At 39.1% G+C, this 139306-nt stretch overlaps 35 protein-coding genes across 35 annotated transcripts in view; 21 read left to right on the plus strand and 14 right to left on the minus strand.

The window, feature by feature from the left end:
• Positions 1-4660: 4660 nt before the first annotated feature.
• On the minus strand, positions 4661-5922 carry GCK72_010910 (uncharacterized protein; the record flags this gene model as incomplete). Its single annotated transcript, XM_053728102.1, has 4 exons — positions 4661-5394; positions 5442-5553; positions 5598-5718; positions 5765-5922. 4 exons carry the CDS (start codon positions 5920-5922, stop codon positions 4661-4663), a joined length of 1125 nt encoding a protein of 374 aa, XP_053587679.1.
• A 568-nt stretch (positions 5923-6490) lies between these two features.
• On the minus strand, positions 6491-11773 carry GCK72_010911 (uncharacterized protein; the record flags this gene model as incomplete). Its single annotated transcript, XM_053728103.1, has 10 exons — positions 6491-6792; positions 7054-7617; positions 7664-7775; positions 7823-7940; positions 7986-8218; positions 8262-8376; positions 8424-8601; positions 8653-9200; positions 9263-11645; positions 11698-11773. 10 exons carry the CDS (start codon positions 11771-11773, stop codon positions 6491-6493), a joined length of 4629 nt encoding a protein of 1542 aa, XP_053587680.1.
• A 900-nt stretch (positions 11774-12673) lies between these two features.
• Positions 12674-14957, plus strand: GCK72_010912 (uncharacterized protein; the record flags this gene model as incomplete). Its single annotated transcript, XM_053728104.1, has 3 exons — positions 12674-12684; positions 12730-13252; positions 14043-14957. 3 exons carry the CDS (start codon positions 12674-12676, stop codon positions 14955-14957), a joined length of 1449 nt encoding a protein of 482 aa, XP_053587681.1.
• Positions 12697-13044, minus strand: GCK72_010913 (uncharacterized protein; the record flags this gene model as incomplete). Its single annotated transcript, XM_053728105.1, has 1 exon — positions 12697-13044. The coding sequence occupies one exon, from the start codon at positions 13042-13044 to the stop codon at positions 12697-12699; it is 348 nt and encodes a 115-aa protein (XP_053587682.1).
• Positions 14958-16211: 1254 nt separating the features above from the next.
• On the plus strand, positions 16212-18654 carry GCK72_010914 (uncharacterized protein; the record flags this gene model as incomplete). The annotated part of the gene is made up of 3 exons (XM_053728106.1): positions 16212-16303; positions 16351-17263; positions 18370-18654. The coding sequence occupies 3 exons, from the start codon at positions 16212-16214 to the stop codon at positions 18652-18654; spliced, it is 1290 nt and encodes a 429-aa protein (XP_053587683.1).
• GCK72_010915 (uncharacterized protein) lies at positions 18313-18882 on the minus strand (the record flags this gene model as incomplete). Its single annotated transcript, XM_053728107.1, has 1 exon — positions 18313-18882. One exon carries the CDS (start codon positions 18880-18882, stop codon positions 18313-18315), a length of 570 nt encoding a protein of 189 aa, XP_053587684.1.
• Positions 18883-19184: 302 nt separating this feature from the next.
• On the plus strand, positions 19185-20259 carry GCK72_010916 (uncharacterized protein; the record flags this gene model as incomplete). Its single annotated transcript, XM_003111467.2, has 2 exons — positions 19185-19234; positions 19284-20259. 2 exons carry the CDS (start codon positions 19185-19187, stop codon positions 20257-20259), a joined length of 1026 nt encoding a protein of 341 aa, XP_003111515.2.
• Positions 20260-32770: 12511 nt separating this feature from the next.
• GCK72_010917 (uncharacterized protein) lies at positions 32771-34919 on the plus strand (the record flags this gene model as incomplete). The annotated part of the gene is made up of 4 exons (XM_003111561.2): positions 32771-32973; positions 33161-33236; positions 33667-33927; positions 34728-34919. The coding sequence occupies 4 exons, from the start codon at positions 32771-32773 to the stop codon at positions 34917-34919; spliced, it is 732 nt and encodes a 243-aa protein (XP_003111609.1).
• Positions 34920-35972: 1053 nt separating this feature from the next.
• Positions 35973-37585, minus strand: GCK72_010918 (uncharacterized protein; the record flags this gene model as incomplete). The annotated part of the gene is made up of 3 exons (XM_053728108.1): positions 35973-36139; positions 36780-37230; positions 37529-37585. The coding sequence occupies 3 exons, from the start codon at positions 37583-37585 to the stop codon at positions 35973-35975; spliced, it is 675 nt and encodes a 224-aa protein (XP_053587685.1).
• A 314-nt stretch (positions 37586-37899) lies between these two features.
• On the minus strand, positions 37900-40477 carry GCK72_010919 (uncharacterized protein; the record flags this gene model as incomplete). Its single annotated transcript, XM_053728109.1, has 5 exons — positions 37900-38020; positions 38628-38800; positions 39294-39404; positions 39450-39690; positions 40128-40477. 5 exons carry the CDS (start codon positions 40475-40477, stop codon positions 37900-37902), a joined length of 996 nt encoding a protein of 331 aa, XP_053587686.1.
• A 6861-nt stretch (positions 40478-47338) lies between these two features.
• Positions 47339-55353, plus strand: GCK72_010920 (uncharacterized protein; the record flags this gene model as incomplete). The annotated part of the gene is made up of 9 exons (XM_003111607.2): positions 47339-47454; positions 47748-47848; positions 47898-48051; positions 48873-48938; positions 48982-49065; positions 49119-49361; positions 49411-49784; positions 53463-53696; positions 55226-55353. The coding sequence occupies 9 exons, from the start codon at positions 47339-47341 to the stop codon at positions 55351-55353; spliced, it is 1500 nt and encodes a 499-aa protein (XP_003111655.2).
• A 6200-nt stretch (positions 55354-61553) lies between these two features.
• On the plus strand, positions 61554-67005 carry GCK72_010921 (uncharacterized protein; the record flags this gene model as incomplete). Its single annotated transcript, XM_003111477.2, has 4 exons — positions 61554-61673; positions 63948-64188; positions 64231-64374; positions 66806-67005. The coding sequence occupies 4 exons, from the start codon at positions 61554-61556 to the stop codon at positions 67003-67005; spliced, it is 705 nt and encodes a 234-aa protein (XP_003111525.2).
• Positions 67006-68416: 1411 nt separating this feature from the next.
• Positions 68417-68638, plus strand: GCK72_010922 (uncharacterized protein; the record flags this gene model as incomplete). The annotated part of the gene is made up of 1 exon (XM_053728110.1): positions 68417-68638. The coding sequence occupies one exon, from the start codon at positions 68417-68419 to the stop codon at positions 68636-68638; it is 222 nt and encodes a 73-aa protein (XP_053587687.1).
• A 333-nt stretch (positions 68639-68971) lies between these two features.
• Positions 68972-69882, minus strand: GCK72_010923 (uncharacterized protein; the record flags this gene model as incomplete). The annotated part of the gene is made up of 6 exons (XM_053728111.1): positions 68972-69085; positions 69133-69240; positions 69289-69324; positions 69368-69527; positions 69572-69663; positions 69745-69882. The coding sequence occupies 6 exons, from the start codon at positions 69880-69882 to the stop codon at positions 68972-68974; spliced, it is 648 nt and encodes a 215-aa protein (XP_053587688.1).
• A 304-nt stretch (positions 69883-70186) lies between these two features.
• On the minus strand, positions 70187-72871 carry GCK72_010924 (uncharacterized protein; the record flags this gene model as incomplete). Its single annotated transcript, XM_053728112.1, has 10 exons — positions 70187-70375; positions 70422-70499; positions 70840-70941; positions 70990-71344; positions 71396-71424; positions 71685-71942; positions 72153-72254; positions 72302-72662; positions 72714-72742; positions 72866-72871. 10 exons carry the CDS (start codon positions 72869-72871, stop codon positions 70187-70189), a joined length of 1509 nt encoding a protein of 502 aa, XP_053587689.1.
• Positions 72872-76634: 3763 nt separating this feature from the next.
• GCK72_010925 (uncharacterized protein) lies at positions 76635-79372 on the plus strand (the record flags this gene model as incomplete). The annotated part of the gene is made up of 10 exons (XM_053728113.1): positions 76635-76651; positions 76703-77069; positions 77115-77216; positions 77378-77446; positions 77493-77966; positions 78274-78302; positions 78354-78720; positions 78767-78868; positions 79162-79230; positions 79277-79372. 10 exons carry the CDS (start codon positions 76635-76637, stop codon positions 79370-79372), a joined length of 1692 nt encoding a protein of 563 aa, XP_053587690.1.
• Positions 79373-79572: 200 nt separating this feature from the next.
• On the plus strand, positions 79573-80600 carry GCK72_010926 (uncharacterized protein; the record flags this gene model as incomplete). Its single annotated transcript, XM_053728114.1, has 7 exons — positions 79573-79698; positions 79776-79867; positions 79912-80071; positions 80127-80162; positions 80211-80318; positions 80366-80434; positions 80481-80600. 7 exons carry the CDS (start codon positions 79573-79575, stop codon positions 80598-80600), a joined length of 711 nt encoding a protein of 236 aa, XP_053587691.1.
• A 1229-nt stretch (positions 80601-81829) lies between these two features.
• GCK72_010927 (uncharacterized protein) lies at positions 81830-82775 on the plus strand (the record flags this gene model as incomplete). The annotated part of the gene is made up of 2 exons (XM_053728115.1): positions 81830-81841; positions 82581-82775. 2 exons carry the CDS (start codon positions 81830-81832, stop codon positions 82773-82775), a joined length of 207 nt encoding a protein of 68 aa, XP_053587692.1.
• Positions 82776-83238: 463 nt separating this feature from the next.
• Positions 83239-84228, minus strand: GCK72_010928 (uncharacterized protein; the record flags this gene model as incomplete). The annotated part of the gene is made up of 2 exons (XM_053728116.1): positions 83239-83986; positions 84080-84228. The coding sequence occupies 2 exons, from the start codon at positions 84226-84228 to the stop codon at positions 83239-83241; spliced, it is 897 nt and encodes a 298-aa protein (XP_053587693.1).
• A 1741-nt stretch (positions 84229-85969) lies between these two features.
• On the plus strand, positions 85970-86959 carry GCK72_010929 (uncharacterized protein; the record flags this gene model as incomplete). Its single annotated transcript, XM_053728117.1, has 2 exons — positions 85970-86118; positions 86212-86959. 2 exons carry the CDS (start codon positions 85970-85972, stop codon positions 86957-86959), a joined length of 897 nt encoding a protein of 298 aa, XP_053587694.1.
• Positions 86960-87512: 553 nt separating this feature from the next.
• GCK72_010930 (uncharacterized protein) lies at positions 87513-94761 on the minus strand (the record flags this gene model as incomplete). The annotated part of the gene is made up of 7 exons (XM_003111792.2): positions 87513-88686; positions 88746-90298; positions 90349-90445; positions 90989-91270; positions 91889-92388; positions 93841-94543; positions 94613-94761. The coding sequence occupies 7 exons, from the start codon at positions 94759-94761 to the stop codon at positions 87513-87515; spliced, it is 4458 nt and encodes a 1485-aa protein (XP_003111840.2).
• Positions 94762-96112: 1351 nt separating this feature from the next.
• On the plus strand, positions 96113-97481 carry GCK72_010931 (uncharacterized protein; the record flags this gene model as incomplete). Its single annotated transcript, XM_003111722.2, has 3 exons — positions 96113-96130; positions 96436-96590; positions 96671-97481. The coding sequence occupies 3 exons, from the start codon at positions 96113-96115 to the stop codon at positions 97479-97481; spliced, it is 984 nt and encodes a 327-aa protein (XP_003111770.2).
• A 599-nt stretch (positions 97482-98080) lies between these two features.
• GCK72_010932 (uncharacterized protein) lies at positions 98081-98511 on the plus strand (the record flags this gene model as incomplete). Its single annotated transcript, XM_053728118.1, has 2 exons — positions 98081-98235; positions 98289-98511. The coding sequence occupies 2 exons, from the start codon at positions 98081-98083 to the stop codon at positions 98509-98511; spliced, it is 378 nt and encodes a 125-aa protein (XP_053587695.1).
• A 3457-nt stretch (positions 98512-101968) lies between these two features.
• GCK72_010933 (uncharacterized protein) lies at positions 101969-102343 on the plus strand (the record flags this gene model as incomplete). The annotated part of the gene is made up of 1 exon (XM_053728119.1): positions 101969-102343. The coding sequence occupies one exon, from the start codon at positions 101969-101971 to the stop codon at positions 102341-102343; it is 375 nt and encodes a 124-aa protein (XP_053587696.1).
• Positions 102344-104196: 1853 nt separating this feature from the next.
• Positions 104197-109148, plus strand: GCK72_010934 (uncharacterized protein; the record flags this gene model as incomplete). The annotated part of the gene is made up of 10 exons (XM_003111539.2): positions 104197-104415; positions 104465-104567; positions 105253-105437; positions 105485-105619; positions 105664-105797; positions 106616-106800; positions 106846-107264; positions 107913-108216; positions 108744-108952; positions 108999-109148. 10 exons carry the CDS (start codon positions 104197-104199, stop codon positions 109146-109148), a joined length of 2043 nt encoding a protein of 680 aa, XP_003111587.2.
• Positions 109149-109739: 591 nt separating this feature from the next.
• On the minus strand, positions 109740-112101 carry GCK72_010935 (uncharacterized protein; the record flags this gene model as incomplete). The annotated part of the gene is made up of 5 exons (XM_003111557.2): positions 109740-110427; positions 110476-110583; positions 111304-111586; positions 111861-111940; positions 112031-112101. 5 exons carry the CDS (start codon positions 112099-112101, stop codon positions 109740-109742), a joined length of 1230 nt encoding a protein of 409 aa, XP_003111605.2.
• Positions 112102-112741: 640 nt separating this feature from the next.
• Positions 112742-113680, minus strand: GCK72_010936 (uncharacterized protein; the record flags this gene model as incomplete). The annotated part of the gene is made up of 2 exons (XM_003111522.2): positions 112742-113429; positions 113532-113680. The coding sequence occupies 2 exons, from the start codon at positions 113678-113680 to the stop codon at positions 112742-112744; spliced, it is 837 nt and encodes a 278-aa protein (XP_003111570.2).
• Positions 113681-117314: 3634 nt separating this feature from the next.
• On the plus strand, positions 117315-118256 carry GCK72_010937 (uncharacterized protein; the record flags this gene model as incomplete). Its single annotated transcript, XM_003111764.2, has 2 exons — positions 117315-117463; positions 117566-118256. 2 exons carry the CDS (start codon positions 117315-117317, stop codon positions 118254-118256), a joined length of 840 nt encoding a protein of 279 aa, XP_003111812.2.
• Positions 118257-118689: 433 nt separating this feature from the next.
• Positions 118690-119505, plus strand: GCK72_010938 (uncharacterized protein; the record flags this gene model as incomplete). Its single annotated transcript, XM_053728120.1, has 2 exons — positions 118690-118820; positions 118911-119505. The coding sequence occupies 2 exons, from the start codon at positions 118690-118692 to the stop codon at positions 119503-119505; spliced, it is 726 nt and encodes a 241-aa protein (XP_053587697.1).
• A 3101-nt stretch (positions 119506-122606) lies between these two features.
• On the minus strand, positions 122607-123461 carry GCK72_010939 (uncharacterized protein; the record flags this gene model as incomplete). Its single annotated transcript, XM_053728121.1, has 1 exon — positions 122607-123461. One exon carries the CDS (start codon positions 123459-123461, stop codon positions 122607-122609), a length of 855 nt encoding a protein of 284 aa, XP_053587698.1.
• Positions 123462-124039: 578 nt separating this feature from the next.
• Positions 124040-124966, plus strand: GCK72_010940 (uncharacterized protein; the record flags this gene model as incomplete). The annotated part of the gene is made up of 2 exons (XM_053728122.1): positions 124040-124188; positions 124291-124966. 2 exons carry the CDS (start codon positions 124040-124042, stop codon positions 124964-124966), a joined length of 825 nt encoding a protein of 274 aa, XP_053587699.1.
• Positions 124967-126873: 1907 nt separating this feature from the next.
• GCK72_010941 (uncharacterized protein) lies at positions 126874-128280 on the plus strand (the record flags this gene model as incomplete). The annotated part of the gene is made up of 5 exons (XM_003111580.2): positions 126874-126955; positions 127214-127563; positions 127766-127944; positions 127991-128183; positions 128233-128280. The coding sequence occupies 5 exons, from the start codon at positions 126874-126876 to the stop codon at positions 128278-128280; spliced, it is 852 nt and encodes a 283-aa protein (XP_003111628.2).
• Positions 128281-129052: 772 nt separating this feature from the next.
• GCK72_010942 (uncharacterized protein) lies at positions 129053-131168 on the minus strand (the record flags this gene model as incomplete). Its single annotated transcript, XM_053728123.1, has 3 exons — positions 129053-129464; positions 129911-130776; positions 131085-131168. 3 exons carry the CDS (start codon positions 131166-131168, stop codon positions 129053-129055), a joined length of 1362 nt encoding a protein of 453 aa, XP_053587700.1.
• Positions 129781-131281, plus strand: GCK72_010943 (uncharacterized protein; the record flags this gene model as incomplete). The annotated part of the gene is made up of 4 exons (XM_053728124.1): positions 129781-129784; positions 129990-130182; positions 130491-130717; positions 131067-131281. The coding sequence occupies 4 exons, from the start codon at positions 129781-129783 to the stop codon at positions 131279-131281; spliced, it is 639 nt and encodes a 212-aa protein (XP_053587701.1).
• A 7590-nt stretch (positions 131282-138871) lies between these two features.
• Positions 138872-139306, plus strand: part of GCK72_010944 (uncharacterized protein) — a gene marked incomplete at both ends in the record, with an annotated part of 1526 nt that continues 1091 nt past the window's right edge. Inside the window, 3 exons of the mRNA XM_003111638.2 lie at positions 138872-138907; positions 138972-139190; positions 139240-139306. The exon at positions 139240-139306 is cut by the window's right edge and continues 35 nt beyond it. Coding sequence (XP_003111686.2) covers positions 138872-138907; positions 138972-139190; positions 139240-139306 — 322 coding nt within the window. The remainder of the gene's footprint in view (positions 138908-138971; positions 139191-139239) is intronic.

Consider the following 139306-nt stretch of genomic DNA (forward strand, 5'->3'; position numbering starts at 1 on the left):
TTATCCACGTGTCCGAGTGACGTGGCAGCTGGTTGGAATCCAGAAAAGTCCAGATTCAATCCATCGAGGAGACCCATAACTTCGACTTCTTTTGTATACTTTGATGACGTGGCAACATTCAACGAATCAAGAGCCTCCTTAATAGAACTCACATCATCTGATACTCCAGGTGGAAGTTGTTTAATCTTGATGGCCGCTTCCATAACACTTGCACTTGTCTTGATGTCCGTGATCTTTGTGTTTCTTTTCTTCCGAAGATTCTGAATTGTGGCCACTGTATTCAAGAAGTCTTCAATGCCTTTGTGAGTTTCAGTCATCGAGGCACGGAGAAGAGCCAACTTTTGAAAAGCCGTCTGATGTTGCTGACTCAATCCAACCGATTTTCCAGCCTCCACAATCCCAGAAATGTTCTGGAAGAGTGCATTCAAATCCGGCCATGAATTGTGAATCGAATTGATGGCTGCCAGTCCACGAACACCGTTCCCCAAGTTCTTCGAAGCACTCTGAGCATCCGGGAACGATTCTTTTAGTGCTGTCACCTCGCGATCCATCACCTCTTTCATGTTTCCAGCTGATGTCCGAGCCGTCTCCATATTCGATTTCGAGCCAATTATAGCAGCAATCACTGGACGAGCATTGTTGGCCTCATCATATGCCAAGCGAACTTTCTGAAGAGTTTCCACTGATTGTTTGGCCAGACCACCTTCCGTGACATTGTGAAGACAAGTGAAGAACTGAATATAATTCGATTTAGAGATATCCATGTGATAGTTATCAATATTCCCGAATTCATTCGAAATTTCAGTCAGTTTGCCAGGAATCTCTTTAGTTGTTTCACTCAGATAATTGAGATCGGTTTTCAATTGGTTTAACGTATTCCATGTAGAACCAAACGTGGGCATTTCCTTGAATTTTTTCACAAAATCTTCCACTTTATCAGTTTTATTTGCAGCTCTTTCCTGAACATTCTTGAAAGCGGACAGATCTCCAAGAACTTTCGCATAGTCGAAATCACTCAACTTTCCCACCACATCGTTGAAAGTTCTGATTTTTCCAGACACAATATCTAGCTTCGATGAATCCGGAGTGTCTTGAACCAGAGAGTTACCACAAAAGGCTAACTGATCAACAACTGTTTCAACCTTTCCCAAATCTTCAGATTCACTGATCACTCTCAGTAGCGCATCCACCAGCATCTGGACTGACTTCCGTTTTGATACATCTGCCAAAGGTTTCCACGACTTCTCCACATTCACGAGGGCATTGTTCAAGTCTTCAAAATACGAGAAGGCTTTATTTAGACTAATCGTGACGATGGAGCTTTCATCAATCCGTTTCACTATCCAATCATTCGAGATGTCCGCACCAAGATTGTTGAGATCAACACTTCCTTTCAAAAATCCAGATGTGTACTCAAAAGATTGCTTCTTGAAACGATTCTGAGCCAACTGTTGGAGGGATTCGAAAACAGTTTTGACATTTTCCAATGAGCCACGAGATGTCTGAACTGTCTTCAAGTTTTTCATCACTGATTCCTTGTTGCTCGGGTAAATAGTTTCTCCTTTCAGCTGAGCACGAATTTTCTTCTCTTCATTCAGAATGTCGAGGAAAATTATTCTTGGTTTTAGTTGTTTTGCAGCAACCACAAGAGGAACAATGTCATTGATGAGAGTTTGCATCGATTCCTCAACCTCTTCCAGTTTCACACCAATTCCAGGTATTTGCGCAACCACTTTCTTTGCTGTATCTTCGCTCATCCCATTTGACCATTTATCAATTTCTTTAAAGAATCCTTCTAGTGCAGTGGCCGGAAGACTGATAGTCGAGATATTTCCAGAAATAGACCAATTAATTGCTTTCACATTATCCAACTCTGCTTTGTATTCCTTTTTTTCGGAGAATTCCGTTAGATTCAACATGAATTTCGACCTCAATCTCACTTTCTCAAAGTTGATCAATCGAGTTTCGGTAGCTATCACAACTTTTTCGGATTCCAGTTTTTTGTAAAGATCTTCAATCCCAGTGATGGCACCGTTGACAGCGGTAGAATCCATCGAAATAATGTCGTCAGGTTTCAACGATCCGATATGAAGAAGTTCCGAGATGACTTCATCGACAGGAGTCGATTCATCGTGAAGACCGATCTCCAGGGAAACACCGTTGCTGATACGAGCAAGTCTCTCCATGTTCTCCAGAATTGGCTGAAAGTTGCCTGGAAAAGGAAAGAGTTAGTTGGTTGAAAAGTGCTGGGGGGGCTGAAACAATCGTAACCACGATATGGCGAACGCTATGCAAACATGCTCTTAATATTCAGCGGAATAATACGTGGTCTGCATTACCGTGTCGGTGAACATTATGTTTTCCTTCAGGAATTTTTAGAATGCGTGAAAGACTTAAAATTCCACGTGTTTCTCTCATTAGAGCGCGTTCGAATTGGTAGCGGTTGCCATATCTCGCGTAATTGCGCTCTACCGCAAGTTGCATCGGCCCATTTCTCATTTCTCTTACCTTGTGAAGCACGAGGGCCACGTTTTTGGAGATGGAGATTGGAGGAATCATTTCCGGAGACGGTGTTAGAAGTCGTGACGATCAGAATGAGAATAGTCAGGATTTTCATAAACGATTTCGATTTGTATTTCGTTTGCGCAAGATTTTTTGATCTCTGAAAAATAGGGAGTTCGGTTTGGGGAAAAGACTCTGGAAAAGACGAGAACATACCTTTTTTCGAGAGCTTTTGCTCTTAATCTTAGCGCCCATTGTGAAGTAGTCAAATTTGAAGCTTCGATTGATTCACAGAATCGATTGAATTTCGAACTGATTGGATTGGGAAGGGGGGAGAGAAAAAGTGAGGTATTGGGGTATTGGGGAAATGTCAGAGGACACGTGGATAAATAATGATGACAAAAGGAAAATAGAAAGTTGGTAAAGGTCCACGTTGATAATTACACGTTGTTTGCAAATTTTTAAAATATAAATTCCACGTGTCATGGTCTCCCACTCTGCGAAAAAAAAATGAAACGTGAAGCCGATTTTTTTACGTTATAATTCAATTTTTTATTTTTTGCACTAAAATTTTCAGTTTTCCACGTAGAGTCCCGGACTACCTATGCAGACGAGCTCTATTGACGAGCATGGTACACATTGTCGTAGCGGTGAACTTTAGAACTTTCTGTGCATACCGTGGTGAACATTAGAATTTATTTTTCAACGTCGAATAAATTCTAATGTTCACCACGGTATGCACAAAAAGTTCTAAAGTTCACCGCCACGACAATGTGTACCATGCTCGTCAATAGAGCGCGTCTGCATAGGTAGTCCGGGACTCTACGTGGTTTTCCAGATGTCGCAATGAATGAAAAAAGGTCCCATCCATTAGAATTTTGTAAAATCCAATTCTCTATTTTATGAGTCAGAAAACGTGAATTTTGGTCAGAAAATAACTTTTTTTGGTACAGAAAAACCGATTTTCGGAAAAGAGAATACAATGTTTTAGCTGAAAACATTTTCTATAAATAATTGCACATAATGTACTTGAGAATGCTCTGAAACTGTTAAAATTTTTAGTAATATAAATATTGGCTGAAATGATTGAAAATCTCATTTTACTGAAAATCGGTTTTTCTGTATCAAAAAAAGTCAATTGTTACCGAAAATTCACGTTTTCTAAAATTTTGTGGAAATTGGTAGAATTATGTTTAAAAAACTTTCAAGATTCCTATAGAAAGATTCTGGTTTTTGAGAATATCCGGAATTTTTCTAAAATAGATTCGGATTGTTTCTCATCTTTGTCGTTTTACAATCATGATACATTTATCGTTTCGCGGACATTGAGACGACTTTTGTGCAGTCTTGAGTTTTATAGCAACGTTCTTGACCTGTAAGGAAGAATGAGAAACTGTACTGGCCATAAAGATACTTGCAGTTTTCAAAAACAAAAAGAAACTGGTCAACTTTTGTGGATGTACACCGACCTCACTGATTATTACACAATGCCAAGTTTTTATTGAGTGGGTAGATCAAAAATAGAGCTTCATTTTTGAAATTGACAACATTTCTGTGCGATCTGATCTTAAGAAGTTATCAATCGGTAAAGTAATTTCTCCCAATCATTGGCCCTTTTCAGTGTTGAAAGATAGAGATTTTCGATCTTTATATTTTGAAGGACTATAACTTTTCCGGCAAAAATTGTACGTAGAAGTTGTCAACTACAAAAAAGAAGCTCTACTTTTGATCTACACACAATACAAAATTGATAATGTGAGATAATCAGTGAGCCATAAATTTGACAATTTCATCTGCAAATTCCACATTCTCTATGACCAGAATTGTAACTTGACCGGCAAGACATTTTGACATATAGACAAACAGACAGAAGTAGAAAAGAGAACCCAAAACCGAAGTATACAGGAGAATTTTTTTCGCTGTAGATAACTGGACTAATTGGAAGATAGAAAGAGATCTAGAGATCTAGCAAAAATAAAAGTGAACTTCTTCATGGTTTTAATTTATAATCGTGATTCACGATTTCACGAAGGAAACAAAATATTCTGAAAGCTGGAGAACACAGTACTCATTCTAGGCATCTTTATTCAAACACATCAATACTATTATTTTTGATAATTGATGAAAAACAAGTTCAATATCTTTTTTACTATTTTCTTCACTTTTTCCCCTTGATGTTCCCTTTTCCTTTCTCCATTTTCCCATGTTTCGATTTTGAAGCATTCGATTTCTTGTCAGGTCTTCTTCTTTTTGAATTCGCCGATTTCTGACTTTTGCTACCACTCTTGCTCACGCTTTTTTGAATACTTTTGCTCGTTCCCTTGCTCATCTTACTATTCTTACTTTCCTTATTTTTCACTTTTCCTTTCTGATTCTTGCTCATCTTACTACCGTTACTAGTCTTACTCTTACTTTCCGGTTTATTCCCTTTAGCTTCCGTATTCTGTTTTGTTTCCTCCTCTAGATCATCTTCGTTCTTTAGCTCTTCCTCATCCTCATCCTCTTCTACTCCTTCTCTTTTTCGTGTGTTGTTTCTCCTCAATGATCTCAACTCATTCAGCTCTTCTTGTGTCAATGTCATATTTTTTGATTCTAACATGTTCTTTTTTGACATCAGACAGAATTCTCGTACGGCTTCATCTTTATGCTGTTGATCCGGATAGGACAATGTTTTTGGTGGTCTCTCTATTTCTTTCCACCCTTTCAGATCGCCTTTTGGATGTTCAGATCGGTCTAGCATACACATATGATGGTATCTCATTCTATCAAACTCTTCTAGATATTCAATGTTTTCCTCATCCATCAGCACCTTCGCAATTGTGAGAATAACATAGGTGAGCTGTGCCACTGTTTGAATCGCACCAAAACGAATCGATCGAACTTCCTTGAGGACTGAAAATAGGAAACATCAATGAGCAATTGGAACAGCAAGTACGTACATGTCAACAGATCATTGTACTTAGTCGTTCTACACTTGTAAATACCATATTTGATTGCGAGCAGAGTGCCAGCCGGGCCATAGCCATCATAACATTGGAGGATTATGTTTCTCTGAGAAACAATAATTAACGCTGAAATACTATGAACTCACAAACGTTCGATAAGTCACAATATTTTATGATTCCTTGAGCGACTGCCGGATTTTTTGGAGCATTTCGTCTCCCCCAATTCGAGTAGGACAAAACTTCAAATAGGTGGATGGAGTTCGGGTTTTCACTGAAAAATAATTGTATAAACAATCGATAAAACAACTCAATCTCACCTGTTCGTCAATTTCAAAGTATAAATGGTGAATCCTGAAAGTGTTACAAGACACAAAGGCAACGCCTTGTTCCCAGTTGTTTCGACGGTGTACCGTCCGGATACAACCTTTCCACCTTTTTTGTCGAATAGCACCTGTGAGCTCCAGAGGATGGACATAAATTCACGAGTACTCCAACACTATGTTGCTCAATTAGAGCGCACTCCCTTTCTGCTGTTGGATATCTCGTATATTCTCCAAGCTTCTCATCTCCTCTCATTGAACTCTGAAGTAACGAATATGAATAGGTGTTTCAAGAGATTGGTTGTAAAAATCACTTCTAACACAATCCACTCGATATTATTATCAAACTTCCAATAGTTCGCATTGATATAAGGATTATCAAAACCTGACAAGACTGGCATTGAATTTGGATGCGTCCAATAATTCAATAGGCTGAAATATTCACCATATACATTACTTTTTATATAATTTCATTTACCGTCTATATTCACGGTTTTCCCACAGCTCGTTCATCAGAAATCCCTGGTTTTCATTCTTGTCAGAAACAATTAAATGATCGATAAACCAATCATACGGAAATTTCCCATAATTAGACGCCACGAAACAGACCAAACTGAATTTATCTTCACCGACTCGAAATAAGTGCAACTATTAGTAGCGTTTAAGTTAACAAAAACTCACTCTGTGTCATCCAATGGCAATTCATCGTCTTGTTGTATATTGTCATCTTAGAATTCTTGCTAGTTGACGGAACCGACGGGTGGCCACTATTGGATCGACTTGATCTTTTTTGACTTCTTTTGGAATAGGTTGACTCAGTGGTTGAACAACTTTCTCCGGCTCAGCGGAAATGGTGGGATCTGTCGGATTGTCAGCATTTTGTTGTAGTGGTGGTTGCTGTTCGACGTGATTTGTTGGATTCCTGTTTTCTCCGGCGGGTGGTGGCAGATTGTCATCTGGTCTTGATGGACATGAAATTTTGGCACATAGACCAACAGGCAGAAGTAGAAAAGACAACACAAAACCTAAGTATACCGGAGTACATTTTTTCGCAAAAAATAACTGGACAAACAGGACCATAGACAGACATCTAACCGATTTTTAAACAACACAGTCAACGGAATATTCTAAATTTAATTAGCTATCAGTCAGGCTCTCTATATTTATTCAATCTCATCAAAAGCATCACTTTGAAGTAACACAATTTGGAGTTTCCTTTTTTTATTTTCCTTTTCGCACTCCACGTTTCTTATCCTTCCTTGATCCGGTTCCACTGCTTTTCTTACTCTTCTCCACTTTTCTCAACTTGGAAGTTTCTGTCTTGCCAGTTGGATTCGATTTCTTTGTCTTTGCAGACTTCTGGCTCTTGCTCACACTTTTATCCATACTCTTGTTTCTACTTTTCTGTTTCTTCTGCACCTCTTTTCTTCCAACCGCCATTGGCTCTTCTTCTTTCCTTTCTTTAAACTTTTTCTGATCCAACTTCATTCGTTTCGCTCTATCATGCTCATCTTTTGTGAGCTCTTTCACAATTCCTCTCTTGAATCTCTTATACTTTTCCACGAAACAATAACTATCAATATTCCTTTCCTCTTCTTCAATATCGCCTGGAGCCGCTGGAACTCTTCTTGGTTCCTCCTTAAAAGCTGCCTTCGGGTCGATTTTCCACTTCTTTGGGTGCTCCGAACGGTCCACCATGCACACATGATGGTGGTACATCCTGTCATACTCCTCCAACCAAATAATACCTTCTTCATCCATCAATGCTTTTGAAATGCAGATAACTGTATAAGTTAAATGCGCTAATACCGGCAGCGCTCCATAGCGGATCCCACGGATTTCCCTGACAACTGTAAATTCAGAGAATTTAAGAAATATTAGACTCTAATTTCATACAATCTCCAAGATTTTTCAATTCAGTTGTCCGACTCTTCATGATACCGTATTTGATAGCCATTAAAGTAGCAGAAGGTCCGGCACCATCGTAGCATTGAAGCATCACATTCTTCTAAAAAAAACTTTAATTTTAACCTGCAACGACTGAGAAACACAAACCATCGATGCATCACAGTATTTGATGATCCCAACGCCCACTGCTGGATTTTTCGGCGCATTGTTTTCAGTCCATCTATCGTATGCCAGAATTTCAAAGTTATGTTCATGAGAAGTCTCACTGGAAAAAAGTTTATTTTTAACAATATATCATCGTTAATATTACTTGTTCGTTAACACTAGTCCATATAGTTTGAACCCACTGAGCACCTGGAGATATTCCGGCAATTCCTTGATTCCAACCGTTCGTACAGTGTATTTTCCAAATGTCAACTCTCCGCCTTCTTCTGTCTTGAAATACTTAAAGATATTATCAGCCGGATTTAAATGTACGAGCACTCCAACACCAGATTGTTCCAAGAGAGCAAAATGTTTATCTATTGTTCCAATTAATGGATGCTGAAATTCTGGTAACTTCGACATGTAGACTGATTCAATTTACCTGTGTAGCTATATACTTAAAATCTCCTAACTGTGCGAAATTCGCATTGATATAAGGGTCTGCGAATCCTTCCAATACCGGCATGGAGTCTAGATGTGTAACGTGCGCTTTCACACTAAAATTTACATTATATTTCCTAAAACTTAGTAACTTTTCAAATACCGTCTCTCATCATAGTTCTTCTCGTATTGACTAAAATCGTAGTTTGTCTTCTCTCCCAGATAAGTAGGGTCCAATTGAATTAAAAACCAATCATACGGCAACATTTTGGGAATTATCATTCTTCTTTTTACCAGAGCTACTACACTATAGAGCAAGGACAGTTTTTCGATTCCTCCTCCTATAAAAAAAACGATAATTGACATAGCAATGAGTTGCAACATCAGCTCACTTTGTGTTTTATCCAATGGAAGCAACTCTTCTTGCCGTTCTTGTTCTCCAGTCGGATTTTTGCTTGTTGACGGAACCGACGGGTCAACGACAGGGGCCACTATTGGAGCGACTTGATCTTGTTTGACTTCTTTTGGAATAGCTTGAGCGAGTGGTTGAACTGCTTTCTCCGGTTCAGCTGAAACGCTGGGATCTGTCGGATTGTCACCTTTTTGTTGTAGTGGTGGTTGCTGTTCGACTTGATTTGTTGGATTCCTGCTTCCCACTGAATTGGGGTTTCTGTTTTCTTCAGCGGGTGGTGGCAGATTCTCATCTGGTCTTTTTTGATGTTGTTGGTCTTCTGGCAGTCTCTGGTTCCCTTCGACTGGGTTGACTAGCGGTTGTGATGGTTCCTCAGGATGTGGGACGGTTGGAACTGGTGGCACTTGTATTGGTATATCCGGAACATCCGGAGTTAACACGTCCGGGGCTGATTTCTTCCGACAGCAAAAGCACACACCACCAATTAAACATGCTATGCACACCAAAACGATGGCGCTGATCAGAATCCTAAAAAAAACAAAAATTAATTAACTCGTTGGAACTTCAGAATGTCGTTATTGCAAACTTACATCAACCAAGTAGCCATTGCTGCAGATGTGGTAGTTAATATGGTAGTCGTCGAGAAGAATTCTGAAGATGGAGAAGACGCTGGTGCAGATGGAGCTATCGATGGAGCCACAGATGGCGGAACAAACGTCATCGAGCCTACATAATCCAAAAAGAAGGTGTCCAGTGCTTCCAGTGATGACGGCGCGTCTTTCAATCCAAATTTCGAAAACTGAAGCTCTAATTTCTTCAGTGTATTCACAGATTTTTCTTCTTCTCCATACTTTTGTGACGTGGCAGTATTCAATTCTTTAATACCTTCTAGGATACCACTCATATCATCAGAAACATCTGGAATCTTGCTGGCGGCTATCAGAATTCCTCCGATTCCTTTGAAATCATTGTTTCCAGTGTTTCTTCTCTTTCGAATCCTCTCGATTCCATCCAAAATCTTCAAAAACTCATCGATTCCAGCCAGTGTTGCCGTAAGAGAAGTATTGATAAAAGCCAGTTTCTGAAGAGAATCCAAATGACTTTGAGCCAGATTATTCGACTTCGCATCAATCAAAAGTTCATCAGAATTCTTCAAGAGTGGAGCCAATTTGTCTCGGGAATCATGCATCCGTTTAACATCCACCATTCCTCGCACAGCCAACCCCAACTTCTTGGAAACTTCTTTCGAATCGGGAAACGATTTCTTCAAGTTGAGAGCTTCTGGGGCGACCACCTCTTTCATCTTTCCAGCTGCTTCTTTCGAGTTTTTCAGACCATTTTGTGAATCCAGAATCGATTGAATAACTTTATTCGCACCAGTAGCTTCCTGTTCCGTCAGACCCTTAATCCTTGAGATGAATTCAATCGTCTTCTTCACTTGATTTCCATCTTCACCAATTTTGTTCAGGCATGTGTATGTATCCAAATACGCTGTACTGCCATTGAGTGCCTCATGATGTTCATCAATGTACGTAAATGAAATTTTTGGAACTGCATCAACAACTTTCGGAATGATAGTTTCCATACTTTCAAGATCAGTTTGAAGCGTCTTCAACGAGACAATGACATTTTTGTATTCTTCATCGGATTCCATCTTTTGCATAAACGTTCTAGCCATTTGAATCTGCTCATTTTCAGGTTTACCGGCGGTACTCAACCCATCCTTCATCGATGTCACATTTTTGAGTTTTTCAATGTAATTCAAAGATCTGAGCTGATCCAAATCCGTATTAAGCTCGCCAATCACATCTCCAACGTTTTTCAGATCTTCAAACTTGACTCCTGGAAACCCGGTGCTGCGTTTATCGCATGCTCTGAATTCTCCAATCTTTGTCTTGATCACTTGCGAAATTTCAGACAAATGATTAGCTTCTTTCTGAATTACTCGAACTTGCTCATATCTCACAAGCAACTTGTCATCCTCTAACGGTTTCCATGCCAACTCCACATTTTTCAGTTCACCAATCAATTCATCCAAATAAGAGAAAGACTCCTTCAGGTTCTTCTCCACAACCGAGCCATTAGTCATCCGTTTCTGAATCCACTCGTCACCACAGTCATTCTTCAGCTTCTCCAAATCAATTCCTCCATTTCCGAGTCCACACCTGTATTCACATGGCAATTCACGAGAATCCCTTCTATTCAGAATCAATTGGTCGATCGATGAGAACGCTGGTTCCGAGGTTGCAGACGTTTTTCCAAGATCGAATACATTGTCAAAGTTTTGATTGAAAGATTTCATCGGATCCTCTCGGTAGGTCAATACATTTGTAAGATTCTTTCTGAATTCACTTTCCAGACGAAGCATTTCAAAGAACTTGGAGGATTCTCTGAGTTGCTTAGCTTTTCCGAGAAGGACAACAAGTGGATCGAGAGTTGTGACCAATTTCTCTACTTTTCCCAAACTGTCCACGATTGAAGGAAAGACAAGACTTGCACTTTTAATGTTCTGCTCGTTTAGATCCTTCGCTTTGTTTTCCAGTCCGATGAAAATTCCATTCAGCTGGACCAGTTCAGTTTTCAGCGAGTTAATATTGGCTTTATGGGCGTCCAGACCTTTCATCTCTCCCAAAAGTGTCTCATAATCCTTCCTTCCCGTGAAATTCTTAAAATCCTCCACCGAAAACGACTCCTTTCTTATATTTTCAAGGACAACCAATCGACTTTCGATAGCCGTCACATCATCGTCAGTTTTCCATTTCTTCGGTAGACTTGACATCTCACTTATAGCATTCTTTGCAGAATTCAATTGTGAGTCGACGAACTGGTTTGGTTTGAGGGATCCCATATGAAGGAGTTCCGAAATGACACTGTCGGTTGGGAAGGTTTCATCAATGAGACCTATTTCCAGAGAAATTCCATTAGAGATTCGAGATAGTTTTTGTAAATTCTCGACAAGCGGAGAGAAATTATCTGGAAGAATATCGTAATTATTTGTTTGCTATAAGAGGCTCTAAAACTTTACCTTGTGTCTGGCGTCGAATACGAGAAGGTTGTACTTCAGATGCTATTATTCTGGTTGTCACAAGTAAGAACAACATTATTTGCATTGAAAATTGCGACTTTTGGAGTTTCCTCTTGCGCATCTTTTTATTTTCGCTGAAAAGATTGAGCTGTGATTGAATTTCTTGTGAAAAAGAAGAAAACTTACATTTTGCTTTGAGTAAAGCACTCGAATCTTTGCTTATTTTTCGCGTCGATTATGAAAAATTTAGAGAGGAAATGGGTATATAAAGGGGAAAAATGAAACCAGGGCAATTAGAGGGTACGGAAAAATGATAATAGGAAGATTGGTTAATTAATTTTAAAATGTCACGTGAATTTTGAAATGTTTTATTTAAGCTTTTGCTGCCGTGTTTTTGACAGGGTTCTGTCTCGTTTTGAATTAAAATAAAACTATTTATGAGATTGTTTCTTATAAAACACGGTCTCCCATTCTCCAAAAAAAACTGCTGCAAGACAATTTTTGATCTACTCTCACAAAACGAAAACTTTGAGAGAATCGCAGGTCTACAACTTTATTTTTTCAATTTTTAGATTAAAGCTCTTGGTCGGGAGTAAAAAAATTTTTAGAATTTTTTGAGTGCATTATTCACCCACTCATTCAATGCAAAACATCCTGGTTTCTGATCTTGTTTCAGGTCGAAATAGCAATTTTGAACATAATTTTACAGAAAAAACACGGCCACCGCCTCAATAACAGACTACAGCCACCACAGACCCGACAGGACCTAGTTATTCGCAATAGAAAAACTGAGTAATTAGCGTCTACAGTATCTGCCTATAAGCCCCGCCCCTTTCCCATAGTAAGTATAGCGACAGGCGGAATGTGATGTCGGTCACATCTTGAGATGTCGGTCACATCGCTAGAGGTGGGTATATATATAACTTGTCGATTCATATATAAATGTGTAGGAGTACACAAGACAGGATGTTCAGGGATGAGTGTTCAGTGACTGGATAATCAAAAATGGTCATCCGGTGACTGAATATTCAGCAGAATTGGAGAAATCCACGATGAGCCCAGAATCTTAGGAGGAGTCCCCGAGGAGTTCCAGAACTTGAGGAGGAGTCCACGAGGAGAACAGAACTTGAGGAGGAGTCCAGGAGGAGCCTGGAGGAGTCCTGGAGGAGCCTGGAGCCTGGAGGAGACCACGAGAAGCCTGGAGGATGAGACCAGGAGGAGCCCACAACCGGAGGAGGAGTCCTGGAGGAGTCCACGAGGAGACCAGAAGTGGAGGAGGATGAATTCACGAGGATCCTGGAGGATGAGTCCACGAGAAGCTTCCAGCCCAGAATTGGTGAAATCCATGATGCGCCCAGGAAAAGAGGAGGAGTCCACGATAAGCGCACGAGGAGAACAGAACTTGAGGAGGAGTCCAGGAGAAGTCCAGAGAAGCTGGAGGAGTCCTGAATCCTCGAGATACGATCATCCCACAACTGGAGGAGGATTCCTGGAGGAGTCCGCGAAAAGCTTCCGGATGCTAGAATCGCAGAAAGAGAGTCCAGGAGCCCAGGAGGTTTTATTGACTTTTATAAAGCTGAATCTTTGTTTCTCAAGAATTGACTGATTCATCTGGACATAAAGTTCGCATAATTTCGCGATGCACCCAAAATTGAAAAAAAACTTGTCCACGAAGACAAAGAAAGATAATAGTTATTTCCTAAACTAGAGATTCGAGTTTAATCGTCTTCATTTTTCAGAATCTACTTCTCTCTCGCTGTGATCCAAAAAATGTTCTGTGTCACATTGTTGTAGGATCTGAGATTGACCTGTCCTTTGGACTTGATGATTTTCTCTCGATGAAAACTATACGTCGATTTTTGCATTTCTTTTATAGCTTATATTTGCTCTTCAATTTGCAATTCAGAAATCTTTTTATAATAAAATTTTTCTAACTTTTTCTATTCCAAGCCCAAAACTAAAAAAGTTAGAGCAGCATTCGTCTATATTCCACAAAAATGAAAACGCGCTCGTCTGCCAATACCCAGATTCTCACGATTCCCACGGTCCATCTGTCCAAGAGACTGTGAGCATCTACATTCACTCTGTTACTCATCGGCAGTTACCACTCTATACGACTATCGATCGTCATAGATTTTCGTTTCTCCAATTTTCAAACAATTCAACAACTGCTATGGAACCACTGTTTCCGCTTTTAAAACTACCAGATGTTGTGTTGAGATTGGTTGCGACTTGTTTTGGAACAAAAGAAAAGTAAGTTTTTATATTTCGCTATCGTCTCAATCATAGTAATTTTCAGAATCTATTTCTCCCTTTGCTCCAAAAACAGTGCGAAACGTATCCAGCGATTGAATATTAGAGTCGGAGAGTTTCTCTGCGCGATTGGATCAGAGATCAGTGTTTCCTTGAAATTCGACGACTTGCACTCGATAAGTATGATTTTTCTGCCAGAAGATCAACCAGTTAATCAAGATCCTATTCCTGTTCCATTGCCACTGGCCTTCAGATTTACCACTGACGTTGGGCAGAGTGGTGAAACTAAGGAGACTCATAGTTTCCAAAACATGCCCAGTTTAAAAGAGTTTTTGGGTCATCTTTCCACGATTTTCCATTGTAAAAATGTTGCCATTTTGCCCCTCCACGGATCCGAACAATATACGCAGGACTCTTTAAAGGAATCGTTCGAAATATGTGGTGTGACACAACTTGTCATGACTACATACTACGGTAACAAAAATCATGTCATTAACATTCTGAAAACATTCTTGCCTGTAAGAATTCTGTCTTTGGATAATAATCCTTTTGAATGTAATTGGCAATTCCGGAAGAGTGTCTTAAAGTACAAACTGGATGCACTTCAACTGTGGGCGAAGACTTTGGATGCATACGAAATATTGTTTGATATGGATATCAAGCAGATCGATATTCTAGCTGTACAACAGTTCTCACCCAAACTCAACTTTTTAATAAGAAAATGGATAGAAGGAGAGACGAATGTGAATTTGGAGTCATTGGTTATGCAGTTTCAAGAACACGAGCTGTCGACCAACTATCAAGAGACGATACTCAGCGGAATCGAGCATCAAGTGGTTTCCGAGAAGGAAGAATTCGAACCGACATGTAAATCCATTCCGTGGGAACTTTTGGATTCGGTTGTTGCAATGTATGATATTAGAAGAAAGACGGACGGAAGGAGAGCGACAATCAAGTTTGATAGATTCAGTAAGGCCATTCGGTTCAAGTTGATTGTTTGGAAATGAAAAAATAGGATTGGTTCGGTGCTCCAGGTATTAATCAGAAATCTAGAATTCGATTTGACGATTTTTGCTTATACCATATTTCAATCCTCTAATTAAGGACTGGATCCTTGGCGTATTGCCTTCTTCTTCTTCTTTTTGTGCATGAATTACATATAATGTGTTCTACTTGGTTTGAATAAATGTTGTTTAATCTATGCATATTTCACTTTTTTCATGAAATTTGTAAACTATTCTAGACACAATGAACTTTTCAGTAGCATTTGTTTCCCTGCGATCTTCAAAAACTACTTCGGCAGAACCCCGCATCAGGCACGCAACATTTACCCGCTGAGCACCAGGCGCGCAACACTGCAGCATCAGGACTGCATCATTCACACGCGTTTCGTTTTCTGAAACGTGTCGGCAGCACGTGTGCAGCAACTAGGATGCGGCAGCATATCCGCAACACTGCAACAACAGACCCGCTGCTCTCCAGCAGCACCTAACATTCAGCAAGTGTGCTCCATCTTTTTCAGTTACGAAAACTTATGGTTTTATTCACACTTTCTCTGAATTTACTCTATGAAAATATGCTTTCTCTGAATTTATTCTATGAAAATAATTTTCACCGCTTGTTGGAAGAAAAATACGTGTGTCTATAGAAACAAAATATCCTATTTGAGCTCTCAACTACTAAAAAGACAACATCACCGTCAGTCGAGCCAAATAGGATTTCAGGAAAAATGAAAAGGTGAGATTTTCTCCAAACTCTAAATAAGTGTTACGTCTTTTTTTCAGAAATTTGAACGGTAGGAAATGGCAAGGATTTCAAAGCAAGCTGAACGCAACATCATAGAAAATTAATTCCCAAAATTGTACTTTATATGTATACATTTGCGTACTATGCTCAGAGTTATATATTTATATGTAGTTGTATTTAAGGTTTGTCAATAAATTCAATTTAATAATACACTGTCTTCGTTGCAAAACAATATAGCAAAGGAGGCAGCGGCCTGATTTTAGCAGCGCCAGAGCAGCACAAGAGCGACCTCTCCGCAACACGTACGCTACAGTACCGCAACACTACCGCATCAGGAACGCACTCTACGCTTGCCTGCTGTTGGACTGCTGCGCACCTGATGCGGGTTTCTGCCGAGTACTGTAAACAATGCAAATGCGCTCATCTGCTAATAAGGTACAGAAGGTCCTGTCCGACAGATAATTATCGCTGCGCGCATAGCCTCTATCGATTTTTGCCTAAAACGAGTTCTTCCAATGCAATATGTTCAACAACCAAAGTTTCCACTTACAAAACTACCAGATGTCGTATTAAGATTATTTGTCGCTTTGTTAGGAGTAACAGAACGGTTAGTTAATGTATTCAGAGCGTTATAGAAATGTTTTTAATTTTCAGAATCTGCTACTCACTCTGCTCCAAACGCTGCGCCTTTCGCACTAAGCGTCCGAAATTCAAAGTCGATATTTTTGGTGTCAAAGTGGGATCAACAGTGGAAATAATCCTACAAAAGTTCAATGAAGACATCATCGAACTAACTTTTCTCACTGAAGATGATTTGACACGCCGATATCCAATTCCTATCCCTCCACCGATAGCCATAACAATCAAGTATTTTAATGGAACTCAAAAAACTCATAGCCCTCAAAAACTGCGCAGCTTGAAACAGTTTTTGTGTCATTTTGGCGACATTTTTTCTTTTGAAAAAGGAGCAATTATCCCTGAAAGAGGATGCGAGCGGTTCACATTTGACTCATTGAAGGCAGAATTGGAAGGATGCGGTTTGAAAGAACTCAACATGCGCGGTTACAACAATAAAATATATGGACGGCAACTGCTGAAAACATTCCTTCCCTGGAGTATACTGACTATATCCCATTGGACCTATGATAAGAATTGGCAATTTCAAAAATATGTTTTAAAACACAAAATGGATGCGCTCTTGGTTTGCTCCTACCATCTCAATTTCTATGAACTCATGTATGATATGGATATCAAGCATATAGAATTCAGTGAGCCCATCTATTTAAGCAGCGAACTCAATGAATTCATCAAGACATGGATCGACGGGGAGACCAATGTAAATCTGGAGTCATTGTGTCTTCGATTCAGAAGTCCTCTATTTGGAAACTACCAACAGTCGATACTCGATGGAATCAAACATCAATTGGTCCATACGGAAAAACCGTTTATGCCTCCGTTCAGAACGATTAACTGGACGTTTACGACGTCAATTATTGGGAAGTATGAAATCACAAGGAAGACTGACGGGAAGAGAGCTACGATCAAGTTGGATGAACTCAATGGAGATGTACGTCTCAAGTTTATTGTTTGGAAGTGAAAACTGTAATTTTCTGTGATTTTATGTTATGAAACAACATCCAAATAATATTTATTTCAATAAACTCAAATACTTCTGTTGTTAGTTCAAAATATACACTATGTATCTGACATTGTACAGTGTCTTTCAGATACAAACAACAGCCCGACTGAAGAGAAAGCCATGTTTTGAAATAATTTTATGAAACTATTCTGGGGTAGCAAAAAACAGTTTTTTGCTTATTTTTTGCTAATCAGAAAGTAGCAAAAAAAGCAAAAAACTCATGGTTCTGAGGTATTTTTTGCTTGACCTTTTCTAGGCCATTCGCTGCAAGACCTGTGTTTGGTGTAGATTTACGGGAGATTTTTTGTGATTTTTTCAGCAATGTTCGGAAAAAAAGGATTAAACGATTACAAAGCATGAAATAAATAAATAAAATTACGAATTCAGTTCAAAAGTATAAAGTACATGGATGCTAAAAAAATCACAAAAAATTCTCCCGTAAATCTACACATGGCCTAGAATTCCGCGGGCTGTCCTTGAAAAGATCAATCAAAAAATACCTTCAAATCAGGAGTTTTTTTTCTTTTTTGATACTTTTTGAATAGCAAAAAATAAGCAAAAAACTATTTTGCTACCCTAGAATATGTTCATTACAGAAAAAAAAACACGGCTACAGCTTCAATCACAGGCGAAAGCAACCATTGACCCCACAGGGCATATTTATTCGCAATCGAAATACTGAGCAATTGGAGTCTACAATGTCTGCCTATAAACCCCGCCCATTTCCCATAGTAAGTATAGCAACAGGCGGAAACCGTGAAATGTCGGTCACATCGCTAGAGGTGGGTATATATATAACTTGTCGATTCATATATAAATGTGTAGGAGTACACAAGACAGGATGTTCAGCGATGAGTGTTCAGTGACTGGATGATCAAAAATGGTCATCCGGTGAATGAATATTCAGCGCTGAGCATCCGGTTATGACACGTTCAGTACTGAGCATCCGGTCACAGGATAATCGGTAATGAGCATCCTTACGCCAATAAGTCTTGATTATCAGCAGCCCAGAACTTGAGGAGGAGTCCTAACAGCCCAGAATCGGAGGAGGAGTCCGCGATGAGCCCAGGAAAAGAGGAGGAGTCCGCGATAAGTCCACGAGGAGTAGGAGTCCGGAAGAGTCCTGGGGGGAGCCTGGAGGAGCCCCAGGTGAGTCCACGAGGAGTCCACAACCGGAGGAGGAGAAGTACTGGAGCCAAAGATATGAGGATGAGTCCACGAGAAAGCTGGAGGAGAGAGTCGCTAACTATTCTGGAGGAGGAGCCAGCCTGGGGGAGCTTGGGGGAGTCCACGAGGATCCTGGAGGAGAGAGTCGCTGAGTATTCTGGAGAAGGAGCCAGCCTGGTGGAGTCTACGAGGATCCTGGAGGAGAGGATTCCTAAGGAGTCCTGGAGGAGGAGCCAGCCTGGTGGAGTCCACGAGGAACCTGGGGAAGCCTGGGGGAGACTGGAGGAATCCATGAAGATCCTGGAGGAGGACTTCCGAGGAGGAGTACACGTATCCTGGAGAGGGCAACAATCAAGTTTGATAAGTTTTGATAATTTCATTTTGGAAATGAAAAAAATATCAGAAGACCAGAGACGCCAGAACTTTTCACATCTAAATAAACTTTACCACTCAAACTCTTTTCTTGTTTATTTCTCTTTCCTTCTCTACCTTTCTAACACCCCCACTCATCTCGCTCACCAAACCTCTAATCTCTTATCTATCTCCATCTATCTTCATGTTACCCCTGGTAACGGAAAGCCATGACAAGAGATTAGATATAATCAAGAGACGAAGTCTGCACTGGGGGAAGAGAGAGCTCGTTGGTCACTTCTTCTATCATATCTGTCCTTTTTTAGTCAACATGTCCGAGGAGGAGCGCCTGCCAACAAGACAAACATCGCTTCCCGATAGGTTAGTTTATTAACTGAAGATCTCTTCCTCTGTCACATCCATTTTTCAGAATTAAGATGGCTATGCAATCTCCCGAAGACTACTACATCGTCAAATATCTTCAGATGACTGTCGAAAGAGTAGTCATTAAACTGGAAAAGACCAAGATGACAATTGACTACGGAGAGGGATTCGGTCAATTTGTACTCTCGTTCACGAAAGATTCATTCAACAACCTACCAGAAGAATCTCTCCCAAAACCTTTTTCTATCCTTGGAATATTCCATGGCCTTGTTTCGAAATTCACGGAACCTGAACCAGGATTCGATATGAGAAAATGGTTTGATTATCTCAGGGATATTATCATCAGTACCCACATCGCACTGGACTTCGGACCTGGTGTAGAGTGCTTCAGTTTCGAGATTATCAAGCGATTTCTACACGGAATGGGTGTCTCGGAAATAATTATTCCGGAATTGAACAATGAATACTTCCGGAAGATTCTCTATGAGTATCCAGCAGTTAAGTACTGGGTCTTGGCACACGAAGGACCGAGAGATGATGAGATCTATAAGGAGATTATGCGAAGAGACACTTTCCATCTTTGTCTGCAGCCGAATTGTAAGATCTCTCTGGATGATGTTTCCAACTGCAACATCGTCAATTTAGAAATCTGGTACACGCCAGATACTAGTAATCAGTTATCTCAAAAGGATCTCAACACTTTCCTCAAAAATTGGATAAACGGTTCGAATCCCAACATGAAATCTCTCTCAATCAAAATGGAGTTCGAAGAATTGGATTTCGAATTCACTAACAACGTATTGGCTGGAATTAACTACACTGATGCACCCAACTATCGGAAAAGAAAGTTTCCTCGATCCTTCATGAGACACACTGGAACGGACAAAGACTTTATTGAGTATAAAGGGGGTTATGACTTCTTCCGAAAGGATGGACTCAGAGGAACAATCTTCTACGCGTTGGATGATTCATACGGGGATCTGGCGAGCTTCCGATTCATTGTTTGGCCCAATTTTCGATGAGTTTTTTGGTTTCTAAATTAATATATTTTGAATGAAAAGCTCACTTTTTGATTTTATGTATCCAATTTGCATCACATTCATTTTGCATATTTCGAATATTTATTTTTTTGTATTTATTTATTTTTCTTGACTTTTTTATTAAAATAAATATGAAAAGCTTTAAAAAATCGTCTTAAAAACTATTGTAAATATTCAGAAAAACTTTAAAACACGGAGATCTCTTGAAGGGCTCCGCGACATGTCGCAATTGCGACGTTTCGCATCTATAAAACTAGCAATAGTTTATCCTAGTTTTGTCAAAAAACGGGTCGGATAACTTTTCCTTCTATTCAATTGTGTTCAAATATGTTCCCAGGCCCGCTGGTTCACTCAACATTTTCAACTGACGAAAGTGTGCGAATACGGTGTGGTTGCGAAACGTCGTAGCTGCGAAACGTAGGAGTTGCGAAACGTAGGAGTTTCAAAATGGCTAGTGGCAAAATGTCGCAGTTGCAAAGTGTCGTAGTTGCGAAATGTAGCGGAGCCTCTTGATGTTACTGTAACTTTCATATCTAGTGGACAGTTTTGTATCACTGTGTCAATGTTTGAATTTTTGGGAAAAAAGATTACTATGAGATTAGAGATTTCAAATATTTATAAGCACTTGTCTGGAAAAAACTTTCAAAAGTTAAGGAATTGTGTTTCTGAAACGTCTGAAACTTAATTTTTCCAACATTTCGGTTTTTAAGTGTTATAGTCGAATTCATCTCGTTGAGAGCTTTCAGAAAAGTATAATCACGGCCAGATTCGGTTGGGTCTCGACGCGAAAACCAAAAATTTAGGATTACCGTTGTTTTCGCTGCAAGACCCAACTTTCTTCAAACCATGACATGATTCTTTTTCTGAAAGTTCTCAACGAGCTGAATACGGAAAAAAAACTGAAATCACAGTTAAAAACAAAAAAAAACAAAACAAATTTCAACGGATATCAAATTCTCATCAAACCCCCCACCAACCTCACTTTTTCATTCATTCATTTTTTTAGCGTAAACTTTTTTCTCCTCCTTCATTCATTCATTCTTCCCAAATACTGTAACACGGAACTTCTCTTCTTGTCTCCATTTTCCCACTTTCCCTTCTCTCAACAAGTGAAAATCTTCACACAACATCTGTATTTTTTCCTTTCGTCATTCTTCTTCTACCAACCCGACCTTATTGAGAGAGAATGAGTGAAGGAACCAAAAAACAAACCGGTTTCTTAAATCTTGAGAGAGAAATCTGAAACTGATCTGCTTAACTATATGTACCTATCCCTCCAATGACGTGGCAAACAGAGACGCGCGAAATCGGAGAGGAGCACTATTATTTGTTCAGGAGAGTATTGTTGAGAGAGAGAGGTGTTGAGCCCTCTCTCGGAGAGAAAACGACGGAAAATTGAGACCACATGTGGTATGTGATTGTTGATCTAATAATAGTGGAAGAAAACCGAAATTTCTTTGAAAAAAGGCACGTGAGATGGAACATGTGACATTTTGGAGATGGAGAAGGAGGTGTGAAGAATAATGAGGCGGAAATCAGACGGTGATTGATTTCGAATAGTTGACGAATTGACAGAGATAATTGATGGACGAGACAAGCGGAATCTAATTTTGATATCAAGCGGAAATGATTTATTTATGGAACAATAAAACTTCCGGTGTCGTGTTGCCATTGAAACATGAAACCGATGTAAAAATAATAAATTTTCGAATCCATTTCGACCAATCCTGATGGTTTATATTTGCACGACACGTGTCTTACAACCGCGCTCTACTGGAAACCGAAGAAAATTGTGAGCGAAATTGAGAGACTCAGAGAAAAAGAGACATTTTCAAAGGGATTTCGGTGGAGCGCAGTTGTAAGAACTGTGTAGCGCTAATAGTTAATGCATAGTAACTCCGTTTTCAGAATTTTTTTTTCAAATTTCAAATTCGGGGGCGCTTTTTTGGTAATCCGTGTGTCTGTCTGGCCGGATTTTCAAAAGTTTATGTTCTCAGATATTCAGACCTTTAGAAGCCTCGAATTTCTACAACCCGAAAAATCTGAAATTTAGAGATCGATTTTCTAGAACTGTTGTTTTCAAAAAATACCTAGACCTTCGTTTTTGTAGTTTCCGGTACATTCGCAGTCTAGACAGATATAACTCTGATAATTATATTTCTTGAGAAACTTTCATTTGGTATTCCAGACATCCTCCAGGAGTTTTCAACTGCCCTTGATCATTCTAAAAAATCTGACCATTTCCAGTTTAATGTTTACATTCTAATCCTTTGCTTTTTCTATTTCCGCCTTCCTCTGCCCTTTCCCGGTCGCTCTCCTCAATTAAAACCAATTCCAGCATCTCCTCAAATCTCAAAAACCTCCTCCCATCCAGACCACCATTGTAATTCAGAGTGTCCTCTCTTCCTCCTAGTTCCTCGTTTATCACTTTTCCATCTTCTTCTTCTTCTTCTTCTCGCCCTCTTGTTTTCAGTATTTTTTCTTCTTCTTTCAGCATCACACTCTCTGTTTTCAGCTCCCCATCGAATCTATCATGTTCCGTTTCTTCTCTTTTTTTTGCCTACTTCTGTCCGTCCATATTTACTCTTTTCTCTGCGTCAAAATGGGGGGCTAAGAGACCATTTCTATCCATAAATACTCGATGGAAAAAAAGAAGGACAGACACAAAATGAAATGGATTCTAAAAATGAAGAAGACGAAGAAGAGAAAAGAAACTTTTAGTAGGATGAAGGAGAAGGAGAAGTGTGGGTGGAAAAGAAGAAAGAGAGAACAATGGATGTGACTGAATAGTAATGAGTTGGATGGTTTGGAATGGATGGAGCAGAAAGGGTTGTAAATATACATAGGTGTGATGGACGGTGCGATTATGCAAAAGGTGCGGTCAGAAAATAACATATGTGCTCGCCGGAAACTGGAAGTTTTTCAGGACTGTCTGACAGAATAGGTTTTCTAAACGTGTCGGGAATGAACAGAGTGGTCAAGGACGGAGTAAACGGTTAAAAATAGAGTTGACGATGACGTCAAACACGGATAGCGTGTTCTGAAATGGAATGACGCTCTTTAAATAGGATGATGAGAAGAGAACGAGAAGATGGACGGTGTAATGTGGAAAATTTTGACTGGCTTCTGGACACATCTCCTATGGAACTTTGGAAGATCTTGTCGGGAGCGGATTTTGACTGAAATTTTCAGATTTCGACTGACTTCTGGACATCTCTTATCAAGTACTCAGAAGCTTTTATTCAAAGTTGTTGAAATCTCCGAGAAATTTGTGTGCTGGTTTCGAAGATCAGAACAAATTCTGCTGACACATCTGGAAATCGAGATCTTTCAATAACCAGAATAACATCGATGTACTGGCATCAAGCATTAAATAGTTATGTTTCGATTTTCTGAGAAATTCACAAGGTTTTCTTTGTATATCAGAAATCAACTGGTTAAAATGCACCTCCATAAAAAGTTATCTGGATTTTTTCATAGTCGACGTAAAATCGAACATTTGCGTATCCTTTAAAGCGCGTACTTTCACTGTTAGGTCACACACGTCCGGTACAACGACCTTTCTTTGGCTTGACAATCTCAGATACTATCTTATTGTCTCCCGTGGTTTGGTAGGTCAAAAATTCTCCTCGCACCCTCAAATACCACTATATTAGCTCTCCCCTATAAACCACCTGCAAAAAAGTTTATATTTTTATTAATTCAGGTGTGTGTCCATCACCAAACAAATATGTTTTTTTTTTCTATTGATGCTTCCTCTTCTGTTCAAATCCAAACATTTCTCCCCCTTTTTTGGTCGCTTCTGTGACGTCACTCACTCAAAAGCATTCAGTCAGCTCAGACTACTTTATCAGACCCCTCAAAGACACAACCGTACTTTTTCCATTTCATTTCGTTTTCCTGGTCGCAAAAAGAACATATTGGGCAGTTTTGAATTGATAAGCGATGATGATAAAGGGGAGAAAAAGAAAGAAACGGAGAAAAAAAAAGATTCGTACATTTTTCTTCTGATTTTTCTTTTTTTTAAAGTGAAAGTAACAACGAGAGAGAACAAGGAATTGGTGTTGGCGGCTTCGGACGGTGTCCGGTCTGTGTGTCCAAAGTGTCCGGATGTCCGAATTACGAAAAAAGATCTGTCGTTGTATCCATCAATCCAGATATCACGTTTTCCGATTCTAAAGTTTTTGAAAACCCAAACATCTTTCAGATTTTAGATTCTATGTATTTAAAACGCGTCAACGGCGCGCCAGACACACCAGAAATTGAACTTATTGTGTTTGGAAACTTTCAAGATCCTCGGAATTTTGCAAACGCGCCTCAGGCGCTTCAGACAGAAATGCCTGAATTTTGATCGCTTGTTTTCCTTTCCAGATCCAGTTGCTCTAATTTTCGAAAAAAAAAAGCGAAACGCGCTCACGGCACGCCAGTCATCCAAGCTCTTCACCATTTTCAGATCTCCAAAAACGCGCCCCGGGCACCCCAGCCTTGACATTTCCAGCCCCTCGTCTTCTTCCTGCTAAACAACATCTCCTCCTCCTCCTTCTTCACACAAAAAATTGTCTCATCTTGTGCTCTTTTTCCATGTAAATCGAGGACTTTTTTCTTTTCTCTGCGTCTCTTCGTCTCCCGTGCTCTCTCACAACACGCGCAATTTTCTCGTTCGAAAAGTGGGAAGAGAGAGAGAGAGAGAGTGGGCGGAGCCTATTCTCTTTTACAAAGATTAGAAGACAAAGTAACAGGAAGAGAGAGAGAGAGAGAGAGAGAGGCACATGACACTCGTTGTCTGCGTCTCTCGTCTCTCTCACTTTCGTGTTTCGGTCATCAGTTGACTTACTTCTGTATTGGTGGCATGTACGAGAGCATCTTCTCTCTCTCTTTCGGAAGAACTTCTGAAGATGACGACTTCTTGAAAATTGGTATGTGGTATACCAATTAGAGGCATCGGATGGGAACGAAAGACTTTTTGGAAATTAAAACGATTGGAATTCGTGTGGAGGAGGAGGAGAACTGGGAGCGATGGCTTTCAGAGTCATATTTCCCAAAAGTTATCGAGGACGAGAAAACTTGGAAAATTTTTATCGGCTATTATGGACGATGCACCATGTTGGGACATTCGAATGGTTTTGCAGATCGGATTGACAATAAAAACTTAGAAAAAATCAGATAATTTTTTGTCTGAAAATAGGTTTATTTCTCAGTTTGGTATCCTGAAAAATCAATTTTTATGGGCGATGCACCATATCGAGGCCGTCATTAAAAATGTTGGTCAGAACGATTTTCGTGGATCAAAACGTCTTTTCGCGGATCAAAACGATCAAATTTTGAAAATTTCAGACAATTTTTGACCACAAATCGGTTTCCTTGTTAGTTTGGGATTATGAAAAGTGAATGTTGGCGTACTATGACAAAACTCACGTTTTGTTCAATTTTCGGGATTCCAGACGTCTAGTTTTTGTTAAATTCGTCATTTTTGAACAAAAACCTGGATTTGGATTTTTCCTGGATTTCCTGAGAGAAACGTTCCTTAAAAAATCCAATTTCAGTTTGTTTTTTTTTTCAGTCCAGAAACCTTGTTTTCCAGAAAATTCGTCACCTTTTTTTTGACAACTTTTCTCCAAAAAAATTGCGGCTCAATTTGCAGAGATCGTATTTCCTTTATCGTCATATATTTTACTAAATATTAGATTTTTCAACATTTTCGGCTCAAAAATTTCTGTTTCAGCACAATTTTTGAGTCTAACTATCCCAATGAAGAACAAATTTTCCCAAAAGTAGACCATTTTCAGATTTCCAGTCGATTCCATCATTCAAAACCTCAAAATTCTGTTTTTTAACATTCTTTTGCAAAAAAAAATCTGCAAATATCTGAAAACCAAAGATCCCATGTCGTCTGACTTCGCTTCAGAAAAAATCTTTTTCGTTTCCCCATATTTTCATATTTTTTCTTTTATCCATACTTTCTCCCAAAATGAACCCAAATCATTTTGTATTGTGTGTGGTGGGTGTCCCATCATCAAGGTCCTCCACACCCCTGGATTTCTGTTTTATTTTAAGAAATGTAGTCCCTCTCTCTATGGATCTCTGCGTCTCTTCACTGGACACACTCTCTCACTCCTCCATCTCCTCACTTGTTTCCTTTTTCTTGCACCCCCCACTCCTCTTCGGGGGGCGACCGATTCCCCGTCTCTCGAATTCCAATGATCTCTAGAAGATAGAAGAGAGAGTAGAGAGATGGAGAGAGAGAAAAGAAATGAGAGAGAGAGTAACTACTCGATGCCATCATCAACGCATACACACACACAGCGCAAAGAGGACAACAATCGAACAATTGGTGGTGGTGGTGGGGCGGTTGAGAAAAGAGAAAAATCTAGAGACTGTGCGGTTTGTGGAGTGTCTCGCGCCGAGACATGTTAGACACAGCTGTTTGTGAATGAAATTGAGATGAAAGGGAAGCATCGGGGCACCACACCGGGGATGGAGATCACAACTATATAGGTAGAGGTCCCCCTCTCTAGACCGTATCCTTAGAAACACCCCTGATGATATAGTTTCCAGGAACAGGAAAATTGACGGGGAGCAACCGGAGGGAGTCAGCTGACAAGCGATACGGCAGATGGATGGGGGGAGCAGAGGAGAGCATTTTATTTGATCAGAAATCGGAGTTGGTCAAAAAATTTTAATCTGAAAATGTTCAATTCAGGATTCCAGGGAAATATATGGAGTACACTGAGAAAATGTACCCTAATTTTCAGAGGTCTGATAATTCGAAATATTCCGGATATTGGAAGACATGACCATTTCCTCGAGAGAAAATGGCTTTTGGGATTATTTGAAACGAAAAAACTCTGATTTCAAATTTTCCGAAAAACTGGTTTTTGAGAATTTGCAACAACAAAAAAATCATTTATCAAAACCAACATCTTTGGAAATATCCATTCATCAAGTTTCAGACAAAAAGTTCCATGACTTCATTTTTCCGAAAAAAAAAGATCGATGGAAGATCGAACATCCGAGTAGCGCGGACTTGAAGGACGTCTAATTCATCTTAGACCAGTTCAGCCCACCTAGGCCCAAAATCTGACCGAATTTGGAAAACTAGGTCACCAGGGATTCCCACTCAGCCAGGGCCTCAGCCAACACCTGACCATAAGTCCTTTTCTCATCAACGAAACTTAGAATGGCCTAAATTTTTCTAGTCCTCAGTCTGTCTAGTTTATCCGAAGTTTGAAAACCAAGTTGAACATTTCCCGCTTCCTTTACTCTCCCCCAGACCACCCATGCTCTCCAGAAACCTCTCTCAATTTCCCAGACAAGAAAACTCATTATTGTTTTCCTAAGTTTCAGACATCACACAATTTAAAAAATCCGGTACAAATAAACACATCCCTTCTCAATTCGTCTATTCCAAGGACGTCAAAATATGTTTTCTACTACTACTATTGCCACCATTATCTGTTTTTTTTGTTTCCACGTGACTTGAGTTGTCTAGAGGACTATTTTGTTCTCCGTGGCGTGGCTGAGAATTGTTTGATGTTTCGATCTATAGCCCCCGTGGGATCAGGTCAAGCTCTTACTCTCTCTCTCTCTCCCTCTGCGGAAAGCTTACGTAGCAATAACCACGTGGGAGGTATCGAGTGGAGTACCTGAAGATATGGGTTCTATGAGCTGGAGGGGGGATTCTACATGTCATTTCCATTTTTGCACATGACCAGTCCAATGAGCAAAGATGCCAAAATTGTGATGTCCCCTCTCTTTGTCATGAGATGACTCAATTTGATGTGCGCCACAAAAGGATTAAAATACGGTAACCATCCATCTGCAGAAGGGTCCCTGACGCCTGGAATGAAATTGTTTAGAAATTTCTAGAATTTCTAAATTTAAACTCTATTCAGGTGCACATTCCTCAAAAGCTAGTTTATGCTCAAAGACTGGACTACTCGATTTGATTAAGTCTCCCCCCACACGGATATTCGTCATTGTCTGAAAGCGACTGTTTTCCAATTTACTCTCCTTTGTGTCTTACTCCGCGTGATCTATGAAAAAAAGTCACAAGTCTCTCCTCATTCATTACTCAAATGATTCCGTACTCGACCCGAAAACGAAACGACTATTTATCTATGCATATGTACAATTGTCCTCAACAGTGTGCACCATTCGGGGGGTCAGGTGACGTCATGATGTCATCTGGCACGTTGCCATCCTCATTGCAATCAGAGAGAAGGAAGGGGACACGCGCAATGTCGAATATACATTTAACGCCCGCTGTAACATTCATCCCCATCCCTTCTTCTTCTTCACTTTTTCGATTTTCGGAGAGAGAGAAGGCAATTGAATAAACAAAATTAGGAGAAGGGAAGATTGAAGTTTATTTCTTTTCTGGTACTTGATCACATGTGATAAGAAGAGAGAAAGTGTGAATGGATAATATCGGATTAGCTGACTACTTGTCCGAAAATAGTAATGTGTGGATTGACGAAAAAAAGTAAATTCTTTCCATTAGTTGGATGGAAATTATTTTTGATACAGCTACACATAATCTGGGCTTGATTGTAAAGGATTGGTACGTTTACCGCACGAAAGATGAACTAGGCTCGTTGAGACGGGCCAATAAGCACCTGACGAGCAAATAAAGAGCTCCAGGAGCTAGGTTGGGTTACCAAAACTTATCAGATTAAAAAGTTGGAGTTTTGGAAAAAAATTGCACTGGACCAAGCTGGAGAATACTTCAGTTGAGATCTTTCAGATTTTCAGGAAAAAAGTAGTTACGACATTTTTTAAGCCGAATTTCATACACAAATTCGCAATACTCCACTAATCTCCCTAGGAACATCTCAATGACCATTCGTCTGTCTTTTCACAAGATAAGATCTGTTGGTCCTTACACAAAGGTCTAACAGGTGCCCCACCCATTCTATGCGGGTAATTAGGAACCCGCCGTCGTCCAAGACGGATTACCAATTAAGCCCCTTTTATGACTACGTGCTCAATATGAACTCTTTGTTCAAACGGTCAAAGTACCTTTCCAAAGAAATGGAAAACTTTCGCTTTCTCGTCGAAATCGGTAATTTCCACCGTCCCCTTTGATCAATTTCTCGCGATAAGAACACAGTTACCAAACCGTCTTGTAGTCTATTTCCAAAAAAAACTACTGCCCTCTGCCTGCGGCGACGATGAACACCAACAATCAACATCAAGTTGAAAAAGAGAGAAAGATAGAGGGAATTTTTTGTCGAATCTATCCAATTTTTATCTCGATTGACATCTAAAAGTACACGTCTTTTTTGGCGAGAGGGATGATGGACTGTGCAATTTGCGGGTTTGAGTGCCTATCATTTACGAAAAATGGCATGTGTCAGGAGGGAAACCACAAGAATATTTTATCAGAGAAACTTGGATTGCCAGGCAGACAAACTTGGCGCCAGGACTACCTCCAACTACAGTAACCCATTTGATCGTTCGATCTAATGACGTTCCATCCAAATTCAGAAGTTTCAGACCCTATTTCATTTCGACTTGTTCTGAACTTTGATTTGTTACTTCTTCTTCTTCTACCATTTCCCATTTTCCAATTCACTTCAAACTGGTGTGTTGTTGTGTGCCTTTTTGGGGCGAGTGGGTCCAAACATACGGCCTTCTTTTTTTTTCTTCCTTTTCGTCGTTTTATTATTAGTAGGCTGCTGCTGCTGGCTGCCTCCTCCTGGCTTCTGTTGTATTTGTGTGTGAGTGTGTGTTCGGTTTCGCTCACCAACAACACACTCACATTCACTCACAACACAAACACTCGCTCATTTTTCCCTCGACCGCTGGGTGCGCGCGCCGCACAGAATATTCCATGCTTCAACAGAACTGGCGTCTGCGTCTCGTGAATAGTGCGAACTATTTCTTGCTGACGAGACTCGGCGCTCGCGCGCGGACGAAAACAGGCGGGTGACAGGGGAGAAAAGAGATAGAGATGGTGGAGAGTGACAGAGAAGGAAGAGACCTCCCACCATGCGTTGAAAATTATTGACCTGCTGACTGGATATGGAAAATGGGAAACGAAGAAGAAGAGATGGGAGGAGGAGGAAAAGGCAGAAAAACCGAAACGTCAATGAGGGATTGCCTGGGCTGGGGAGGGGGAGATGACTTTGTCTTTTTGTCACGGAATGTAAAATAGTCGGAGAAAAAGTCAGATGGGAAAATTCGAATAGGATCAAAGACCTTTTTCAGGAAGCGCCAAATAAGATTAGGACGACTCCGGAAATTAGTTGGAATGTACCGAATGCTCTGGATTTTTCAGATTTTGAGAGCCCTGAAGATCTGGAAACCAAATGGATTTCTCCAGGAGAATAAAGCCTTCTAGACTTTGTAAGCTCCGAATCCGATAGGATATCTTTCATCCCATTCGAAGGCCAACAAAGTTCACAACCCATTTCGGAAACAACATCTATTTCTATTCCCCCAGAGAGATCTGTTTTTAGATCTCTAACATGAGATTAAAGTGGTTGATTAAAAAATATTTTCAGCTGTTGCTTCTACTCTAACCCATTCAATTATCTTTATCAGACTTACGGATACACAATTCTAAGTAGGATACAACTCGGGGGATTTGTTTCACTGAAAAAGTTCAAAAATATGTTTTTTGTTATTCAGATTCGCAGTTCAACATCCTATTCGTCTCGTCTCTATCTACCAGTCCTAGTTGACGCCTTGCAAAACAATCATTTTTGTGTTGTGTGTATATGTATGCGTTCGTTATCACTAATAGTGACCATAGAATATGTGTGTTTCGCAAAACACAATCTACGTTTTTTCTCGATGTAACCCGTGGGCGAACGAAAAAAAAATGAATCGTGCGTCCGACCTTTTTTTATATTATACGATGTATACATTTGGACATAATAGGTGTTGAGAGGCGATGTAAAGAAAAAGTGAAAAAGCGTTGAACTGGAAATCTATGACTACTTTGCAGGATTTCTTCCTGGATAATGTTATTCCGATACTCTGACCAAAAAGCACAACTTTTTAGTGTTCTACAAACATTTCCTCTTCGTTTTTGTTTAAATGTAACGGCACACACATACATTGATGAATCACCTAGACCCTGTGAGTTACTTTGCAAAGAAGAAGGATTACATAAACCATCATTCGGACAGAACGCCACCTTCCCACGTCGAATTTGAATTTTTCGACAATTAGTTTTGGGCCAAAGAACCAAAAATATGCATCGAATGTGGAAAATATTCCCAGTGGTATCAAATTTCACATTTTTCCAGGAAACGATGCTGTGTATATTTTCCAGATTGAAATAAGTGAAACGAGAAAAATTTCGAAACTTTTTTTCGAAAAAAAAAACATTTTGCAAGTTCTCCGACATTTTTATTTATTTGTACTCGTTTCACCAGAAGGGTTTTCTTGGTGAAAATGAGTGGGAGGAAAAAAATTGAGGAAATGTCGAATTCCGCAGAGTGACTGTTCCAAATTGAATTACTCCATTTTTCAACAAAAAAATTGATGACAGAAAGAGATCCAGAGCGAATTATGCCATGAGAACATCGATAATTGTCCGAAAACTTCAATTTTTGCACGTATTTTACGAAGAAGATTTTTTGGCGATTTTTCAGAAATTTGACGGTGAATCCAAGAAACCTTGAAACTAAAAAATAAATGTGTTAAATACTTCCGATTACCCATATAACCCACCTTCAGTTTTTCATCATTATTTTGAGCAAGAGCGATTTTAAAAATACTCTGAGAATCGAAAACCCGAAAAAAACTCCAATAAATTACCACGTTTTATTTTTTCCCATTTTTCACGATTTAACCCATATTTTCCCGATTTTCCACAATTTTTTCAAGATTTTAAACAGATTTTTGAGAGGAGATAGGTGCAATGAGAACGGACAATTATTATATCAATTCAGAAATTTTAAAATCTAAAATTTCAGCAGAATTGTCCATCAGAAGCAGCCGAAAGCCGTGAGTGAATCAATGAAATGGAGGCAAAACTGACGGAGAAATCGGAGAAAATAAAAAGTTTTTAACCTGAATATTTATAAATTAGTAGCATTTATTTTTATTGCCTTTGTTTTGCGCTTCATGAAAATGTATTTTGTGTAAAATATAATAAAGTTTCAAGATAGTGGCAATTGTGAAATGTGTGGTGCGCGCTCTCTTTTTTCAAGAGGCGGCGCTGCGTTTGCGGAGGAATCGACGCGTCGCGGCCACGCGTTGTATAAATAGAGACGCGGTCCAGTGCGATCTTTCTAGTTTGCGATCGGTGTGTCGCACGAAGGCGCGCCTTGGTGCACTGAAGACGAAGAGCGCTCCTCCCACAAGAAGACGTTACTTGCGTACGCTTTCTAGACAAGTGCTCAACGATTACGGTAGCGCTTGCAACCTGAAGCAGCATAAAGCTAGAAAGACACACTCTTTTCCTTTACCTCTGTGCCCCTCTCCCGATTTTCGTGGGGGTCATTCGAAAGAGCTCTCAAGCTGTTTATTATACTCTATCATGGCCGATTACTATGGACTTTTCGCTAGCGAGGCGAGATCAGTGTCTGACGGCGAGTCCGACGGCGAACGTCGACTTCGTAGAAGTCGTCGAAAGCGGGGCGGCGGTCGTTACAGACCATACTCGCCGGGAAATTCTGATGAGGAAACCGCTAAGGATTTTGACAAGAAGCAGAAGAATAAGAGAGCTGAGAAACCAGACAGGTAGGTATAGTTGTCATTGTAATTTGAGACGGTCGCTCTGCTCGGAAAAGGAGAACGTCATGGATGCCTTAAAGTGTTATTTCTAAAGGTTCGGGAGTCCTAGACTTGTATCCTTCTTGAGTCCGTCCGAGTAAGACTTCATTCTGAATTAGGTTTAGTTCCTTCATTCGTAATCCTTCACTTTCAGATTCGGAATGGCTCCTCCAAACAGTACACAATTCCTCTTGGATGATCGTGAAGCTCGAGCAGATGCTGAATTCGAGGTTAGAAAATTCGTCTGACAATTCTTCTCCGTCCTCCGTCTCAGAATCTCAGAAAAATTGGTTTTTCTTGGTGTCTCGAGACCCAAAATCCGAGAATCTCAACCCTAGTTCAAATTTGTCGGTTCCGTCTGAAATTTCTTGAGTACCAAGAACTAGATTTGCTGATCGTGTTCCTCGAAAAAAATTCCGAAATCGATCCAAATTGATCTATTAGAGCGGTGTGCAAACCGTCGCCTCTGCTTTCTCTGCGCCTCTTCGTCTCCTATCTCTCTCGGGGGAGGCGAAAGGGGCGGCGCGCGCGCTCGCTCGACCTTATAATGAGATGGGAAGGAGGAGAAGAAAAAGAGAAAATTGACGAGAATTGGGTGTCACGTCTTCTGAAAAAGACGGAGAAGAAAAATTTAAAAATATTCAACAATATCTTTTCCAGAACGAGCAAAGATTCGAGGCAGCCGAACGTCGGCGTGTCCGTACAATGAGTGGATCCTATGACCACATGCGTCCAGCCTACTGGTGTACTATCGAGCCGGCGACCACAACAACGTACCACGACGACGATGACCGTCATGATGTGGATAGCGGTAGCAGCAGTTCCGGAGAGAGTGAGGCTGATCGTGAGATGGAACGAGAATTCGAGACGGACTATTTGGAAGTGAAGCGAGAGAGAATTCAGAGTATGACGAAGTCACAGGTGAGGGCATGCGTCTTTTTATATTTTAGAAGATTACGGTAGTTTTGGGTCTTGACACGAAAGCTACCGTAATCTTGTCAGCGTTCAGGGATGAGGAAGGAGGAGAAGATTACGACCAGTTTTTTTTTGTGAGGAATTGTTTCTAAGAATGATGAAATATGAACATAATCGAAAATTTTTTTTTGGTTTTGCAACAAAACTACCGTAATCCTCTCTTCCTTCGGGGGGTTTTTTTTAAATAAGAAATCGGGTCTAGATGAGCGAATTCAGGTAAGTCAGCATAACAATCTCCCCACCAATTATCAGAATTCATGAAAAAATCAGTCTTATAGAGTCTGGCAAACACATATTCCCCCCGGACACACAGAAACACAGACACTGAGAAAGCATGAGAAAATTGTCAATTGAGAGTGACGTCTTCTGTGCCCCCACGACTACGTTGGCGAGAATCTTCTGATTGAGAAAGAGAAATTTCCACGAATTTCTTTCATATATTTACTGTGTTCTCTTGAATTTTGTTCTTTACTAGTGGCCGCGTGTAGCTCATTCAAGACCTGACAGCTCGCCCGAAGCCCAACAATTTCCATTTTTCTCCCCCATATTTGCTCATCATTTCATCTTGTTGTGCTCTTTTTTCGAACAATTTTCGGACGGAAATGACCAATTGTAAATTCGCTTCATTGCACTAATTCTGTGCTGTGTAGCGAGTTTACTACCAACCCTTTCCCTCCTATTTTTCGCCCGCTTTTTCTCGATTCCTCCCCTGCTCCCAACAAATTATTCAAATTTTGAATTTTCAGCTCGCCGCCGAACTTCTCGAACGAGACCAAGACACTCAACAACTTGCTCGCGAGCTCGGATCAAAGGAATCCGAGAATCAACATCTCCGAAAACTTCTCTACGCCCATGGAATCTCTCCAGATGAGCCGGTGACTTCTACGACGACAATCGATGTCGTTGTTGGATCCAAATCCCCGGTCATCGCTAATTGATCTGTTTCTCCCCGTGTTTCCTATCAGTTTCTGAATTATTATCAACTATAATCGCTTTTTCTTCATGTTCAATGAGCCTCGAATGGAAGAGACTGGTGTCGATTTGCGCGAAGACTAATTTTTCCATTAATCTATTTTTAATTAATCCTAAAATACTTCTCGTGAATCCACATCACACTTTTCCATCCGAGACCCAAAAAATTACTACAGTAGTTAATTGTAGCATTCATTTTCTATCCCCGCAACTTCTTAGCTGTACATAATTTTCTCTGATGATGCAACTGCGCTTTACCGCAACACAAAAATTGAAATTTTTTGCATCTAAATATAGCGCGATTGCATCATCAGCCTGTCACATTTTTTCATGTTCAATCCCCGTTTTCAGCACAAAAATCTTGTTCCCCTCACTACTCCTCTACTAGCATTTTCCTGTTTTTCCTTGTTTTTTTTTCTTTCTCGTTTTGCTTTTTGAGGTCTCCTTCCCCAAAAATCTTATGGGTACTTTTCTCACGAGGCTGGTACCTCTTCCCATTTTTTCGCTTCGAGACCCAATCATCTGAAATTCTCCCCGTTTATCATCCCAATCCACGTTCTGTCGGTTTACTGTTACGATGATACTGCACTCCACTGCACATAGTACGGGTTGTCTTTCTCTCTCTTGGTTCCCACTTTTTCCCTTCTTCATCTTGTCCCCCTTGCCTTTGAACATTTTTGTGCCCCCTTTTTGTTGTATATTTCTGAAAAAAAACTGAAAACATGAAAAAATCATAAAACTTTAAAAATTTAAGTCGGGAGTATTTATTTACGTCAAAAACTTTAATTATGCGTTAGAGAAAAATCAAAAAACTCAGGTAGAAAAAGGCAAAAGGTGAAGAGGATTTCCCGTAAATGGCGGTGAATTTGTAATTGGGGGAATTTTTCGAAAATGGTAAAATCTCAGAATAGCAGCCTATGGCACAATAGCAGCAATATTTTCAGACTTTAAGAAAACAGAAAAAAAAAGAATTTCAGATAAAAATTCTAGGAAAAAGGAGGGGGCGAAAATGTCAGAAATTAATAGGTGGGGTGGGATGGATAGTTGTTTTGTTGTGGATAATAATTGCCTCCTTGTGGATATCCTTGTTGATATTGTCCCTGTGGTTGTTGATAGTATCCACCTTGTTGTTGTTGTTGTGGTGGATAGTTTTGCATTTGGTATTGTTGTTGTTGAGAGTAGTCGTCTGAAAACGAGAGATTAGGATTTGCTTATTTTCTTTTGAGATTTTAGATAAGGTGACGTCATTTAGTAATCTTTCACAAATGGCTTTCGAAATTTCGAAACTTTTGTCAAAGCTCGAGGTTCGTTATTGGGAAAAAGTTCAAACTTTCTACCGGATTAGAGATTTTTTTCAAACGAAATGTGAATCATGGTGAAATTTATGTATTTTTTTAAAAAGAAGCTAGTTTTGAACATAATTTTACAGAAAAAAACACGGCTACAGCCATAATCATAGGATAAAGCCACCATAGACCCGACAGGACCTATTTATTCGCAATCGAAATACTGAGCAATTGGAGTCTACAGTGTCTGCCTATAAGCCCCGCCCATTTCCCATGGTAAGTATAGCAACAGGCGGAACCCTTGAGATGTCGGTCACATCGCTAGAGGTGGGTATATATATATCCTGTCGATTCATGTATAAATGTGTAGGAGTACACAAGACAGGATGTTCAGTGATGAGTGTTCAGTGACTGGATGATCAAAAATGGTCATCCGGTGACTGAATATTCAGCGCTGAGCATCCGGTTATGGAATGTTCAGTACTGTACTGAGCATCCGGTCACAGGCTGACCGAATACTCAGTACTGATTATCAGCAACCCAGAACTTGAGGAGGAGTCCTAACAGCCCACAACCGGGGAAGAAGTCCACGAGGAGTTCCAGGACTTGAGGGATCCTGGAGGAGGAGTCCCCGAGGATCAAACAACCGGAAAAGGAGTCCAGGAGGATCCCATGACGAGCCCAGAACAACAGGAGGAGTCCAGGAGGAGTTCACAACCGGAGGAGGTGACGACGAGGAGTTCCAGAACTTGAGGAGGAGTCCTAACAGGCCAGAACTTGAGAGGAGTTCATGAGGAGCCAGCCTGGAGGAGTCCACGAAGATCCTGGAGGAGGAGCCCACAAGAGGAGCAGGAGTCCAGGAAGAGCCGGAAATTGAGGAGTCCAGGAGGATCTTAGAGGAGGACTCGTGGAGGATCCCTAGAGGAGGAGAATCCTGGAGGATCCCACAATCGGAGGAGGTGTCGACAGTACAATTTGAGGAGCAGTCCACCTGGAGTCAGCCCGGAGTCAGGAATATTCCAGGACGAATCTCCAGAAAGGAGGAGTCTCCAGAATTGGAGCAGAACTTGAGGAAGAGTCCAGCCGGAGCAGTACACGAAGAGCCTCGAGAACGATGAACGATGAGCCCAAGAGGTTTTACTTTTTTCTAAAGCTGATTTTTTGAATTCAAGTTTCTCAAAATCTGATTCATCTGGAAGCTCATCTAATTTCGCAATACACCTAAAACTTGAAGTGCGGTCCACGATAAACGAGAATATGAGGGGTGCAAGAGAATTACCTGAGAATACCTGCGAAGGAGTCCAGAATGTCGTAAGTAATAAGGTTTCTGTTTCCAAGGAGACCATGATAAGAGGATATTTTACTAGTTTTTACGTCGACCGAGATTTTTGTGACTGCCTATAACAGGCAAGGCAGAGTTGATTATGTCAATTTTTGTCTCCTATATTTTCAGAATGTAAATGGGTGTATGTTTTATGTTCGGTAGGAACTTGCTCATTCCACGAATCTCTTCATGTAGATACCGAAGTTATCGAATACATTTAGTTTGAAACACTTAATGATCTCGTGGTTTCATAATGAAATTTTCTCCAAAAACGCTACAGAAGTTTCGTAATTTTTTCTAGTGATATCACCCTTCTTGCAGAAAACAAACTTGTTATCACTCACCATGATATTGTTGATTATCGTGCTTATCATCTCCACAATCGAAGATTGAACGACAACAGAAGTACGCTCCAATGCAACAACCACAACACAAGAGGAGGAGGATCAGGAGGACACTGAAAATTCGAAATTAAGTGAAAAAACTGAATGAAAAATAATGATTCTAATGAAAACAACTCCGAAAATTATGCAAAATAGGAAAAGGGGAAGGAAGAATCACACAGGGGGCAAGTGCGCTCTATTGACTATTTCATAGAATTATCGGTAGAGCGCATTTGCTCTGCACATGCAGGGTTAGTATGTAGATCACAACAAAAACACACAAAGAACACCCAAAAAGAAACCTATGGATTCTGTTGAAGAAGTCCAGCGTTGCCGTAGTCATTCCTGAATAACAACTTTCCAGAAAAATTACAAAAAAAAATGATATTTTGGGTTTTTATTTACAATAAAAATTACAGTTTTTCTCAAAGAAAAACGAAGGCAATTTGAAAAATATTCTCAGACAACGGACAAAATGAAGATTAGATTCAAAAAAAGAGAGAAACGAAGGACAAGTGACACGGAATGAGGAGAAACGGGAAGAGAAGGGAAAGCTGACACCGAATTCCCCAATTTTAGAATTTTCTAGAGGGAAAATTATAGATTTTCGGGTGTTTTTTGAAAGAAAAATCCCAGATTTTTCGTTGTTTTGCTTAGAATAAAAGAAGAGTAAACAAGTACACGAGAGCGATGGTTCCAGCAGAGCTTCCAGTGCTTCCATGACTTCCGCCGGCTCCTCCGTTGTTCTGATTCTGAATTGGAGCTGGGCAACAATCGGTTCCACAACACACTTCACGTCCTTGTTTGCACGCCCAGACGATCGTTTTTGGTCGGGATCCGTCGGGGTATTGGATCTGGAAAATAGATGGGGTCGGATGAGCGAATTGGAAAATTTTTGGAGCCCCGGCCCGGCCTTCAAAAAATGAACCTTTTTTTTTGAAAATTTTGAAATTTTTCATCTAGAATGAGACAATTTCTGATGATTTACAGAATTTCTTCTAATTCTGAATGATAGTCGAAAATTTGACTTTTTCGCAAAAAATTTAACTTTGAACTTTGGCGCCAAAACACCCGGGCCGCGCCTTGACAAGTATGGAAAAATCAGTAATTGACTGAAAATTGGTTGAAATTTTCTTTAAAAACACGCAATTTTATTTAAAACGGCTGAAATGGTCCAAATCAGCTGGAAATAGCCAGAATTTGAAGAAAATTTTGCTTAAAAAACCGAATTTTTAGGGACTAGTTTTAACTGTGTACAAATTCTAGGTTATCATACTCGGAATTCGTGACTTCCAGAAAATTTCAGTCAAAATCCCGAAAAATAACACACTTATCGAGAACACTCACATTTTGCAAGACTTGATCTGGAGTTGGTGTCGTGGAGACTGGGTTCACTGTGGTGGAGGCATCTGGAGCTCCGGTGGTCGTTGTCGTCGTCGTCGAGGTAGTTGTGGATTGCTAAAATTTCATTTTTCTGAAAATTTCCGCAACTTTGAGTTCTACCTGTTGAGTCAATTGATTCAATGGCATGGAGCACTGGAATTCTCCATTCTTGACTTGTCCATGATTATCCCAATTATAGTTTCTTCCGTTGTAGTTGAATGGTTCGGTAGCTGACTTGATGATGGCTTTTCCAGCTTCATAAGCGAGAATTCCTCCGGCTGCTCCGAGAGCTCCACCGATGAGAGCCTTTTTGAATGTTCCACTGCTCGATTGGGATCCGAGACCAGTTCCAGGACGGAATCTGTAAAAAGAAAATGTGAAAATTGTATTGTTTTATTCACATGCATCCCAGAATCGAATCGACTGAAATTTTTGCGAGAAAAAAAGAAAAATTTCAAAATTTTCAATATTTCCATTAAAAATCTGTTTTTGAACTATTTTTGAGCAATTCTCGCCAGTATCCAGCCTAATTTAAATTTGAAATTTCCATACTTCGTAAAGCCGGCTTCAAAATTGACCTTCTTTTCCAAATTTTTTTGTTGAAATTTTTCAATTTTTTATCGAAAGTGTGACCAAATCTGATTATTTTTCAGAATTTCTTTCATTTCTGAATAATAGTCGAAAATATGACTTTTTCGAGAAAAAAATTCAGAAAACTTCAAAAAATTTGAAATTTGAACTGGCGACTAAACACCCGGACCTTGACGAGTATGGAAAATTCAATATTTCCATACTTACCCTCCCTGATTGAATCCTCCTTGATTCGGGTGGAATCCTCCTTGATTTGGATTTGGATGGAATCCTCCTTGATTGTTGAAGTTATTGTTTGGACGTGGCTGATTGAATCCTCCTCCTTGATTTGGATGAAATCCACCTTGGTTTCCACCATTGAATCCTCCTTGTTGTCCATTGAATCCACCACCTTGTTGTACTCCTGTTCGAGATCCACTTGATCCACGGGAACCAAAGTTGGATCCACCGCCACCTCCGGAGAGGGAACCGCCACCGGCTGTAGCTCGACGAGCCTCGATTGGCCCGGATGTGAAGACGGCGATGCAGAGAAGACTGATGTATAGATGTCGGAACATCTTCTGAAAATGATGAATGGATGAATTATGGGAAGGAACTTCCTTCAAGAAAAGGAGCGGTAGAAAATAAGGAAGTTTGTGGACAGGGGAATCACATTAGCAGTTCACCCTTGTTACAAGTTCGCCCCACCGCAAATGAGAGAGTATCGGCGAGAGACGCAGAGTTTTTTTCTCGCGCCGACACAGATTTTCACAGTTTTTGACCTATTTTCGTTATTTTTCAAAAGTTTTTTGTAAACCATTATGAAAATACTGCAAAATGGTAAAAACTGTGAAAATCTGTGTCGGTGCGAGAAAAAACTCTGCGTCTCTCTCCTACATTCTCTCGTTTGTGGTGGAGCGCAGTTGTAAGAGGGGTGGACTGCTACTAGATAAAATAAGAAAATAAAGTGAAGAAGAATTCAGAATTTCGCGAAAAAATCAAATGAAATCACAAAGCTAAACAGAACAGGACGCTCATCAAGGAACTTCTTCAAGTTGCCCCGTTATTCTACTACAGTTTCCACGGATCGGATATTCATTTGAAATTCAAGTTTTGAATATTCAAATTCGCTATGGAAACCCCCTACGAACGTCATCGATTTCACAATCTTCCAACCGAAAAAAACTCCATGGAGAAAAGGGACCACAGGAAGTGCTCACGTGTGTGTGTTTGGTTCGTTGTGCAGGTCCCCTCCACTTTAGTTGTCAAGCTCGAGTAGCTCATAGCTCAATAGCTCAACTTCCGGGTGTTATTAGAATAAAGAGCTAGGGAAAGTGACAAAGAGTGAATAATCGTAATTTGGAATTTTAAAAATGGGGAATTCGAGATGGAACTGAAGCTAGAAAAAGGATAAATGAGAATTGGTGAACTCAAGTTGCAACAAAAAATTGGCAAATAATGCTAGGACTGGAAGAATTAGATCATTCTGGAACTTCACAGAAGTCGAAATCTCTCAATTTGAGTGTAACTGAAAAACCTATTGCTAATGTGAAAGTGACGTCGTCTTGCGGTTTCTTCACATCTTCTGCCTTCCAAAATTTCATCAACACAAAACAGAAACCGAAAACTAAGCCGGAACCGGATCGGGCAGTCCGTACAAGAGATGGGCGGTGGCTACTTCTGTTTATTGATTAAATCTCTTTCTCGATTTCAACAGAAAAATAAGAAGATATCGAAAGGAAGCAATAAAGAAGCGAGAGATTGAAGGTCAAAAGTGGTGTTTTGATCAGGTAGATCAAACGGAAAGAACCGCATTTACTTTGTGAGGGTAGCCAGTTAACCAGGGCAAGAGTGAGCTAGGATGAAGCACTCATTGTCATGAATTATAGAAAATACTGGAAGTTTCAGATCACTTCTAGAATCTAGATGACTCATCGCATCGATTCAAAAGTCTATTTCACCACAATTGTAACAACTGTCGAAATGAATAGAAGAGAGAGATCGAGAGATGAGATGACGTGTGTCAGACAACAAGAGGAAAGGGAGAGGCGGAAGAAACTAGACATAGTTATTGTTTTTACCATCGGATGGAGAGAAAAGTGAAAAAAAATGAAGTGAGGGAGGTCAATTCCCCACGTGTAGGTAGCCGAGACTTTCACTGTCCAAAACTAATTTGACCGTCTTTTTGTGTAGTAGACAGATATGTTGGACATTGTTGGTCGGATGACGTGATGGGGACAAACAAACTGTATCTGAGGGAATCTGGCGAATACGGTGTCCAGCAAGGAAAGATCCACGTGGAAAAGATGAAAGTTTAGTCTAGAAATCGGCCAAGATTTTCAGCTATGCTATTCGAGTAAAATTCAACATTCCAACAGAAAGTTCGCTAGATCTATAAAAAGTTCCACGGACTACCATGTACGCTCTATTGAGAATCGTACTGTCTCAAAATGGGAAAATCAATCACCAAAAGTGAATCATATGAATAGAATCAACCGTACGGAAAAACAGGAAAACACAACAACAAGGTGTGGTATTTTTCAGGGGAACAATACTGAAAGTTTTGTTTTGAATGGTTTTTGATGGCTGAAACAGTTGATGATTCTACAATTTATTGACTGCGAAATATATAGTTTCAAACTTTTTGCTGTTATGAATGAAACTAAAAAACCACAGGAAGACCATCTGTTCAAATAAGCCTCACAAGATTTAGCAAATTTCACAAGACTAGAAAATCCATTTTAATGGATAACAATTTGATCTACTTAGCAGACCAACTGGAACCACTATAAGTACAGAACTGATCTAAACTGAATCCTTTTCTCCTTTAACGATGTCAATTTACGAGACCACTAGAAGGACGAGAAGAGAGAAGCGAGAATCCGAGAAAACGAGTCGTTAATCATCGTGACGCCCAATACATAAACTGACTATACAGTTTCTGTTATTACAAGAATTCTTCGAAGGAAATTAACGGATTTGTTCAAAAAGTATCGATTCTCTAATTTTGTTGTGGGCTATCAATCACAAGGTAGGTAAGATCTAGTGGTGGCAAAGAAGTAGTTCGTGAACAAATAGAAAATATACAGAGACCGACCGAGATGGACAAACAACGACTGTGGTCAGTTGGGGGGACTTTTTTGACAGAAGGAGATGGCGGTTGGACTGTTTTTCTTCCCAGATTTTTTTAACTTCGGAAAACTTGCGATTTGAAGGGGAAGAAATTGATTTTTAAAATTTTCTAGCTGAAATAATAAAGTTTAATAATAAAGAATTGGAAGCACAGAACTGGGCAAAAATTAGTGAAAAGTAACAGAAAAAATGAAAAATGTTCGCTTTTCGAATACTTTTGAGTTAAAAATTATGCTAAACGGCTAAAATTGAAGTGAGTGCAACGAATTTGAAGTCTCGCAATAACTTTGAAGATTTGGAGCTGAAAATCCATATTTTCTTGACAAAACCAACTGTGAATGTCTCAAAACTATCTAGCAAGTAAGGAATAACCGGAAATTTGTTCGAAAAAATGTGCAGAAACTGCTAAAACTAATTCGCTAATATGCAAATCTCAAATTTGATTTAAATGGCAAAAACTCAACAAAAACACCGAAAAATCAGTCACAACTAAATACCATACTTGTCACGGGCCGGGCCGGGCCGGGCCGGGCCGAAATCAGGAAAAATCTCGGCCCGGCCCGGCCCGGCCCGGCCCGGCCCGCTCGGCCCGTTTTGAAACATTTTTTCAAAACATTTTGAGTTTTTGAATTTTTTTTGGAAATTTTTTGAAAAAAGTATAGTTTTCGAATAAACATTTAAAATTGAATCAAAATGTGAATATGTAATGATAATTTAAGCATTTTTACTGTTTTTTTTCGAAAAATTTCAAAAAAAATTGGTAAAAATGGGTACCCATTTTTGAATCCGGGCCGACCGGGCCGGGCCGGGCCGAGAGAAATTTCGGCCCGGCCCGATTTTTGACAAGTATGCTAAATACTAAATACTTCTATGATTTCACACAAAAAAGCCAAAATCACCATTGTCTGCCGCTGAATCGGTAACCAGTTAACCTCAACCCCCTCCACGACTTTCAAAGAAGTATTTACGGAGCAATGGGAAGGCCCTTTTGCCTGTGTTCAAAAGCTTAGCAAACAGTCTTACAATTTAAAGTGACGAATGGAATCAAAGATGATTTTCTGGAAAATTTTCTCTTTTGACGATAATCTACGCGAGTGAAAAAAAAAGTCAAAAGCAGAAGTGAAAAAAATCGGAAAATCGAACAAAAACTGTATGAGCGAAAAATCCGACATCTCTCTCCCATAAGGGAATCGATTCCCTTCCCTTCTTCAGGTGTGTCGTCGTTGGTCTCTCTTCCCTTTTGCCTCCCGTAACCAGAATGAACGTTTCTCTGTGGTCTCCACCGATTCGTATACTATTTCGTTGTGATTCCGACGATGCAACATTATTATTGTTCCATTTACTCTGTCGTGTGGCGTTTTTGAATAAAAAGAAATAGAAGAGGGAAAGGAAGTGGGAGGTTCAAAATTTTTCAAGCATTGTAACCTGAGGAGATGTACATATGAGTCACCTAGCTGCATAAATATCTCATTTTGAACTTCGGAGACGGAGAACAACTAAAAAACACAAAAATAGGCAAAAAGTGAGCAAAAATCGGAATCTCTGGGAAAATTATGATTTAATACAGTAACCCTTAAAGACGCAGAGCGAAAATTTGTAAAATGGGTTTCGCCTCGGTTTCTGTATTTTTTAAAGGAACATTTACAAAAGTTTTCTATAGAGCACCACCACGACTTTCTGTTTAACGGAGATTTTCCATAATTCTAATACTTTTTCTTACTGAAAAATTTTTTAATTTGCAGATGTATTTTTATAACTATTTTTTCAATAAAGCTTATAAAACTCCAGACAAATCTCGGAGAAAAAGGGGGGTATTTGAGTTTAGAACTCGGAAGAATAGAACTGCGACAAAATAAAACTGTGAAAATATAGAACAGGAAAAAATGGAACTGAACAAAGTGGAACTACGAAAAAATGGAACTGCTACAAAACAGAACTCGACAAAATAGAACTGAACACAATGGAACTGCTACAAAATAAAACTGTTACAAAATAGAACTCTAGTTCGAATGGAGCGCGTTTGCATTCGTGACTTTTAAGACGAATTATAACCAATTTTCGAGGAGAAAAGTCGACTAAAAATACTTATTTCATGTAGATAAAGTCTTTGTCTATTTAATAGTCAACAAAAAACTGTATAAAGTTATATTAGATAAGCCTAATAAGCATTTTCAAAACCAGTGGTAGAGTTCTATTTTGTAACAGTTCTATTTTGTAGCAGTTCCATTTCGTTCAGTTCTATTTCGTGGAGTTCTATTTTGTAGCAGTTCTAACTTTCACTGTTCCACTTTGTAACAGTTCTATTTTTTTCTGTTCTATATTTTCACAGTTTTATTTTGTCACAGTTCTATTCTTCCGAGTTCTAAACTCAAATACCCCCAGAAAAAGCAAGAAAGTCTAACTTTTGAAATTATTTACAGTAATCCGAAAGGTGCATGCGCATGTGTCTGAAATATATGAGTTTCACAACAAATTGTTCACTTTTCTTTTTTCAAATGGTCGATTCCAGAGTCGAATTCCAAGATTATAGCATCTGAAAATCTTGTGAATATCGTAATTTTCTTTCTTATCCCTTTTCAGCCCGCCCATCAAGCCGAATCCTCGTGCAAAACGTTGTTATTTTGCTATATATTTTGTTAAAATCCTCTAAAAGCGAAGCCTTTCTGAAAACATATCATATTTTTAGCGGGGCTGAAACATAAACAAACCAGGGTTAGTCACCATTAAATGTTACTTTTATCGCTTTTTCCTTCTTTTTGACGGCATGTTAGTGTTTTGTGGGCAATCTTATGTTCCAAACATTGTTTATTCTTTTTTTAATGTAGAGTTTTAAATCACGATTTTTGGATTATCTCAGAAAACCCCAAGTTTTTGCCTCAATTCAAAATCTGAAGCTTCCCTCCAAAAAGTCGCCGTTCCTTTGCACCTAATTCTCCGACAAATTGCACACATTTTGTCTCTGCACTCTCTCACTTTCGCCTACTCTCTCGCCTATTGTTGACTTTGAAGCTGCTCATTTTCTCAAGAGTTTCCAACGGGAAACTTTCGTTGAGTTCTCTTATCATTTGATAGAAAAATAATGAAGACTACTATATATAAACCATTGATTTAATTTATTTCATTGTCTTTTCTCCGGTGAAATATCCGTGAAAATTTAAAATTTCGGTCTCTCACTTGTCAGCTCCGGACAACACACTCACTCACCGCCATTTCACTTCACTTCATTCATTCATTCACACGTTTTGCGGACGACAAAAACGGACACTCTTTTTCCATTTCGATGCCCTCCCTCTTCTCTTCTTTTTTCTCTTCGTTTCCCCTCCTGGCTTTCACATTCTGCGTCTCGAATCGATGAGAAAAAGAAAGAAGACCGACACTCTTCTTCTTCTTTTTCTACTAGAAGAAAACACACGAAATGCAATAATCTTGGTGCATGTTGTTAATCCGAGGAAGAACAACCAGAAAAGTAGGCACAAGACAATTCAACAACTTTTTTTTCTTTTTTTGGCTGCTTTTCTGGTTATTTTTTCGCAATTTCTATGTTAATTTTTCTAATTTTCGCAAAAGATAATTTGAGTCACTTCTTCCTCATTTTCTGAGACTCATTAGTTTCGACAGCTAGCAAAATTTCGTAAGACTCGTAGCTTTTTTGCTATTTTCGTCTGTTTTTGTTAGAAAAACCTTTTTTGTTTAAATAGAAAATATTACATTTTTCGCCCGAAAAGCCCATCAATCTCGTCGAAATCTTTTTGAGTAGATCGAAAATTTTTCAATTTCCGGCGCGAAACAAAAATGCTCTTAATTTCCGGCGTAGGTTTCTCATTATGTCCATCGGGCTCCAACTTTTTCGATTTTTGTTTGGTTTTGTGTTAGAAAAGGTTGATTTTCGTCGATTTACACTGATTTTTTTGCGGATTTCACGAAATTTTTCTTTGAATCTTAGAATTTTAATAAAATTCTTTTTGATATTCTAATACATGTTTTACAGCCGAAACTTTTACTTTTTGACAATTTCAAGCTCAAAAATCTCAATTTTGACTTTCATTTTCACAATTTCCGCTGCTTTTCACGAAAATGTATCACCACCAATTTTCTTTCCTAAATTTCGAGAATTTCTTCGTCTTTTTCCGCCCAATTTCCTCCATTTTTTTGCTTTTTCTCTCCGAATTCGTACAATTTCGCCAACAAAAAGTTCAATTTTTCAGCTCCCCCGCTAGTCCCCCGGTGGTCTCATTTCCCCTTAAAACGGGGTCCCCCTTGGGTGTCATCTGGCACATCATTATCTGAATCGTCAACGTCTTCTGATCATGTGCAAACGAATTTCGGCACTTCTGCCAGCCGCCATCGCCTGGATTCTCATCCTCGGATGTTCCGCTTCGTTCTTTTATTTCATTGCACCACAGATTTGGGGAAAATGGGATTTGTGAGTTGTTTCTCCGGTTTTTCGGTTGAAAAAATTGAAGTTTTTCAAGTTAAACTATGTAATTTCAGTCAAAAAGAGTTTTTTTTCTAAAAAGTTATCGAGACAGAAAATATTTTACTTTCTCTCTAAAACAAATCATTAAAAAATTAATTGTACATTTTTAAAGTATGTCTAAATACCGTTTTGAATCAGAAATTATAGTTTTTGAGCTGAAAACTTCATTTTTGGTTTGAAAATTCACGAAAAATGTCTCAAAATCATAAAAATTTCCATCACAAAAGTCGTAATTTCAGACTAGGTCCACTACTAATCGTCCTCGACGTGCTTCTCTTCATGATGGTTGCCTCGAATCTTCTGATGGCCATGTTACTAGATCCGGCTGTTCATCCATACGGTTTGCTTTGAAAATCTTTTTTTTAAATAAAAATGTCTTTAATTTCTAGCCATCGGATCAGAAGAACCAACACAAGTCGATGATTTACGTGCTCCACTGTACAAGAATGTGGATATAAATGGAATTACAGTTAGAATGAAGTGGTGTGTCACATGCAAGTTCTATCGACCGCCACGTTCCAGTCATTGTAGTGTCTGTAATAGGTGAGTTGAGAAGTTAGTTTTGGCTCCGAATGGAGATAAAAAGCTTTGAAAAATGCCGAAAATCAGTCGATAACATCAGAAATGGACGAAAATAATTATAAATTGTCAGAAAATCGTTTTTTTTAAATAAGTTTATACACGGCCAAAGTCTAAAACAATGTAAAAAGCCCAGAAATGGAAAAAAGGCGAGCCCAAGTGAGCTGAAAAACAGTTGAAAACTATGCAGCGGTGATTAAATTCTTGAAAAAAGGAATGTATCTATTTCATACTTCTAACGGCGGCCCGGCCACACAAAAATTAAGGTTTTTTGTGAAAAAACGGCAGAAACGCGAAAAATTGAGTTTGGCCAATTTTTTGAAGAACTAATTAATCATCACAGAAATCAGCTCAAAATTAATAAAATCTGTGATAATTCCGTCAAAATTGTCAAAAAGATGACAAGTTTCCGATTTTTAATCATTTTTGATCCGTTTTTACTTGAAAAAGCTCAAAATCAGTTGAAAAACTACGAAAATTGTCTCAGTAACAAAAACGAGTGATTCTACACGCTTTTGTCGATTTTTTGCGTTCCTGACTCAATTTTCTTAATTTTTCCACTGTATTTGAGCTTTTTCAAGCAAAAACAGATCAAAAATTACTCAAAAATCAGAAATTTGTCATTTTTGAGAAAACTGCCGAGAAATTGCCAAGAAGTGCTGAAGCAGAAATTTGAAATTGACTCAAAATTGACTATTAATGTTGAAAATGTAATAAGGAAAAACTTAAATAGAAACCAACGAGTACAGTAAATCACACTTTTTTCAAAAATCCCTTTTTTCCAGATGCATCGAAACCTTCGACCATCACTGCCCATGGGTGCACAATTGTGTTGGAAAAAGGAATTATAGGTGAGAAATTCCTTTGATTATCTCTCCAAACTCGCTATTCCAGATATTTCTTCTTCTTTCTCTGCAGTCTAAGTATCCATATGCTCTACGTCTTCGGCCTCTGCTTCACCTATGTTTGGTCTGGATCGTAAGTACCCATAGACTACAGTAATCATCACACCAAATTAGTTTCGATTTAAGAGACACTCAAAACCGCGAACACATTCTCTCGCCACCGTATCTCTGTGCCATCGTCCTACTTGCTCTATGTGCAATTCTCTGTGTTCCAGTCATTGGACTTACCGTATTCCATTTGGTTCTCGTGGCACGTGGACGGACGACGAATGAACAAGTGACCGGGAAATTCACGTCTGGTTATAATCCATTTACGATTGGATGTTGGGGAAATTGTAAGAGGACACTGTGTCATACGCAGTTGCCAACGTAAGTTTTAGAGGTTGTTTCAGACTGAAAACCGATGAAAAAGTTACAGATTCAAATCGCATGTAATGGCGTTCCGACGAGAACGGAAGGCCGAACAAGCCCGTCTCGCTAACAGACTACACGGTCCAATCGAAGATCGAAACGCTGTAATCGACGGAGAGAGAGATGCGACAGCAGTACTGTACGTTCCCGACGGTCGACAAGACGGAAAAATGATTGCTGTTGTGGAGATGGGCGGGACGAAGAGCTCGTTAATCCGAAATCAAAATGCCACATCACGGTCGGATAGTCAGAGTAGAATAGTGGAGAGTAATAGTCAATCGGTGTCGATTGGAACAGTTGACGACGATTCGAGACTTGGAAATGGGACGGTCGAGGAGGCCGATGGGTCGACGTGTAATTTGTTCGAAGTGGAAGGAGGAGGTGAGGATTGAAATCTGAATTATGGAGAGAAAATGGTAGTCGTGGGACATATGGATATCCGGACACATACGTAGATAGTTCTTGGGACATCTGGACATTTTATACACAGATAGACGGGAGTGTGAAATTTCATATAGATGAATTTTGAGCACATGGATTATTTGGATGTTAAGACACACAGATGGATTGAATTGGCTTTACTCACACGATTAGAAAGTCTGAAATGTCAGGGAAAATTTTTTTCGACCTAGACGATCATTGAATTTTACGACTTAAATCAGGCATGTCCGGGAGGTGCGGTTCCCCGCGGTTCTCAACTTCGGACTTCTCAACTGGAGGCACGCTCCGCAACGCACGCGACGCGCGCGAGCGCACTGACAGCCGGCCGCGAAATGAGAATTTTCTACGGGTATTTCGTGAATATTATTCATTTTTTTCGCATATATTCTCGAAAAAACGAACGAAAAAAAGATTTATTAATTTTTTAAACAATATATCACGTTTTGAGTTGAGAATTTATGCGAGAAAAGTGAATGAAACGACTATTACACGAAAAACTTGGAAAATACAAAATAATTCGAACAGATTCATGTTTTAAAGGAGGACTGAAGTCATATTTTTTTATTTCAGATTCTGATACTTCAGAAAATTCTGAACAACTTTCATCATTGGAGCATATGCTAAAAATCGCTCTAAATACCCTAAATTTACGTTTTCCCGGCTCAAAAGGAGCCTAGGTGGAAGAGTTTTCCCATGCGAATTTTCGCCCCCGTGTAGTCCTCTCGGACAAAATTATTTCTTTTTATTTCTCGATTTTTCGTTTTCTTGCTTTTTTCAACAAAATTTCGTGTTCTTGTCAACTTATATCGTAAAAAAGAAGAAAAAACACGAAAATTTGTTGAAAAAAGCAAGAAAACGAAAAATCGAGAAATAAAAATAAATAATTTTGTCCGAGAGGACTACACGGGGGCAAAAATTCGCGTGGGAAAACTCTTCCATCAAGGCTCCTTTTGAGCCGGGAAAACGTAAATTTAGGGTATTTAGAGCGATTTTTAGCATATGCTCCAATGATGAAAGTTGTTCAGAATTTTCTGAAGTATCGGAATCTGAAATAAAAAAATATGACTTCAGTCCTCCTTTAAAGACAATTATAAGGTTGATAAGATAATTTTGGACAAAAACATATATAATACACTTTAAAAATAGAGGAAAAACACATATTTTCATCATTAAAAGAACGAGTTAACGGAAACACCCAAAAATTGAACATCAAGCAATAAAAAATGGAGTTCAGAGTGAAGGCGATCAGAAAATAACGATAACAAAAGACGTTGAACACATGTCTTTCGCTATTTCGAGGTTCATTTACAAGGGACAGCCTCGTAATTATCTGAAAACTGAACGCCGGTCTTCAAAGGCACTACCTTTCAATTTCTTAAAATATCTGCTAAAATTACACCGCGGAGCGACGATGATGGGGACAGATACTCAACCACTTCCATACCTTTTACTACTTTTTTCATTATGTCTCATTCTTTACTGATAATAACTCATTGACTACACTCGGCTCTTCAAATCCGTTTGGTTCATTACCTGTAAGTACTATTTGCCTATAACCTAATGACTAATCTCAGATAGAAGGGAAGTTTTGTGAGAGGCAAATAATGATTTGCAAAGTGAAATTTCTCATGATGAATACAACATTTTCATATATCTTTAAAACCAAAATGCTAATATTTTTATACAATAGTTTTCGAAGAATTGTAGACTCTGATCTTTCTTTAACTAGGAAAAGTAGATAGTTTACTATCTCTCTTTCCTAGATAAATTTTTTTCTTTCCCGCAAGTCAGTGCTATTTTTTAGTATTTTACATAAAACATCAGAATCTCAAACAAAAGGATCCCAACGTCCAAACGAGATCATCGCAGACGACCTAGAGGTATAATGGATCCGTATGAAACAACTTTCAGGTGCCCTCTTCAAGTTGGGAGTGGCGAGCTTTGACAGCGGGTTATGTCATGTCGAAGAGTTCTGAAACTTATCAATCGGATTGAACCGAATCAGTGTTCCATTTGAACCAAACGGATTTGAAGAGCCGAGTGTAGTCAATGAGTTATTATCAGTAAAGAATGAGACATAATGAAAAAAGTAGTAAAAGGTATGGAAGTGGTTGAGTATCTGTCCCCATCATCGTCGCTCCGCGGTGTAATTTTAGCAGATATTTTAAGAAATTGAAAGGTAGTGCCTTTGAAGACCGGCGTTCAGTTTTCAGATAATTACGAGGCTGTCCCTTGTAAATGAACCTCGAAATAGCGAAAGACATGTGTTCAACGTCTTTTGTTATCGTTATTTTCTGATCGCCTTCACTCTGAACTCCATTTTTTATTGCTTGATGTTCAATTTTTGGGTGTTTCCGTTAACTCGTTCTTTTAATGATGAAAATATGTGTTTTTCCTCTATTTTTAAAGTGTATTATATATGTTTTTGTCCAAAATTATCTTATCAACCTTTATAATTGTCTTTAAAACATAAATCTGTTCGAATTATTTTGTATTTTCCAAGTTTTTCGTGTAATAGTCGTTTCATTCACTTTTCTCGCATAAATTCTCAACTCAAAACGTGATATATTGTTTAAAAAATTAATAAATCTTTTTTTCGTTCGTTTTTTCGAGAATATATGCGAAAAAAATGAATAATATTCACGAAATACCCGTAGAAAATTCTCATTTCGCGGCCGGCTGTCAGTGCGCTCGCGCGCGTCGCGTGCGTTGCGGAGCGTGCCTCCAGTTGAGAAGTCCGAAGTTGAGGTGCGGTCGTAACCTCATACCCGGACATGCCTGACTTAAATACCGTTTTAAGCTTTTTTCGACCTTAAAAAAGTCTGCAATTTCAAACTAAAAAACAGGAATAGATACTTTTTACAAGTTCGCACTCTGAAAAAGCAAGGATTCCAGAATCTGGCCGACTAATCTGGAGGACCTCATACCCTAGTTTCGAATAAAATAATTGTTGAGACGACTGAATTCATATAAGTAGCAATCTATCCACAAATGCTGGATAAATTAACACAGACAACCTGAAAAACTGGGATGAATCGAACACAGAAATTGACCGAATATCAGAAACCCCAACAATTTCGATTTTTGATTTCGAAATATCTCTAGCTCCTCCGAAATCTGTTTGATTCGAATTCCCACGTGGCACTATTTCTTCCACGCAGGACCCACAGAAAATTAATGACATTCGACGGCGCTCTTCTCTTTTTTCTATCTATTTTTGTGCTGTTTTCGGGCTCAGAGACATCTCTCACGCTAAATAAGATAAATTGTCTTGTTTTCTAATTCATGGTTCTATGGAGCTTCAGGGTTCGGGAAGCTAGTTAAAGAGGATGTGGGCGTTCGTTTTTTGTGGGAAAAATTGTGGGAAATAGAGGACAAACATACCCAAAGACAGAGCACATATTCAGACATCTGGATACACAGACACACAGAAGAACCTGCATTTAAAGTATTAGTTCGGTTCTTGCAACTGCGCTCCACCGAAATGCTCTTGAAAAATGTCTCTTTCACTCTGAGTCTCTCAATTTTGCACACAATTTTCTTCTGTTTCGGTAGAGCGCGGTTGTTAGAAAAAGTGGGCCGTGCTAATATTTTAAACCATTAACTTCTTTTTTCCAGGTACACCCCGACCGAACTCTTCCCTCCGAAGTGCCCGTGTACACGATGAGACGTCGACACCACGTACAACAACTCATCAATCGTATGAGGAGGCACTCGAAGAGGCTCTTCATTCATCTCCATCCAAAGAGACTGTCGAATCATCACCGAATCGGACGACGACACCTTCCGGTCGGACGTCTTCAAGGTCGACGGCGACGTCGCCAACATCACCGACGGGTGGACCCGGTGGAAGTGAGTTTTAGTTTGGATTTGATGTCGAGATGCATGGATAGAGCTAGAATTCGGAAACATCGGGAATAACTGGATGGTCAGGGGACATCCGGACACTTTTACAGACATCCGGACACACAGATAATCAAGCAGACATCTATAACTGCAAATAAACAGACATCTGGACATCTGGATCAGGGCTGTACGAAAAAAAATTTCGTCAAAATTTTTCGGAGTTTTTTCGAAAAAACTGTTAATTTCTGCTGAAATTTTCAAAAATTAAGTTATTTTTCGTTTTTTTCTTGAAATTTTTTCTCTAATTTTGTACTCAAAAACCAGTTTCTGGAGTCTGTCCTTGAAATAATTACAGTTTTCATACAAATTCAAGATTTCAGCCTCCGAAAACTGATTCTTTTCAGACAGTTTTCTCGAATTTTTTGGTTTTTCGGTCAAATTTCGATCTGGAAAACAGACAGATGTTTCGCCTTTATCAGGAACTGTTTGAAAACAGTTAAAAGTTTGCAAAATATGCAATCTTTTAATTTTTTTTTCTCATTTTTCTACCCTTTTTTCCACATAAAAATAAAAATAAGATGATCTCTAATGAGGACAAAACGGGGTGATGGGATGTCACTTTCAGAGGTCAAATTTCAATTTCTCTTCTTTTTTCGAGTTTTTTTTCTCATGAGTTTCCTTTTTTCTCTAAAAAGGGTAGAAGGAGTAAGGTGATCTCTTGACAAATAGAAATGACTATGAGAGAGTACATTCCTGATTCTGAATGAGAAGACGAATGAAATAATGTAATATTTATGATCTTGATGTTCCTGGATAGAAAAGGGCATTTCCGGATCGAAGTCTAACTTCTGAGAAGCGGAAAAGACGTCGAAGTGACTGAAATTGGCTTTGAAATGTCAAATAAATCCTTCTGAAATCATTGAAAACTAGTTTGAAACTTCTTTTCTAGGAAATTCGTATGGAACATCAGAAAGTTAAGTTTTTATGTGGTTTCAACCTGAAAACGAATGGAAATTTTTTTCGAATTTCCATTTGCCGCCGAATTCCAGAATTTTCGGATATTTGAGAGATTTCGGTTATCGTTTCATCAAAAAAACTACGAAATTTACTTCGATTTTCCGCAAATCATCAGTTATTATTTGGGATATCAAGACATTTGTCGTTATGTACTGTAGAATAAACTATGAATCAAAAAATCTGAAAATTTGAACATCTGGATATATTCTCGGGCTGAAACGCAAGTGCGGTATGGGTGTTGTGGGTGGAGCTTAAACTGAAAGTAACGCAGATGAAAAATTCGAGCTGATTCTTGTGTTTCAGTCCGCGAATTTTTCTGAAAATCCTTGGCCCAACTATATTTCTTTCACATTACATAGATATGATGAGAAAAAAATTCCTGAAAAACTTTTTTTCGACGTTTCGAAAGGCGTTTAAAAAATACATCGTGACAACATATATTCCTAGATTCGGACATCTTTTCAAACAGACACACAGATCGACACAGAAATCACCTAACCGCTTCCCGAGTCTTACAGCATCTACCACCGCGACCACCTCAGCGTCATCAATGATCCTCAACGGATCCACCTCAAAACCACGTGGATTCACGGATGCAGTCCGTCTGGCTGATATGCTTGCTCGAAATCAACAGCAACCAGTTTGACACCATTCACATTTTATTTATGTTTGATATTAGGCATTTTTTTTTCGAATTTTTTGGTTTTTTCTGTAATCCCTGTTGCTTTTTTTTTACTTCCTGTCTTTGAATTTTCTCATTGAATTTTTGATTTTTACTAGTTTTTTTTTAATTTTCAAAATTTTATACCCCAAGCATTTCTCGTTTACCTCCTGCCTCTCATTCTCTTTTTAATTGTCTTACTACACAAACGAATCATCACTCCTCAAAAAAAACCCAAAACGATTATCGCTTTATCACTGGTACCACGACGTTCTTTTTTCTTGTTTTCTTCTCTGCGTCTCTCTGTTTCTCTTCTCTCTCTTGTAATACTTTGTTCCAGTTTTCTTCTGTCTCATCACAATCCATCATCATCTAATACTTTTCCCTCCCCTCTCATCACCGATTATTTTGTATTTATTTTTGTGATTTTGACTTTTTCTTATTTTCTTCCGATTCCCGCTGTGAGTCGATGACGACGATTAAAAATGAGTGTCTACATTAAGATTAACTAATTTTTTGTTGTTTTATTTGTTTCTTTTCGTCTCCGATAGAACTCTTCGCCTCGCGCTCTAAGTTCCGCCCCTTTTTGCGCGCACTCCTTAATCCCGCCCCCTTCCTCTCCACGTTTTGGGACATTTTTACGCGCTTAGGATAGCTGTGACAAGGCTACTTGACTTGGAGAAGTAGTTATGAATTTCAAGACGATATTCTTGATATTTGGAGTCGTTTTTCGGATTGGTGAGTTTTTGAATCTTTTTTTTTGAAATTTTTGGAAAAGGTGGATATAAGGAAAAACTTTGCTGGACATTTACGAAACTCTTAATGTAGATTTACGAAAGTCTGGGGTCGATTTACGAGCTCAATATTAAGGGTTACTGTAATGATCGTAAAATTAAGCACCTATGTGTAGATTTACGCAGTTAACTGTAGATTTAAGAAACTTTAACGAGATACATATAGTGTTGATTTACGAGAACTAGTGTCGATTTACGGAGGTTCAAATGTAGATTTACAGAACATGGGTGTCGATTTACGGAATCCCAACTGTAAAGTTACCAGAGTTTGTGTAAATTTACGAGGCTTCCGGGTCGATTTACGGTGGTTCAAAAGTAGATTTACAGAATCCAACTGTAAATTTAACATAGTTTGTGTAGATTTACGAGACTTTCGGGTCGATTTACTCCCGAAAAATTCAAATCCTTCTTGTACATCCCCACTTGAAAACCCAACTAAATTTACATTAGGTACTTGTGTTTAGAAAAAGACCGCCCGTGTTATCCCCCGAAATAAATCCATCTAATCCTCATTGTCTCCGTGACTAAGCAGCTGGAAGTTCTCCCCTGAATAGAATAAACTACGAGAGTTGCTTCAATTATGCAAGAGAGAAGCCCCGTCGATGCGTGTAAAAGGACATTTATTGGTGGTAGATATCCACGTGGATAAATGAGGTGGAAACGAGAGAGAGAGAGACGCGGAAAAGCTAGATTGTTGTTTTTTCGAAACTACTTTATATCCCAGGTGAATAGAGAAAAGACCACTCTCACCAGGTAGTCTCAATGTGTGTCGGTTAATGGGTTTGGAGATGAGAAGAGACTGGCGGAAAGGTAAAGAGCCCCCTTTGAAATATGACAAAGTTTGAGCAGACACCCCGAGACAACCGGACGGTGTCATGTTTTGAATGGGGATTAGTGTAGGAGAGGACGTACGGGATGGATGGGAGGGACAGAAGAAAAAAACGACTAGGACACCGAAACTACGAATTAGACAGAAAGTTAAAAACTAGTAGAAAGAGAGGACGCAGAGAAACGAGACAGTCTGGCTTTTCTGCGCCCTCTCCTCTCTGCCCCCTACCTGAAGACGGTCATCTTTAAAGCTTTGTATCTCAAAATTCTGAATAGCTATCAAAACATGGTCAACAAGTTAAATGTGTAAAATTTTAAGAGCTATATTTTGATAGTAGATTACTTTGAACAGAAAGCTGAGGTTTTTGAGACACAGAGATTTTTAGGTAGTCCAGTTTTTCATTAGTTTTTTTTTTGAACACCCTAACTTTGATGCGATTTATCTCAAATTGTAGAGTAGCTAGAGAAAAATTGTTAACCAATAAAATGTGTAGAATTTTAAGGACTATAATTTTGAAGTTACCAACTTTTCTGCAAAATTTCAACTTTTTGAGTTACGCCTATTGCAACGGAGCATAAGAGACTGTTCACCCTCCACACCGTATTTTTTTTCCCAAAAATTTAATTGGAACGTACTTTTTTCAAAATATCAAATCTGATTACAATTACGGCTTCATAACTCGTTTTAGGATAATTTTCGGACCTGGCTCAAAGCGACTTTTTTCAATTCCCCAAAAATCTGAGTCGATGCATTTAAAAATTTCAACTTTTGGAATAAAACCCTTTGATTTTAACGGAATTACGAATATTTTGAGTTTAGTGTAGGTTTACGATCACTTTGTGTAGATTTACGGACCACTTGACTCCAATGAAACTCGATTCAAATGCAATCTACGCTTTGTGTTCAAAGAATCTTGTTCCGTGTTCCCCCCGAAAATTTTTGAAAATTTTCGATTTACATGGAATGTATTTTGACTGCTACCCCTAAAGTGCTGATTTTTTTTGCTCATTCGATGAGTTTTCTTGAGACAAAGTGGCCCATAAAGGCTTTTCCTGTGACGTGACCTCGTTTTTGAAAAATTGAGATTTTTCGAAAATGAAATTTTTTCGAAAATTTTTTTTCATTAATTTTTTTCATTATTTTACCGGATTGTTCAGAAAATGTGCTTTGCACATAATTGTAGCAAATTTTATGTAGTTTTTGACAAAAATATGACACTCATAAAAAAATAATTTTTTGATCCTGAAAAAGGTAAAAATGTGACACCCTCCAAAAAAAAATTTTTTTTTCGAGGTCTGCAGAGGTGACATACATATGGTAAGAAAGAACAACTCATGGGGATGATTTTTTCATATAGCACTATAGTTGCTTCCAATTGAAAATTAAGGAAAAAATTGCTCTGAAAATTTTCATTTTTCGAAAAAATGTGACATGTCGGAAATAAGTTCGAATTTCTAATATTGTCCAAGCTCCCAATTAAATTCAATAAAAATAACATTTTTCAGATTATGTACGACCATTTTCGAACAATGATTCACATCCCTGTTAACTTCTCTTGTCATAACACTCGTTCAAAAAATGCAAGTTTTCTCATGTGGTGGAAATTCAATTGCTCATAACTCCTCTAAAACTGAAGCAAACTTGCTCAAAAGCTTAGAACAATCCAAAAACGACTGTTGCTTCACAAAAATCATGATTGGGCTGTTTTTCCAAAAACTATTTTTTTCGATTTTTGATAAGGGGGGACCACATGAAATTTTTTTCAGACATTTAACGGTTTTTAGCATTTAGTTTTGTTTATAAACTTGTTTTGAGTTGTTTTCGAAAAAAATTTTTTCAAGATTCTGAAAAAAATTTCATGTGGTCCCCCCTTATCAAAAATCGAAAAAAATAGTTTTTGGAAAAACAGCCCAATCATGATTTTTGTGAAGCAACAGTCGTTTTTGGATTGTTCTAAGCTTTTGAGCAAGTTTGCTTCAGTTTTAGAGGAGTTATGAGCAATTGAATTTCCACCACATGAGAAAACTTGCATTTTTTGAACGAGTGTTATGACAAGAGAAGTTAACAGGGATGTGAATCATTGTTCGAAAATGGTCGTACATAATCTGAAAAATGTTATTTTTATTGAATTTAATTGGGAGCTTGGACAATATTAGAAATTCGAACTTATTTCCGACATGTCACATTTTTTCGAAAAATGAAAATTTTCAGAGCAATTTTTTCCTTAATTTTCAATTGGAAGCAACTATAGTGCTATATGAAAAAATCATCCCCATGAGTTGTTCTTTCTTACCATATGTATGTCACCTCTGCAGACCTCGAAAAAAAAATTTTTTTTTTGGAGGGTGTCACATTTTTACCATTTTCAGGATCAAAAAATTATTTTTTTATGAGTGTCATATTTTTGTCAAAAACTACATAAAATTTGCTACAATTATGTGCAAAGCCCATTTTCTGAACAATCCGGTAAAATAATGAAAAAAATTAATGAAAAAAAATTTTCGAAAAAATTTCATTTTCGAAAAATCTCAATTTTTCAAAAACGAGGTCACGTCACAGGAAAAGCCTTTATGGGCCACTTTGTCTCAAGAAAACTCATCGAATGAGCAAAAAAAATCAGCACTTTAGGGGTAGCAGTCAAAATACATTCCATGTTAGAGTTTCCGGAAACTGATCCATTCTGTCGTTCCCGTTTACTCTGGAGACGTCATGTCTTCTTGCTCCTTCTTGCTCTCCTTCATGTCAACTGGTTTCCCTTTGAAAAGTGCTGCTCACTTTTCGTGTTGTCACCCACTCTTCTCCTTATTGTCCGTTCCGTTAGTCACCATGGACCAGAAGTGTCGGGGATATGATGTCCCTTGAGGGAGGCGAGCGAGCCGTTTGTCTTCACAAGTTTTTGCTCCCTTATTCCTTCCGTTTTTCGATTCTTTCAGTTTTTTTGAGAGAAGAGAGAGGGAATAGTTTAGGTATTGAAAACGAAGAGTTTGCCTCTTCTTCGTTTTCTGAAGAATACATAAACAAGTTTAGGGAAGACTTCTTTTTGTGGGAAATAGGGAAAAGAGAGAGAGAGGGAGAGAGCATTGAATAAGGAAATGGGATTTGTTGTAGATAGAAGGGATGGGGATGGAATGATGATGGGATGGGAAGGTAGAGGGGATGGGGGGGATAGGTACATTGAAGGGTTTGGGATCTATGGAATAAGGGGTTCCAAAGTACAGATAAAAGAGGTCCGGGCTCTAGAAGTAAGATATTAGAGACTGTGATCTGGGAATGAATAACACTGGTTTTGTCCAATTACCCTTAGAATGGTTTCAAGGTTTCAGTGAAAACTTGGACCAGAACAGAATATCTGGATTCTGGAGACCATTCATCAATTTTTAAAAACTGATTTTCCATCAAAATTCGATTGTCTCTCGATTCTGCTTGTTCTCGTTGCTGAACTCCACGGTCAGTTTAGACTACCCTAGTCAGTCATTTTATATGTCATAGTATCAACCTAGATCTCTATTTTTGTAGTTGACAATTTTTTGTGTCTATTCTCCCTAGTGAGTTACAGTCGAGCAAGAGAAGATCAAAATGGGAACACTTATTTTGAAACACAGTAATTTTTTCGGAAGAAGAGATTCAGAGAAACTGTGAACCACGAAAATGAAGAGCTTGATTTGAATGAATTTGAAAAAATTGAGAGTCTGAAGCAAGCATTCTTGCTAACCGGACCGGCGCTTAGTTTCGCTTAAAGCGTAATATTATGGGTTTAAAAATATATCAAAATGTAGATCTCGGCGAGTTCTATGTCCGTGACCTATTACGGTGCGGATGCCGGATCGGTAATGTGCCGCGGGTCGGGAAAAAAGGCCAAAAAACTCAAAAATTACCAAAAAATCTATTCTAGCCCGGTCCGCGGCACATTAACGATCAGTCATCCGGCGTAGTAAATCACAGATTAAGAACTCGCCGAGATCTACATTTTGGTATATTTTTGAGCCCATAACATTGTGTTTTAAGCGGAGCTACGCGTCGGTCCGTGTAGGCCTTTGCAAAGTGTGAAAATAACTTCACTAAATCGACTTTTGTGTGTGTCAAATGTTTTCTAGGACAGGTTTACAAGTCTCAGAACATTTTGCAAGAAACCAGAACTCCTTCAAACATAAATCTAACTAGGTTCCCATGCCGAACCCATAATAGCTCATACGCATCGCCCACTTCTCCCCGCTTATTCTATATTTCTTAAACTTTCAAAAACCAAAAAGTGACACTTGAGAATGACCAAAAACGTTTCTCCTTCTCTCTCTGCTCCGAAATGGAACTCCCTATCTGCCTGTCATAATCTTCGGGACCTTCTTCCCCTTTCTCCATCAAAATTGTCTCCTTTCCCGCCGCCCGTTTAGATGTAAATCGCTTCAGTAGTAGCAGTACTCTCGTACTCATTTCCGGACCCTTTCAAAACGGGGGAAAAATAAGAGAAAAGGGAGAGTACATTTGAATGGAAAAGAGAGTAGTAATATATTATGAATACAAATGATTTTATTCTTTTTCCAGGACATGGTGCATCGGAAGAGGTGATGGCATGCCTACGGCAGGAGAGGTCTCGAGTGGAAAACCCGTCGCAGACGATTGTTAATGTGGTGGCTGAGAATCCGGCGTATTTGCATTGTAGTGTACCGCCAGATGCGGAGCATGAGGTGAGAAACTGGAAAAGAGAAAAATGAAAATGGTTTGGTTTAGGAAAGGTTTGGGTAGGAGGCACTGTGAGCTGTATCTAAAATCTAGATCGTTGTTAGTTTAGAAATCTAGATATCGGAGAAGTGGACATCTGGAACCTCAGAAAATCCCCTGGTTTCTTGCAAAATAATATAAGCCTTTTTCTGAGCCTCCATCTAGCTTCCACCTAGCCAACCCCCGAATCTCCATATCGATGAAGCTCTGATATCCTGACTAGAGAAGGCCATGGAGTCGATTTGGAGTTATGGGACGTGAACCGCCCCCATTGGAAAGCTGAGAAAACGCTGATTCCAAATATATATTCAGTATTTGCCCTCTAGGTCTGGTATTCGAGAAAATCAAGCTAAAAGTTCGGTAAAATAGAGAATGATTACATTTTTAACACGCGAAAGTAAGAAGTTTTAAAAAAAAATGTCAGAAAGGCGAACCAGGCCTCGAGGGCAAAAACTACATATATATTTGGAATCAGCGTTTTCTCAGCTTTCCAATGGTACAGGTCACATTCCATAACTCCAAACTGACTTCATAATTTTCCATAGTGAGCCCATAGACTTCTGGAGCTCGGATTCACTGGCACTTAACTCCAGAACTGGTGAATTCCGGGGCACTCATGGACTCTAAAGACCTAGATATCTGACTCCAGTCCCCTTAGGTCCACTATACCATAAACCATCGAATTATCAAAATCCTTCCATTCTCAGTTGAAGCAGTTCACAGGCTACAGAATCCCGTAGCTTCTATGTCCTTGACCCCAGATTTCCCATTCCAGAACTAAGATTTTAGCAATGCTCCTAGTGTTCCAGACAAGATCTCCTATCTCTAGAATGTTCCATTTAAAACTTCCTCGTTCCTTTCCCATCAACAACTTCCCTCCTTATCTTCACTTCGTATTCTCATCTTTCTCTTCCTTATTTATTTTTTGAGCGGGTTGCAGAAAGTCTTCTTCACATTCTCTTCGATTGAAAAGAGAGAGAGAGGAAATGGCCAATTACGGGCTTCCTGTCGTCAGACTCGTTTTGCTCTTCTCCTCAGAATGTGCCGCCTATCTCTCTCCACTCTTTTTTGAGGAATCCTTAAAGAGGGGAGGGGGTTGCGTCATTTGAGTCATCTCATGAATGAATTATAATTAGAAGAAGAAGAAAAAACCCAAATCAAAGGGAGAAGAAAGATGAGAAGAGAGGAAGGTAAAAGAGGAAGCTATTCATTATGTAATAATTGGTAATAATGGGGGATAAGGTTAGCGCATCGTTTAGACGGTGGTCAAAAGCTGAGGGCACTGGGGAAAGGATTGGGTACTAATTACGGGGTTGAGATAGAATGAGATAGGTTTCTTGGGACCTAGGGAACTGGAGGCTAGATAAGCTAAGGACTACGGAGACTTTGACCTACAGTGCTAGGCTAATAGGCCAAGCTTCAGGACCGTTTGGCTCTAAGCACATTTCCTTCGCTTAAAGTCTCATGAGTACCGCGAATGATACTGTAGCCAAGGTGTCAGTATCATAGATAGCCAGAGGTTAGACTAGAATTAGGCTGGGCAAGGCCTTACTAGGGAAGGCCCCCGAGTTTTTGACCTCGAGGTCTGGTATTCGAAAAAAACAAAGTCAAAGTTTGGACGTCGGTACTTGTCAACGGTTCAAACTTTGACCTCGTTTTTCTCGAATACCGGACCTCGAGGGCAAAAACTGAATATATATTTGGAATCAGCGTCTTTTCAGCTTTCCAATGATATAGATAACGCCCTATAACTCCACAGTAACTCGGGGATTTCCCTAGTAAGTTCATCCCATCTTGGGCACTGTCCAGTCTAATTCTAGTCTAACATCTCGCCAGCTATGATACTGACACCCCGGCTGCAGTATCATTCACGAGGTTAGGTAGTCATGATCATCCTACTGTAGGATTACTCCCCGGACCATTCTTGCTAGCCTTGGCACCTTTCGAACTGTTTACCCATCATCTACCTATGCGCGCGAAAAGTCAACGACCGTAATCGAATCGTCTACTGTCATTGTGTGAACCTAGCTGCCCGGAAGCTCCCCAAGTACTGTTATTATACCATTATATCCGATAACCCATAAGAAAACAATAGAAAAGGCACACCTAGGGGAATGTTTGTGGACAAAAGAGCGAAGGGGGGGGGAGGGGGAAATTGACAGTTTGGAAGAAAGGGGGAGCACTGGGTTGGAAGATATATCGGGGATTAAGTCCCAAGTTTTTGAGTTTTGGAATTTCAGATCGCTTGGACCAGGGTCTCCGATGGTGCCATACTGACTGCTGGAAACCGAACTTTTACCAGAGACCCTAGATGGCAAGTGTCCAAGAAGTCTGCGAATATTTGGGTGCTCAATTTGAGACGAGCCGAACATCAAGACTCCGGATGTTACTTGTGTGAGATCAACGATAAGCACAATACAGTGTATGCAGTGTATCTGAAAGTGCTCGACCCACCACTTCCATCGCCCGCTTCGTTGCAGAGTGAGTTTTGGAGATTGATGGACATAACCGTTTCTATTTCAGAAAAATCCACCCGACTCATGGCGAATATGTCTGGAGATGAAGTCGTGTTGAATTGCACAGTAACCTCCACTGACAAAACAGATGACGATATCGATGTGGTGTGGACAAGAGATGGGACGACGATTAACTTCAATAATACAGAGAGTGAGTTTTCGGCTTGAAATTAGAGGGGAATTAAGCCACAAAAGCTCGTATCACATCCTCAAAAGTAATCTAAGTTCACAAAACTATTTTCACGTAAGATTCTGAAGCTAATTCTAAAAAATTAGAAACTGGAGACATTTGTCAGCCACAAGGCTTGAGGCCTGCATGCTCTGATCTTCAAGATCCGAGGTCTTCAAACCTCCGACCGTTGCTACCGTTGGTACTAATTTCTCAAATCTAGACTAGGTCCGTCACACTCTAGCTCTTATTCTTCACATCCCGGATTCGGTCATTCTCTAAACTAGTCTGTAACACGGACACAGCTTGTGAAACCCGATAAAGTCTCAAACGTCAACGTCTTAAATTTCAGTCACGGAGCGTATAACTTTAAAAAAATGCGAACATCTTTGCGTATTCTATTTGCCGATTCTGAATTCTATGCGAAAAAGCTTAATCATTTGAACAGTTTGAGAGCTCATAACTCGGCTCGCTGAGACATTTAGCAGGTTTTGAATACAGAAATGGACTCGCCGTAGTCGAAAGTACATATGACCAAGTTTATAGATAGTTTGAAAGCCGCGTCTCCAAAAATTTTCCTTGTCAGAGATCTGCAGTCACGCTGTAGTATAAAAACTTGAATTTTAGACTCTAAGCCTCTGACTTCAGGTTCTAGAGCTCCAGGCCTAAGGTCTTGTACGTTTCAAGACTCCTAGTGCTTGATGACTGTAGCCTAGCTCATTCAAAACTTCCACTTTCTCCTCTTTTCCCCTATTCTATCCCGAGTCCGGTATATTATCCATTCCCATGTTTAATGATGAATCGCTCAGAATTGCAAATGAGGTGGTTTGGCTCTCTGTGTGTGCCATGTAAGTCGATCAACTTGTTCTTCTTCAGTTTATATTACTCTTGTCTCCTCCTCCCTGAACAAACAAAAGGAACTTGTTCCCCCGTTTTCACGGACCACCCAACAGTAGGCAAGGGGAACTCCCTCTCGATTCCTCAAAACCAAACCAATTTCCTCTCTCAATTACTCCACAAATCTTGTATATGTATACACGGGGAGAGACGGAACTATAATTGGGAAAAAGAGGATTGGATTATGGAAGGAAACGGGAGGAGAGGTGGGGGGGACCGGGGAAAAAGAAGAAGAAGCAGGTGCAGTGGAGCGAAGATGAGCGATGAGAGAGGGAGAAAAGGGGAAGAATCATGATGTTTTATTCATTCCGCCACTCATCATTTGGATTCTATTGAATTGTTGGTATATGTAGATGTGGGAGAGGAAGCTAGGGGACCTTTTTTGCAAAAAATTGGAGTTGAAAGTTGGGAGTTTAGCAGTAGGTACTGACAGAATGGTCTTACAATTAGAAATGGATTTCAAAACAAGAGTTTTGAGATATTAGAGTCCGCAGACATTGCCGATAAGAGTTCTGGAAATCTTCGAATCTAAAATTCCAGGCACTTATTGAGAATCCAGAAAAGACGAGAAGAGTTCTAGAACCTTCGGTTCGGGGGGATCGTAAAATTTGATTTTCTGACAGTTTCGGTAGAACCGAAGTCTGAAAATGTAGTTTAAAAAATTTTCTAAGAATTTTTCGAAAATTACAAAAAACAACTGGGAATACGGAGAAAGTAAAGTCAAAAAGGCCGTGAACCAAATAAGCGGACATCTGGATATCCGGATAAACGGACAGACATCCAACAAACAACTAGGTAGCAGATACCTTGGTCCTAGGAACTCGAAATTCTGGAATCCCAGAAATCTTTTTATCGCATAGATAACCGAAATTGAGACATACGGACAAACTTACACACAGGCTGATATGCGCAGTGAAGTGCTAGAAACTGAAATTTTGGAAATCTGAAGGACAGACTTTCGAAGAATTTCGAATATTCCAAGTTTCAGGAGGCACCGATTCTGTAAAACTATGAACTACTCAATTTGAAATATTTTGGGTTCAAAAACACAAAAATAAAATGCAGAACTTTGTAAATTCGTACGACCTGTTTCTAAACTCACCCGATTCTCGGATTCTCTCAGAAATCTGAAAATTCTAGAATCTCAGCACTAAAAACCGCTCTGTATCAACTTCTGATTGACTTGAATTATTTATTCCTGGACAATCAAGCCACAAGGTTCTCGTAAATCCACTTCTCACTTTTTCATAATTTCAAACCTTCTCCCTTTCTTCCCCGCTTATTCGTTTCCCCTCTCAATTTCAAATTTACATAACATGATTTGTCATCCATCCATCCCCCCCTCTTGACGTGGCTAATGCAAAAGAGGAGGTGTTGAGAGTATAAGTAGTACAAGAGTGTTTGCGGCTCTTCACTTCTAATAGGTACTTGATATTTTGCATATATAGAGAAAAGAGATGTTTGACGCTTTTTGGGAATGGGAGGACAGAGGGAATTGAAAATGTGAATATTTCAGAATACATCTTGAAAGTGAAACGAGACGCTGGAGTGGTCATTGAGACTATGAGAATCCGGAAGGCGACAATGGAGGATGACGGGAACTATGCATGTGAGCATAGCCAGCAGAAAGCGTCGCAGATTGTGCATATTAATAGTGAGTTGTGGATTTTGGATATTTTTGAAAAATGTAAATCGGACTCGGAGAAACTGAAGTAGTCCACCGTTGAGAAGTGAAGGGGAATATTATCAAGATTTTTGAGGGAGTTACATGACGCCCAGTTTTGTCGAATCATTTCAAAACTATATTGACTATGTAGATCAAAATAAGAGCTTTGTTTTTGTACTTGACAACTTTTTTCTAGCTGTTCTAGTTTCTGAGATATGCATCTTTGAAGACAAGTAGCTGATGAACTGATAAGCTACAGTAATGTCCATAATTTTTACAACTTTGCCTGTTTTCAGTTGAAAATGCCTATCTTTGAGAGGGTGCCACAGTATTACTGATAGCCCTACAAATAAATTTTTGAATGAATCCTATAGTAGAGCTTCGTTTTTGTAGTTGCCAACTGTTTTGCACGAGCACTCCCTAGAGAGTTATAGTTATTTTAAAAAGACAGCTTAAAAATGGAACAATTTTGCACTGAAATTTGTCTATTTGAGAGAGAAATGACTTTCATATTTAAAACTACAAGTAAATTTTTTCAGAAGCCGAAGCCCAGACCGCCAACTCATCTCGACACATTCTACCTGCATTCCTTGTTATCCTAGTTACCGTAATCCTCACTGCTTCTATTTTATAGTTGTCTTTCTTTTTATAGATTTTTGTCTGTAATTAATTTTCTTCTCTCTCCCCTGTTAATATTATCATCGACAAACTACAACAATCGATTCTGATTTCTCATTTCTCTCCTCTCCTTCCTCTCTGATGACTTACGGGTTTTTTGTTTCATTTTTGCAATTTATTATTTTTGAAATTATCCAATAAAGTATTGTTTATTATCTAAGAATTCTCCAAACCAGATCTCGATGGCCGTTTCGATCAGAATTTGACCTCAGAGACTTCTAAATAACGACCATCTTCTGTTTAGTACATCGTGATCTAGTTCTAGAACGGATAGTTTTGATTCGAACGGCTCTGGCTAGGCCAGCACCCTAAATCCATAAAACATGACTCTTCACTACTACTGACTGCCCTTTATGAACACAAAAATCTGTTTACCCTTCCTATAACTTCTCGACCATACATCTCAACCCATTGAAAATAACTCAAAAACCAAAAAACAGTGATGCTCCAAATCAGGTCTTGGAAGAATCTTCGATAGTTTCCAATCAACTTGTTTTTCTGTTTACAATTCCAGCCGTGGAGTATGATCATTGGAAAAACAGGACACAGGTGGTATATAAGATGCCTACTTCAAAACTTCTACACACTAAATACTTTTACTTACCTTCTATTTTACTAGCACGGCACGCATCTTACAACCGCGCTCTACCGAAATCGAAGAAAATTACGTGCGAAATTGAGAGACTCAGAGAAAAAGAGACATTTTTCAAGGGCATTTCGGTGGAGCGCAGTTGTTAGAACTGTGCTGAGCTAATATTTACTTTCAGAATCTTCGGACCTACCATGGACAAGCTTCACCAAAACGACAGTAATAAAATGGATTTTCACGATGGGAGAGACCCAAAAATGCTCGGAAAGAATAGTTTCGAAGATATGAAGAAGGATGTTTCTGGAGGAAACGATCAGTGTAACAAGGAAAAATGTGATATGAGGAACAAAGGATGCAGTGGAGAAGAGGACTTGAAGAAGAGAAGAGAATCAGATGTCAGGAATAAGGAGATGTGAACAACTTCATGAAATAATGTAATTTAATGTTAATAAACTCGTATTCAAGCAGTACAGTTCAGTTTATTTTTTTCTCAGAATCAACATAGAAATATTAAAAATAAGAGCAAATGTTTCAATTTTATAATTTTATAATGAATGAATGTAATATTTGAAAGAAGAGTGTATCGTAATTCTATCGGAGTCCATCGACGTCAGTATCCCGTCGTTGTCTACCTTCTCACTTCAACGTAGCCAAATATACCTCCAATGTCACGTATTAGTTCACGGAGAGGCAACTGGTAGTCTTTGATTTTTGTTTCAAACTTTTTCATATCTTCAATGATTCCACCCTTAAATATTTGATTTCGAATGGGAAATGTAAACAAGGCAACTGACACCCACGGCATCCAGATATTGATCCCACCATTCTGGAGGATAGAGTTGTTTTACTCGGGTAAGAAAGTCCTGAAAATATTCTGAATTGTTCTGAAAGCACTTGTCAAATATCTTACAATGATACGATCCGAAGAATGGTTTTTCTGATTTGATGTTGCAAGGGCAGCATCCACAATGTATGGAAGAATTTCCCCAGCTATTTTAGCCCATTCCCTAGAGTTCTTCTAAAAATTACAATTCTTGTGTGATTGTACTCTAATCAATAAACTTACGGGTATTTTAGTGTCGTTGTTATGTCCCATTTTGAACTAAAAATTGAAATTGTTTTGCAAAAAAAGAAGGAATACTCACCTCGTTCAAAATAGCAGCCACAGCATCGCCAAGTTTTAGTAGAAATACAAGCATGTTTTTGAATGTTAAAACTAGTTTTTCAGATTGCGAAGCCCGGTGAAAGGTGATTCGTACCATCATCAGCGGGATTTTCTCAATCAATTCGTTACCAAGTTTCAGTCTGAAATGTGATTTGAGAAATAGAACAATCTGCAATATTCTAACCTTTTTTCGATACTTGTTTCTTCATTTCCCTCGAGATTGAACTGTCGAGATAGTTCTAAAACTTCTTGAATAGCGGATTTAAATTTTTGAGTCTGAAATCAAGAATCATTTACGAAATGCAATAGACCTTTCTTGTTCTGTTCACATTTCTAACATCCTTCAATAAAACTCACTTGTTCGGTCAAAATCGCAGAACCATCGAATTCTTCCAAAACTAGTCTCGCATCAGCTATAACCGGCTCAGCTTCATTAAGTCTTTCGAGCTGTGTTACCAGCTCTTGGCTCGGATCAGGTTCCTCATTGTTTGACATTTTCGATTGAACAGAAAAGAAACGATGAAATCGAAAATGAAAACATACAAACGAAAATATAAATGTTGTATTTTCAACAAACATGGGAAACATAAGTACAATAAATCTCTGATGTGAGACTAACACATTTATTTAGAACGCAAATATCATGGTATTATTTTAAATATATAAATGAGTTGGGAGTTGGGAATAAGTTAACATTAATCTATCTAAATTTAGTCATCTTCATCATGTCAATATATGGAATACTATCAATTATTGTTAGTATTTCGAACTTTTTGAAAAAGGAGCCTCCTCTTTTTTCCTATCCTTCTCTTTCCTTTTCCAGTTTTTCTACCATGTCGCTATGTGTTTTACAAAAAATTTCCTTTTCAGTTATAGTCAATTTCTCCATTTCCTCAGAAAAAGTCATGCTATCAATTATTGTTTCGAATCGAATGCAGTCCGAATGAAAACGAGCTTTCGTTTCTTCGGGAAACGATTGTGAGTTTGTCTGAAAATATGAATTCACGAGAAAGTTAACATGGAAAGTTAGTTACCAGTTGAAATTCCAGTTGGAATAGAATTTCCAGGACCCACGCATGGCAAGTTATGGCTGGAATCTTGTCTTCGTGCTCCTGGAATATTCAAACTCAACGTTTCCCTAAAAGTTATTTACATGAAATGTACTTAGACTGCCCCCCCCCTAAAGTACCGATTTTTTTTGCTCATTCGATGAGTTTTGCAAAGAATATATGAACCACAAAGGGTTTTCCTGTGACGTGTCCTGGTTTTTGAAAAATTGAGATTTTTCGAAAAAAAATTTCTTTTTTTTTAAATCTTCTTTTTTCACTGTTTAAATGTGATATTGAAAAAAAGGATAATGCTGCATAAAAATTCATGTTTAACTAAATTTCTGAGCTTATGTCTTCCCCCATCAGCTTAAAAAGTTTGCACTATTCATGAATCCAACTTTACCTCTCTATTAAAATAACGACTTCTGCAGACGTTCTGACACGAAAACATAAGATAAGCCAACAATATCAAAATGTTCCTTAAGCTTTTCGACTTGTCGAATTCCTGAACAAAAACTTTTAGCTTATAAAAATAAAGACAAGTTGTGCTCACTTTTTCCGTCAGAATGCTTTTCAACTGGCTGAATTGTTGCTTCATTTCAATCAATGCACGTTTAACATGGTTTTCATAAATCTTTCCTCTTAGAATTTCCCAACAGGAATCGAATCGAGAAGAGAAGTCTTCTTCAGATAAGATGTCTTCAGCCGTCGTTTTTTGATAACGAATTATTTTGAATTCAACTTCCAAATATCGAATCAATATTTCACCGATTTCTTCATTTTGATTTGTACTCAGTGACTCCATTTCTGTTCGAAACCTGTCTTTCCCACATTTGATCACATCTTCAATATACTTTCCTTGAACCTTTTGGTACACAAAAAATCGATGGCCATTGAGGTCCTTTGGTCTGAAATAGAACAAAAGTCAATGTCTACCCAGAGTGTTCGTGGAAACTTACTTGGTGATCAGTGGCAGCCTTGGGTAGTTCTGAAAACGTTTTGTTTGAATAAAGGAATTTCTTGATTATTTCATATTTTACTAATTCTCCAGTCTCCAATCATTGGATTTTCGAACCAGGCAATCGCCTGCCGCTCTTTGACAACCGTATCTTTTCGTCTTTTTAATAATTGCATTAAGAATGAAACCTTCTCTTCACCGTTTCTCTGACTATTCTCGCAGCCTCTAAAAACTGGAAGTCACAATTTGGCTGACTGAAGTTGGCTGCAAACAATTATCAAATAGTTTACCTCATAATTTACCAAACGATTGACTTCCTTTTCAGTTATTTCTTGCAAGCCTAAGATATATGTCTTCTTACTCTCTTCGAATTCCTTATTCAGTTTTTCAAATCTTTCAATACGTTTAGAAAAAGGATCCTTCTCATCTTCATCAGTTAACTCCGATACCCAATCACTGTATGGAATACTATCAATTATAGTTTCAAATTGAATGCAATCCGAATGAAAACGAGTTTTCGTTTCTTCGGGAAACGATTGTGAGTTTGTCTGAAAATATGAATGGGCGAGAAAGTTAACAGGGAAAGTTAGTTACCTCCAGTTCGAATAGAAATTCCAGGACCCACTCTTGACAGGCAATTGTCCAAATCTCCTTTTCATACTTTGGAATACGAGGTATTAATATTATTATATAATTCAAAAAAATCAAAGCATGGTGATTAGTGAGATCCCTCTTTTGTTAAAATAATTCAGTTTTACCTTTACCGTCCAACACATTTTATCCGTGATGTAGAGACACAAGAACATAAGATAAGCCAACAATATCAAAATGTTCCTTAAGTTTTTCGACTTGTCGAATTCCTGAGAAAAACTTTTAACAGATAAAAATAAAGACAAGTTATGCTCACTTTTCCTGTCAGAATCTTTTTCAACTGGCTGAATTGCTGCTTCATTTCAATCAAGGCACGTTGGAAGATTCTAGCGAGATATTCATTGGCTAGTGCTTCTCCAGAATCGTAACGTCCTCGTGAAGAAAAGAAGGGTTTTTTGGATAAGATATCTTCAGCCGCCGTTTTTTGAGAAACAATTATTCTACATTCAACTTCCAAACAATGAAGTAAGATTTCTCCGAATTTTTCATTTTTGTATTCACTCAGTGACTCAATTTCTGTTCGAAATCTGTCTTTCCCACATTTGATCACATCTTCAATATACTTTCCTTGAACCTTTTGGTACAAAAACAACCGATAGCCATAGAGGTCCTCTGGTCTGAAATAGAACAAAAGTCAATGTCTACCCAGAGTGTTCGTGGACACTCACTTCGTAATCTTTGGTACCCATTGCGTTTCCTAAAAACGTTTCGTTTAAATAATGGAATTCAGAATGCGGCGATTCAAAATTAAATAAACAACTCTCCGGAATTCTGGAGGTCCAAACGGCAATAAACAATATTAGGAAAGAAAACAACATACCGACATATTGGACAGCTTCAGTAATAACGAAGACTTTGAGAAATACTTCCGTTTTGAATGAGAGAAGAGAAGGACACTTTTAAGAGTTAGCAAGAGTGAGCAATTTTATTCTGTCTCATTCTCCTTTTCCTCTGGTTCTATCTCTCGATTCAGAAGATTTATTGACATCTATCCCGCGGGAGTGTAAACAACCACGGGCAGGAGACATTTTTCCCCTTTACACTCATGATATTTCACTATGGAGGACAGTGACCTTGAGTCGCTCTCTTTCCTATACTGGGAAGTAAATTGATTGCAATCATCAAGAATGTACCTAAACCGACTGGAAGACATATGCCACCAAGGTAGATGTGACAATAATGTACGTCCAAATGTTGCGTCCAAAGTTGATTCAAAAAGCAAAAACGACAAATCTGCGCCGGCCAAAGTTGATCTGTAGATTTGCAGCTTTTGCAGTTGAAAAAATTAGGATGAGCAATAACGCCATTCAAGACGAGTTGCTTTAATCGCATGACATAAAAAAAGATGTTTATGAACGTAAATTGAGTTTTGTGAAACAAAAAACAAATTCAGAGTATGTATAACGTTGCACCATCAAACAAGCTCAGAAACTTAAATTTTTCGAAATAGTACATGAAATACAAAGAGAAATCAATTGTATCAATGTATAATCATTCGAACAATAAATCACATACAACCAATTACTAGAAATTATAGATCTGTTCTAAAATTCTACTCAAATCTTGAAACTCGAGGACCAACGCTTATAAGTTGCTGTTTTTCAAGCTATGTCAGTTGTTCAATTTATCAATGATGACCGGTAATGTCCCAAAAAAGTGGACCAAATCAATAGTAACCCTTCTTAAAAAATAGAGTCACCAACTTTAGTATCTCAATACCGTCCCATAAGCATTATTTCAGTACTTTGCCGAATCTATGAAATGCCTTCTAAAAAGAATTACCGAGCACTTAAGCTCTATTAACTTCTTCAGTAATAGCCAACATGGTTTCCGTCTAGGACGGTCTAGATATTTTGCTAAAAAGACTGATAGCCATCCAGCTCAATCCCCACTTACTCAGGTGGATTAATTCTTACCTAACAAACATAACCTTCCGAGTAAAAATTCAATAAAAAGTATTAGCTGTGGGGTACCTCAAGGGGCGGTCTTATCCTTCGCCGATGACCTAAACATTTTCACTTCATTGTAAATCCCAAATCGATAAGACCCAAAATCTCCAAAAAGCGATCGACTCCATCACCGAATGGTCCGATGTGTGCGTTGAGCCTTGAAAAAAATCCGACCAAAGTAGAATATCGGCTCTAAAACGAGCGAATTTCGCGATTTACTCTATATTTAAATTATTCTGTAGCTCCAACGTCAGGCTACTCTTACTGCTTTTTAAAACTGTTGCTAGATCATTCTTAGAATACGCGACAGTCGTTTCCAACCCAACGAATATGAAAACAGTCAAATCCATAGAGGCTGTGCAAAATACATTCACTAGAAGAGTAATGTTTAGAGTGGCTGGTAGACGGATTCTTCACACCGACTCAGAATACAGGAGTGCTGCTGACCGCGTTATAGACTACAGCCTACAAACTCCAAAAGATCGGCGGGAACACTTTGACGTAAAATTTTTCCATAAACTTTTACTAGCTAAAATTGCAATTGATTACAACAATTACTTTAGTTACTTTCCCACAAAAACCCGGCGTGGCTACTCCTACCGATGGAAGAAATCAAAGACTAAAATAAGCAGACAATTTTTTACAAACAGAGTGCTGAATAAAATAGTAAATCAAAGCTCTAGAAGAGACACGGATCCTGACATTTCTTAACTTGACTTCCCCACAGGGGTGCGAGACGTAAGGTCCACAACGAAAAGTTTTGAATACACCGGCCGAGTCGCGATGCGTGTGCGTCGCGTTTTTCATTGAAAGATACGACAAACACAAGCTTGCTGAGGAATTGAGAAGCTACGGTAATGGTCATAATTCTTACAACTTTGGACGTTTTCAGTTGAAAATTTCCAACTTTGAGGAGGACCCCATCAATTAAATTTTTTATGGATCATAGAGAACAAAAGTAGACCTTCCTTTTTGCAGATAACAACTTTTTTGCAGACAGTCACTAGAGAGTTATGGCCATTTTAAGGGGACAGCTTAAAAATCACACAATTTTCCACTGAAAATGGCCGATTTGAGAGAGAAATTACTTTGTCGCATACATTCTCAAAAATAACTGAAAATCTTTGTTTTTCAGAAGCCGAAGCCCAAACCGCCAACTCATCTCGACACATTCTACCTGTATTCCTTGCTATCATATGTAGCTACAGTAATCCTCACTGCCTATTTTTTATTGTTGTTTTGTCCCTGTTCCAATTATTTTTCAAAAAACAATCGATTCTAATTTCTCATCTCCCATTTCTCTTCTCTCCTTCCTCTTTGATGATTTACGGGTTTTCGGTTTAATTTTTGCAATTTATTATTATTGAATTTATTGAATAAAATATTGGTTTTTTGAAACGAGATATCTAATTTTTCGAATCCGTCGGCCCCGAAATCTAGTGGAGCCCCTATTGAGCCAGAAGTGATACTAAATAACGATAATTTTCTGTTGAGAACTAGTTCTAGAACGGATAGTTTCGACTCGGACGGCTCTGGCTAGGCCAGCACCCTATACCCATAAAAACATGACTCTTTTCTACTACTCTTTTTTGTAAACACAAATATCTATTTACCCCTCTTATGTATAACTTCTCGATCATACATACAATTGATTTTTCTTTGTATTTCATATTCTCTCCGAAATTTAAGGAGTTTCTGAGCTTGTTTGATGGTGGAACGTTACATTCTGAATCTGCTCTCTGTCCGGCAAAACTCAACTTTTTTGAAATATTGTGCACTAAACTTTTGCTACTTTTTTTTTGCTACAGGCTCCTCTATTATTAGACTATTGGAGGTTTTACAGTATCTATCAGTATAACAATAATTTCATCAAGAATTAAATCTTCCCTTCACCGTTTCTCTAAATGTTCTCCACGTCCCCAAAAACTGGAAGCCGCAAAATGGCTGACTGAAATTACAAAAAGTTGTATACAACTTTATATATAACTTCCTGACTTTTCTTTGACTCATCTTCTTACGTTTCCTAGCAATTCGAAGCTCCTCTTGCACCATCTCCCATTTTTTCTTCTGTTATCTAATACGACGGTTGATCTCCTCCCTTTCTTTCCTAACAGCTCTTCTATCAGCTCTTTTGTCGGATTCACATGGTTCTGCTAACTCTTCTGTCAAGATAGCTGTCACCTCACGGATCCACCCACTTTCTTTTAAATTTAGTACGAAATCCTTCAAATCCATGTTGACGATTCCTATTCTCTTTTTAACTTGATTTCCTCTTGCCAACCAATCATTGATGAAAAAAATTTGGGAAGATGTCCATAAACGCGTCCATAAACACAATTCATGTGATAACAGCAACACGTCTTTTAATTGCGTTTTCGAATTGGTTACGTATGTTTCGTAAATTTTATATTTGTTCACTCCTAAAAATTTTTCATTCTCTCCTCTTTTTCAAAACGACAAAAGAAAGTGTTTGTCTGAGTCTCCATTATTACTGAAACCGGTTATAATGTCTGTAAGTGTTCTTCCTTTAAACAATTGCTTCTTCGTACCATCGGAGAGTTGCGGGGTGCCTATTCAGTTTTGAATAGGATCATATTGAATTCCTTTATTTAAACAAAACGTTTTCAGGGAACGTCATGGATGCCACTGATTACCAAGTAAGTTTCCACGAACACTCTGGGTAGACATTGACTTTTGTGGTGTTTCAGACCAGAGGACCTCAATGGCTATCGATTGTTTGTATACCAAAGGGTTCAAGGAAAGTATATTGAAGATGTGATCAAATGTGGGAAAGAGAGATTTCGAACAGAAATGCAATCGTCGAATAAAAACAAGAAGGAAAAATTCGGTGAAATCTTACTACGTTATTTGGAAGTTGAATCAAGAATAATTGATTCTCAAAAAACGGCGGCTGAAGACATCTTATCCCAAAAACCCATATTTTCTTCACGAGAACGTTACAATTCTGGAGAAGCACGAAGAGCTGATCATGAAGATCTCCTTAGAAACTTCCAACGTGCCTTGATTGAAATGAAGCAACAATACAGTCAGTTGAAAAACATTCTGACAGAAAAAGTGAGCACTGCTTGTCTTTATTTTATCTGCTAAAAGTTTTTTCAGGAATTTGACATGTCGAAAAGCTTGAGGAACATTTTGATACTGTTGGCTTATCATATGTTCTTATGCCGTTACATCCAAAACAGAATTTGTTGGACTTTAAAGGTAAAACATAATTATTTGAACTGATAAAAATTTATCAAAGGACATGTTTGAGTTTCCTTGCTAAAATCCGATTGTGGGGACTAACAGAAGTACAAAAGAGGGAACTTACTGTTCACCCTACTTTAATTTTTTAACTACTAATACTTTCCCTTGTATTCCAGGAGTACAAAAATGAGATTTTGACAATTGTATGTCCCGAGTGGGTCCTGGAACTTCTAGTTGAACTTGAGGTGACTAACTTTCAATGTTAACTTTCTCGTGCACTCATATTTTCAGACAAACTCACAATCGTTTTCTGAAGAAACGAAAGCTCGTTTTCATTCGGACTGTATTCAATTCGAAACAATAATTGATAGTATTCCATACAATGACATGTTATCGGAATTCGAAGATCATCCCGATTCTGAGAAAGTTGAGGAAGGAGCAAGTGTTTCAGAGGAAATCGAGAAAGCAACTATAACTGAAATCGTGTCTGAAAAAGTGGAGAAACCGACAGTTTCTGAGAGAGTGCAGAAAGGATACGTTTCTGAGAAAGTTGAGGAAGGAGACTCTTCTGAGGGACTGGAAGAAGCAACTGTCTCAGAGGAAATGGAGAGAGCAACTATAACTGAGATTCTTTCTGAGAAGGATCCTTCATCTAAACCTAGTGAAAAGGAAGAAAAACAGAAAAAGGAAAGAGAAGAAGTTATGAAGAGAATGATGTTAAGCATGCAACAAATATCTGAGGCCAATCAATTGAGAGACAGTGAGGTGAATTATTTGATAAACATTTCTGCAATGTCAGTCAACCATGGCTTCCAGTTATAGTAAACACATTAGGAGTAGCGAGAACAGTTAGAAAAACAGTGAAAGGATTGCCTCATTCCAATAGATCAGAAGTCTTCTCTTAACGATTCCCGTTATTTCTTTTTTTCATAATTCTCAAAATTACGTCTTCTGATACAGAAACACTGATAAAACATGTGGGAATCGACGGCGGAAAAAGGGACAGAGACGGTCGTGAACCGACTGGTGTAAAGTAATCAAAAAATTCCTTAATTTAAAAAACCGTTTTTAGGAAACACCATGGATGCCACTGATTACGAAGTGAGTGTCCACGAACACTCTGGGTACACATTGACTTTTGTGGTGTTTCAGACCAAAGGACCTCAATGGCTATCGATTGTTTGTATACCAAAAGGTTCAAGGAAAGTATATTGAAGATGTGATCAAATGTGGGAAAGAAAGATTTCGAACAGAAATGCAATCGTCGAATAAAAACAAGAAGGAAAAATTCGGTGAAATCTTACTACGTTATTTGGAAGTTGAATCAAGAGTAATTGGCTATCAAAAAACGACAACTGAAGACATCCTATCCAAGAAACCCTTCTTTTCTTCACGAGAACGTTACAACTCTGGAGAAGAACGTAGAGCAGATCATAGAAATCTCATTAGAAATTTCCAACATGCCTTGATTGAAATGAAGCAACAATACAGCCAGTTGAAAAACATTCTGACAGAAGAAGTGAGCATAACTTGTCTTTATTTTTATTTTTTAAAGTTTTTCTCAGGAATTCGACAAGTCGAAAAACTTGAGGAACATTTTAATATTGTTGGCTTATCTTATGTTTTCGTGTCAGAACGTCTGCGAAAGTCGTTATTTTGATATGGAGGTAAGTTTGGATTCGTGAATGGTCAAAACTTTTAAACTGATGGGGCAGACGTAAGCTCGGAAAATCATAAGAATCCATAGTGAACATTCATTTTTATGCTGTCTTTTGTAAAAATAACATAATGTATTACCACGATTTTTACAACTGCTACACAAACGTTCGGCTCTGTTCGAGTCGCCGCTATAAAAATAGCTGGTCCAGATTTAAAGATCTAACCGGTTTCTGTTTGACTTCATGACATTGTAAAATAAACTGAATAACGTTTGAGAAAACTCTGAATTTGAATATTCCAGGAGCACGAAGACAAGATTCCAACCATAACTTGCCATGCGTGGGTCCTGGAATTTCTAATCGAACTGGAGGTAACTAACTTTCAATGTTAACTTTCTCGTGAATTCATATTTTTAGACAAACTCGCAGTTGTCTCCAGAAGAAACGAAAGCTCGTTTTCATTCGGACTGCATTCAATTCGAAAAAATAATTGATAGTGTTGAAGACGACTGAATTTAGATAAATTCATTTTAACTTATTCCTAACTCATTTATATATTTAAAATAATACCATGATATTTGTGTTTCAAATAAATGTGTAGGTCTCAGATTTGGTGTACTTATGTTTCTCATACTTGTTGAAAATACAACATTTATATTTCTTTTGCATGTTTTTCTTTTCGCATTCATCGTTTCTTTTCAGCTTATTCGAACATGTCAAACAATGAGGAAACTGATCTGTCAACTCTATTCGAAAGACTTAATGAAGCTGAGCCGGTTATAGCTGATGCGAGACTAGTTTTGGAAGAGTTCGATGGTTCTGCGATTTTGAGCGAACAAGTGAGTTTTATTGGAGGATTTTGGATATGTGATTAAAAAGGGGTCTGTCGTTTTTGGTAAATGATTCTCGATTTCAGACTAAAAAATTTAAATCCGTCGTTGAAGAAGTTTTAGAACTTTCCCGACAGTTCAATCTCGAGGGAAATGAAGAAATTAGTATGGAAAAAAGGTTAGAATATTGCAGATTGTTTTGTTTCTCAAATCACATTTCAGACTGAAAATTGGTAACGAATTGATTGAGAAAATCCCGCTGATGATGGTACGAATCACGATTCACCGGGCTTCGCAATCTGAAAAGCTGGCCTTAACATTTAAAAACATGCTTGTATTTCTATTAAAACTTGGCGATGCGGTTGCTGATATTTTGAAGGAGGTGAGTATTCATTCTTCCTCTTCTTCTTTTTTTGCAAAACAATTTCAATTTTCAGTTCAAAGTCGGACAAAACAACGACACTAAAATACCCGTAAGTTTATTGATTAGAGTGCAAGTAAAGAATCAATGTAATTTTTAGAAGAAGTCTAGGGAATGGGCAAAAATAGCTGGGGAAATTCTTCCATACATTGTGGATGCCGCCCTTGCAACATCAAATCAGAAAAACCAATCTTTGGATCGTATCATTGTAAGAAATTTGACAAGTCCTTCCAGAACAACTCAAAACATTTTCAGAACTTTCTTACCCGGGTGAAACAACTCTATCCTCCGGAATGGTGGGATCAATATTTGGATACCGTCGGGGTTAGTTGTCTCGATTTCATGTCCCATTCGAAATCAAATATTTAAGGGTGGAATCATTGAAGATACGATAAAGTTCAAAACAAGAATCGAAGACTACCAGTTGACTCTTGGTGAACTAACAGAAGAAATTGGAGAAATATTTGGCTATGTAGACAATCGAATGTAGACGACGATGGATCACGATACACTCTACTTTCAAATATTTCATTCATTCATTTTAAAATTATAAAATTGAAGCAATTGTTCTTGTTCTGCTCTGATTCTGAGAATTCTGAGAAAAAAATAAGCTGAACCTGATTGAATACGAGTTTATTAATAGTACATTACACAAGGCGTCAATGAGTACTATATTTTATAAACTTGTGCACATCTCCTTATTTCTGACATCTTATCATAATTATTCTTAGAACGAAACTCTGAACAAAGTTGTTTTCATTTATACACATCACTTTTGTTTCTAAATACAATTAAAGTATTTTTTAAAGCTTCATCGTTTCATCAGTTAAACATTCTGTGTTACCTGTCTTGAACTTCTAAACAAATTATGAACTTGTTCTTTTCGTCTTAATAGTGACACATCTTCTCTCCAACAAACAATTATTCTTTTCTCGCTGATCGAAGAAGAGAGAAACAAACTGATAAGAACCTTATGATGACACACCTTTGTTTTTCTCTCTATTACTACTTCCCGACGGTTGTATCGCTGTCCTCATCAGAATCAATAATCACGTAGTTGTATTCTACTTTCGAAATGACGGAAATGGAGAAAGACATTGATGTAGGTTATTCTCTCTATGAATTCATGAAACAATTTTTATTTCAGGAAAAATTTTCCGAGAAATACGCATCTCGAGAAGAAGAATTCAAGAAAAGGTTGCAAAATGTTCGAGATCAAATAAATGAAGAACGTGAGAGTTTCAAGATGGAAATTGAGAAATTGAAGAAAGAAGAGATAGAAAATGCGAAACAGGAAGCTTCTAAATTTCAAAATCTAGGTAGTTCGGATAATAATTGATAAGTTGAATCTTTTGGAATGTAATTGAATAAATATTTCAATATAACAGCATGAGTTTGAAATAAATTAACAGAAAAAAACAAAAATCAATAGAACAATTTCTCGAAATTTTCCATGCTTAATCTGATAGTGAGTTGATTTTGACTGTTTCTAAGATTACCAAAACACAGTTCACGTGCCCAAGAGAAATGATTTTGCATGAAAAAACTGAAAAATAAATTCCCTGGGTGATCTGAATTGAAATAACTTAATCAAAGACACAAAAATTCAAAAAATACGTGTTTGTCTGTGCCATCAGAGAAATAGAGCAGAAAAAGATGTTCTCCTTCCTAATTCCTGTTCACATACAGTAATGCCGCACTCGCAGTTTTCAGTTGAAAATGGTCAACTTTGTGAGTGTGCCACGGCTTCATTACATGTCTCACAATGTCAAATTTTATGCAGTTTGTAGATCAAAAATAGAGCTTCATTTTTGTAGTTGACAACTTTTTTGTTCGTTCACATCCTAAGAAGTTATCGATCGATGCGTTGCGGTGCTAAAAGAGGAAATTTTCGATCTGTATACTTTGATGAACTGTAACTGTTCAGGCAGGGTTTATACAAAAAAGTTGTCAATTACAAAAATAAAGCTCTACTTTTGATCTACGCATTTTATAAAAAATTGGCATTCTCAGATAATTAGTGAGGCCGCGACACACTCTCCAAGATGGTCATTCTCAAGTGAGAACTGTTTGCTCCGAGAATGTTGAAAATTTCCAACTTCAGACATATCTTATTTCAGATATAGAGCGCCTTTAACTCCATAGTAAACATGTACAATACTATAGTTTCTGTTATCTTCGATTCTACAGGAACGAATCAAAATCGATGAAAAACAAGCTGATAACCTGTTTTTGTTTTTTTTTCTTGACCGGAAGCACCATTTGTGTATAAAACGACCAACCGATAGTCAGGACACACTTGATTATTTTCCCTGAGTTCCTATTATATTTTGTACTAAATTATTTTACTTCAAATGGTTTGTTCAGAACTGCTAAATAGTGTCCGATGAAATAGAATTCAGTTATTCGAAATTATTTTGAAATATTTTTTTACGGAGCGCGGTAAATCAACTACAAAAATGTGTTCCAGAATGACAAGCTCAACGAAAAGTACGCCTCGAGAAAAGAGGAATTCCAGAAAATCGTACAAGGTGTTCGTGATAAAATGAAAGAAGATCGGGAGGCTTTTAAGATGGAAATCGATAAATTAAAGAAAGAAGAAATTGAAAATGCAAGGAATGAGGTGGCGAAGTTCAAGGTGCTCGATGAAAATCTGGATGAGTGAGATAACTATTTTGTATACATTTTTTGTTTGTATATATATTCTTTTTTTTTAACTATTTGAAATACATTTATTTTTGGAAACTCTGCTCAAAAACATGACGGTGAGAAAAATTCTGAGGTTTTCTTCTTCTTCGCAACTGAACAGTTTTCTGGAAACATCCGATTCCCACGGTCCTCCCGTCTTCACATACTGCTGAGAAAGGCATGGGAAACATGGGAACCCGTGGGAATGCTAAATATGAACTTCATGACAGTGAGGTGTCTTTTCAATGTCTTTTTAGAATTCTCAAAACAAATATTTAAAAAAAAAACAGATTTATTGAAAGAAACTTTCAGATGGAGAGAAGTTATTGTTATTATAACAAATGACCGATTGAACAAAGGCAAGGAATGAAAAAATGACAGAGATAGATGGAAAGAGATCAATGAGAAAAAAAGAGGTTTTAAAAAAGAAGGAATGATATTTAGTTGGTAAGATTCAATTCCTCATCTTCATCTTTGATTGGAGCAACAGTTGGTTCTTCCTCAGCAGGTTGCGCAACTTCCTCCTTCTTTACTTGAGATTTCTGATTCAGATTAATGAAGTTTTGGATAATCATTCGATTCTGCCAAAACTGAATTCGGAGTTGAATTGTTGCAGGATCCATTGGTACCATTGGGAATGGAGTTGTCATCCATGGAAACATTGGAACCATTGGAAGAGGTAGAGGGGATCCAGTCGGTAGTAAATTTGGGAGTCCTGGGGTGAGAAGTCCGATTGGTTGTTGAGCAACTACTGGAACCTGTTGGAGAAGTGGTGGAGATGGAGACAAGGTTGGCAGTCCTGGTGAGAGAGTTGGAGAATGAGATGAAGATGTCGGGGAAGTTGGAGCCACAGTCTGAGCATTTACTTGACCAACTGGAGCAGATGTAACGGCGTTGTTGGATGGAAGAGTCCGAATGTAATCCAGAATAGTATTCACCACGTCCAGTTTCTCCAATCTTTTCGAATTTCTATCTCCGAGTTCATTCCGAATAATGAACTCCCTTATACTGTCGATTGCAGAGTTTATCTTATTTCTTCTCATCTGCTCTCTATTAGCTTTCACCACCTTTTCCATATCTTTTGGCATCTTTCCTCCTTCACTTTTCCGCCGTGCTTCAACTGGGTACTTGGACTTCAGATCAACTTGGTTTAGAGTCTCGGCCACGAGCATCAGTATGGCCGGTTGTCTGAAAGTTAAGGAAGGTTTAGTAAAAGCTGAACAAAAGTTCAAGAATTTTCATTTTTTATGTTATCGATAGAAATAGAAATTCAGAACTCACGATCCGAGATCTTCTTCCTGTCCATATCCTCTCTGGATCAGCTCCTCTTTGATATCTCCAACTGCTGCATTGAATGCATTATTTCTCCGTTCTTCTGCAAGTTGCTTCCTCGACTTCTCCTTTTGAACAATTGGTGAGATAGACTCCATTTTGATGGTTCTGCTGGAAATGTAACAATTGTGGAAAAGACATTGAAAGAAGAACGAAGGTGAAAGAAGAATATATCAATTTGACGGTAACAATAATATAAAAAAGGGAAGAGAGAAAAAGTAGTTGACCGATCGGGACGACGGATGGATATAAGAATGATTCTGATTCTTGTCCATCCTTTTTCACCTCTTCTCAAAGGGGGCGTGTCCTCTGAGTACCGTGAGAACATCAGTCAGATTCCCACGGTTGCTCATTGTCACAGATGGGAAAGAACGCGTGGGAATATACCTGGTTATGGGTGAGCATGGGAACCCGTGGATAAGACACTCGAGTTATATGAACTGTGAGAAAATAAGGGTGTGAAAGAGACTGGGGATAGAAAGAAACTAGAGACTAACAAATAAATGATTAAGGAAATTTCAGACGATCAATAACTGAAAAATGGTTTTTTCTGTTAGTGAAGTCGAATTAAAGTGTAGACACAATTATTATGAACTAGGACACTTTAACTGTTTTACTTTTCAGAAAACGAACTAAAGAGAAATGGAGGTTTTTGTAGTTCTGAGAATATTTTGAAATCATAGATAGTAGAGTTTCATTTCAGAAAGATTTCTATTGAGTGATTGAGACTTGATAGGTTTCAAATCGCCAATGGTTTTGGTGCTGTTTTGGTGCTGTTTTGAGCGGGTTGGGTGTCTCTAGTTACTTTACGTACTAATGAAATCGGGAACTTTTCCATTACTGGCAATAAAGGTTCAGATGTCTGAACTGAGAGTGAGCCCCTGGGGTATCACAGTTTGTCCCATACTGTCTGTTGTTTGAGTGATTTGTACATCAAATGTAGAACTCCATCTTTGTAGTTGACAACTTCTTTGTACGTGCTATCCTTCAAGAGTTATAGGCAACATCTCAATAATTTCTAGATTTTTTTTTTTAGATTTTTTTGAAATGTGTCGATTCGAGGGAGTGAATACTTCAGTGATTTTTATTTAACCCTCTTGCCAGTGACCGAACAAAAAAGTTGTCAACTTCAAAATTGAAGCTCTACTTTTGATCTACAAAGTTCGTAAAGAGTTGGTGTAATAGGACTATTCGTAACAGCGTGGCTCAACCTCAAAGTACACCGCTTTTCCGTCAAGAGCCGACATCTTTAACCCAGTACTGTATGTACTGATTACATCGTAGAATCTTCTAACCATGGATTTTCTCAAGAAATCATCTCATAGTTACCTTATTGGCAAAGTTTGCTGAAAAGATTCTCACAGTTCAATTAATAGAGGAATTCAACATTTCTCTGTACATTGCCATTCGCCTATTTTTTTCCGATTCTAATCACTCTATCAGTTCACTACTAATTTCTGAAAACCAGTCTTTCACACTCTCGTTTTCCACAGTTCATATAACTCGAGTGTCTCATCCACGGGTTCCCATGCTCACCCATAACCAGGTATATTCCCACTCGTTCTTCCCCATCTGTGACAATGAGAAACCGTGGGAATCTGACTGATGTTCTCACGGTACTCAGAGGCCACGCCCCCTTGGAGAAGAGGTGAAAAAGGATGGACAAGAATCAGAATCATTCTTATATCCATCCGTAGTCCCCATCGGTTGTCTACTTTTTCTCTCTTCCCTTTTTTCATTTTTTTACCGTAATCCGTCAAATTGATCTATTCTTCTTTCACCTGCTTCATTTTTCAATGTAGTTTCCACAATTGTTACATTTACAGCAGAGCCATCAAAATGGAGTCTATCTCACCAATTGTTCAAAAGGAGAAGTCGAGGAAGCAACTTGCAGAAGAACGGAGAAATAATGCATTCAATGCAGCAGTTGGAGATATCAAAGAGGAGCTGATCCAGAGAGGATATGGACAGGAAGAAGATCTCGGATCGTGAGTTCTGAATTTCTATTTCTATCGATAACATAAAAAATGAAAATTCTTGAACTTTTGTTCAGCTTTTACTAAACCTTCCTTAACTTTCAGACAACCGGCCATACTGATGCTCGTGGCCGAGACTCTAAACCAAGTTGATCTGAAGTCCAAGTACCCAGTTGAAGCACGGCGGAAAAGTGAAGGAGGAAAGATGCCAAAAGATATGGAAAAAGTGGTGAAAGCTAATAGAGAACAAGTTAGAAGAAACAAAATGAACGCTTCAATCGATAGTATAAGAGAGTTCATTATTCGGAATGAACTCGGAGATGGAAATTCGAAAAGATTGGAGAAACTGGACGTGGTGAATACTATTCTGGATTACATTCGGACTCTTCCATCCAACAACGCCGTTACATCTGCTCCAGTTGGTCAAGTAAATGCTCAGACTGTGGCTCCAACTTCCCCGACATCTTCATCTCACTCTCCAACTCTCTCACCAGGACTGCCAGCCTTGTCTCCATCTCCATCACTTCTCCAACAGAATCCAGTAGTTTCTCAAAAACCAATCGGACCACTCACCCCAGGACTCCCAAATTTACTTCCAACTGGATCCTCTCTACCTCTTCCAATGGCTCCAATGTTTCCATGGATGACAACTCCATTCCCAATGGTACCAATGGATCCTGCAACAATTCAACTCCGAATTCAGTTTTGGCAGAATCGAATGATTATCCAAAACTTCATTAATCAGAATCAGAAATCTCAAGTAAAGAAGGAGGAAGTTGCACAACCTGCTGAGGAAGAACCAACTGTTGCTCCAATCAAAGATGAAGATGAGGAATTGAATCTTACCAACTAAATATCATTCCTTCTTTTTTAAAACCTCTTTTTTTCTCATTGATCTCTTTCCATCTCATTCTGTCATTTTTTGAATCCTTGCCTTTATTCATTCTGTCATTTGTTATAATAACAATAACTTCTCTCCATCTGAAAGTTTCTTTCAATAAATCAGATTTTTTTTCTAGTTTTGTTTTGAGAATTCCAAAGACATTTTTCGAGGTTCCTCCTTTCCATATTCGGTTCGATTTGGCAAGTCGTGAAAGAGAAGAAGCTGAAATGAAGAGAAAAACTAATATGTTTTTCATTCAATAATTGGTAAAGTATAGTGAGTTCGCAATGTGAATAAAACATATAAAACCGAAATGATGAACAATAAATGGGGGCAAGGAAAAAATATGACAACAAAATCAATACGAGGTAACAATAAATACAACCGGAGTGAAATGAACAACGGAATCGAAAAATTATTAAACAAAGGAAAGCTACTAGAACTATTATGAAGACGTGACGACGGCTTAGCGCTTGTTGAAGTGTCGGTTGGCTATCTAAAATTATGAATTTGTACAAAAAATTTACTTTTTGAAACTTGCTCTAGCATACTTTTTATCGTATACGTAGTCTCCCTCATAGGACGACGCCACTTTCGCTTGTCGACGTGGCATCCTAGTTGCTGGCTCTCCATAGTCTTCCACGTCCTCTGATGAAGACGACGACTCGGCACGTCGTTTGTATGTGCTTCTAGCTGATGATGTCGATGGTTCTGGAGTGTAGTCATGATCGTGAGCAAGCATTTCACGTATTCTGGTATCCTCCGTATTCTCCAAATCGATCCGAGCATTCTTATCGGTTCCCGACTTCTGCTCGTTCAACTTCAAGAAGTTGTTTCCGTGAATTCGATAGGTGACTTCTACTTTCTCTGACACAGCATCCGGAATCATTCCTTTCAGAAGACGTCCACGGCTGAATGCAGCCTCCGGGAAGTGTTGACGACAAATCAGATTCTCGCCATCCGATTTCAATCTTTGCTCGAATTCAGATCCCAACTTTTCGATCCATCTCGCCAATCGATCCTCTCCTCGTGGAACTCTCAACATTCCATTACGTGCTCCACTTTTCGAACACAAGCAGCACACATTATCCCAATCTCCGTGTTCTGATGGTTTGGCTGTGGGAAGTTTGAAGTTCTCTTGTTCAATCACTTTGACAGTTCCATCGTGTTGATCCGCTTCGAGCACTTGTTTCCGTGGCTGACGATATTCTTTCGGAATTATCTCCTCGTCGTCGACATCGTTCCCCTCCTCCGATTGAGTATAACGAGAATTGTTGACACCAATCATATCGTATTTCGTCTCCACCAAATGCCTGTATCGATCAGCAAAGTTGTAAAGTATCAACATAAACTGTTTAAGACTAATATGTGGTCGTAGAGCAGTGATTGTGCTCAGAACGTTCTGAATCTGAAACAATGTGCAATTGAATATATCCTCCGGACGCGAAAGTCTCAGCATCGAGTATATTTCATCAAGTGTCTCTGCAAAATGAACACGACACACATATGTTTTTGTCTCTTTCGCCATGAACTCTTGCGCCTTTTCGAGTGTATATTCTTGACGATATAAACAACCGAGCATTATTAGCAGCTTCTCGGAGTCAATCGTGACATTCTTCAGGTCTTCTTGACATTGCAAGTGTCCACATACAGCACAATGACGATTGCAACGTTTCTGTCGACGCAACTCAGCTTTTCTGAAAACAATAATGTGTGATAGAAAATAAGATTTTTTGCTTTTGACACCAAAACATACGTCGCGCGAGCAATTTCTACTGCCTGGAGGTAAATCTCGTTATAATCGTCTCCATCTCGTCCAGTGAACACTTCATCTTCGAATTTCACTTCCTCCGGAGGATTCAATGAAGGTGTCGGAATGTTACTTCTGATACCAACTGGAGGCGGATATTTCTGCGCATTCTTGATGACAAACTTCTCTTGTTCAGCGAACTTTTCCACAAAGTCATGCGAGGCAATGTATTGTGGTGGCGGAGCTCGATTAATAATTGTTCTCTGAACGCCTTGAGTAACATTTCTCGTTTGTTGTTGGGACATTGGCGCTGTCATTGGAGGTGGAGGTGATGGATTCTGGTGGAATTCCAGAATGTTTTTCGGTGGCGATTCTTCCTCTAACGGCTCTTCTTTCACCACTTTCTCTATAACTGGTTCCTCTTTCACTTCCTTCTCGAGTAATTCTACTGGTTTCTGCTCCTCCCGCGGGTAGATGACAGTACCCGGTGGAACCGGTGCTTTCACCTTTCCCTTTCCCTGCAATGGAGCTTGTATAATTCGGATAGCTTTTGGTACATTATTCAGATCTATTCCACTCGAATAAATCGGTCGCCCGGTGATCGGTTTGACTTTTCGATGTTGTGGAATCATTCCCATTTGAAGCGGAGCATCGAGAAGATGCTGTGGCTTCTCTTCTATTTCATATCCATTCGTAGCCATCGTCGGTAGTGGCGGGTACGGTAGTCCAGAAATATCGCTTAAATGAGTGCAGCGAAGTCGTTTTGCAGTACTGTTAAGACTCTCCAACATCGACTCCGTCATAGTCTCCACAGTAGCTCCTCTTCCACGGAATTCCTGATTGATACCAGCAACCGAGAGACAATCTTCTAAGCGACCGGATGAATACTTCTTGCAGAGATGCTGGAACTTTCCGCCGCTAGAAAAGAAGTGAGACGCATCGATAGACGTCGCTGGTGTTGCCACTATCTCTCTAGCCAACACTGCCAAATGTTCCATATGCAATTGACGACTTCCCCACCAGTAGAACGGACTATCCCACTCTTCGGGACGCTCCACAAACGACACTTGTCGATAGTGTACAAATTCATTCATAATAATATTGCGACGCTCAATTGAAGTCATCTGGGAGATATCTTGATAGAAACTCTTCTCAGCGCTAGCGTCCATGTTCACAAACTCCTCAGCGACTCGAATTTCAATCTGTTTCCACTTCAACGGAGGGAAGATATCACGATAAGCATAACGTGGATCCATAAGTGTCGCCATCTCGTATCTCGAACGGACATGAATCTGATTGAGGTAACCGAGGCAATTGTTCAACGAATTCTCGATAGTCTTCTGGAATCGATAGCCCATATCATGTGTTTGGATATATTGACGGAGTCCTTCAACAGCTGGGATGATTTGTGAGATTGTGTTGTTTGAGGAGCTCAACTCTCGACAATACTTCAGGCACTGTTGCATTAATCGTTGAAGATATATGAGATGATTAAATGCAGAGTTGTTTATATAAGACGTTTGTTGGAACCGCTCGAAGTACTCGGTCAGTGTGTCATGCTGAAAAGGAAGAAGTTGAAAAATGAATTGAAATGTCACAATATGCTTACCAATACAAGACATCTTGTTAAGAAGACAAAAGTGTTCTCCCATGGCCCCTCATCGATAATTGGAAGGTCCAAATCGGCCTTTTTCGAGAGCTGCATTCTGAAACAAGAAGGTTGTTTTGGTGGTTTTCGGAAGGAAAAGCTATATCATTTTACTGCAAAATTGTTATTTTCGGTTACAAAAAATCCTAATTTTCAGCTATATTTCGTCTAAAAATAGAATTTCATGCAGTAACTGTAAAAGCTTTTAGAAATTCTGTACGTTTTGATTCGGGTGTGACGTTTTGGAACCGTTCACGTAGGTTTTGCAGCAATTTCTTTCGATTGCGCACAAATGTTTTTTCATCACGAAAATATTTGAAATTTCGGAAATTTCGGAACCAAACTTTTACGCAAAATTTTCTCGGAAATCGGAAATTTCCGAATGATCCGAAAAAATCGGAACTTTTCCGACGGAAAACAGTTCTGAAATATGTCGGGAATACCGGAATTTCCGAATTCCGTTCCGCACATCCCTGATTCGAACGTAATTAGAATATCGAAATCACTACGATGACTAACATTCTAAACAAAACTTTAAAATTCGCTTCTTCAGCATTAAACTTCGATATTTCCATAGTTCTGTGAAAAAGCAATTACAAACCTTCTAAATCTGCCGTACAACTCGGGATCACTTTTCACATATCGAACGAATTTTCTCAACGAAGTGAGTCCATCCCAAAATTCATCAATCTCCATGAGATCAGCAATAAACATCGAAATATAATTATAGAAACAAATGTGATATCTTTTGATGACTCCACTGTTCGATATCAAATTGTAGATTTGATAGTTGGGACACACAACACTCGAGAACTTCACATTCGAATAGGTCTGGTTGTTGACGGCGCGACGGATCGAGATGAGAAGGCCTTCCGAGTCGACTCTGAGAATGGAATATGGGTAAGTTTTGCTTTCCGATGAACTTTATGCTCAAAGTGGGACAATTTTCTTTGATTTTCACAAATTTCGCCGCTCGAAAACTAAAATTCAAAACATTCAGCTTCAATATTGGTTAATTGAAATCGTTTCACTATAAATATCAAACCCGTCAGCCCGGTGAAAATGTGCACACTTTTTCCACAAATTTTTCGAAACTTTTATCAGAAATATTATCGAAATAAAAAAGTTCCGACATTTTTTCCTCGTCGGTGTTTGCGGACTCAAGCCAAAATTTTCAAATTTTGGCTTGAGTCCGCAAACACCGAGGGGGAAAAAATGTCGGAACTTTTTTGTTGCGACAATAGTCAATAATCTCTCGTACGCATGAGTTTTTATCGATATTTAAAAACAAAAAAAATTGGAAATTTGACATTTTGGCAAAAAAAAATCGAAAAAAAGTCGAAAAAATTCAAATTTTTTATTGAAATCCGAGCCGGCGCGGCCGTCTGTAAAGTTTTCATTGTTAACAAAAAACTCTCGAAAAAGACTCAGTTTCTCAGCACAAACGACATTTACGCAATTCCCATTTCTCCTCTCCTCTATTTCTCCTTTCATTACTCACTCGCTTAACAATAGTTTTCTCAAGTACACGATGTTCTTCCTTTCATACAAGTCATCAAAATAGTGAATAGAAAAGACGAGATACTTTTCATCTGCATTTCCAGCCACATCTATCGTCACTCCTAATGGACCGACGGTCTTCTGGAAGTTGACAAGCGGCTTTGTTAATGAATTCTGCTTTTCCACATATTTGAACATCAAATCTTCCTCTGGCAGAGCACAATTCGGATTGAGATGTCTGACAAGCTCTCGGAACGATGAAGAGTGAATTGTATCGAACGGGACTCCAGTGCTTGCGAAGAATTTTGATAAATACTCCGTCGTCTTCGGATCAACGTCCAAATCAACTTTTGGTTCCGAAACAGGTGCCACGGTGCGATGCCTTAGAATTCCTTTAGCTTTGGCTGGTGGAGGACGACAGACTTGAGGGATAGCAGTGGGAGGTGGAAGTGATGGAGGTTTTGTGGTGAGACGTGCTTGTTGTACGGTTTGCATGACTGTCTGGAAAATAAGAATATTGTTTCGACGGAAGATATCGTTTTCAGTAGATTTAATGGGGTTATTCACCTCCGGAAAAAAGTTTTTTCCCTCGATTAATTTGCCGGAAGAAACGGCGAAAAACGGAAAAAAACTGTTTTTTCCGGCAAATTAATCGAGGGAAAAAACGTTTTTTTCCGGAGGTGAATAACCCCATTACATTTCAAAATAAATGGTCGCGCTTTTCCGAGTTTCTTAATTTCGAACGAATTTCAGCTTATTTTCGCGAACTAGATTTTTTCGCTGGAAATTCGAAATCAAAAAACAGTGAAATTACATAAAACAATTTTTTAACTTGCAGATAATTCCGGCTTGAAAAGCATTGAAATGATTTGAGAATTTTCTAGAAAATTCAAAGAAAAACTATTTTTTCTGAGAAAAATCTTCGAAGTATTTTGGACCACTCAAGCATAAATGATTCGAAATCCTGTCTTTGTTGAAACTGTGCTGAATATTCATCGAATATCAGTTTATAGCTCAAAAGTTTAGCTCAAAGCAGCTTTTTCCACTTTCCTATGAAAATTTCAAAAAATTTATTCGAAAAATCTATAAAAAGAAAATTGCACTGAAAATTTTGCAAAATTTTGCAAAAATCGAAAAATGCGTCAAGGGGTTTGGTGGTGTGTTTCTCAGTAGGCTTGCGTATTTCTTGTGTGAAGGCAACAAAAAGAAAATATTGAATTAAAAACTCATTTCTGGTGTAAAATAATAGGACGACACGTTTCTTGCGCTCCACCGAAACCGAATAAAATTGAGTGAGAAATTGAGAGACAAAAACCTTAGTCATGACAAATGTATTATTTCCAGGGTAATTGATACAAATTTTAGATTACAAAGATATAACTTCGATGGATTTCGGTAGAAAAGTTTAAGAAAAACTGGAGAAAAATAAATATTTAGTCGACGACCGAAGGGGAGAAAGTAAGAATAATTCTGATTCTATCTCGCTCGTTTTGCAAATTGGGCGTGGCTTATTAGTCTGATAATATACGAGCTATACGAGTATATACGAGTATAGTTGTTGGTATACTCCAGATTTAGGACTCAATATACATACCCGAGACGTCACAATAATCGTAAAACATATTGCTACAGTACACTGGTGTATAATAGTTTCTAATTCTCTCCCTATTTGCCAGCTTTCCAATTAATCCAAGCGGAAAATAGTTTCACATCTTCTTTAGTCTAACTGTGTTTTTCAGAATTTTTAATTTATTAAAAAAAACAATTTATTGAACGAAACTTTCAGATGGAGTGAAGTTATTGTTATTACAACAAATGACAGATTGAACAAAGGCAAGGAATGAAAAAATGACAGAATGAGATGGAGAGAGATCATTGGGAGAAAGAAAACAGGGAATTAAAATAAGAATGATGGATTTTTCAGATCTTTTCCTCTTTTTCCGTTTGAGTGACCTGAATCGGGTTCATCAGATTTTGAAGCATATTCTGATTTCTCATCAATTGGACTTGCATCTGAATTCTGACAGGGTCCATGAGTGGCATCATTGGAAAAAGAGGTGCAGGCAATGAGAAGTTGAACAGTGGGACCTGTGGTAGAGTTGGAAAAACATCTGGGAGCTTTGGAGAGGTAAGTCCGACTGGTGATGAGACTGGATCCTGATGAACGAATGGTGGAGTTGGAACCAGTGTTGGAAGACCACCTGGTGATTGTGGAGGAGCAGTCGGGGCGAGTTTTTGTAGCAACGAATCAATATCAAATGCACCGGTAGCTCGGCGCGGCTGGAAGAAAGATGTCGGCGACGGTGCGATTGAAGAAGAAAACTGTCCGAATGGTTGCTGGACTGTAGGTGGTGTGACAATACTATTGGCTGGGAGAGTTCGCAGATGCTCCAAAATGGTATTCAGTACTTCGAGCTGCTCCAATCTTTTAGAAGGTTTATCTCCAAGTTCTTTCCGATTGATGAACTCTCTCAGACTTTCGATGGCAGCGTTCTTCTTGTTCCTTCTCATCTGCTCTCTTGTCGCCTTTACCATCTTTTCCTTCTCTCTTGGCATCTTTCCACCTTCACTTTTCCGCCGGGCTTCAACTGGGTACTTGGACTTTAGGTCGACTTGGTTTAGAGTCTCTGCAACGCACATGAGGACAGCTGGTTGCCTGAAAAAAGAAGTGAACTAATATTTTTGAAACCACCAGTTTTATTAGATATGAGAATTCAAAACTCACGATCCGAGGTCTTCTTCTTTTCCGAATCCTCTCTGAATCAGCTCCTCCTTGATATCTCCAACTGCTGCAATGAATGCATTATTTCTCCGTTCCTCTGCTAGTTGCTTCCTCGTCTTTTCCTTTTGAACGATTGGTGAGATAGAGTCCATTTTGATGATTCTGATGAAAATATAACAACTGTGGAGAAGTAATTGAAAGAAGAAGGAGGTATAACTTACGGGTTACGGTAACAAAAATGAAAAAGGAAAGAGAGAAAAAATAGTCGACCGATCGAGACGACGGATGGGTATAAGAATGGTTCTGATTCTTGTCCATCCTCTGCACCTCTTCTCCAAGGGGGCGTGTCCTCTGAGTACCGTGAGAACATCAGTCAGATTCCCACGGTTTCTAATTGTCACAGATGGGGAAGAACGCGTGGGAATATACCTGGTTATGGGTGAGCATGGGAACCTGTGGAAGAGAGACACTGGAATTGTGAGAAAATGAGAGCGTGATAGACATTGGAATATAGAATAACGAAAGACTGATTTTCAGAAGCGTGAACTGATGAAATGATTAGAATTGGAAAAAATAATGAAAAGTTGATATAAAGGAATCAGGACCAAAAAGACCGTGCCCCTGCTAGACACTGGTCAAAACTTATTGAATATAGAAAGCAGATTGTTTCACAAGACGGGTCGAAGGAAGACTTCAACTAGCACACTTTTTCAAAGTTCTTCATTAATACTCCAATCCCAACTTTTAGATCTTGTAGTAAAATATTGTGTTTCCAGAAACGTGAAGTTTTCAGAAGAAATGTTGAATTCCTTTCTTAATTCTCTGAATCTTTTTTTTAGCAAAACTGGTGAGATGTCCTCCTGAGAAAATCCACATCATGTACTACAGTACTTCCTAGTGAAAGACTGTGGCACTTGAAAAGAAAATCGGACAATTTTGAGATTAAGCCCCAATGTCAAAAATAGTAATATGACTTCAACTCTTCACGAAGTTTGTAGATCAAAAGTTGAGCTTCATTTTTGTAATTGACAACTGTTTTGTATGTGCTGTCATTGGAGAGTTATTTGCACTTTAATACAAAATAGTGAGACATGGGATAAGTTGTTTTAACTTTTTGGGAAAAGTTCGTGGAAATAAATTGTGAACTACAAAAATGAAGCTCTACTTGTGTTCTACAAAACCCATAATCAGATGACATTTAGGACAATCCGGGGATACGGGTGCACTATCAAAGTAGAACAATTTCAACTGAAAAATGCTAGAGGAACAATCTTTATGATCTGTCGATTGTGCATATTTTTTCAGTTCTTCAATCTTATTCCTCGTTTTTATCTTTTTTCCTTTTCCTTGTTTCTAGCTCCCTTCTATATACTATCCTTTGATTATTTTAAATTATCAGCTCATCATTTCTCCACTGCTAATTTTTCTCTATTCCCTGTCTTTCACACCCTCATTTTCTCACAGTTCACACACAACTCGAGTGTCTCTCTTCCACAGGTTCCCATGCTGACCCATAACCAGGTATATTCCCACGCGTTCTTCCCCATCTGTGCCAATGAGAAACCGTGGGAATCTGACTGATGTTCTCACGGTACTCAGAGGCCACGCCCCCTTGGAGAAGAGGTGGAGAGGATGGACAAGAATCAGAATCATTCTTATACCCATCCGTCGTCCCGATCGGTCGTCTACTTTTTCTCTCTTCCCTTTTTCATTATTGTTACCGTAATCTGTCAAATTTATTTGTTTTTCTTTCAATTACTTCTCCACCATTGTTTTATTTTCAGTATTATTTTCAGCAGAACTATCAACAAATTTATTTTCAGTAGAACTATCATGGATATAATCGTCCAATCGTCCAAAGGGAGAAATCGCGGAAGCAACTAGCAGAGGAACGGAGAAACAATGCGTTCATTGCAGTAGTCGACAATATCAAGAAGGAGCTGATCTTGAGAGGATTCGGAAATGGAGAAGTTCTCACATCGTAAGTTTTGAATTTTAGTATTAATTGAAACCATAAAAAGTTAAAAGTTTTTCACTTAATCCTCCCACCATCTTTTTCAGACAGCCAGCCGTATTGATGCTGGTCGCCGAGACTTTGAATCAAGTTGATCTGAAGGCCAAGTTTCCAGAGCAACCTCGTCGGAAAAGTGAAGGTGGAAAGATGACAAGAGAAACGGAAAAGGTAGTCAAAGCGACAAGAGAGCAGATGAGAAGGAACAAAAAGAACGCTGCCATCGATAGTCTGAGGGAGTTCATCAATCGGAAAAAACTTGTATATGGATCTACGGGGAGACTGGAGCAGCTTGAAGTGGTTCGCATCATTTTGGAACATATCCGAACTCTCCCAGTCAGCAATATTGTCACACCAACTTCAGTCCAGCAACCGTTCGGACAGATTTCGCCTCCAATCACAACGATACCGACATCTTCCTCCCTGCCGCGCCGACCTACCGGTGCATTTAATATTGATTCGTTGCTGGGAAGAATCGCCCCCACAACTTCCCCACAATCTCCATCTCTTCCAACACTGATTCCAACTCCACCAATCGGTCAGCAGGATCCAGTCTCATCACCAGTCGGATCTCCCTCTCCAATACTCCCAGATGTTTTTTCAACTGGAGCCCTTCTGCCACCGGTCCCACAGTTCAACTTCCCATGGACTGGGACCCCATTTCCAATGCTGGATCCCATCGCTCTTGAAATCCAGCACCAGATTCAGATTGAGTGCCAACGAATGCTCCAGAACCGCGCAAGTATTCAGAAGGCAGCTGAGGAAATCCAAATTAAAGAGGAAGATTTGTCTCGAGCTGGTAGTTCTCGTCCGAGTGAAGTTCCTATTGAAAGAGAGAATTCTTCGGATCTCCTCATTTGAAAAAAAAAACACATTTAAATTTTAAAAATGTTCTCATTCATTTCTCCCAATGATCTCTCTCCATCTATGTCTATCTGTCATTTTTTGATTCCTTGCCATTATTCTTTCTGTCATTTGTTGCAATAACAATAATAATCTATCCATCTGAAAGTTTCTTTCAATAAATCAGTTTTTCTTTTAATTTTGTGTTTCTTTAAAACACAAAAATCACTCTCTAATAGCTCATAATCTAGTTTGCACCATTTCTAGACAGCTGATTGGTATACAGTAGAAATAACTTTTATGACTACAGTATACCGTGTGTATAATGCGAGGTATCTAGAGTATACCGCATCCTAAATCTAGAGTATACTATCAGTATACGCGTAGATTATCAGACAAGCAAGCCACGCCCACTCGGGGAGGTTTCCAGAGAATCAGTCATAATTGGATTCATTCTTACATTCAGACGCCGTCCAAATCGGTCGTCTATTGTTTTTCTCCATTAATTTAGATCCAGGTTGATCTTCACCTATATCGAACTTCTTGTTTCTTCTCTTTCCCCACTGATATTAGTTCGGTTTCATAATTTTTTTAGCCTAAAGGTTTCCAGCTACATCATGGACTCTACCGCTTCCCCACTCGCCTTCCCGATTGAGATATCAAGAAAAAATTTGATGGAGAAAAGAAGACACGAGGGAATCAATAAAGCAGTCAAGGATATTAAGGATGAGTTGATTCAGCAGGGATACGCAACGGAGAAAGATCTGAAGTCGTAAGTGAAAGGAAATTCTCAATAACATTTTATAAATTCTTATTAATTTTCAGTCAGAATGATGTGCTCTTTTGTGCAGCCCGAGTTGTCGCTGAAGTCGACTTGAAGCAGAAATACCCAACTGATGTCCCTATGAAAAACTTAATAGAAGCCGTTGGGCGACGAAAAGCGAGAGCGGGGAAAATGCAGTTCAGAAGGATGCAGAAGGCCGATGCTCTCAAGAATTTGAAGGATTTTATCATGAGGAATGAGTTGGGAACCGTAGCGCAAAGGTGAGTGACTTTGGACAGCGAACTCTAGTTTTTATTTATTTATTCTAGTTATCTATTTCTATCGGTTAGGACAGAAACAGACTTTGAGGATCTGAAAAGAAAAGAAACTTACAACACAAGGACGGTTTATTCGCGTGCTTATCAAAAGCAAAACTAAATTTTATCACAGAGTTCGATCTTATATAGGCTTTCATGATGTGGAGTGGGGTTTACGGTTGCCACGCGTATATTCATTTCCTTTGCCTTCTGTGATTCCGTGTGTTTCCGTGGACATGGGGTTGAGGCGGGGCCACTTCCCCCCCCTCTGGGCTGCCGGGCGTCCTGGGTTGAAGTCTCTCTTCAATCCGTTTGGAAGAGCCTTGGGTGTCGTCTTCAGTCGAGTTCCAATCGTATGATTTGGTAATGCCAGCAACAGATATTTGCCGATCGACTCCAACGATTTGTGATCCCATTTTTCCAAGATGAGCGGAGTTTGGTGTGTTCCGACGGGCATCAGTGGGTCGACCATTTCCACGTTGACTGCAGTTTTGAGCCAAATGCGCCATTTGTCAGTCACCTCGGCCACCTTCCCGAACGGACATTGCAACCCATCCAGAATCAGGAACACCTTCTGAGCCTCCTTAGCGATGGACTCTACAAACTCCAGTCGTTTGCTGTTCGCTTCCTCGTCGGTCGTAACCCCGACCAACAGCACGACCTCTTCAACTGCTTCCCAATCGAATCTCTCTGCCCATCCAACCATCGTATTCTCTCGATACTCGAGAACCCCTGGCCCCCTCGCCTCCACTCTGGGTCCGACTACCACCATATCCGTTCCGATCTTGGTCTTTTTCTTCGCATTCCGCTCCATCACCTCTGACTTCAGCACATCCACGACGGTTTGCCACCCAGCCGCACTCTCACTCCCCTTCATCACCGCCTCTGCGACTGCAGGACATTTGCGGGCGAAACGACGAAGAGCGATCTCTTTTTCGCCGTCGGAAACTTCCTGTTGGAAGCTCTCCAAATGACGAACCAGATGGAACTCCTCCATTGGCACACCTTTTTTCCTTGCCAACAGTTGCAGGGCCATCTCCTTTGTCGATGCCGCATCGATCCCCCCTTCCTTTATTCCACACTTCCCTCCTTCACAGACACATCCCATCTCGATCACGTCTCTGCAAATATCACCATTTTCTTCACTAATCACCGTCTGCACATTTGCCGCGTCCCCCGCCGTGCCACCGCGTCTCCCCCTCTTTCCACGCACCGCCGCGGTCTTGCACTGTATCTCCGGTACTTCCTTCGGAACTTTCCGAAGTTGTTCCCACGGTATCCACAGTTTCTCTCCTCCCCCAATAATCTGCACTTCCGCCGAGTTTGCTGTGGTGTTTATCACCCGGTATGGCCCTTGCCAATCATTTGCCAACTTCGGGTTCCGAGATCCCAGCTTCTCCGCCGGAATTTTTACCAACACCCTATCCCCGACCACCGGAAACACCCTCTGGTGAACCTTGTTCTTTTCATCAAAGTACTTTTTCGCTTTCTCCTGCTCTCGCCGAATATGTGCTCTTGCTTCCTCGTGAGCCATATTCATTTGCTCCGCATGGCGGAATTTGTACTCGTCCACGTCCACCTGATACTTCCCCACCAGCTCTTTTGGATCCGTTCTCAACGGAATCCTAGCGTCTCTGCCGTACATCAAATAATGTGGGCTCTCCCCCGTCGCTTCATGCTTACATGCATTATACGCAAACACCGCATACGGTAGCCGCTCATCCCAGTCCGTCGGGATCACCGTAATCTTTTTCAGAACCGTCTGGATAGTTCTGTTGAACCTTTCAACAGCTCCATTCATTCTAGAATGGTACCCCTTGGTTTGAATTATACGGACATTTGCCATTTTTGCGACCTTCTCAAAAGTCGCGTTTGCAAATTCCAATCCTTGATCCGTAAGGATCGCTTTCGGAATTCTCCCTTCCTTCAGCATCCAATTCTCCACGAACGCTCTTGCTACCGTCTCGGCAGATTTGTCCGGAATCGCGCATGCACCTGCATATCTGCTGAACAAATCTACTATACTCAACACATAACGATTCCCTGCACTACTTCTCCCCAAGTCCAATAAATCAAGTGCCACGATCTCCAATGGCTCACTCGCTTCAAATGGTGTCAGCGGTGAGGTCATAATCTGTTTGGCGTTCCCGCACAGACACTGCTGGCACTCTCTTGACCATTTAGTGATCAGCGCCTTCATTCTGGGCCACCAATATTTCTTCAGCAACATGGCAGTCACTTTCGCTGGGCTCCAATGTCCTCCAAAGGTACCTCCGTGAGCCTCAAGGAACACCTCCTTCTGTTTCTCCCCCGGCACGACACACATAGTCGCTCCATACTTCGTGACTTTCATCAAGTCCCCTTCGATCAACATAAATTCTCGAAGTTCCTTTTTCCCTTCATACGGAACGTCCACTTCGCCCTCCTGTTCCCCTTTTTCAATTTTTCCGATAATTCTCTTCCAGCGCTCATCTTTCTCCAATAATACTCTCCATCCTCTATTTTTTCTCTCCGCTTCATTCAAAAGCGCGACTTCATTGACCACTCGGACAATGTCCATTCTTGCTTGCTCCTGAGTTTCTCTCATCTCCTCCGTCTCCTGCGCTCCTCCCCTGGACAACGCATCAGCAACTACATTTGCTTTCCCTTTCAAGTACACAATATTCAATGCGAAATCTTGCATTTCCATAGACCATCTCAGCAAGCGGTCTGCGAGATTCTTAGTCTTGAAAAGACTTGTCAACGGCTGATGATCTGTATAGACCGTCGTTGCACACCCAAAAATGAAGTGTTTGAATCTTCTGGTCGCAAACAGCACGGCCAACGCCTCCTTATCACTCACGTGATAATTTTTCTCCGCTGCCGTTAGTGACTTCGACGCAAACGCGATCGGATGGATCATTCCATCTGCTCCCATCTGTGCCAACACAGCTCCAATACCATACCCAGACGCGTCAGTAAATATACAAAACGGTCTCTCCAGACTTCTCGCCGCTCCAATATCTGGCTGCGCCAGCACTGGAGCGGAGCACATTCTTCTCTTGAGCTCATCAAACGCCTTTTGCTGCTCCTCACCCCATCTCCATGCAACCTTCGCAGACGTCAAGGGCGTCAGCGGTGCCGCAATCGCTGCGAAATTCAGAACAAAATTCCTGTAATACGCACACAACCCCAAGAATGAATGAAGTTCTTTCCGATCATTCGGGACAGGAAACTTCTCCATCTTTTCCACTTTTTTTTTCCAGTTCTTACACCCCGACTTCAACTTTTCAAAAGCGCTAGTCGACATCACCGACACGAGATCGAAAGACGAACATCTGCAAACATTGCTAATCACGCTCGACTATTTGAAGACTCTTCCCAACAAATTCACACCTACACCTGTCTCGCCATCGGACCCCAAAGTCCCGGTTTCTGACTCCACAATGCTCCCAGTCATCGCTAAATCTGGCTGCCTTCTACCCACTTTCCCAACAATGGTCCCATCTTCACCAGCTGCTAAGCAAGCTGATATGGCTGGTCAACAAAAAATGTTTCCCTTCGTCGCTCCATCTGGAAATTTCGAAATCAATCAGACTGTTTCCCCTATCCAATTCTTTCCAGCTTCACCTTTCCTTCTGCCTTCAGTTCCTGCTGCTCCTGTGTGGCCCATGAACCCCGCAGCTCTGCAAATGAACTTCAACTTCCAGAGTATTCTCCAAAACATGGGGAATAAATTGCAGCCAAATCAGAGCAGTCGGTCGAAGTCAGAAGTATGTTCAATGGATTGCGATAATGAAGACGTGGACGTTCTCAACTAGTATTCGAGTATTTACATGTTTTTAAAAGAATTTCTGACGATCTCACAATTCTTTGTCTCATTCTATCTGTTTCTTGTTGTAATAACTAATTTTCTGAAATTCTGTTTCAATAAATTCGGTTTTCTATTCGAAACTCTGCGATTTAAAAAAAAACTTGTGGCTATTTTTTATTCAGAATGGTGTTTTTGGCTTCTCTTTTCTAATTCCTCAATTATATCAATTTTCGGTGCAAAAAGTATCCCAAATCAGTGATTTCCAACTTTGCTTGGTTTGTTTTCACCAAAAAATGCATAAATCGTTCGAATATAATGGAAAAATCAAAGAAATAATAACAAAAAACCACCAAATTCGTTTTAAAACTCCAGCCAGGACTCATAAATCTGCGTCTCTTCTCTCTAACACGTGACGCTAGAGCGTATTTGCAATATTTTTATTTCTATTAATTTTTTGTTATTTTTGGAAATTTTAACTGTGGCAACGCTGCAAAATGTGTCTTCAAGCCTTCTAAACTTTCCCAAATCTAAATTTGAAGATTTCAGATGTCTTACTCTGAGTACAATGCGGGTAGTAATGAGCGATGCTCATCTCGATGTAGTAGAGGAGTCTAATGTCAAATCAAATATCGACACGGATGGAAATCTATTTTTAAAAACCTTTTTGAGTAATTGGAAGATAGAGGCATTGATATAAGAGTGAAAGAACAACCGAGAATAGCGTCAAAAATGCGTTCACAAAAGAAAAAAAGCGCCGATTCTCTGACGTCTGATTTTATAGGTCCGCAATCAATTATCAAGAAATTAAAAACATTTAATGAAACAGGACAAACGTCTCATCGTTTCCAGATTAACTTCTTCAAACAAATCGGAGAGATTTTTATACAATTGAAATTCCACATCTTAACGCGTTAATGTTTCTGGTTTTCTATGAAATCCTTTTTCTGCTAATCAAAAGATTAAACTATGTCATCAATTTAGTCTTCTTTTCTCAATTCGACGTGTCAATCTCCTCAATGCACTCCCACTTTAAATACTGATTTCTCAAATTCTTGGTGGTAGTAAATCAAGTAGAGCAGCTGAAGTAGTCCGTACATGGCAACAAGAAGTTCGGACACTGAACTTTGTCTATATGCAGAATGCCGAGAAACTATTGTAATTCGAGAGACATTTGATAGTGTGGTAAGTTGAACCGTTGAGGAGACGCAGACGGAGGAAAAATGAGGTTGGCATGACGATTTCGCAAGTTTGAACAAACAAATGTTGCCAAGATTCGCACCTTTTCGTTTTGATGTCTGAAAACATTCAATTTTCCGACATTTTCAAACAGAATATAAACGATTTTCAAGTTGATAGCCAACTGGGTGATTTTGTATTCAGATATCATGCCGTTGCATTCAGGTTTGCTTTTCAGTTGTTTAGATGAAATGAGTCAACTTGTGAATTCAAAACAAGAATCGTGAAGGATGAGAATTCGTTCGTTATCTTCTTGACGTCGAGACTACTCTTCAAATTTGCACAACTCACAGAAAAGTAAGATTTCACAACAAATTATTTTTTTGAATCCTTCTTTTATTAATCTCTTTCAGAACGCTGGAGAATCAATGATCGTTAACAGGATAAAAAAGTATCTCGCGTGCGAATCGTATGGAACTGGCTTATCTTTATGCTCCGATGTTAAAACCATCAATTAATTTCTGTTTAATTTTCATTAATTGGAGCTTAAAATTATGTTTGTATCATGTTTGCTCTTCCCCATTGATAAAAATAGAAGCCATTATTAGTTTCTTCACTACCAAAGTGTATTTTTCACTTTATATTTCCAAATTTCCGTTCGAAATTTAATTTTCAACGAATTAGATGGATGAGACGCGATACGAAGATGATGACTTCGAGGGAACCGCCAATAAGAAATACACGTTTTTCGTAATTGATGGTAATCCAGCGATGTTTGAGACAACGAAAGAAGGAGAAGTTCCGGAGTTTCAAGCAGCTTTGAAGTTGGTTCTAGATGAAATGGTTCGAGTTTGTTGTTCGAGAAGTTTGAACAATCACATCGGAATTATAGTTACTGGAACTGTATGTTGCGAAAGATTTTTAAAAAGTTGACTGATTTCTGATTCTTTAGAAAAACTCTGAAACCGAGGGACTAGAAAACAGTACATTACTGGTGCCAATGGGCGTTCTCGGACAAGAAGAAGTCAACACAATCAAAGAAATCAGAGAGGAAGGTGTGTTAAATGCAGAGTTGCAACGGGCCGGAATTTCAATACTGAAAAAAATTTTTTCGAAAATTTTCCTATTTTTTCGGAGAAAACATCTTCAAGGGGGGGGGGGCACATCTACTCCCAAATTAAGGATTTTCGATATAAATCGATTCAGGAAGCCAAGGAAAAGAGACATTTCTCTTGGTGTTAAATATGTCTGAAAATGCTTCTGAAGCGAGTTATAAGACCTCAAAATGCTAAAAATCGCTCCTAGTCGTGCAATTTTTCAGTAATAGAAATTCTCCTCAAAAGGAATATTTTCAAAAAAAATTTCGATAAAAATTCGAAAAATGAACATTCATGAATGCCTTTCACTTACAGACGAGGATAATTTCTATTGAAATGTACTAAATAATTGCACGACAAGGAGCGATTTTTGGCATTTTAAGGTCTCATAACTCGCTTCAGACTCATTTTCAGATATGATACCAAGAGAAATTTATCTTTTCCTTAGCTTCCTGAATTGATTCATATCAAAAATCATTGATTTGGGAATAGCTGTGTCCCTCTTCAAGCATTTTTACCGAAAAAATCGGAAAATTTTCGAAAAAAATTTTTGAATTTTTTTCAGTACTGAAATTCCGGGCCAAGACGTTGCAACTCTGTATTAAATGAATGAATTCATTCATAAATCTTCAATTATTTTCAGAAGATCTTCCATCGGCTGTCTCTAATCTAACTGGCGGACATCACGAATCAGATCTATCGAATGTCCTCAATTACTGTAAACGTGTGTTCGCAAGTTGTCCGAATACTCGTCATCAATCAGTTATTTATCTGACTAACAACCGGAATCCATTCGGTCGTGACGACTTCTGGGAGTCTTCTTATTTCGTCAGTGATTTCGAATCTCATTCTATATTTGATGTTATCCGTTTCAGAAGCGCACCAAGACTGCTGTCACCAAAATAATCGGTCTTGGACATCGTAAAACACTGGGAGAGTTTTCAGTGATAATCTTACCGGAAGACGGATATAAACCGACTAGCAAAGAAGAGAAAAGTAAAGAACCATGGGTATGAAGTGATATCATATCTATGATAATTCCAGTTGTTTTCAGTATCAACTAGACACTGAAGTGTTCAGTACGGAATGTGACGCAGCCGCTCGCATTCGTCAGAAAATTACAGCTCAACGATCACATGCATCACTTACTGTGAACATTGGACCTGGTGTCAACTTCGATGTCTCTGTGTATGTAGAATGCTCTTCACTTCTAATTTTAAAGCAGAGTTGCTACGGGCTGAGCCGAAATCAGAATTTCTCCGGCCTCAGTGCTGAAAAAATGCTTTTTTCCGAAAATTTTCCAATTTTTTCTTTAAAAATTCTCAAAGGAGGACACAACTATTCCCAAATTAAGGATTTTTGATATGAAATAATCCAGGAAGCCAAGGAAAAGATAAATTTCTCTTGGTGTCATATCTGAAAATGTGTCTGAAATGAGTTATTAGACCTCTAAATACCAAAAATCGCTTCACTTCATGCAGTATTTCAGTCATTTCCATAGAAGATCTCCTCGTCTGTACGAGGATAATTTCTATTGAAATGTACTGAAAAATTGGGCTCCGGGACATTTCGCTACCGGACATTTCGCCACCAAAAAATGGAGAATTTCCAAAGCTTTATAGGAAAAAAAGCACATAACTTTAATTAGCCTAATCAAAGCGTACTAGTGGTATGTTTTTTTCCCTATAAAGCTTTGAAAATTCTCCATTTTTTGGCGGCGAAACGTCTGGTGGCGAAATGTCCCGGAGCCAAAAATTGCACGACGAGAAGCGATTTTTGACATTTTGAGGTAATATAACTCGTTTCAGACATGACACCAAGAGAAATTTATCTTTTCCTTGGCTTCCTGAATCGATTCATATAAAAATCCGAAATTTGGGAATAGTTGACCCTTTAAAAAAAATTTACGAAAAAAAAAAGGAATTTTTCTGTATTGAAACTCCGGGCCGGAGAAATTCTGAGTTGCAACGGCCAACTCTGTTAGATTTACTTTATCTTTTCTTCAGATTCTCTATGGTAATGGAAGCGAAACCTCTGGATCACAGTCAGAAATACACATTTGACACGGAAGAGAAAATTGTGAAGACTGCTGGATATGTGTCGAAAAAAGCAAAGTCCGAGTTAGAGGGTGCTGGAAATGATGATGAGGAGACATCAATCGATGAGACACAGAAGACTTTGCAGAGATGTAGTGAGTTAGATGAACTGATTGCCAGAATCAGAAACTAATTTGTAGAATTACTCCAAGAGGAAGCAGTTCGTAATCGTCGTGATCTCAAGAAGTCAATCGTGTTGGGAGGCGAAAAAATCATTCTGGATGGTGAACAATATGAATTTATGAATGAAGTCGACTCGAAAGGTGTCGATGTGATCGGTTTTGTACCATTGAATAGAGTTGATCGAGAAGTTTCTGTGGTCTCTTCGAAAATTATTCAACCGAATGATCAGACAACTCTCGGAAGTACTAATATGTATCGTGCTCTTCTGGATAGATGCTGGGCTAGACAACAAGCAATTGTGTGCAAATATCAGAGTAGATCGAAACAAAAGATGAGAATTGTTGCATTGGTTCCTTTCAAAAAGGATATGACTTTGATTGAACCGAGTAGTTTTGGAGATGATGGGGAAGAGATCGAGGATAAAAAACCAGATTTGGTATTCAAATTATATTTTTATGAGCACGGTCTCCCACACAGCGAAAAAGAACTGCAAGAAACGTGAAGTCGATTTTTTCACGTTTTAATTCAACTCTTTTATTTTTTGCACTGAAAATGCAGTATTTTCAGGTTTTCAGACGCCGCAATCTATGAAAAAGGTTCCATTCATCAGAATTGTGTAAAATTTAATTGTATATCTAATGAGTCAAAAAACGTGAATTTGGGTCTGAAATTAACTTTTTTGATACAGAAAACCCGATTTTCGGAAAAGTTGGTATAATTTTGTTTGGCGAAGTTACATTTTCGATTGCAGAAAATGTGCTCGAGGACACTGTTACAAGTTTTAGAAAAATAATTGTTGGCTGAAATGGCTGAAAATCTCAATTTTTTGAAAATAGGTTTTTCTGCATCAAAAAAGTATATTTCTTATAAAACTACGTTTTTTGGTTCATTCGATTGAGAAATTGATTTTTCACAATTCTGATGGATGGGATTTTTTTTCATCCATTTCGACGTCTGAAAACCTGAAAATACTGTATTTTCAGTGCAAAAAATTAAAAATGTGAAAAAAAATTTTACGTTTCTTGCAGTTCTTTTTCGCAGTATAGGAGACCGTGATGAGTTGATCAATTCCCATGTTTTTCAGCTTCGCCTGGAACAGCAACGTGCTCAAGTGGACTCTTCTGAATGGCTTCACGAAGGATTCATGCTTGTCGGGCTCCCATTTCGTGAAGAGATTCGCGACGATTTCAAACGGTTTGAAGAGCAACAAACAATTCTAACATCTCCACCAACAGAGGGACAAATTGATACAATGAAACAGTTTGTGAAGAAATTAACGATGAGTTACAACCCGAGTTTCTACGAGAATCCACGTCTTCTCTCGGAAAGATCTGCTCTTTGTTTGGAAGCCACTGGAGAAGAGCTCATCGAGAGAAAGGATACTCTTGGTATGAGTGAACACTTTCTTTTTTCCAGAGTTGCAACAGTAATTTCAGTACTGAAAAAAAAATTCAATTTTCTTTCGGAAAAAATTCTTAAAGGAGGACGCAACTAATTCCAAATTTAGGATTTTTGATATGAATCGATTCATGAAGCCAGGGAAAAGAGATATTTCTCTTAGTGTCATGTCTGAAAATACGTCTGAAACGAATTATGAGACCTCAAAATGCCAAAAATTGCAGTTTGTTGTGCGATTTTCCAATACATTTCAATATAAATTCTTCTCGAATGGAATTTGTTTTTCAAAAAGAAATTGAACATTCATGAATGCATTTCACGTTCTTACGAGGAGAATTTCTATTGAAATTTACTGAAAAATTGCACGACGAGAAGCAATTTTTGGCATTTTGAGTTCTTTCAGATATACTTGAGAAAAAATATGAAAAATTTCCAGAGAAAAATTCTAGTGAAAAAATTTTAATCCGGCCCGAAATTTTGCAAGTTTGCGTTTTTCATATTATTTTCGTTATTTTAGAGCCATACTATCAAATTGCAAATCGCCTTCAACGAGTTGGACCACAAATCGAGAAAATTGTTGAAACATTTGGATTGACTGACGAAGTGAAAGAGGAAAAAGTGAAACCAAAGGCGGAGAGTAGAAAAAGAAAACCAGCAGAAGAGTCAGGAAGTCAGCCGAATGCAAAGAAAGTGATGACTATTCGAGAGTGGATTGCAGCTGACCAGGTAACAAATTAAGTGATTCAACTGATCATCTTTTTTTTGAATTCAGATGTCAAAATTCAAGAAAACCGAGCTTCTTGAAATGGCAATGGAACACTGCGAAGCACCGAAATCTGCCAATAGAAAAACGAAAGATGATCTGATCGAATTGATTGAAAACTATTTGGATGAGAATCCAACAACCACGTGGAATATTTGAACTAACTGCATGTTGAATGTATTTTACCCAGTGATTTTTGCCTCCACTTTATTTTTACCTTATCTACTAAATCTACTTTCAAAAAAACTACTGGAATCAGATTATTTCTTTAAAGAGTTTTCATGTAATCCAACAGACCTGAAAATTGAAAAAATGGTTGGATATTGGGATATTTATTATTTTGAAGTTTGAAGTAGTGGGATTTATGATTTCAATAACTAACCTGTGAGGAATTCTTGATTTGTCTAGTGGACGTAAATTATCGTTTTCCCAGATTATTTATGAGTATACTGGTGATTTAGGGTACAGTATACATAGAAGAATACTCTAGATATCAATAGAGTTATACATAGACATAAAAGTTATTACTGCAGTATACTTTCAAGTCCGGGATGGTTATTTTTTCTGGACGAAAAATCATTGGGATATTTGGATTGTTAAAAAAAAACAGATTTATTGAAAGAAACTTTCAGATGGAATGATTATTATTGTTATTACAACAAATGACAGAACGAATAATGGCAAGGAATCAAAAAGTGACAGAGATGGAGGGAGATCAATGAGAAAAACGATGAAAAATTAAAATGATTTTCAGTTGAGAATATCCACATCTTCTTCCTCACTTTCCATTGGAACTTCGGATGGTTGAGCACTGAGAGATGACGATGCCTCCTTCTCCTCCTTCTGAAGATTCTTCATGTTTTGTAGGATCTGTTGATACTGCTGATGTATTTGAATAGCCGCAGGATTCATCATGACTGGCATCATTGGAAACTGTGCTGGTGGCAATGGGAATTTGAACAAGGGTATTGGTTGGAAAGGAAGAGGAGCTCCAGGAAGAAGGATGTTTGGAAGTCCTGGAGTGAGAACTGGTGGCTGCACTGGAACCTGATCGACGAGAGGAGGTGTCGGAACGAGTGTTGGAAGTCCGGGAGATGTGGTCGTCGAGATTTGAGCATCCTCCACATTCTCTAACTGTGTGTCGACTTTCTCATTAACTGGAAGAGTCCGAATGTGTTCCAAAATGGTCTCCACCACGTCGAGCTGCTCCATACCAGATCCATCTCCAAGTTCTTTTCGCTTGATAAATTCCCTCAAAGAGTGGATAGCATGGTTCTTCTTATTTCTTCTAATTTGCTCTCTTGTCGCTTTTGCCATCTTTTCCTCTTCTCTTGGCATCTTTCCACCATTACATTTCCGACGAGGTTGCACTGGAAACTTGGCCTTCAGATCGTCCCCGTTAAGGATCTCAGCCACGCGCATGAGGACGGCAGGCTGTCTGAAACAAAGTTCTAGTTTTCGTCAGAAATTTGAATTCAAAACTTACGATGTGAGATCTTCTCTTTTTCCGTATCCTTTTTGGATCAACTCCTGTTTGATACTCTCCGTCGTCGTTTTGAACGCTTGTGCTCTCCGTTCTTCCGTCAGGCATTTCCTGGATTTCATTTTTTGAACGAGTGGAGAGGTAGACTCCATTTTGATGGTTCAACTGAAAATAAGAAAAACTAGAAAGAAAATAAATAAAATAGGAGAAAGACTACGGTAGATCATCAGGAGAAATGGGGAAAGGGGAAGAGAGAAAAGGTAGTCGACCGATCGGGACGACGGATGGATATAAGAATGATTCTGATTCTTGTCCATCCTTTTTCACCTCTTCTCCAAGGGGGCGTGGCCTCTGAGTACCGTGAGAACATCAGTCAGATTCCCACGGTTTCTCATTGTCACAGATGGGGAAGAACGCGTGGGAATATACCTGGTTATGGGTGAGCATGGGAACCTGTGGAAGAGACACTCGAGTTGTGTATGTGAGAAAAACGACTGTCTGTGAGAGACTAGGAATCGAGAATAATTCGAGACTGAATGTCTGTGAACTGAAATTGGGAGCCGATGATGAAGTGATTAGGTGCTGGTGGCTCTAGGGAAAAAAAGAAAAAAAAAACAAGTTGTCGAAACTAAACATCCTGGTTTTGTTTTTAATTCTGATTCAGAATAAAAAAATATCCGCAATTTTATTTTATTGCTATTAAATTGTAAAGTTTTAATAGGAAATTGTGAAACATTTTTATTTTTAAGAATCATATTTGTAAGACGAGATGGAGAGATTGAAAAAAAAACGGCAAAACAAAAAAAATGTGATATTCAATTAAGAACGTACAGTTCCTCCTCCTCTGAATCCTCAGCTGGTTGAGCAATGGCAGATGAAGATGGCTCCTCCACCTCTTCATTTGGAGTCACCTGGTCGGTGTTCAGAAGATTTTTCATTGTCGGAAAAGTCTGTTGATACTGCAACTGCTTTTGAAGATTCATCTGCATCATCTGTTGGAATGGATTTACAGTCCTTGGGAAGTTGAGCTTGGGAGCCGGTTGGAAAGGAAGGACGCCTCCGGCTGGAATGACATCTGGGAGTCCTGGAGTAAGAGACAAGACTGGAGGTTGAGCTGAATCCTAAATAGTGAGTGGTGGAATTGGTACGAGTGCTCGAAGTCCTGGTGACGTTGTCGTCGACAGTATCATCAACTGAATCGGGTTTGATGTATTTCAAAATAACCTCCACCACGTCTAGCTGCTCCATTCTCTTTGAAGATCCATTTACAAGTCTTTCCCGAGTGATAAACTCCCTCAGACTATCTAATGCATCGTTTTTCTTATTTTTTCTAATCTGGAATCTTTCTTTATCCATTTCTTTCCTCATCCTTCCACCTCCCCACTTACGATGAGATTGCACTGGATACTTCGATTTCAGATCGACTCCATTAAGCATCTCAGCAACGCTCATGAGGACGGCTACTTGTCTGAAAGAGAAAATAGTTGTAAGCAAGTTTTTGAACATTCTGCACTTTGAAAACTCTCATTTTCCTTGCAAATAAAGTTTAAAAACTTACGATTTCAAATCTTCTTCTTTTCCGTATCCTCTTCTGATCAACTCATTTTTGATGTTTTTGAACTGCTGCATTGAATTTTTCTGCTACTAGTTGTTTCCTTGATTTCTCCAGTGGAGATGAGGTAGGTTCCATTTTGATGATTCAACTGAAAACAAGAAAAATTAGAAAGAAAATAAAGAAAACAGGAGAAATTATGAAAAGTAAAGAAAAGTAGACGACCGATCGAGACAACGAATGGATACAAGAACGATTCTGATTCTTGTCCATCCTCTCCACACTTTTTAAAAGTGTCGAGGACTCTGTAGAGGTCTATATTTACGAATATACTCAATGGTATACTGTAGATTTCAGATACGGTATACATATAAGTATACTCTAGATCTATCTCACTATCAGGATAGAAACCATACAGTCATCAAAATTATTTCTACAGTATACCGATTACTAAATTCTAAAGAGCTAAAGGAAGATGTAGTGTAAATTCTGATTGTGATGATTATCAAATCCGATAATTTTTTTCTGAACGAAGTCTTCAATAAATACAAAATGTTTGAAAAAAAAACTGATTTATCGAAAGAAACTTTCAGATGGAGAGAAGTTATTGTTATTACAACAAATGACAGAATTAACAATGGTAAGGAAGAAAAAAATGACAGAACGAGAGATTATTAGAGAAAAAGAGATGAGAATAATAAAATGAGAGAGTTATTTTCAGTTGAGAAGATCCACATCTTCTTCCTCACTTTCCATTGGAACTTCAGTTGACAGAGCACTGGGAGCTGAAGATGACTTTTCCTCCTCATTGTTTCCCGTATTCTGATTCATGTTTTGGAGGATCTTCTGATACTTCAGCTTCAATTGAATAGCCGCGGGATTCATCATCACTGGCATCATTCGAAACGGAGTTGGTGGCAGTGAGAAGTTGAACATGGGCATTGTTTGGAAAGGGAGTCCATTTTGAAGTATGTTTGGAAGTCCTGGAGTGAGAACTGGTGGCTGCACTGTATCCAGATTTGCGATTGGCGGTGTCGGAACGAGTGTTGGAAATCCGGGAGATGTCGTCGCCGAGTGCTGAGCATCCTCCACATTCTCTAACTGGGCGTCAACTTTCTCATTGATTGGAAGAGTTTTGATGTGTTCCAAAATGGTCTCCACCACGTCGAGCTGCTCCATACCAGATCCATCTCCAAGTTCTTTTCGATTGATAAATTCTCTCAAAGAGTGGATAGCATGGTTCTTCTTATTTCTTCTAATTTGCTCTCTTGTCGCTTTTGCCATCTTTTCCTCTTCTCTTGGCATCTTTCCACCATTACATTTCCGACGAGGTTGCACTGGAAACTTGGCCTTCAGATCGTCCCTGTTGAGGATCTCAGCCACGCGCATGAGGACGGCAGGCTGTCTGAAAAGATGAAAAACAATGAATACACAAGAAAAAACTTTTTAATAAGCTCTCAATGTCAAAAACTTTGGTTTTTGTGAGAAATTAAAATTCAAAACTTACGATGTGAGATCTTCTCTTTTTCCGTATCCTTTTTGGATCAACTCCTGTTTGATACTCTCCGTTGTCGCTTTAAACGCTTGTGCTCTCCGTTCTTCCGTCAGGCATTTCCTCGATTTGATTTTTTGAATGAGTGGAGAGGTAGACTCCATGTTGATGATTCAACTGAAAATAGGCAAAACTAGAAAGATAATAAAGAAAATAAGAGAAAGATTACGGTAGAACATCAGGAGAAACAGGGAAAGCAAAGAGAGAAAAAGTAGACGACCGATCGGGACGACGGATGGATATAAGAATGATTCTGATTCTTGTCCATCCTTTTCACCTCTTCTCCAAGGGGGCGTGGCCTCTGAGTACCGTGAGAACATCAGTCAGATTCCCACGGTTGCTCATTGTCACAGATGGGGAAGAACGAGTGGGAATATACCTGGTTATGGGTGAGCATGGGAACCCGTGGAAGAGAGACACTCGAGTTGTGTATGTGAGAAAACAAACCAGTGAAACCTGGGAGAAAACAAGAGTGTAAGAGGCAGGGAATAGAGAAAGAGCAGAGACTGAATATCTGTGAACTGATGAAGTGTTTAGGTTTTGGTTGTATTTGGAAGGTGGATCAATCAACAAGTAAAAAATATGCATCTGTTATCTAAAGTAGTACAGAATTGGCTATTAACAATGACCACTTGCAGTTTTCAGTTAAAAATGGTCAACTTTTATCAAGTGTCACAGTCTCCCTGATTGTCTCACAACCCTGATTGTCTCACATGTTAAGTTTTTATGGACTGTATAGATCAAGCATGGAGCTTTGTTTTTGTAGTTGACAACTTTTTTGTATTAGTATTCCCTAACACGTTACAGTCCATCAATATAAACACCTCGAAAATCTGACTTTTTAGCACTGGAAAGATGGAGTGATTGCGATAAATTGAGGAAAACGGATGAGTTGGAGAGTTTGGCAAAGATGTCTTTGAACTAGGAGTTTGGTAAAATCTATGCAACCGAAATTGGAGTGAACACAACATACATACACTGCTCCACATAATGATACGATCAGCACTCAAAAATTCGAGAACATCAAATTTTTCGAAATTTTCAAAAATCGTGAAATGTACAAATACCATATCCAGTAAGTCCATAAAAGTAAAGGGTATCAAAATTTTGAGATGTTGGAGCCATACGAGAAAAATCGAATTTTGTGAAAATCGCTGTTTTTCAATTCCACATAATGATACGATCAGCTGACAGAAGTTGACTGAAACCGTCCAAACTTATGTAAAAGTAATCTTTTAGTCGATTTTCAGATCAAAAAAGCATTCTAAAACTCAAATTCTGTGAAAATTTCAAGCTCGTCCATTTTTTAATGAGCAGGTGTCAAACTCGGATTTGTGATGCATTAAATAACAGGATTGACAGTTTTGAGCTCATGAAAATGATTTTTTCCTAAAACACTCAGAAATTCAGATAGACAGTGAATTTTTACACATCTGACATCAAGTTTCTACTTCTGTCGCGTTTTTAAAGAAAGTGAGAACTGATTTCAGGATGACAAGTTAACACCAGGGAGGGGAAGAAGGTGACGTTTGGGTTCGTGCGGGCCTTTAACTCGAATTTTGTGTTTGATCTCTCTATGAAACTGACCAAGAATGAAACTTTAATTATTTATTTAGTCAGAAAAGGTGAGTGGAATGTTTAGGGAACAAGTAATTGAACATTCATTCATTCACACACTTAATTAAAATAACTTCCAAAGAATCCCTGGATGATTGACTGTTTATGAGGCAAGACAGTTAGAGGACAACTTTCCATTTTTTTAAATAAACTTTTAACAGTCAAAAAACTTTCAGAAACGCCTAGTTTTCTTTTGAAACTTCAAAAATCACTCGAAACAAAATCTCGTAGTGTCCGGATAAATTTCAAATTTGTTCTAATCGTTTGGGTGAAATCTCTAGTCTTCCCGAATTGAATTACTTGTAAATAAATGATTAAAGTTTAATTCTTGGTCAGTTTCATAGAGAGGTCAAACATAAAATTCGAGTTAAAAGCCCACACGAACCCAAACGTCACCTTCTTCCCCTCCCTGGTGTTAACTTGTCATCCTGAAATCAGTTCTCACTTTCTTTAAAAACGCGAGAGAAGTAGAAACTTGATGTCAGATGTGTAAAAATTCACTGTCTATCTGAATTTTTAAGCGTTTTAGAAAAAAATAATTTTCATGAGCTCAAAACTGTCAATTCTGTCATTTAATGCATCACAAATCCGAATTTGACACCTGCTCATTAAAAAATGGACGAGCTTGAAATTTTCACAGAATTTGAGTTTTAGAATGCTTGTTTGATCTGAAAATCGACTAAAAGATTACTTTTACATAAGTTTGGACGGTTTCAGTCAACTTCTGACAGCTGATCGTATCATTATGTGGAACTGAAAAACAGCGATTTTCACAAAATTGAATTTTTCTCGTATGGCTCCAATTTCTCAAAATTTTGATACCCCTTACTTTTATGGACTTACTGGATATGGTATTTGTACGTTTCACGATTTTTGAAAATTTCGAAAAATTTGATGTTGTCGAACATTTGAGTGCTGATCGTATCATTATGTGGAGCAGTGTATATATGTACAAGCTACAGATGTGTGTACTTGAACATCCTGAATTCATAAAAGTTCGACCAGGAAATCAGTTGTTGAGAAAAAGATATATGAGAATATTGTTGAAAAGATTGGAAAAGTGTTGATAAAGAATTGGACAGGCCAAAAAAAATCATACCGTAAAAACGGAAATAGAGGCGCACCTAGCAGTGCCTGTTCGCCGTGGTATATCTCGGTCCCCAAAGAAAATATCAGAAAGCTGCTAACTGACAAAATGTAGCTTGATATCCATAGAATATTTCTTCAGTTCAAAAAAATTTCATATCTTTAAAAACAGACGAGATAGGATGCTCTAAACTCTTGCTAGCGGGTACGCCTCGACTCACTAGGAAAGGATCCCGATTCAAGATGGAGTTACAGGTCGATCGAGTAGTTTTTAATGGATCATTCAGATCAAAAACTCCATTTTTGTAGTTCACAACTATTGTGTATGGATACTCCCTAGAGAGTTATTGTTGAATTAGGTGTACAACTTAAAATTGAACAAATTTGCACTGAAATGAGGCGAATTCAAAAATTCTTCACTTTATCGATATGCCACTTGCTAGGGATACACTCTCGTCAAACATTTCAATCCTTTTCTGCCAAAACACAATAAAATTAAAATTATTATCCAACTTCACAGCCTGAATTCCGATTTGAACCTTTTTTTTAGGTTTCGATTCTTTTTCTACCTTCGTTTTGTTCTTTATTCCGAAAACTTTTTAATCATCAGCTCGCTACTCCTCTCTCAAAAATCTGTCTTAAAAATCTGACCGATGATTTTCTATTCCCAGTCTCTCTCACACTCTCATTTTCTCATTTTCTCACAGTTCATACACAACTCGAGTGTCTCTTCCACGGATTCCCATGCTCACCCATAACCAGGTATATTCCCACGCGTTCTTCCCCATCTGTGACAATGAGAAACCGTGGGAATCTGACTGATGTTCTCACGGTACTCAGAGGCCACGCCCCCTTGGAGAAGAGGTGAAGAGGATGGACAAGAATCAGAATCATTCTTATATCCATCCGTCGTCCCGATCGGTCGACTACCTTTTCTCTCTTCCCCTCTTTCCATTTCAACTGATGTTCTACCGTAATCTTTCTCCCGTTTTCTCTATTTTTTCTTATTTTGCTCAATTCAGCTGAACGCTCAAAATGGAATCTACCTCACCAGACGGTCAAAAAATGAAATCCAGGAAATGCCTGACGGAAGAACGGAGAGCACAAGCGTTCAAAACGACGACGGAGAGTATCAAACAGGAGTTGATCCAAAAAGGATACGGAAAAAGAGAAGATCTCACATCGTAAGTTTTGAATTCAAATTTCTCACAAAAACCAAAGTTTTTCATATTGAGAGTTTATTAAAAAGTTTTTTCTTGTGTATTCACTGTTTTTCTTTGTTTCAGACAGCCTGCCGTCCTCATGCGCGTGGCTGAGATCCTTAGCGGGGACGATCTGAAGGCCAAGTTTCCAGTGCAACCTCGTCGGAAATGTAATGGTGGAAAGATGCCAAGAGAAGAAGAGAAATTGGCAAAAGCGGCAAGAGAGCAAATTAGAAGAAATAAGAAGAACCATGCTATCCACTCTTTGAGAGAATTTATCAATCGAAAAGAACTTGGAGATGGATCTAGTATGGAGCAGCTCGACGTGGTGGAGATCATTTTGGAACATATCAAAACTCTTCCAATCAATGAGAAAGTTGACGCCCAGTTAGAAAATGTGGAGGAAGATCATCTCTCGACGACCACATCTCCAGGATTTCCAACACATGTTCCGACTCCGCCAATCGCAAATCTGGATACAGTGCAACCACCAGTTCACACTCCAGGACTTCCAAACATACTTCAAAATGGACTCCCTCTCCAACCAATGCCCATGTTCAACTTCTTACTGCCACCAACTCCGTTTCGAATGATGCCAGTGATGATGAATCCCGCGGCTATTCAATTCAAGCTGCAGTATCAAAAGATCCTCCAAAACATGAATCAGAATACGGAAAACAATGAAGAGGAGGAGGAGTCATCTTCAGCTGCCATTGCTCAACCAGCTGACGATTCTGACGAAAGTGAGGAAGAAGATGTGGATCTTCTCAACTGAAAATAATTCTCTCATTTTATTTTTCTCATCTCTTTTTCTCCAATAATCTCTCTCCATCTCATTTTGTCATTCCTTCATTCCTTGCAATTGTTAATTCTGTCATTTGTTGTAATAACAATAATAATCATATCTGAAAGTTTCTTTCAATAAATCAGTTTTTTTTTCAAACATTTTGAATTTCTTGAAGACTTCTTCAGAAAAATATTTCTCGGATTTGATAATCATCACAATCTTTTAATCATCACAATCCAGGACTTCCAACACTCGTCCCAAGAATCATTCCTCATTCAGAATCCATCCGTCGTCTCGATCGGCCGTCTACATTTTCTCTCTTCCTTTTCACAATTTCTCCTGATGTTCTTCTGTAATTTTTCTTCTACATATTTTCTTTATTTTCTTTCTAATTTTTCTTGTTTTCAGTTGAATAATCAAAATGGAACCTACCTCATCTCCACTGGAGAAATCAAGGAAACAACTAGTAGCAGAAAAATTCAATGCAGCAGTTGGGGACATCAAAAATGAGTTGATCAGAAGAGGATACGAAAAAGAAGAAGATTTAAAATCGTAAGTTTTCAAACTTTATTTGCAAGGAAAATGAGAGTTTTCGAAGTGCAGAATGTTCAAAAACTTGCTCACAACTATTTTCTCTTTCAGACAAGTAGCCGTCCTCATGAGCGTGGCTGAGGTGCTTAATGGAGTCGATCTGAAATCGAAGTATCCAGTGAGACCCCGTCGGAAATGTGAAGGCAGAAAGACGCTAAAAGAAATGGATAAAGAAAGATTCCAGATTAGAAAAAATAAGAAAAACGATGCATTTGATAGTCTGAGGGAGTTTATCACTCGGGAAAGACTTGTATATGGGTCTCCAAAGAGATTGGAACAGCTCGAAGTGGTGGAAGTTATACTGAAATACATCAAACCCGATTCAGTTGATGATACTGTCGACGGTGCTCAGATCTCGCCGTCAACGTCACCAGGGCTTCCAACACTCGTCCCAACGCCAACACTCACTATTCAGGATCCAGTTCAACCTTCAGTCTTGTCACCTACTCCAGGACTCCTTCCAACCGGAGCTGGCTTCAATTTCCCACCGGCTCCCTTGCTCAACTTCCCAAGGACTGTAAATCAATTCCAAATGATGATGCAGAAGAATCACAAGAATCTTCAACTGCAGTTGCAGTATCAACAGGCTTTCCGGACCATAAGAAATCTTCACAACGCGAATCAGGTGACTCCAAATGAGGCGTAGGAGCCATCTTCATCTGCCAGTGCTCAACCAGCTGAGGATTCGGAGGAGGAGGAACTGGACGTTCTTACTATTAATTGAATATCACATTTAACTTTTATTGTTCTTTTTTTCAATCTCTTCTTCTCTCTGTCATTTTCTTATTCTATTTCTATTTATTATTATTATTATTTATTTACGCATGCTCGATACGTGAAGGTTAATCAATTAAAAAATAGAGTACAATAAATAAATACAATAAAAAGAGAAAGGGAGGTCGAGTTAAGAAATGTCAGAATCAGTGTTCTTTCTAGAGCTTTGGTTTACTACTTTATTCAGCACTCTGTTTGTAAAAAATAGTCTGCTTATTTTAGTTTTTGATTTTTTCCATCGGTAGGAGTGGCCACGCCGGGTTTTCGTGGGAGAGTAGCTAAAGTAATTGTTGTGGTCGATTGCAATTTTACCTAGTAGTAGTTTATGGAAGAACTTTACGTCAAAATGTTCCCTCCGATCTTTAAGAGTTTGTAGGTTGTAGTCTATAAGGCGGTCCGAAGCACTCCTGTATTCCGGGTCTGTGTTTAGAATCCGTCTACCAGCCACTCTAAACATTACTCTTCTTGTGAAAGTATTTTGCACCGCCTCTATGGATTTCACTGTTTTCATATCAGTTGGGTTGGAAACAACCGTCCCGTATTCTAAAAATGGTCTAGCAAAGGTTTTATAAAGCAGTAAGAGTAATCTGACGTTGGAGCTACAGAATGATTTAAATATAGAATAAATCGCGAAATTCGCTTTTTTGATTGCAGTGCGCCAGTGAAGTTTAAAGTCAAGTTTTTCGTTGAGTATGAATCCGAGATCTCTAACTGTTAATTCCCGTTTTATAGGCTCGTTTTGAAGCCGATATTCTACTTTGGTCGGGTTTTTCCCCAGGCTCAGTACATACGTTTTAGATTTATTTAATTCTAACTTGGCGTTCTCGGACCATTCGGTGATGGAGTCGATCGCTTTTTGGAGATCTTTAGTTTTATCGGTTTGGGATTTACTAAATGAAGTGAAAATTTTTAGGTCATCGGCGAACTGCATCGCCCTTACTGTTTTGGGGAGAGTGGTGGCAATTTCGTTCACAAAAATACAGAAAAGTAGTGGTGATAAAACTGCCCCTTGAGGTACTCCGCAGCTTATACTTTTTATTGAAGAGAAGTCGTCCTTAATTTTTACTCGGAAGGTACGGTTTGTTAGGTAAGCATTAATCCAATTTAGCAGGTGGGCATTTAGCTGGATATCTATTAGTCTTTTCAGCAAAATATCTATGCTCACTCTGTCAAATGCCTTGCTATAATCGAAAAATATCATATCAATTTGTTCGCCCTTGTCAATTCTAGAAGTGCAAAAGTTTAGGGATTCGAGTACGCATGTGGTTGTGGAACGGCCTGGACGAAATCCATGTTGACTATTACTGAAGAAGTTGACCGAGCTTAAGTGCTCGGTAATTCTCCTCAGAAGACATCTTTCGTAGATTCGACAAAGAACAGACGTTATGCTTATGGGACGGTATTGGGACACTAATGTTGGTGACTCAACTTTTTTAAGAGGGGTTACTATTGATTCGGTCCACTTTTTTGGGACATTACCGGTCATCATCGTTAAATTGAACAACTGACATACCGGGCTTGCTATAAATGCTGAGACTATTTTGAGAAACCTAGCAGGTATGCCGTCGGGAGTTAAAGTGTTATTTCCTTTTAATTTTGATAGATGTTTAAAGACTTCCTCTTCATGAACCCATATGAAATTCTGTGCCGAATTATAGTCTTTGGGGATGTTAAATTTAGAGAATCTAATATTAATGTATTGCTTTTCAAAATGAACTGCGAGAGCTTCACATTTTTCGGATGTCCGCGTGACCTTTAGGTTCAAATTATTCAAAAAATCTGGAACGTCCACGTATTTCTTTTTTAATACATTTTTGGCAAATTGGGAAAATCGACTTGTTCCGGTCTTTTTTAAAGTCAGCAGCTCTAAATTACTCCTATATTTTGTCACTTTGGCTCTAAATTTTTTCGCTGATTTAACATAAAGAAGGTAGTCCGTAGCCTCTCTAGAGGAGGCGGCTATTTCCCATTGCAACTCCACTAATTTCGAAAAGTTTTCAAGGTAAGTCGGCAGATTTCCAGTTAGGGAATTCGTGGTTTTCCAGGGAACTGTTGAAGAAAAAACATATGATACGTAACCTATAAAATTGTCATATTTTGTGCTCACATCAGCGGTGACGCCGAAGATGTTTGCCCAGTTAATGTGCGTGAGTAACGTTGAGAGAGTGGTCCAATCAATATTTTTATAGTCTGGGAACTTGTACTGTGCTGGTTTAGCCTTATGGATCAGATCGATAGTGAAAGTAATTTTGGAATGGTCACTCAGACCTAATGGATTGGAAATACAAAGATTGATAATTCTAAAGTTGGTGAAGACCAAATCGAGGATATTTTGTTTCCTAGTCGGTTTTTTAATTAATTGTGAGAGCCCATTTTGGGCAGAGAATGTTAGAATTTCTTCTGATAATTTAGTGGTACCTAGAGGCGGGTCAGTGGCCCAATTTATTTCTTTACAGTTAAAGTCGCCAGCTATCACAATTTGATCATGAGAGGAAATAAAGGTAGAAACTTTTTTGAAGAGTTGCCGGGTTTTACTATCACTACAATTAGGTGGCCTATACACATTAACGACTAAGAGAGGCGATATTCCTATTTCAAATTCTAATACCAAAAGTTCGTATCCGTCTTTTACGGATTCGGATAACAAACAATTCGCTTTTAAATACTCTTTACAGAAGACCGCGACCCCTCCTCCCCTACCGATGGTTCTATCACACTTGAAAATTTTGTAAAGACCCTGCCCTATGTTTGGAGAGAATAAGGAGTTGGGCGTATCGGGTTTAGTCCAAGTTTCTTGCAAACATATAATATCAATGGTTTTACGCGCTAATAAAAAGTTAACCTCTGCTCTATTTGAAACTACAGATCTGACATTTGCTGAGAGGAAATTTACAAAAAGATTAGGTGGAAAAGTTGAGGTTATAGGGGACAGATGCTTACTTTTATGAGGGTTGGAGGGAGTCTGTCCCCTTCCTAGTTTCCCGTGTCCATATTCTCTACTAGTTGTTGGGGTACAGAAGTAGTGGGAGAGGAGCTAGGGGGTTGGGGAGAATGGGGAGTATTAGAATTATTCTTAACATTAGTACTAACCGGGACATTTATATTAGATTTCTGCTTGTTTCTCAATTCTTCTCTTTGGCTTTTTGTGAGGGATGGTCTCACATATACCGGCGTTGAACCACAAGGAAAATATCGAAGTCTTGACGCACGTGCCAGTAGAGTCTGCTGATCCCAACTTCTCGGCAACACAACCTTCAGCAGACGGCTTCTTCCAGGGACAGCTTTACCGAGCCGGTATATGGAGACAGGTGGCGCCCCAATATCGAGGAAGTGGAACACTTTCCCAATACAATGGTTATCCCAGGCCCATCTCATCCGATCGTTGCCACCGTATTCCGGAACTCCCGCGACCACTACTGATCTTCTTCTCTCCATTTCTCCAGGATCCTCCGATTTCTTCTGACTCCCAAGTCCTCCAACGCTAACTCCCATATTACTACCACCGTTCATTGCGCTCTCTCCTGAATCCTTCACCTCACTCAATAACTTCACCTTTTCGTCCAGAACTTTCAACTCCTCCTCCAAAATCTTCAGCTTACGACATCTCTCCTCCAATTCTCTTTCCAACTGCTCAATCCGTTCGCCCAGAACATCTTCTAATCGATTTTGAACAATCTTCTTGAATCGGTCGCTCTCCATTAATTGAAATACCTTTTCTTCGAAATCCGCGGAAATCACAATAACCTTTGGCTTCTTTGCTTCGCATTTCGATTTTCCTTTGGAGCCGCCGCCGGAATCCGAATTCCCAATTCTCTTCCTCACACTCATCGAACCGGCAGTCTTTCGTGAAAAAAAATCACGGAATTTCTATCTTATAAATATGATTTTTTTAAATATCACCTTAAAATCTTTGTTTTACTGAAAACTATCATTTCAGATTTTTAATTTTTTCTATTTATCTCTTTTTCTTCTTTCTTCCCAAAACTAACCAAGCCTAATCCCTTCATCAGTTCCCCTTTTCAGTTCACAGAAATTCACTCTCTGCTCTTTCTCTATTCCCAGTCTCTCTCACACTCTCATTTTCTCACAAGTCATATGTATAACTCGATTATCTCTTCCACGGGTTCCCATGCTCACCCATAACCAGGTATATTCCCACGCGTTCTTCCCCATCTGTGACAATGAGAAACCGTGGGAATCTGACTGATGTTCTCACGGTACTCAGAGGCCACGCCCCCTTGGAGAAGAGGTGGAGAGGATGGACAAGAATCAGAACCATTCTTATATCCATCCGTCGTCCCGATCGGTCGACTACCTTTTCTCTCTTCCCCTTTTTCCATTTCTCCTCATGCTCTACCGTTTTCTCTATTTTTTCTTATTTTGCTCTATTCAGCTGAACGCTCAAAATGGAATCTACCTCACCAGACGGTCAAAAAATCAAATCCAGGAAATGCCTGACGGAAGAACGGAGAGCACAAGCGTTTAAAATGACGACGGAGAGTATTAAACAGGAGTTGATCCAAAAAGGATACGGAAAAAGAGAAGATCTCACATCGTAAGTTTTGAATTTTAATTTCTCACAAAAACCAAAGTTTTTGACATTGAGAGCTTATTAAAAAGTTTTTTCTTGTGTATTCACTGTTTTTCTTTGTTTCAGACAGCCTGCCGTCCTCATGCGCGTGGCTGAGATCCTCAACGGGGACGATCTGAAGGCCAAGTTTCCAGTGCAACCTCGTCGGAAATGTAATGGTGGAAAGATGGCAAGAGAAGAAGAGAAATTGGCAAAAGCGACAAGAGAGCAAATTAGAAGAAATAAGAAGAACCATGCTATCCACTCTTTGAGAGAATTTATCAATCGAAAAGAACTTGGAGATGGATCTAGTATGGAGCAGCTCGACGTGGTGGAGATCATTTTGGAACACATCAAAACTCTTCCAATCAATGAGAAAGTTGACGCCCAGTTAGAGAATGTGGAGGATGCTCAAATCTCAGCAACGACATCGCCAGGACTTTCAACTCATACTCCAACCCCACCAATCGCTGATCAGGATCGAGTTCAGTCACCAGCTCTCACTCCAGGAGTCCCTTTCCAACCAATACCCTTGTTCAAATTCCCATGGCCATCAGCACAGTTTCCAATGATGCCAGGCATGATGAACCCTATTCAATTGAAGCTGCAGTATCAGCAGGTTCTCCAGAATATGAAAAATCTTCAGAACACGAATCAGAATACACAAAGCAATGAGGAGGAGGAGTCATCTTCAGCTGCCAGCGCTCAATCAGCTGCGGATTCTGAGGAAAGTGAGGAAGAAGATGTGGATCTTCTAAACTAAGATTCATTCATTCATAATTGTATTCCCTTTTTTCCCAATAATCTCTTTCCATCTCTGTTTGTCATTGTTTTCTTCCTTGTCATTGTTATTTCTGTCATTTGTTGTAATAACAATAACTTCACTCCATCTGAAAATTTCTTTCAATAAATATGTTTTTTTTTTCAAAACCTCTGAGTAATTGACAAACTTCCGAAACACATTTCTACCGTAACCTAGCCGATATGGGGCTCAAAAGTTTCCAAATTTCATGAACAATCTGAATTAGACAATTTGGAGTTGCTCAAAATCACCCAATGTGAGAAAAAACCTACCCAAATCAAGTGCAATACCTCAAAAATCTCTCATTTCACCTGTTCACAAACTCTGAAAAAAGAAAGTGCGGAGGCTTGTCTAAGCAGGTGAGAATTCTCATGTCAATCTATAGTTTCCCGGATTCAGAGTCATTTTCAGTTAGTGTTTCCTTCGAATGGATATCAGCGAATTTAAATTCAACGCAACCACATTTGAAAAATTATATGGATATCCCAATCCAATATTCTATGATATTGTGGGAAGGGATTTACTGTATATCCATATTCTTTCCATTATTCTCCATCTCCCTGCTATCATTCCATTCATTATTTTATATTTCGTGATGATTTATCAAAATATCAAGGCTCAAAAAGTCACATTTAAATTCTCAAAATTCCATCTGTTTCATATCAATTTTCTATTTTTGATCCTTATAATTTTCCATGATTTCATGCCAGTTTTTAATCTCTTCATGGGTTATTTTTGTATCTTTATGTATTATCTCGCAGCCGTTATCTTCCGAGCAGGGATCCCTGAAAACTTATTGTTTAGTTTTTCTACTATTCAGTCGATTTTTCTGATTTTCACAAGATGTAACAAGAAGATTAAAATGGGGAGTTGTCTGTTCAGAAGGTGAGTGAGAAAACTAGAATTTTCTAAAAGTTTCCGAAGTTTTGAGCCAATGTATTAGCACTGCACGCTTCTTACAACCGCGCTCTACCGAAACCGAAGAAAATAGTGTGCGAAATTGAGAGACTCAGAAAACAAGAGAAATTTTAAAGGAGACTTCGGTGGAGCGCAATTGTAAGAACTGTGCCGAGCTAATAGACTGCAATACAAATTCGATTTGATCTACGACCGCGACGCGTCTTGGTTGCGTCGCGGTTGGATTTCTATCGTAACTCCAGCAGCCAAAGGCTGAAAAATTTCTTAATTTAACCGAGACCTGAAATTTCCCTACGAAAGTTCAATATCCGCGTTTTCAGAGATCTCTGGATATTCCTATTTGCTATCATTCTCACCTGCTTCTCAGCTGGCTCATTTCTTGATTTTAAATTTGAAATTGGTCGTATTATTGGATATATCAATGGATTCCGCCTGCTTATTCATATATTCCCACTATCATTATCCATGTTCTGGTTGCTCACTGTGAAATGGGAGAGACCTGAGAAACCGAGAAATGAGTCTAATAGTAAGAAGAAATCGAAGAAAATCAAAGCGCCACTTACCAAAATCGCTTATTTCATTAATATTTATTTGACTTGCATGGTGGGATTGATTGGTGATTTAATATTCATTCTGAGTGGATATCTATACAAAAAGAGATTGACGTATACCAATACTTCATTATTGGGTTCCCAACATTTATTATTTCTTTGGATTTTGGCAATTTATTTGGCTGAAAATAAGGAACTTAGAAAATGGATAAGGAAATCCATAAGGAAAACTTCCAATGTCACTCCAGCGGTATGATTTTTGAAATACAGAAAAATTAATTTAAATTTGCAAATAAACATTTTCAGCCTCAAAATTGACGTGAACTTTCTTCTCCCCACATGAAAATTTCCACGTTTTGCTTTTTCTTCTTTTTATTTTATTTCTCGATCGCTATTGAAATGGACGTTAAATTCAAGGCACGCTCGCTATGGAATACTGGAAAGGAGGTGACGATTCGATGTACGAAGGCGTTGACGAATGGTGAGTTGGAGGGCATCTGGATAGACAGAGGGAAAGACAGAGATGATCTAAAAAAAATGCACAAATTATTTGACCAGCGGGGGAATTGAACCCTCTTAGGAGAGTGATAAAAGCGCCTGGTTTTGAAGCGAGGCTGGAGAATAGGAAGAGTGAAATTTGGGTTCCCCTGTTCCAGAAGTGGATATCTGGACGTACAGACACTAGTACAGACAAGAACCTTTTATGAATTATTATATATTCAAATCCACTCTTTTCCAGGAATCCGCTTCTCCGAGATGTACTCAATCCACGAATCATTCCTTCGTCCCATCACTCCGTCATCAGTCGAATATCCAGTTGATTGTATTGTCGCCTTCTTCCTATTCCATCTCTATCTTCTCTATATTCTCATCTTTGCTGTCTCCCTCGAAATTCTCAAGAAATTCAAGACAAAAGGCTCGGGAATCGCACCGATCACTGGGTGTCTGAAGGAGAAGGCGTCCGTTTGGTTGACATATTTCTTCGTTTTTCAGTCGATTTCTAGAATGACTTTCGGGATTGCCACGTTGGATCGAGTCATGGGATGGGCGTTTCAAGTGAAACCGCAGATTAATTTCAAGCCACAGATTGTGAGTTCCACACAAGTGCAGACTTCTTTATCACGGTAATGAGTTCTCACCGTCGGCCGCCCCTCCGCAGTCGAGTGGTTAGCGTTCCTGGCCGAGAATCTGATATCGCGGGTTCGACCCCACACGAGTTCAATTTTTTTTGTTTTCTGGATTTTACTATTTCATTACTGTCTGAATCCATCCAACCACAAAAAAATTACAGAAAATCGGAAAAAGCAAGTCGAACGAAAGTGTGGTGTCTGTGAAGAGTAAAATTGGAACCGAGTTGCATGTTGGATTTGAGTCGGAAGATGAAGATACCCGAAAAACGATCAAAAACCTCGGAAAGATCAAGAAAAGTGTCAGTTTCGCGTCGGATATGGCTGATGCGATGATTATGGGGTAAGAGCGCGCGTCAACGGCACGCCAGACAACTTCTCATTTTTAGCCAAAAAGAAGACTCCGATACTGAAAAAGAGGAGTGGAAAGATGCTGCTACTTCGGATTTCTCGATTGCTGGTCAGGAGGTTGATTCGTCGTGTATGGTGCAGAAGTGGTTGGAGAATACGGAGTCGATGAATTCAGAAGACGTCAAGATGCATGTGATTAAGTTGGTGGCAGAGAATGAGAAGATGAAGAGGGTTGGTTCAATTAGACAGAAGTGTGGGAATCAGAATTGAAAATTTTCAGGAATCGTTCTGGTACAAGCCGTCGGCAATCAATGAAACGGGTGCGTAGCATGGATTCATCGAAGGACAATCGATAAACAGGTTACTATTTGGAAGTTATAATTCAGTCGAATAAAGGATTCATTTCATTTTTTTGGATGAAACACTTCTGAAACGCTGAAAAAGTATAAATCACCCATTTAATTCATATAGACAAAGGGGATGACAAATCTTCAAATGCCGGGTTTTTGCAAATTTTATTATATCCGCGACATCCGGACGCTTGCGACATACAGACAGACACTCGGAATTTAAGACACTTGAAAATGAGGGCATCTGGACATCCGGACACACATACAGACAGATAGACAAAATGAAAGAATCTTACGGTTTTTTGTATTTTCTCTCTTCACTTTATTATCTAATTCGATTCATTTTTTCTCATAAAAATAAAATTGGAACAATGAAGCTGATACGTTTTTCGTAACCCAAAGAAAATGAAGCAAATGACTTTGGCAGATGGATTTCAAGAGGGACAAAAAGCAACAAATATAGAATAAGGGGAAGGTTTTTGAGGGAGAAACCGGTTAATAAATTAATCGAACTGGACAAAAAAAATACCAAAAAAACTAATCGAAATATAATTTTAAACAATCAAAATAGTTTCTATTTGAAACAAAGAAAACTTTCGAAGTGAGGTCCTAAAATGATAAAAATCCCGAAAAGAAATTGAAAAAACGAAGCTCATTGGAATAGAAAATTAGAAAAAAAAAGTAGAAATTTATAACATTTACACGTAAAAGAACGAGGTGATTACTCTAAATGCTAATTGATCTACCTTTTTAGAAGTTGTACCATTTCTTCTTCTCATATTTCTCCACGAGTTTTCCAGTTCTTGATGACAAACTCATTGCATTGTTCTTCAGATTTTCAGTAGCATCTACTGTTGCATTCAACTTTTCCGTTCTTTCATTCAAATTCTGAAGAGCCATTGCAGCCGCCTGTCCAGCTGATACACCACCTGCTTGAGCACGATCCATTTGAACAGAGGGACCGGGGATCGTACGAGCAACACTTCGCATTGGATTCACGCCGGAACTGTTCTTGACTCCTATATTTTCGGATAGAATAGCATCAATATCGTTTGGATCATTTCGGGGAGTTCCTCCGAATATCGACGATACGCCCTGCCAAGCCAGAGATATCCTTTTTCGCAATTTCTGAAATTTTTCGTTTTTCGATACAGTAGGACATCTGGACACACCGACAGACAGGCAGACAGACGAACGTTTCAATTTTTGCGATTTGAGACATCCTGACAAACTGACAAACTGACACACAGACCGATATTTAGTCAGTCACAATTTTAAATCTGGAAAATTTGGACATCTGGAGAAACGGACGCATAGACAGACGGGATAGCAAAAATTCGAATGTTTCCAAACCTTCGATTTTCGGTTTTTTCCAAATTATCTGATTATCGAGACATCCGGACATCCGGACGCTTGAGACACACAGACAGACGTTTGAGGCATTTTTAGGATCTCTCTTATTTTTGAAAAGTGATCGCATGTGTGGGTAGAATCAATGAAATTGATTTATTTGAGATTACAAGTAATACACAAAGGTTTTCCTGAAATTGAATAAAGAAAGAAGGCAGTGGCAATACAAAAATGAGCAAAGAGAGATGATTGATCTACTTTCTGCGGACAGTTCCATCTTCGAAGAAGACTCCTCCATCCAAGGCGCAATACTTTGGACACACTCCACGGTTTCCAGCTCCTCCCGATTGTCCAGGACGTCCTGGTTGTCCTGGATGTCCGTCTGGTCCTGGACGTCCTGGCTGTCCTGGTGCTCCCTTTGGTCCAGCTGGTCCTGGGCGACCACCTCCTGAGCTTCCTGGCTGTCCGGCTTGTCCTGGTGCTCCACGTGGTCCTGGTGGTCCTGGTGGGGCGACACCTCCTCCGTATCCGTGAGCATCGGCTCCTGGCTGTCCTGGTGCTCCTGGTCGTCCGTCGTTTCCTGGTTGTCCGCGTGGTCCCTTTGGTCCTGGTGGTCCTGGACGAGAGGATCCTCCTCCGACAGCTGGTCTTCCTGGTTGTCCATCGGATCCTGGGCGTCCTGGTGGTCCTGGTGGTCCTGGACGTCCTCCTGGGCATGGTTTGCATGGAGTTGGAACGACTGGATGACATGGTCCGCTGCTTCCTCCTTTTCCTGGATTTCCTGGCATTCCCCATGCTCCTGGCGCTCCTGGACGTCCTGGCTTTCCTGGAGTTCCAGCGGCTCCTGGAGCTCCTGGACGGCAGCATGTGGAGCATCCACCTCCACCTCCACCTCCTCCTTGTGGTGGGAACACTGGCTGTTGTGGTTGAGCATAGCCACCACCTCCGTATCCGGCGTGACGAGCGTTACGGGTAGAGTTCTGGTTGGATCCGACGGAGGCGCGAAGATGGTTGACCTCGGAGAAGACCTCGTCGGCAGAGTGTTTACAGAAGGAGACCTCTTGGGTAAGACGAACTCTCATTCCGGTGACATAGTTGTAGACCATCGGAAGGGTGATGCATACCTAGAGTTTTATAGGTTAGGAGGGAGGATCTGGTAATTTCAGGTCTCTGGCGTGACTGGCTCAGAAGATAGAGCTAGGAGGAAGTAGGGAAAAAACAGATAATTTCCAAAACTGTGAAGCACGGGCTTTCCACTAGACATTTGAGGTCTAGTTAAGGTTTTTCAATCTAAGTTAGGTTCATACTCCAGCGATTCTCAAGTTCATAAGCGGCTCACCAAGAACGTCTAGACTAGACAACAGTACCCTACAGTAATCAACAGTACCCTACAGTAACCTACAGTAATCTACAGTAATCAAAGGACACTTACCGAAACGACGGAAAGAACGCAAAAAGCGACAGCAGAGAAGGCAACGAGCCGATAAGCCTTTAGCCGTACGTCAATATCCATCATCTTCTCTTCTCTTCTTTTCGTCGAGAATCGAATCGAATCGACAAGACTGTCGTTTCCTGCCGAGACGACTTCCTTTTATACTCCCGTGTTTCTGTACCGGTAGAACCGTTTAGTTAGCATTCAGGGTTCTCTCCTACTGCTAAACGGTTTTTTCCTCTGAGTCTCCAACGTCTTCCATACTATTTCGCCTGATTTCAGGTCTCCATCTCCGCCCCTAGAAAAAGGAAGAGAGCGAGGGGAGGGGAAGAAGTCATGGTCACTTTGGAGATTGTGGCAAAAAAAAAGAAATAGAGATAGTTGAGACAAGAGAAAAACAGTCGATGTTTTGTCTCTTTTTCTGGGTAAACAGATAGATGGAAGAAGAGGAGGTGGATGAACGCACAAAACAACAACTATTTATTTTTTTTGTAAAAGATATACTCTTCCTTCTTCTCCTTTTTTACAAGGAAGTTAATTAACTGTTTTTCTTTTCTGTGGTTTTTGGCGCCTCTCAATCCTCTCAACTAATTCGTCTAATCTATCCGGAAGGATCTTTCTTGAATGAACACCTTTTAAAATAATCAACCTTGACCACTCGATTTTTGCTTGGAAGGTTTTGGAATAAATGGGTTGAGTGGCATGGTTAGAGGGTACTGTAGGTAAATACAATGTTTGGAGAACCTGAGTTACAAGAAAGTTCGGGTCTGAAACTCTTGTGTAGTCCTCTCGGACAAGATTTTTGCTCAATTCCTCGTTTCCTCACTTATTCCAATCTTACAAGGGAACCTCGGGTGGTCGCAAGTTTGGAACTTCAGAACGGCGTCTGAAACCGAGAACCAGCAAGTCGAATTTAATGTTACCAAGTTTAACAGTGAAGCGCGTTTGCATTACCAGAACAGAACCTCACTGACTAGGGAAGGCCTCGGGGTGACCGTGGAGTTCTGGAACGTGACCTATATCATTGGAAAGCTGAGAAAATGCTGATTCTTAAAATATCGTAAAATCTGTATTAGAGCGACACCTTTAATAGAACGGCACCTCTAATAGAACGACACCCACCTATACTCAGGATTCATGAATATGATTATCCCAGTGTATTTTCTTGGTTCTAATTTGAAGCAGCGTGATTAGTAACTTCTCAGCGAATAGAACTTTCAAAAAAGTTTTTTTCCGTTTAACTTTAATGAGTTTCTGAAACCACAAAATTTTTCTGAGAGGCGGTTGAAAAATGGAGCGACATGTCGCTCTAATACAGTTTTTACGGTATATTCAGTTTTTGCCCTCGAGGTCGGGTGTTCGAGAAAAACAAGGTCAAAGTTTGGAAAAAATGACAAATTATTGCCTAAAATAACACGCTAAAATTGCAAAAAATTCAAAAAAAAATTTCGCGTGTCAGAAAGGCAATAATTAATCATTTTTCCTAACTTTGACCTTGTTTTTCTCGAATACCAGGCCTCGAGGGCAAAAACTGAATATACATTTGGAATCAGCATTTTCTCAGCTTTCCAATGATATAGGTCACGTCCCATAACTCCACGGTCACCCCGAGGCCTTCCCTAGTGAGAACCCGACTCAAATAAATACCTATTCCTTCTCTTATTTCCCTCACCAACACACCAACTGTTTGAAATTTCTGAAACACCTGACATGTCACTCATTCCCCAGGTGTAATATGTACTCCCTCAACGACCCACTTTCCCACCCTCCGTTGTGGTCTAGTGGTTAGGATTTATGGCTCTCACCCATAAGCACAGGTAGTCCGCCACGGACGCAATATGGGCGATATATGGGCCGCGCGTGGACTCAGCACGAATTCGCTGAGGATTGTATGTGGTCCGTATACGGTCCGTTTTGAGTCCGCGCGCGGACGTTGTCGCTCGCACTGCCAGCCCTCTCCCTACTTTTTTTCCGGTTGAGATTGTCATTTAACAAAGAAGAATTGAGATAAAATTACTATTTTATTAAAAGAAAGATAGAAGGAACAGTAAAAATGATAAAAATAAGAAGAAAACACAGCAAATTAGACTTAGAAATCAGAAGTTTGTCCGGCAGTCATGTCCTTGAAATCCATCGAATACCATTTGTCGTAGAAGCAGTTTTCAGTCGTTGACGTCTGTTTTCCCTTCGTATTTCTGAAAAGAAAATCAATTAATTGCGGAATAAAATATTATTGTTCAGTTATTTAACTTACTTTCGAAAATGGGTTCCTCCCTCCGGAAAAATACAGTGTTGTGCTTGGGAAGTGGCCAATTTTATCGAATTACCTCACTGAAAGAATTTTATTTTAATAGAAAATGCTGAATACTATTACAAACCTTTGAGAAAAGCGATGAATTGATTCCATATTGGCTGTCGCTGCTGCTTCTCTTTTTGGGATCATCGGACTGACTGAAAACACAATATTTTTCTGATCATTCACAGTAAAATGAGAGAATTTTTCACGAAAAAAATTAATCAGGAAAAATTTCAATAGAGAAAAACATAAAGAAAAGCGAAACTTTCGAAAAAATAGGGAAAGAAACGTAAACGCTCCATAAATGATTAAAAAATTATCGTTATCCGAGAGAAGTCCGAGAGCTTCGGAAGAGCTACTGCATGCCGCGGCCGCGGCCAGCGCGCCCATATACGGTCCGCGCGCGGACGCCTGCCGCCCACTTCCACCTCTTTTCCCGAAGTCCACGCTGCGTCCATATACAGTCCGCAGCGGACCAAATTTCCGCTGCGGACTCTATGTGGACGGAAAATGGGACTGAATCCGCATGCGGTCCGCACGCCAACTACCTGTGAGGCCGGGGTTCGATTCCCCGCAACGGAATAATCCTTTTTTCATTTTTGAGGTTTCGTTGTTATGTGTTTTAAAGTCATTGTAGCAAACATTGCCTGTTTTTTCCTGAGGCATTCTCGATAAGAATTTGAATTTCGCATTTCAATTCTTTAATTTTCACACCTCTCCTTTCCCACATCATTTTAATGAAAAAAACGTGCAAAGCGAGGTGTCTCACGGAACATTGATTCGAATCAATTTACTTCAGTTCTACGGTTACGTTTTTTTCCGTTTGACCTTCGCCAAACAAGTCAAAAAAGGTAAATCAGAGAAAAAGAGAGATCAGATGGGAAAGGATGATATTAGGGGTATTTTTGAAAGAAAAGGACACATGATGGGTTTCTCGGGAAGCAGAAGACCGGGGAATTAGCTGCCAATTTGTGGTGATCTTTGCTGTTTTATAAAGAAGACGATGACATCAAAAAATAGTTCCTTCTGCAAGAAAATGAGACTTTTTGTTTCAGTGTTTGATTGGTCAAGGCTAGAAGACTCTAGGCAGGCCCTGAGAATAAGCTGAAGAGGCAATAATTTCTAGTTTACGATATAAGTCACTTAAAAATGATATTTGTTTCGAAACTTATGAGCTTTCAATACACTTTTGCTGATTCCAAACCATTTTACAAGAAGCTCGGTCACATGGCTCTGGATATTTTACTCCAATCAAACGAGCGGAGAATCAATTTCAAAGTGTAAAATTTTCTTCCTCTCTAATTTTATTTTCCGCCTTCAAACCTCCCTGTGTAATTTCCATGCCCTCGTCGACCCACTTTTTCATCCTCCGTTGTGGTCTAGTGGTTAGGATTTATGGCTCTCACCCATAAGGCCGGGGTTCGATTCCCCGCAACGGAATAACGTTTTTTTTTCATTTTTATTTTCAACAAAAAACTACATTTCAAATTTTCTTTTTGAATTCAAGTACTCATCACCCAATTCTTCCGAATGTGACCTTGTTATTTATTTTTCTCTTCATATAAATGACAAATTCCTCTTTTCTGTCCTATAACCCGAAAGTTCTCGCACCTCTTTCTCTCCTCCCCCGATCTGATAAACTCAGTGACCTTTTTCCATTTCAAATTCTCTCCCGAACCCATCTATCCAACCAATCAACACAAATGGTGTCCGAAACTAAAACCGACAAAAATATAAAAAAGAAACGGAAAAGTAAGATATCTGATGCTGTAGAACCGGCGGAAAAAAATAAGAAAAAACTGGTTAGAGGACACAAGACATGAACATACTACTAGTTAAGAGGGAGAGAGAGAATTGTTTTTGGCATTCATTTAGAAGAAATCGAAATGATAAAAAATTGGGTTTGGCAGGCGACTACGTAATTTGAGGAATGGGGTGACACTTGAAAACAAATCAGAGAAAATAGAACGAGACGAAAGTACACATTCAAGAAGAAATAAGAAAAAAACATTATTCCGTTGCGGGGAATCGAACCCCGCCTTATGGGTGAGAGCCATAAATCCTAACCACTAGACCACAACGGAGGATGGAAAAGGGGGTCGGCAAGGGCGTATAGATTTCAGAGGGCGAGAGGGAGCGGCGGCCAGGTCTGGGGGTTTACAGCTGTGTGTTACAGATATGATACAATGAGAATATAACATTTTCAGATGTTCAGATAGCATTTTTCGTCAAAATCGTAGATTTTCTGGTGAACTCAATACTTCTTACCAGATGTTTTGGGTGTGTGTACCAAATGTGCTCCATCGAGAGAGCTGATTGATAGCTTTGATTTTTTCTGATTTTCATGTCAAAATCACAGGTTAAATTGTGTTCTTAGGGAAGGAAGCTCGCTCTACTGTACAAAATTCCAACGTCCAGTTTCGGATACTGTACCACGGATTTTGTATCCCGCGCTGCTCATCACTTCAATAAAATTCACATTTTACTCTTTCTGACTCATTTTCTTCTTCCAAGCCCATTTTGACCTACTTTGGTTTCCTCGAACTCAATTACTTCCTGCCAAAAAGGAAGTAATCTTCTGTTTTTTCCTTATTTCTACCATTTTCCCAAAATCAGGTCAAACGTCTTCAATACTCTCAACAAACACTCAAGAAACCGTATAACTTTATATATCATCAGATACACTGAAACCAATTCCTCTCTTTTTCTTTCCGTGGACCGGTCAAGGAAGTCGATTCCAAAAAAACCAATGAGGGGACACAAGATTTTAAATGAAGGACACATCTCCTTGCAAGTTTCTTCGTGTCTTCTGGTCGTTGAGACCTTGGTATCTAGAGGGGGTAAACAAGTAACCCCTAGGAGGAAGAAGTGATTTTGGTCTATTTTTTTTCAGGGAAGAAGGTAGTGGCACTCGAGACTGGCTGTTATGGGAGGACGAAGTGAAAGTTGTATTGGCCAGAAAATTTGAAGTGGCTGCGGTTTCGGAATTTGATTTGATTTAATTATGGAAGGAAAAAAACTATTTTTGAACAAAACCCTTGCCCCCAGGCGGGATTGAACCGCCGACCTTCTGTTTACGAGACAGACGCTCTGCCACTGAGCTATACGGGCATGTCCAACGGCGGACACTCATGGCGGTCAAGAAGGAGAGGGTAAGGGGAGGGAGGGGGCAGACAGGGGAGAGGGGTCTCCGGCGGGTATGGAGAAGAGAGGGGGGGGGGGTCTTGTTAGATGTTTGTCTTAAATTTTGGGGTGTGCAAGTGCGCTCTACTGGACTGTTTTTGAGCAGGTTTGAACTAGAAGATACTCTAGTTTATTAATTGTTTCCCACTCAATTTGTCTTGGTGTGACCCGATTGTATTATGCGACTGACTGACTGCTACCTGCCATTCCATCTACACACTTGACTAGCTGACATCATTCGGAATTCGGTGAAGAGAAAGATTGGAAGATGATTGTCGGTCGACGGGAAGAGAAGAAAAACTGACGGAAAACTGATGGAAAATAGTGAGAGATACTACTATTGCCATCAAAACAAACTAACTAATAGTTCAAGGAGAGAAAAATAGGACAGAAATCAGTTGGGAAAAGGGGAATTGAGTAAGGGTAAATAACTACTATAAAGGTATACTAGTTAAACTTCGACACCGGTATCAAAATAACAAGAATTTGAGAAAAAATCTTTTCGATAAATTTCCGAAGTCACAAAAACTTTTTCAGTCAAATAGATGTCAATGGGAAGGGGATGTTCCATTGGTTGAAGCAACACGGCGGATCAGCGGTAACCCAGAGACTCCGGACTGATTGAAATGACTGAGAGAGAGGTTGCTTATATAGTGGAGGCTTATTGAGCGACCGACATTTTTTGATAAATGGCAGAGACCTACGGAGTTGTGAATTGATGTGAGAGGGTCTTATCATATGTACATGTGCAAATATTTCTTGTAGTTTCGCGTCATAAACAATAAAAGAATTTCATAACTTCTTTTTAGTTTGAAATAAAAGTGTAAAATTAGAGCCTGAATCAAATCAACAACTTCATTCTACACAATCTCCCACAATTGCAACTTCTCGATATATCTATACAATGGGATATCTCTTTTTTTCCCTCTCATCAACCTATAATACCTTCAAGGCCTTTCCGAAGGCCTAGAATACAATTTTTGAAAGACCTTGTCTATTATTCAGACAGGGGGAAAGTCACAAATAACAAAAATATATTCGTTTTTACAATTCAAAAAGTACAGTCAAGTTGATGTCAATGGGAAGGGATGTTCCATAGGTTGAACTGAAGATTCAGGAACCCGGCGGAGCGGTAACCCAGAAACTCCGGACTGATTGAAATGACATAAAGTGATGGTGTTTATATAGTAGAGGCTTATTGAGCGACCGACATTTTTTGATAAATGGCAGAAAGTTGTGAAACAGTCATGTCTTATCAAACCATCAGTTTGTTTCTAATATCATGGCAGGTGCTCATCAGGCACTCAATATATAAACAACTGAAACAGTTCATATTCTCACTTCGGTCCGAACAGAAAATTGGGCGGTCATGTAACCAAATTTGAAACTGAATTTTAAACTGAAATGTTTGGGTTGGGGCCAACTGATTTCGGAATACTTGACTGAAGTTTTTTTGAACTTGATCTACTCAAAGGTTTGGAAATATAGCTCGGTTTCTACATTAAGTGGCTATTAGATCCAACTTCCACAAGTATACCGTCAAACTTGGAATAGTGGCACACGGAGTTTGGAGCATCATATCTCGACTGGATTCAAAGATATGTAATAATTTTCAATTATAAAAATGTTGCATGAAAAAGGAATAATTGTTTGCCAGTTGAAAACATTTTCAGATTTTTTCTGGTAATCAACGCTTACAGACTTACGCTGAATGATGTGCATGTCTTCCCATGTCCCCCAGTCATTTCATTGTGACCCGTGAGATGTCCGTACACTCAGATTCTATACATCTTCTCATTCTCTTCTCTTTTATCGAACTACAATACCTTCAAGGCCTTTTCTCCTTTGTCTGTATAAAACAAATCTCTCGAAAGTTGATTGCCAAACCCCCTTCCCGAATTTCTGAATTTCAGATTCTTTGAAATCCACGTGACTTCTGCTAACACCGATATGTTTCTCTACTGATTTATTGTCTTTTTTCTCTTAAAATTTATGAATGTATCCCATGACCGCACAACCGAGTTCCCTGTTTTTTATCCCGTTTCGTCATGAAATTTACGACTTTCGAGAGTATAAATATAAGTCGGTTGCCTCACTCGAAATCACATTCACCTTTTCGGAAATGTCTACCAACTGCTCTACAATCTTCCATCAAGCCTACAATCCAATATTCCGTTTCTCCAGTATTTATCAAGTTGTGATCTCTATTTTTTCCATTATTCCATTGGGATATTTTCTGATTTTTAAACTTTTGAAATCTACTTTTCACTGGAATTTGAAAACTATTTTCATTGGTTATTTGCTATCAATGATTTTGTTTTCAATGCTCTATACCATCACTGCGGTGGGTTGAATACATCCGGACAGACACATAGTGAGGGAAACTTTCTCAAATGTAACTTTTTCAGTTTATTCAAACTATCAAACCCTTTACTTCCACTGATCCATGTGATCTATCCGTCATTCCATTCTACCATAAACGTCTTTTATCCGCAATTTCTTTCTTTCTAACTCTCTCCACATCCTTCCCATTTTTGATTACAATCGAACGATATTATGCTATGAAAACTGCTGAAAAATATGAGAAGACTCCTGTTATTTTGGGACCCATATTGGTTGGAATTAATGTAACCATAATTAAAAAAAGACTAACACAAATGAATAAATTGGTTTCAGACTTTGGTCAACTTTGGAATCATTTACAATGTATTCAAAGATGAATCGTTTAGCGATCCTTCTGTTT

Source organism: Caenorhabditis remanei, chromosome III, assembly GCF_010183535.1.
Source record: "Caenorhabditis remanei strain PX506 chromosome III, whole genome shotgun sequence".
NCBI lineage: Eukaryota > Metazoa > Nematoda > Chromadorea > Rhabditida > Rhabditidae > Caenorhabditis > Caenorhabditis remanei.